Genomic DNA, 130,908 nt, shown 5'->3' with positions numbered 1-130,908 from the left:
AGTTCAGTTGTCTGGCCGTTGATGCGGATTGCTTCTTGGAACTGTTTGACATGTTTCTCAGCATCTTCTGACTTCAGACCATGAAATAGTGGATAGGAGACGTGTCTTTCGATAGGTATATTAGCGACGGCGGTAGTGACTGCCATTTGCTGTTGGTAGTGATGTCGGTATTGTCGAGGTTGTTTTGTCGGGTTCTCACCATGGAGTCCGAAGGTGATTTGTAGCAAGGGTTGTTGGGGTCGACAGCAAAGTCAGTGTAGGAGGAAGCTGGGGAATTGTTGCTGTTGTTTAGTTTACTCTCCTCTGTTTTGTCTTTTGTGTTGGGACTGTTTTCGGGTCTGTCGTCAGCATCGGGCTGCTTGCCGGTGTTGATCTCTGGAAGATGCTGCTTGAACTTGTTGTGGATGTACTTGTTAGAGTTATGTTGTATTGGTTGTGGTTGTTCTTCTAAATTGTCAAACAAGTTGTTGTCTTATTGGCACATTGAAGTCGAAAGCGTGTTCGAAAGGTCTTGCTGATAGCGGGCTTCAATAGATGTTAGACGCAAATGTGGGATATATTGGTGTTGTGAAGATCGGTCGGTATAGCGAAAATGGTGTCGATCTGGTGAAGTCTGTGAAGCTGGGCAGGAAACTTGGTCGTTCATCGTCACCATAGATGGGGTTGGTGAATGTACCTTTGAAGTGGTTGTATGTTGCTTGAAAAATGTTTTGTTGCTCGGGCGTAGTTTGTGTCAACTGCTCAAATGTTCAGTCGGGCTCGGGCACTTCGGTGGGTGCCGTCAAGGGTGTTGGTTCAGGTCGAGCACTTCAGTGGGTGCCATTGAGGGTGCTGCCGGTGGTGTGTCCGATGGTGTTGTGTAGTCGTCGTATTCTTTGTGGATGTCCGAGACTGGTTCGTCGGAGTTAGCTTGCGGTAACAATTCGTGTCGGATGTAATTCTCTCTCTTGGAGGTTCTAATAACTTGATTCAACTTATCTTGGTCTTTCTTTCTCTTTGTTTCTAAATTCTTCAAATCTCTATCTAAATGTTGGATAAGCCATTGTTGGTCTTCTTCCGACTTGCTGGATGTTCTTCTTGGTTTTGGATACATGCATTCTTCTACTTGTTGTCAGTTTCAGATTTGCGTCTACAGTCGATCATGCAGTTCTGGCAGAACTTCAAGAAGACTATTGGCAGGTTGATTGTCGATAAAGTCGTCAGGAATCCGGTGATGACAGATCTAGTTGACTTGTTTCTTGAGCTTGTTCTTTGTCAACGGTGGTCCATGTTGGGTTGGGTTGTGTCGGGTGGTGGTTAGTCAAGTTGTGTTGGGTTGAGTTGGCTGGCACAGTATGCAGACTGGTCTTCCACTTGCTAGTGCCAAGATGGAGTTCGATGAAGAGTTTGGGATACTCGGGTTTGTAAGGAATGATTTTTTCGATAATATCGTCGAGTTGTTCAAGTCCGGTTTGGGTGATGGCGTGATTGGTGAGAGTTGTTGTGGCAAACGTGTTAACTTCAAACCGAGTTTGGACTATTGTTTCGGTGCTGAGCTGCTAACTCTGTCAGAGGTTGTCAAAAAATTGGTGGTGTGTTGTGAAGTCCCTCAACAAGTTCTTCGATACCAGGTAACAGTGTGATGGGTTTGTTGTTGGTGTAGGTTTTGAGGATGTGCTTCGGTATTTGGAGTGGGCGTGGGAACTGGAATCGTGTCAGAGCACTAGGATTGCCTGGTCGATGATTGCGTGGAAGAGGGGTTCATTTTGGCAGTGGTGTTAGTTCGTGTCGAGTGTATTGGTTGAGTTCTAGAGCTTGGAGTGTGTGGTCTTGTGCTTGGAGATGGAGTTCGCCAATGAAGTGGCTGAGGGCATCCGCTGATGAAGGTGCTGGTCAATTGGAGTTTCTTGTCAAAGAGGGTTGTTGGTGTTCTTCGTCAGTGATTGGACTCGAAGATGTTGAGAGAGAGCTTTCAAATTCTTCAAAGATTTCCTCTGGGAAGCATCTGCCTCTACTGCATTGGGTGGCAACTGCTTGGACGCCATTGATCCATGTTGGTGGTGGCATTGGGTTGTGAAATGTGTGCAAATTTTGGCGAGTTGGGTAGATTTCTGAATCATTCTTGCTATTTACACAAAGAATGGAGAAAGAATGGAAGAATTTGTGAACCTGAAGGGGAGTTCAGAGGCCGTGGTCGCCAAATGAAGAGGTGTGGATACTCCTCTTCGCTAGAAATCTTTTTTTAGTAAGAAAAAAAAAAGGGAAAAGGGATTTGGATTCCCCCCTTTGAAAGGCTGGTAGTTCTAACTGCCAGCATATGTTATATGCTATGCATGATCTAATCTATGGCTCTGATGCAGTCTTGGGTTCAAGGTCGGAATCTTCTGAGCCTAGGTTTTTGGTTGATACAAGTTACACAAGTGTTTGAGGAAGTTATATATTGCTTCAATAATCATCATTTATCACATAAAAGAAATAATATTAAAATACCAAATTATTTTAAAGATCTATCAAACAACTAAAATAAAATTTGAATATAAGCAAGGTTTATAGCTATTGTGGCAATGCCCATTGACTTATAAGCTCTTTAGTACTACTTTTAGTATTATTCAAACCCATGTATCTAAGACCTTTAATTGATTGGAAAAAAGGGTACATTTTTATTTGTGAGCTCTTTTCTTTTATATTTAAATCCCAATATCTCTTAAATCATTTGTTTTTGTTTGCTTACAATCTACTACACTTTCCTACAAGTGCACACCCTCATAAAATGAAGCTAAAAACTACAACTCTCCCAAAAGCTTTACTCTCTTTACCCTATCCCTAATAAGAGGAAATTGAATTATTAGATATCAATTTCAATATATAATGTGTCGTCTATCCAACTAATAGAGTTAGACTTGATAATGTAATTTCCTTTTAATACTACTCAAACCCTATTTAAAACCTTTAACCATTTAGAAAAAAGTGCATTTTTCACTATCCCTCTATATTTGAACTCCAAATGACTATCACTCAAACCAATCTTTTTAATTTCTTATAATGCTCTTTGAATATTTTGTGGTTAATTGACAAATCTTAACCACTAATAGATCTTATTAATTAATGCTACAATCCAATGGGCAAATTTAAGATTAAAGGGACCACTGTGGTTTATGTAGAATGTTCTTTACCATCATCAATCTTCTTTCTTGGCTTAGATAATCCATTGAGAAATAGCTACTTGTTGTGAATTGATCCAATACACTAGTAGACAAGCGAGCATCTCATAGAGCTAGCCACTTATGAGTTATATATAGTATCTAAAGCAGCTGAAGAATGAGTGCCAAAGGTCAACCCTGGCCTTCCTATGAAATTTATTGCAATAAATGTGGTATCTGATCTCATAACTAAATTTTTTCACTTAAAAATTCAATTGCAATTATCTTTAATAGGAATAACTTTATACATAAAACAAGGTTTATTCACAATAAATTAAACACCACAAAGCACCACCATCTCCTACTGCAGTAAACTTGGTAGAAAGGTTAAGGTTAGCTTTGAGCACTTGCTCTTTTACTACTTTAGTTGTTATAAAGGGATCTCCTTATGAGGGGCTGCCCCCTCTATAACACCTTAAAGTGAATAATATCATCTACCTATGTTACCACTTCCCCACAAGGGATCACTTTCTTTCTAAAGGGCTGCCCCCTCAAGTGAGAATAGAATTATTAACTTCCATAGATCAGATATTACAAAGCTTACATAACAATATAACTTCCACAAAATAAAACCCCCATGAAATATAACATTCACCTGGATTATATACTACTTCAGTGGCCTCTTTTCACACTTAAGCACGTGGGATAGGGTAAGCTCTGACCAAGGACTTCCATCTCCTCATTTTTGGAGTGCCCACTTCTAGTACACTACATGGTGGACCCCTTCCAGCACTTGGGCCTAAGGACTGACCATTTGCTTGCCAACTTGAGCAACCCTATAAGTTGGTGCTGTTAGCAACGACCCTTGCCACCTGTAGTGCAATCAGTCTTGTTCTCAAGATTGATGATCTTATTTCTTAATGGATTCTCTAATTCTTTTTTGACCTCTTATAAAAGATTCTAGAGGTGATGCTAAAACCTTCAACAGGAGCAACACAGGTGATAGGAAATGTCACACACTAAACAATTAGCAAGCAAGGCATGGAGCATTATAGTTGCCAAGGCAGCAACTAGTAGAGAAATCTGTCATTAAGAATAAAAATTAATGTAATAGATCTCAGAAAAATTTGGTATGCTTTAGTTGGGAGCACAACAAAAGTAGAGCCACAGCCAATATTAACACCTATGCTTCTCAATTGGGCATAACAAGACTATAACTATAACATATAAAAGAATTTTTGAGTTCACAATAAATGTCAAGCAAGTTGACACTAGCTATCCATGTTGAGTATAAACTAACAACAATAAGTCATGCTAGCTTTTTAACAGGGATGAGAAATTAGAAAACCATCCCTTTTTACGCCCTGCCCCCAATCTTTTGTGTTTGTGCTGCCCAGCTCCCAGAAATGTTGATTGCACACTTGAATGATCTATACAGAAATGAGTGATTCCAATTTAGGTTTTGCAAGCCTAGATACTAAAATCCCATCAATTGGATTTCCTTTGTCTTTCAAACTTTTTTGTGGCTAGATCCAGCATTCATAAGCACCAGAGTGCATTGTAGGACGAAATTGATTTTATAATGTTTAATCTATTGGGATTTTGTAGCTATAGTTGTATCTATTGCCTGATAGTTTTCTACATGTTTTTAGTTACTTCCTCAAACACAACAAATTATTTTAATACTATTCCAACTTAATTTTTAAAGAACTATGAAGTGTTTGCTAACGCTGGGCAATTGCTAATTTATACATTAATGTGAAATAGATTTAGTAAGGGTTAGGGCATTAAAGGCATTTTGCAAAGGGCAAGCAATGGCGCGAACAGAGCAGGAGCGCTGTGGATGCGTCACAGGTTTGTGGTCTCTCTTTCGACCGAAAAAGGCGCACAAGGGCGACAACAAGGTCCAAGCTGAGGCAGTCTCGGGAGAAGCCATGGACGCGGCCGCCTTGAAGTTGAAGGAACTCAGGCGCGAGGTGAAAATCGTCTTAGAAGCAATACGACAGGAGCAAGGGCACAAGGAGCCGATCAAGCCGATAAGGCTGGAACAAGAGGAGGACAAGCACCAGGACGAAGAGGAGAATCAAGAGAAGAAAGCCAAGCAGCTGAAGGAGGAGGATCCGATGAAGCCGACGAAGCCGATCAAGCTGGAACAAGAGGAGGACAACAAGGAGAATCAAGAGAAGAAACTGAAGGAGGAGCAAGAAAAGAAAGTCGAGCAGGTGAACGAGGAGGAGAAAGAAGCCGATCAGATGAAGCCGATGAAGCTGGAACAAGAGGAGGAAAACGAGAAGCAGCTGAAGGAGGAGGAGCAAGAGAAGAGAGCTGAGCAGCTGAACGAGGAGGAGCAAGAGAAGCTGAACGCGGAGGAGAAAGAAGCCGATCAGACGAAGGAACTCAGGCGCGAGGTGAAACAGGAGCAAGGTCAGAAGGAGCAGCCGCAGCTGGAACGAGAGGAGAAGAGTCAGCCGAATCAGCCGATCAAGCCAATCAAGCCGATGAAGCAAGAGCTGGAACAGGAGGAGCAGCAGCGGATGAAGCCGATGAAGCAGCAGTTGGAACAAGAGGAGGAGCAGACGATCAAGCCGATCAAGCAGCCGCTGGAACGAGAAGGGGATCAGATGAAGCAGCAGGAGAATGACAAGCCCAAGCAGGAGGAGCAGCGACCCAAGCCAATTCTACTGCCAGCCGCAGGTCGTCCTCCAGGTATGGTTCATTTTGCTTCTCGCATTCTTCTTCTACTGTGACTCACGATGGACTTCTGGACTTGCAGGTTCCAGGCCAAAGATGGTTCGCTTCTCTTCCTCAGCGGAGGACATTCTTCCCGACGGCACCCGACGGCGGAGTGAAACCCATCTTAGCGATGGCCGAGGGGGATATGTTGAGTTCGCATATCTCGAAGCTTTCCACAAGGCAAACCGGTGGCTAAACCAGAGGGGAAAAACTGAGAAGAAGATCCGCAGCTTGGAAGAGGAAAAGTACGAGGAAACGGAAGAGGAAGACGAGGAAAAGTCTTGGAGTGTTAGCGCGCTCCGGATTCTGATCAGACTCACCGAGCAGCTTTACGAGGAGCTCAACGGCAAATCCAGCGACCGAGAGAGGATCAAGCGAGCGCGGAAGATGATGAGGCTTCAGAAAATGCTGGATAGGATCCCGAGTGAGAGGAAACCGTGGAAGAAGCTTGAGTCCGGCGAGGTGGTCTTCGTGAAGGTGGCAAAAGAACTATATGATCGTGCGGGGAGAGATTTTGTTGCCGAATTCAAGAGGAAACAGGTAAGTTTGATATATCTTCCAGATTCCAGATGGCCGTTTGCTAAAAACTTCCGTGTTTGTTGTAGAGAGTTGGAGTGAACGATGAGTGTTTGTTTTGTCGGAACCATGATGGCGAGAAGATGATCGGCCAGGATGCAGTCTCATCGAGGGATCAAGACGACATTGCTGCAAGGAAACTCACAAAGCGAGAAGACCGGCGAGGATGCAGCTTGCGAACTCTGATCAAAGCGCTCTAGAAGCAGCTGAGGCTGGTGTTCACCTTGCTGCAAAGACTATTAAGGGGGACTACACTCTACAGTGTCTGGAACAAGGAGGTTTCTCTTTTATCAGCTTTCCAGTCGACGGAGATGAGACAGGAGCTAAATGTTCACAGCTTGAAGACTGCAACGAGATGGTGATAGCGAGAATATGATATAGCTGAAGCTGCTCGTGACGGTGGGGGTATTCGGATTCACAGAGAAGACAGACTGCGCTGGACGTTCTCTGTCATCTGGTAGAGCTCTCTAGTTGACGGAGACTTTGAAAACGCGTCAGGGCTGTCCAGGAATGCTCGTACAGCTGCTCGGGTGAAAGTATCAGGAAAGAACTCTGTGTCAGATTGCTCTGCAAGGGACTCAAGAAGGATGCTGATGGCAAGCACGTCGAAGAAACGAGAAATGAAGTTACGAGCTCGAGAAGTCGGCTGTAAGGATTGGTCAACTCGAGGCCAGTTCTCGGACTCTAGCATCGGAGAAGCCAACTCTCGAGAGTCAAATCCAGAAGTTGGAGCTGCGAGCCAAATCTCCAAGCAAGTTGAGAAGCACAGGAGCAGGCGACTAAAGCTAGAGACCAGTTAAGTCAAGAGAAGATCAACCTTCTGGAGAACTCGACTCCAAAGTTTCGGAAGCTGTCTGAGACGCGAAAGCGGCGGGTGACGACCGTGTCTCGGGGCTCCAGGCGGAGAAGTCCATCACACGTTGGCTAACTTCGGCGTCTAAACAGGCCAGAGACCTCAAGAGAAGATCAATGGATCAAGTTGAGCCACACTCTACAGTGTCTGGAGCAAGGAGGGATCTATCTTATCGGCTTTCCAGTGGACGGAGATGATTCAAGAGCGCCTGCTGCGGTAAGGCTGTCCATGATAGTAGCGAGGAACAACAGAAACCAGTGTCAGATGGCTGCAAGATGGCAAGAGGACGATATAGCTGAAGCTGCTCGTGACCGGGGTTTCGGATGGCTGCGGAGACTATAAGACAGACTACGCTAGACGTTCTCTGTCATCTGGTGGAATGAGGGAAGTGTTCGGACAGAGTTCTTGAAGGAGAAGCCCCAGGGGATAATGGCTGACGGAGTCGAATCCGCTGCACGAGGTGGAGCTCTCGGCGAGGAGCACGTCGAGAAGAGGATGGCGGAGTTAGGAAGCGCAAAGGCGAGCCTGGAGAAGCAAGTAACTGGCAGCTGATGGAGAGGACCACGGGTCTTGAGGCGCTCTAGGAGAGAGAGACGTGCCGGATGCAAGGCAAAGCTTTGGGGGGGGAGACTGAACGAGGAGCTCTGAAGGATGAAGAAGACAAGCCGAGGAAAACCGATGAGAGAGCACATGGAGCGCCGCGCTCCAGAGGTTTGACGGACCAGATGGACGCTACATGCGACAAGGAGGAGCATCTGGCTTCGCAGGAAGCTGTGTTTTTGCGTGCTTCCACTCGAGCTTCTCAGCACGATCAAGGCCTGAAGTGGCGGAAGCATTCCCTAACTGTCAGAGGTTCTAAGCACGTTGAAGAAACGAGAATGGAAGTTCGAGAAGTCTCGAGAGTCAAATCCAGAACAGAGGTGCAAGCCAAGTATATTGAAATCTCTGACAGCTCGAGCAGCACAGGGAAGCAGTAGCAAGCCTCCAAAACGCCAGAGACCAGTCTCCACGTCCTCCCTTGACTCCAAAGTTTCGGAGCTGTTCGAGAGGGTGGCCGAGATGAAGCAGCTGAAGCTGTTGAAAGTGGCCGAAGCAGTCGGCCACCCGGGCTCTGGAAGTGGAGCAGAGTCCATCAAACGTCGGCGTGAGAACAGCGAGATGAAGGAGAAGATGAGATGCCGAGACGGATCAAGACAAAGCTCTCTAGTTGATGGAAACGGGACGAGAGCTTCAATGCTGTCCAGCTCATACAGGTGCTTGGATGATAGAAGATGATGATGGCAAGATGATCTCGAACTGGAAGAAGCTGCTTGTGGCGGTGGAGCCATAGGTTCGGATTCAAAAACGGCTGATGTTCGCCTCTGTCATGCGGAGACTACAAGAGCTGGAGCGAACTCTAAGACGAAGCAACAGTCATAAAGACAGAAGATCGGACGAGTTTCATGGAACGTGGAAGCTGGTGCAAAGGTTACTAGGCGATTCAGAGGTTCATTGGCCACCTTTACAATCGAGCAATCTGGACCGAGGGTACGTAGAGTTTGCTCTTCCATTCATTTCATCCGTGAGAAGCAAGCTACAGCGACACACAAATTGTGATGGTAGCTCCTTTAGTATCAGCAACAAATCCTATGGTATTTTTTTTCTTTTTTTCTTTTCTGGTCTGGTGGAATATCTTCTGAGCTCCAACTTGGTCCAGATCGTAGGAGCCCGTCTCTTCGAGACTAAATAAATAAAACATCTCAGAGACTACGCTAAGGAGCTGCTTATTCTGGCCAATTTGTGAGTATAACCTTGAGAGATTATGTTTCTTTTCTATTTGGAAAATAGTCTGACTGCCAACTTGGTCCAGATCATAGGAGGCCGCCAGAAGAATATGTAAATGAGGGTGGAGCAGGACTTGAAGCAGCGAAGCGTCAGAGATCATAAGAATCAAGCAAGTTGGAATGGAAAAGCGTAAGATGGTTTTAAAACTTGGAGACAAAGGGAGCAGGCTGAAACAGCTAAGATCGAGCAGCAAAGATTGAGCAGCTTAAAGACGAAAAATTTCTTAAACCAAGCACGGACAGCAGCTTGAAAAATCGAAGTTTTAAGTTCGCCCAGCAGCAGCTTCAAAAAGCAAAGAGGAAGCAAGAGCAGTGACAAGTTTGATCGAGCAGAGCAGCAGAATAGTTCAGACTCGTGATGGTTTTTTTTCATATCATTTTCTTTGATTTAGCTGTAAAAACGACGATTTAATGTTCAAATTTATAATGTTTCAATCTCCGAAAGTTCCGAGATCCGAGGTAAAAGAACAAAACCTGCATTAAGTTGCAGTTTTTCTACTTTCAAAGACATTGTGTATGTAGTCTCTTGCGCCCGGGGCGTCTTCCGTATGATCCATCAATGTGTCCTCGTTGTAGCTACAGGAGTTGTTAGTGTGTGTATAGTTGCATAATGGATCCGAGCACGGAAAAGGTTGACGAAGTAAAGGGTTTCCGTAATGATCAACAAAGAACATACGTATAGAATCAGCAATTAAGACTCACAAACATGCAGGAGCAGCATTTGGAGCACTTGACCCTATGTATCAACGTTGACTTTGAAATTCTGGACGGGATTTCTAAGTGCTAAAAGCTTGGCAACAATGTATACACTAAAAACTTGAGAATTACATACGATGACTTTGGGCAAGTCTCCACTGTGAGAAATATAAAACTGCACTTCTTCTAAAGTCACCGTTCTTAAATGGACCGTCAAAAACTCTCGAGCTCCCTCGAAAGCCTCAGCAATTTGAGCCACTGTAAAGCCTAGTGGGGTTCTACCTCAGAATTTTTGAACTTCCGTAAGGGAATGTCTAGTAATAAAAAATAAAACTACAGTGCCCTTTATTCCTTGATTCTTTCCTCTGTGCAGTACATGCTTGCAAGCCTGCCAAATCTATGGGCAAGCCCGAGTCGGGGTGCGCTCGTTGCCATCTCTCGCATGAGCAAGCTTCCATGGAAGTCCAAACACACTGGCATTGATGTAGTAGGCGTCTAGATGTAACACACCAAGTCGTCCATCTTGAAGTAGATTCTCTTTACTATCGCTGGAAACTGAAAACCACCACGGGTGGCGGCCGTGATCCGTCTTGTCAGCAATGCTCTTTTGAAGTTCAAAGGTTAAAGAATGAACTAGTAGTCCTGTAGGAATGGCAGCTCACACTAAAAAGAACTGAAACTTCTTGGTTTTTCCAAACACAGGTCATTCCAGGCGAGCATTCGGCTTGCATGCAGAGCAAATCCTCTTTCCACGTTCTGCGCAAAGAATGATCTCGTTTTCATCGAGCATGGAATGGGAAATGGAAGGCAGAAAGGAATGGATCTCCATGAATGCCACAAAACGCTGGCTCGTCCTGCGTCTGGAACAAAGCGCCTCGCGAAATCTTCACTGCATGAGACGATCGCAAACAGCTTCCTTGGAGGAGGAAGAATGTAGGGCTTTTGTGGTCCTTTCCATTTAAATGAGGTGAAATTATGTGTTTTAGGGTTTATGTGGAGAGGTACCGGCAAGATCCATAGCCTGCATTGCCACGAGGTTAGCCATCGATCAATCGGGATAGGGTTTTCTCTTACTTGGATCGGTGATGGTGATCATTGCCGTGTCCTGGAAGTAGCAGTTCCACGAATTCCTCCCCATTTTCTGGAAGTAGCTATTGTAGACGAACGAGGCGTGCGAGAAGGCGATCTGGGGATCGAAGCAGCTCCCGTTGCTCTGGATCGGCGAGCAATCGATCCCTCCCTCGGCGCAGGCAAAGGTTATCCCCTTCTCCAGAGCGGCGGCGTCGGCGCCGGGCTTGGCAATGCACCACTGCCGGACGCTGCTGGCCGAGGATCGATACATCTTCTGGTGGTGGTGGTGTTGCCGCGGGGGATTGATCGATCTCTTCTTCCTCCGCTTGCTCTTACTGGCGGCGCCGCTGGTACCACTGCCATTGCTGCCACTGCGAAGGACGTCGGAGCTATAGACGGGGCTCCCGTTGGGCTGGAAGAGGCCGAAGTTCCTCTCGGACTTGGGGCCGGGCTTTTGGTCCTCGTTGAAGAGCGCGAAGATATAGACCTCGGTGGGAGAGCTCGGCCTCACCGGGGTGGTGCCCGAGGTGGAAGTTACGTGCTTGACGAGGTTCCGGATGTACTCTCGGGCATTCTCCACGCTAGCGCCGGTCTCTGAGTCGTCACCACTGGATGGCCAGCCGGTCTCGGACACGAGAAGAGGTATGCGGTCGAAGCCCAGTGACTGCATGGCGAAGTGGACGGCGTCGAGCTGGGCGTCAAACATGTTGGCGTAGCTCAGGCCCGACATGGGATCCAGCTCGCCTTTGGTGGAGCGGAAGAGCACGAAGTCGAGCGAGACCGACTTTGGGCTGGTCGAGTAGGCGAAGAAGGGGTAGACGTTGATCATGAAGGGATTGCCGGTGTCGTTGAGGAACTGGAGGAGCGGTGGCATGAGGGAGGCTCTGGTGGTGTCCGAGAAGGAGCCGTTTGATGGAGGGAAGGAGGAGCTGAGGACGGACATGGCGTGGGGCGTGGAGACTTTGATCCGTTTGTGGAGCTTGAGCTTCTCGAGGGCCGAGTAGACGTTCTTCATGGCCGGGAGGAGGTTGGCCTTGAGCGCTCCATCGGTCTGCGAGAAGACTTCGTTGCCGACGGCGATGTGGGTGATGTTGGTGGCGGGATAGAAGCTGGCGACGGAGCTTGTGAGCCAGTTGAGAGCCTTGGATTGGTCCGAGGCGAGATCGGAGAGCATGTAGTTTGGAGCGGAGACGACGAGCGAGAAGTCTGTGTTGGAGAAGGCGCTTAGAACCGATGGCTCCGCATCGAAGAGCTTGACCTTGCGGATATCGGTTGCGGATGTGAGGAGCTGGAGGACTTGGTTTGGCGGGGGAAGGTTGTCGGCAATCCGGCCATAGTTGACACCGACTTTGGATTCGAACAGGGAGCTCGAGGGAGACTTTTTGTTGCTGCTGGAAGTTCCTTCGTCATGCGTCTTTTTCCTCGATCGGCATTCGACTTCTCCTGGCAAGTACAAACAATCTCGTAAGTTTTCTTTCCTTTCTGGAGTTCTAAAACTTCATCTTTTACAGGTGAGGCAATACCTGAAGTGGTGAGAAGAAGGACCAGGAAGAACACAAACGAAGCAAGCATTGTTGCTGGCCTTCCTGTGCATGGAGCGTAGGAGAGAAGAGGTGCGTGTTTGCGATTTTATACCAGGAGCTCGCCATTAAATCCCGCAGGAGCGGTGCTCGGAGTGAGAGCTCCAACGAGCAGCTCGTATGCTTGCGAGTTTTTAAGAGCGCTTGTGGAAAAAGCGGGTGCTTGCGAAGGCTTTTTGCGAGATTGCGATGCCAAGATTGATGCCATCGTCGAGCAGGGTGGAGTGAGCAACAAAAGCGTTGCAATCTGGCCGGCCAGGCATTGATCGACCGAGCAGCCACGCTTTTTGGTCTTCCGGAAGTCGGCCTTAATGACTCTGGTGAAACCTCGTGGGAAATGAATAACGTGAGACGAGCTTTCTTGTCAAATAAGAACGTATTACGTAACTTCCCCTTGTAGGAACTGTGTCAACGAGAATTCTCCTCGATATTTGCATAGATGGAGATTGTCACTCTGTTTTTCCATCTTGCGGTTCTAATCTCAGGTGAGCGAGCAATTATGTGGCGAATTCGGTGTTCGTGAATCTACTTTCCGAGCTCAGTGTTTGACTCAAATTTCTATATAAGTTTCTGTCATCATCTTTGTAGAATATCAGATAAAGATCACAAGCTCTCAAGTTCTGTGCAAAACTACTTATGTTCAATTTATCTTTGTTTATAAGTTGCCAAAGATAGAAATTCATTTTTTAACTAATTCTGGTGGTGGAGATTGGTACCAGTAGATTGGTAGCGATGGTGGAGGTGGGGATTTCACATGCTGGTGATGGGGTGGTGGCGGCGGTGGTGGTGCGCATTTGTATTCATATGCTGGTGGTGGTGGAGACTCGTATTTATATAGTGGCGATGGAGGTGAAGACGGTGGTGGTGGTGGAGATTTGTACTCGTATGGAGCTGGCGGTGGTGGAGATTTCTCACATTTTGGTGGTGGTGGTGGTGGAGATTTGTATTCGTATGGAGGTGGACACTTCTCGCGTTTTGGTGGTGGCGGCGGCGGAGACTTGGGTGGCGGTGGTGGTGAAGATTTCTCGCATTTCGGTGGTGGTGGCGGCGGAGGTGGAGTCTTCCCGCATTTTGGTGGTGGTGGTGGTGGTGGTGGAGACTTGTACTGGTAAGGAGGTGGTGGCGATTCAACTGGCGGTGGTGGAGATTTCTGATGGTGAGGAGGTGATGGCGATTCAACTGGCGGAGGTTGTGATTCAACCGGTGGTGTTGGCAATTCCATCGGTGGTGGTGGGGATTTGTAGCAGTAAGGAGGTGCATTAGGAGGGCACAAACGATTTGGAAACCACCAGGGCCTTCTCAGCCATGGCCTCCAACAGAAGAAATCGATCGTGCTCTTGGGAATTCCAAAGCCAAAGTTCTTGGCGTCTCCAAAACTCCCTGTATTTCGATCCAAAACCTCCTGAGATCCATCACATGTGACAGTATAAACCAGGAGGAGCAAAAGCATGCTGCATGACTTGAAGAAAATCATGGCACTCTCGATAGCAAAGCCCAATATCACTGGAAAGAGAGACCTTTCTGTGATGCTACAAAATTTTCCAGGTTATAAAGCCTAACACTGGAACCCACTGCTTTCAAAATAGTCATGCTTTAGAAATTGATGGCTGCTATGTAAAATCTTGTTTTTGATTTTATTATATTGATTTTCACATTATTCTTCACAATCCATTACTACTAAGACATGGAGATTAACACACATTATTGTGGCATCAAAATCTTGTTCTTGTAAATAAGACAACTTATACAAAGTAATCACATGGCTTAGCTTTTTCGTAAAGTTTAGATATGTGCAAAAAAGAAAATCTTGAATGGCAATTATGTACTTTTCACTTTATGTTTTAACTATATACTTTTTTACAAGTGCAGTGATGTGCTTTGTGGAAAGAATCTCACATTCAAGCGTTTAAGCTAAGTTTATTTTACTTTACTTCTTCTTAGAGATAGTACTAATAAATTTAACTGCTTTGCCTTTTATTGTTAACTTTTTTGTGCATATTTGTGGGAATAATCTTGATTCTGTCATTCATGTCTCTAACTCTCCTTTCAAGTTTGAAATTAAATTTCTCAAGGTTTTCAATCTTATTTGAGGTGAGCATGACTTTATTAGTAGTCAGCCATTCTTTAAAGATTATATGAAGTTTAGTCACTATAGTGTCTTCAAACTGCTTCATATGGTTGATATCAATGTTGCAACAATATAGCTAGCACCATCTTAAAAATCATACTTGCTTTTTTTCCTCATAGAAATATAGGGTTAAAATAGAAGTAGACTCATCACCATAGATTTAAGTCTAATACTTGCCCCTCTTCTCTTATTTCTGATGAACTTATTATTGTAACATTAGTGGATTTTCTAGAAAAAGATTTTGTGCTATTGATGGTTATTATATTTGATATTTAGTATCTATAATTTGTGGAGCAAAATTTACCTTCTCTTAATGAGGTTTATGATGTTTACAAAGTTGTGCCATGGATTCAAAGACTTTGTGATAAGTTTGAGAATCTTACATCACTTTTTAAATGACTTGCTTTTTTGGCATTTACATTTTTAATATTACATTAAGGACATATTTTATCAAAATGGATCATAATGATCATTAATGGCTAGTGGTGCCTTTAATATTAATTCCACATTTTCTCTATATTTACCATAACTCTCCTATTTGCACAAGCATATAGGACGTTATCATATGATTGATAAGTTGTGCAAATTTTTCTATTAGTCAAATATAAAATATAATTTTATTTGGTATATGTGTAGTTTTGGTGCCAAACTTGTAATACTCCCCCTCATATTATGGAAAGATGGTTGAAGTTTATTGTAATTTTCCATTTGTTTGAGTTTGTGGCATTTGATTTATGGTCAACTACTGGGGCTTTTTTTATGGTTAACTACTAGCAATGAGTATATCATTATTGCCTTTGACTACTTAAGTTGCTAGGTAAAAATCAATATTTTTACTAGTGTATTTGCAACTATTATTAGATACTTCCTCATTAATTAGATAGTATTCCAACTTTTTTGTTCTAAGTGGATTCTTACAGATAATGATCCTACATTTATAATTGAGGCATTTCATATTTTAATATCTTAGTTAGAGATATACCACACTGTTACAAGTGTTTATCTACACAGATGGATGGTTTAGTGGAATAGTTTGTCAAACCTTCAAAAGAATGATCGTGAAATATGTGAATTTTTAACATTTAGATTATGATGATTATTTATAATTTTTTTGGTATGTATATGTCATAGGGCATCGAGTTTCATTGATGTTTCACCATATAAATTATTACATAATCATGATCTGATATTGCCAATGAAATTGAGTTTTTCTTTGTGATTGCCACAAACTATTAATGCTATGTCTTGGGATTAATATTGTAAGCAATTAAAGAGAACAACATGATAAACAATCCAAAGGGTTTAAATATAAAGAGAAAAGATCTATGAATAAAAGTGCATTTCTTTTTTTAATCAGTAAAGGGTCTTAGAATATTTAGGGTTAAGTGTCCTAGGGTTTGAATAGTACTAGGCTAGGAAGTTCAATTCCATGAGGTTACAAGTATTTGATGAACAATCTTCCACTAATTTAAGTAGAGTTTATTGAAAATTTGGACCGCATACAAATAGGGCAACAATAACATTATAATTCCCATTATTATCCACTAGTGGAGTATAAATTATATGACTTAGTGGAGCAAGTTTATGAGGTCTGGCATAATTTCAATAGGCTAATCTTTAAGAAATTAAGCATGTGTAGTGGCTAAAGTGCTTTGTACAAAAGGATTAAGAACAATTAATACCATCTATAAACTCACTAATGCTTCCTTTTAATGTTCTTATAATTCCTAGCCTTTCAACTAGAAAACTTTGATTGCCTTCTATCTTTTTGAGATGAAGGGATGATGTGAGGTCCAAATGTATGGTTATAATGCTATACATTAATATTACTATAGTGGGATTTTGATAGGTATTCGATTATTTTTAATTTGGACCACTCACTCCTATATATAAGCTAAGGTTTTAGGGCTAATTGAATATACATATTTTTTATTCCATTTCTATATTCCATATCCATACTATACACACACATATATATAGATGTCATATATGTATAATTTTAACTATAAAATATGTTAGAATGAATAAAATATATTCTAAATATATCATCATAATATAATTTTGAGTAAGGTATATTCCTATCCAAGAAAAATTAAAATGTAATAGGTTTTTATAAACTTGTAATATATGATAGCAAGTTTTCAAACCAACCTCCTTTCATTTACATTATTATCTTTAGCTTTGGTTGTGACCGTGGATCAATTTAGTGATTAATTGTTAAAGATAACGTCTTGTCAAAACACCAAGATTAAATTGGACACACTAAAATTTATGAAAAAGGGATTAGATCAATATATATTTTAAATAGTCTTTAATTGATGGAAATCAAACCTATGCCATTTGTTTTAATACCATATATAGTGCAATTTATTTCTCTCCCTTTAAACTAATTAGACTTGATAAAAAAAACTTTTAGTGGTTATTTTATTCCCAAGATTCTAAAGATTTGTGATGATAGTTTATTCAAATGCCATGCCATGATCATATACATTATAAAGGTATTAATGCTACTCCATTAGATCAAACTTTTAGTGCAATGGGCATAATCATATTAGTATTGTACTCAACTTTAATGATTTCAAACTTTCATGAGACATAATTATATGGCTTCTCTTATTTTTGATGTTTTGCTATCATTTACTAAAATGTAGTATGATTGTAATATTGATTGGAGAGCTATAAATGATGCAATTTAGTTCTTGAAGAATATTTAAAGATCAAGTTTATGGGAAAATAATATATACAAGCTTAAATGGATTTTAAATTTTGATAGAGAGTTTAATTACTATGAAGATAGCTTTAGAGACAAGTGGAGATTTTGAAGGGTAACTGTCAATCTTTCAAATTGCCATTTAATATTTTCTCTTTACCTTTTACTCTTTTTTAACATTTTTTTTTAGTTTAAACAATTTTGTAGAGTTTTTTTTTCTCATTTATAGTATTTCCTTCTTTTAGTACTTTAACTTTTCATTCTCATAATCAATGTTTAATATCTTCTTCATACGAATTTAGATGTTAAGTATGTATGTGAAGTTGAACATCTTACTTTTGTTTCATTAATAGAGTCTTTGATCAGTTTTGGTATTAAATATTCTTTTGTTCAAAAGGTTAAGTCACTTTTGGTAGAATTTCAATTAAAATACATATCTCCAATTGTAAATGCCATTAAAATCCTTTATTTTGCCATTATTGTTAAAGACTTTATATATTGCTTTGAAAGTGTGGATATTTTTATTAATTTTCCCTCATCAAATATTGAGTTGTGTGTTAAGGAGGTTAAGTACTGTGAATTTTTTAGTTATATTATGGTGGCTAAAATATTTAATAATAGGATATCCCTTTTTTTCCAAGCTTTAAGCACATTTTTCTCTTTTTCTTTTCCTATTTCTACTTTGATAACTATTAAAAATTTCTTTACTAATACTTTTTTATTCACCTTTTTTTTCTTTCACAATATTTTTTCTTAATTTTTCTCATGATCTTTTTTTTTTGTTGATATTTTAAACTTTTTTTTCTTTGGAGGAGGGGGTAAATGGGATAGATAGGAGTACAACCTAGATAATGAAGTAAGAACAAGTGGATATAATAGTGAAATGAAGGTAAATGGTATAGATTATAGAGTGAGAATAAGTATAGTAAGTTTAAATAAAATATTTTGCTTTGACATAGGGAAGTAGAATGGATGCAATTATGGAGTAAGGCTAAACATCAATAACAGAGTAAAAATAAATATAATAAATATAAATGGTGTTACAAAACTTTTTTTCTTTCAAAGAAAGGATAAGGAGGATATAAAGGACTAACAGAGTGAGTTCAACTTTTTATATATGGTGTTACATAAGGATAAAGATTGTAAATGTTGATTGATAAAAAATCACAAATACAAATTCTCCTCATAGTCATAAGTGGTTTTGGAAGATGGCCAAGGGGATATGAAATGTTTTATTTGTTATAATAATGCTTTATGAACTGTAATAGCTTTTAAATTTCTTTGTTTTAATTCAAAATTATAACTTTAAGGTTAGTTTGAACATTTGGTAACTACATATAAAGTTGCAATTGGTTTATCAGGATTTTGTAATTGATTGATGCTTGTACTATGGATTTAGATTTTTCTCAATTATTGTTATTATGTTAGTGGTTTTATAAAGAAAAGTCTTCTACCCTAAATCTTATAATTTTCCAGTTCTTGTTGTTGTTTATAATTACCCAACAGAAGCTCCAAATATTTCACATGATTTATTGTTATCACTTTTTCATCTTCTAGAGGGAAGGTTTGTAAATACATACATATATTACCCTATCTAGATAATATAATAATTATAGTTCTATAGCATATAAACTGTTTATTTGGAATTGAGTTTGATCCATCCATTCTTATATGTAAAGAAGGGTTTAAACTATTAGTATTTAGTAAATTACATATACATTGAGAAACTTTTAAATATTGATAGTAAATATTTTATAATATTAATTAATTTATTATTCTCCTATAATTACAGTATATTCTCTTTCAATTTCTCCCCAGTTTTGGAGTTGGTAATTCTATCTTTCTAAGTTTAACTTCCTTGTTGCCCTTCCTCTTGCAAACACATGCACAATGCAAACCACAACAACAATTAATGCAGTTAGCCAACCTAGGGCTCCTTGGGGCTAATAGTACTAGTGGTCCATCCAAAAAGCTGGGTACCATCTTCCACATGCTAGGTAACAAGAAAAGAGACGCTCAGCCTTACAAGCACAGCGTTCTTTCAGGCTGGCCGCTGCCATGCATTCCATGTGGTAGTTAAGATTTAAGTGCCATAATTATGCTAGCAAATTAATCCCGTTGGCCGACTGATTAGTTTGCTGGCATCCAGCTAACCAACGTTTCTATGATTGAATGCATTTCGAATGATTCCCCTGCGCTCTAGGATCACATGCTCGTTTGGTGGGGATGATTCACGATCAAAGCGTTTGTATAATTCTACGCATGCGCGCGTACTTGAAATTGAGTGGACATATCCACTGGATTCTTGTTAGTTTCTCCGTGAAATCCCGGCTGGAATGAAAAGAAAAGGAAGAAATCCAGGCTAGAATGCATCCTGACAAAATGGGGGTTAAACAGCGACGAACGCACAGAGCTCTCTCAATCCCTACTCGCAAAAGGGAGAGGGATATTCGTTTTAAGTTCCTGGGCTTTTTGGACGCATACATGCATGTCTGCTACAATTTGCTCCTTCCATCCAGCACACCACCTTTAAGGAGCCCCAAAGTGACCTTCTAACCCCCAAAAGGTGGCGGGGCAATGAAGGGTTGGCATTTTCATCATAATTCCATGTTCTTTCTTTTTCTTTTCCTCCTCGTGGTACAAGGTTTCTAATATTTATTCAAGGTACCTTTCGCCCTTATTCACGTTTGCATGTGCCACTGTACCAAGGAAAACAAAAAGATATGGTGGCCCTCCCTGGCTGTAGCGCATTTCTGGAAACGAATCGATCCAAGGCTTTGATATTAATCATATCCTCAACCAGGCAAAATTTCCAGATTGATACGAGCCCATAAAAATGGCCATCGTTTTCGCTGCCATTTGGCCAACCTTTTTGGCTGTGCTGCATTCCATTGCTTGCATCCCTCCAGCCCATCTTCCAGTTCTTCAAATTGGGCCACCAACCGACCACATGGCCCATGGTAAATGGTGGCCATTCGTACGGACGTGAATTCACCGCAGGTAACGGCGGTTAATACTGTAGAACTAGTTTGTCTCGAATCACCGCGGTTAAGGCGGGAGAAGGAAGGGCTCTGTTTTGAAAAGCTTTAGGGGATTGATGTTAGGCTTGTTTAGCCATGGCGGAGGAGGTTAGCGCTGCGGCGGCGAGCTCCCGGCTGTGGCGGCGATGGCCTCCTCGCCTTCCCGCGATTCTCTTCCTCGAGGGCCGTGCTCAGGGATGCTTCACCGCGCTCCGGATTTGCTGATCGATTGATGCTTCCTGGATTCTTAGCTCTTTCTTGGATTTGTAGGAGAATGCAGTGGCCGCATTTGCGCTAGCTCCCAGCTCCTCTCGGAAATCGCGCTGTGCGGGAATCTTGGTATGTCGCTTTGCTGCTCGCATGCGAAAATTTTCTATTTCTGTTGAATCTGGCCCTTTCTGTGTCTGATAGAAAGGTGAGGGATTTGTCATGGAACGCCGGAGCTGGCTATGGAAGAAGAAGTCGTCGGACAAGGTCGCGGCGGCGCCCGACGCAAGCGATCCATCGAACGACGAAAATGTGAGTTTTTTCGAACGATCAATTCGTTTTGGTTTTTCTTCTTGTCTTGAATTTCTGATTTTTTCTTGATTCTGTGGCAGCATTGTTCAAAGCTTGTGCAGCCCGAGCCCGTGGCGATTTCCATTCCCGAGGGATTGCAGCTCGATGAGGTGGTAAAATTGCTGAGCGAGAGGCTGGCAGCTGCCCAGTGCGAAGTCTCGGAGAAAGATGCCGTTGCAAAGCAACACATGAAAGTGGCCGAGGAAGCTGTCACCGGTAAGATAAATTGGTGGAAGCTTTCGAATTTTCTTTCAAAGCTCACACAATTCGCAGGATGGGAGAAATCAGAGTTGGAGGCCGCGACACTGAAGAAGCAGCTCGAAGATGCCCTGCAAAAGAAGGTGGCATTGGAGGACAGAGTCGCTCATCTGGACAATGCTCTCAAGGAGTGCGTCCGGCAACTCCGCCTCGTCCGGGAAGAGCAGGAAGAGAGGTTGCACGAGACAATTGCCAGGAAAACGAGGGAATGGGAGAGCTTGCGTTCGGGGCTTGAGGGCGAATTGTTGGAGTTGAGGAGCCAATTGTCACAATCAGGATCTCATGCCAACGCCGTCTCGAAATCCCTCCAAGAGCGGACAATGACGATCTTGGAGCTGAACGATTGCAAAGTCGCAGCGGAGATGGATGCCCGTAGCACCCGTGCCAGGCTCGAGAGCGTCGAGAAGGAGTACGCGGCTCTAAAGTATGACCTCCAAGTACTCCAGAGGGAGCTGGAAATTCGCAACGAGGAGAGAGAATACAGCCAGAAGATGATGGAGGCTTCCAACCGGCAACAGATCGAAAACGTGAAGAAGACGAGTAGGCTGGAAGCCGAATGTCAAAGGCTGCGTATGCTGCTGAAAAAGAAACTTCCTGGTCCGGGGGCCCTGGCACAAATGCGTGTAGAGGCGGATCCTGGCGAAAGCAGGAGAAAAGGCATCGCAAAGCCCGGAAAGTATTGCTCGGAGCCAGCGGACGAAAGCAGCTTGGACGATAAAGAGAACGACATGTCCTTGGACAGGTTGCGGGCCATGGAAGAAGAGACGTCGTTGCTGAAAGAAATTCTCGCCAAGAAGAACGAGGAGCTCCAGGATTCGAGGCTACAGTGTGTTAAGACGGCAAGCAAGCTCTCGCAGTTGGAGGACCAAGTTCGTGTTCTCAAGCGGGCAAAGCCAGACGAGGCAGCCGGGGGCACGGATAAGTTATTGGAGTCGACCAACTTTGACCTTATGGAAGACTTTATTGAGATGGAGCGGCTGGCAGCCAACGACAAAGAAAACGTGAAACGGGACTCTGGCAGACTCGAAGCAGCACTCCGAGCGAAGGAAAAAGAGGTTCGTCAGGCAAACGATGTCTGTGCGGAGTTACGGAACAAGCTGGCCGCGGTGGAGAAGAAGCTAAAGGGTTGCCACTGTCGAAGTGCAACGGATGGCTCGCTTGGGAAAATCCAGGAGACGGTGGACCTTATGTTCGGGCTCAAGAGCTGCAAAGACAAGCTCTCGGACACCATCGACGCGGAGTCCAAGGCCAGGCTAAGATCCTCCGTTGGCAGAATAATTCATCTGGTCGAATCGATGGCGCAAGAAACTTCAACGCTTTCCTCGCCGGAACTGTCATCTCATGGCAGTGATGGCGGCGTGAAACGGCTCGTCGCTGTCAGCAAGAACTTACTGCAAGGCGAGGTTCCGGTCTTGGACTTTATTGCCGAGCTTTCGTGCGCACTCGACTTCGTCGTGGGAATGAGCTTCAATGCCGGGGGAAGGCTGGAGTCTCCAAGCTCGTCCGAGCAGAGCCGAAGGTCGGCGACCGACTACGTGCAGGAAATCCATCACCTGCGGTCCGAGCTCGCGGAGCTAGAGAGCAGTCTCAAGTCTTCGACAGACACGGTCAAGAGCCTGAAGATTCATCTTGCAACTGTAGATGAAGAGCGATGCCTTCTGCAAAAGCAGCTGGCGGCCACGCAGGACGAAAGAAAAATACTTCAGAGCGAGGTTGGCGCGGTGACGGCTCTGAAAAACAAGCTGGAGTCGAGGGTGAACATGGCAGATACCGAGATACGTCAGGTCCGCCAGGAGAGCGCTCGCTTGGCAGCGGAGCTGAAAGAGGAGCAGCGGAGGCACCAGGAGGTCGCTCTCAAGCTGCAAATGCTCCAGCAAATCCCAAGGTTAGTCTTTCCACGACTTGTATATCATTCTTCTAACATCATGCTTCCCAACTTTCCAGACACGATGAAAGCATCACAATACAAAAGGTAACGCTTTGGTTTTCTTAGTCTTTGTTTTTTATAATCGCTTGCCACAGGAACAAGAGCTGATCGCTGCCGGAGAGAAGCTAGCGGAATGCCAGAGGACAATTCACGCGCTGGGGAAGCAGCTGGAATCGCTGGGCCTGCCACCGAGCTCCTCGCACACGACTCCGGCCAGGCACTTCTCCCGGGTGTCGGAGCTCCCGAGCGCCACCATGGAGAGCTCGGACTACATCCACAAGCAGGAGACGTACTGGAGCTCCGAGGGGACGCCTGGATTCGCCGCGCGCCACCAGCCGGGGATGATCTCTTACTCGGCACCCCAGGCGCCGGAGGAGATCCCTCTAGAGGTGAGGACTCCCGCGAGATACTACCGCAAGTGCAAGGCCGCCGCCGCCGCGGCCGCCACCAAGAGCTATGGCAACCACGGGGAGCTGTCCAAATCGGCGGATATGTGCTCGCATTCTTCCGAGAAGCACGGCGGCGGCGTCCTGGGATTGGGAAAATTCTTCTCTCGCGCGAAAGCAAACCACTGAGAAGCTCGATAGATCATCGATCAAGCCAGTGATTTCCATGTAATTTATTCTTGCTTTTGTAACGACCGAAATTTTAAATCATTAAGAGTTTTTAAATTAGGCGCCAGATTTCTAGGTCATTTTGGCTGCCCTAAAGATCTCTGGGCGATCGAGGAAGCCATGGCGAAGCGATGGCGGCATTGGGAGCGGCGCCGCTGCTGGCGCTGGTCCTGCGCTGGTGAATGCAGCTGGATGGATCAGGGCGCCGCTGGTAAGCGCATCGCACACTTTACTCGCTTCTTTTCCCTCTTTCTCCGTGTAGAACGCATTTTCTATAGCCTCGATCCACTCCTCGCTTTTGTTGGGCTTCGTGTAGGCAATAAACTAGACATTTGTTTCGGGAGGGCCGTTTGGCTCAGTTCTCCCGAGTTATTGGCATTTTCCTGCTTCTGGCATGGCCACATGAGCTTCAGGTCTAGAATTGAGCTCAGCCTCACGTAAGCATACGCGTACTACTTTCAAAGTTTCTTCAAATCCTCTTTTCGCGTTGGTTCCAGGTGGTTTGGGTAAGAGCGATATAGTTTTTGAGCAGCAGCGATGGAAGCAACAACAACGAGAAGCGAGGCTTCTTGGTTTCATCCCAAGCTTGCGGATCAAAACCTGCCAGAGAGATGGGGCCATTCTGGAGTCTACTGCGATGGGAAGCTCTACATCTACGGGGTAAGGGAGTTCTTCTCTCGCTTACTACTGGAACTAATGTCTAAGTTTACAGGGATGCCGTGGTGGTCTCCAGTTCAGTGATGTCTTGATGCTGGATCTGGAGACGATGTCTTGGGAGAATCTTGTCACAACGGGCGAAGAGCCTGGTCCCCGGGACAGTCACACTGCCGTGCTTTACGATCACCAAAAAATGATAGTTTTTGGGGGTACAAGTGGATCAAAGAAAACTAACGCTGTTCACGTACTTGATCTAAAGTCTTTGGTCTGGGCTCGGCCATCTATGCAAGGCTCTCTTCCTGCTCCAAGAGAAAGTCACACGGCAACTATGATTAGTGAGAATCAGGCCTTGGTTTTTGGTGGAAGTGGTGACAACGGAGATTATTTGAGCGACACTCACATCCTGGATTGCGGGAGTATGAAATGGATTTCGCTGTGCGGGAAGGGCTACTCGCCAATTTGTCGGGACAGCCATAGCTCGGTCGTCATCAAGAATCGGCTTTTTCTATATGGAGGTGACTGTGGAGATCGGTACTTGGGAGATGTGGATGTGCTTGACTTGGAGCTCATGACATGGTCCAAGGTAAGCTTTTTACTTACAAAGTCTAGTCTCATAGCTCAAACTCTTTTTTCCTTTTCAGCTAGAGAATGCCGGGTCAACAACGAAGCCGGGAGTGAGAGCTGGTCACGTTGCAATAGCAGTCGACACAAAGGTGGAAGTCCTTGAAATCTTTCGAAGAATCTCACAACTGAAAGCTCTCAGATGTATGTTTTTGGAGGTGTTGGCGACCGGACGTACTACAGCGATGTGTGGGCCATGGACGTTGAAACGCGTTGCTGGTCTCAACTGAAAATTCGAAGCTTGCAGCCACAGGGTCGATTCTCTCATGTCGCAGCTCGTGCTGATGACGGCGTAATTGTTTATGGGGGGTGAGATGCAAAAGTCTCCAAACTACGTTTTCTCTGACCAGAGTTTGCAGATGTGGCGAAGACGAGAGACCTCTAGACGAGTTCCTCGTCCTGTGTATTGGTGGAGAGGAGCTGCCTAAGCCCGGTATTTGGTCAAAGCTTAATAACGAGCAGAGAATGCAGATAGTTGGACAGAAGACTTCTTCGCGGCCTTCAGTTTCCTCTCGGAAGGACGACTTGGTAGGCTGAATGATTGAATGGAACTTCACTCTTTTCTCAATTTGTCCTTTCAGGCGACTCGCCGTGTGTTGTGCAGCGAGAATCTGCTCATGAAAGGCGTTCTTCAAGGCTATGCAGCGGAAAGAACATTTCAAAGTACTTCACTCCATCGTGAATTCTTCTCGTCCGGTTCTGATTTGTGGTTTTACAGTGCACAAGAAGCGGACGTCACGCGACTTATTAGTATTCCGTGAGAACGACGACTGGTCCGTTGTCGAATCCACAGTTTCAGGAAAGTGGCAAGCTCCAAATCATGGTTGCTCACACAACAGACATAAATCTCTAACTTTAAAGCTGGGGACCAATCATGACGCTCAGTGGTACGGCATTCAGGCAAGCGAAAAGTTTCTGAGCTCGGAGTTTGAATCTCTTTTTATCCTTGTTTTGTTTTATCTTGTGTACGCACAGATTGGAAGCGAAGTGCATGGAGTTGTGGACGCTATGTTCGATTCAGGCTACCTTATGACTACTCATCTAAACGGCCAAGTTCTCCGCGGTGTTCTTTTCAGCCGCGTAAGTCTTTCTCGCTTTCACGTAGCGCTGTTCTGGATAGGACCAGGAAAAATCGTTTTTTCTTTTTTTTATTGCAGGATCGCGCGAATACGACCGAGAAAGAGGATGTCTCGACACGAGTAGAATCTCCGGGAAATTTAGCGTGGCGAAGCGCTGGTGTGGCTGCTCCAAGATCTATCGCTGTGGAAGAAAAGCCCAGCGCGATGTGTGACGACGAGGAAGAAGTGACGCTCAGCTTAGCTACTAATCACGTTTATGCGGACTAATCACCTTTTATGAGAAAGGGTATTTTACTCTTTTCTATTTTTGAGATGTTTAGGGCAAGGCAGTGGATCGATCGCTTCGGCGTGGCGCAAGGGTAATGCAGGGGCTGGAGCCGATCCAGAGGCTGGTTCTCACCGATCTCACATCGGCAGAGCTCGATCCAGCGAGAATGGCCGAATCTCCAGCTGAAGCCGACGGATTGAAAGATTCTGTGCCGTCGAGCAGCTCCCAGGGATCGGGAGGCTCTGGCGCCGGCAGAGGAGGCACGCTGCGGTGGATCTGGAGCGGCCTTGTGGGGATCTTGTTTGGCCGCAGGAACATTGATTTTGAGAAGAGGCTGCGGCATCTGTCCAAGGAGGAGGTCACTGTGCACAGCCGCTTGAAGAGGAGGACGCATACGTGGAGAAGGGTCGCGCGAGCTATAGTTCTTTACTCGGTGCTCATCGAGGTAAGGGAAATTTTTTGTGCCTTGCGGTCTTGCTTTCCTTTTTGTTTCCTTCTTTCCTAGAATCGAGATTTAAGTTTTTTTTTCTGGTTTCTGGAACACAGGTTCTAGCGCTAGGATTTGCATTGGTTTCCACCCGGTCGCTTGACATTCCTTGGAAGCTGAGAGCTATTAGAGTGTTCCCAGTTTTCGCAGTCCCTGCTATAGCGGCTCTGCTATACACAGCATGCTCGCGCTACTTCCATATGAGTAAGAACTTTCAATGCGCTAGTACGTCCTGACGTTTCTCTTTCTTCTTTCATTTCCAGGAGAGCGTAAGGATCAGCGAACTCTAGAGAAACTGCGGGCTGAAAGGCAGGCGAGGATAGACGAGCTGAAACAGAGAACGAATTACTATGCTACTCAAGAGCTTATCCAAGTGAGTTTTCTTTTCGTTTCGTTTTTGTAAGCTTTGCATCGTGCGTTTCCAGAGATATGATCTAGATCCCACGGCCAAGGCGGCTGCCGCAAGCGTTCTGGCGGCCAAGCTCGGAGCCGAATCGGGCTTGAATGTGGCGTTCAAATCGTCAGAAGGCGCTGACAGTTCGAACGCCACTACTTCAGCGAACGGTGGGAAAACCCGCAGCCCCGAAACCAGCTCCGGTTTGAGGCAGCGCAAAGGATCACAGGCTCAAACCAAAGAGCCCCTCGACACTCAAGGATTTCTCAAGGCTCTTGAGGACGAAGTGAAGGGAGAGAGGGAAACGGAGGCTCTGGACCGCGACGCCGCCATGGATCGGGCTAGAGGTCGGATGGGTGGTGGCTTCGCAGCAGCAGCAGCAGCAGGAGGAGGAGGAGGAGGAATAGGCTGGCTGGCCCGCATCGCAGCCATGCTTGTTGGAGAGGATCCTTCCCAGTGCTACGCTCTCATCTGCAAGAACTGCCATATGCACAACGGTGAGAACTTTACATCCTCAAAGGCTGAGAGCTTACAACTTCTTTTCTTCTTTTCCCTTTTGCATTGCAGGACTAGCTCCGAAAGAAGAGTTCCAGTACGTGACGTACATTTGCCCACACTGCCGGGCCTTGAATGGAGGCCGGCAATTGCAAAGCGGCGAGAACGATGAGACACAGCGGCAGCACGAAAACCAGGCGGCGGCGGTAGCGGCGGTGGCAGCAGCAGCGGCGGCGGCGAGCTCGTCCTTCACGTCCAAAGATTCCAAGCAGGAAAGCCGCAGCTCCATGGTTACAGCAGCGCAGGATCACGAGCCAGATATTTCTGATAGCTAGAGCTCTCTAAAGAAGCTTTTGAGCAAAAGTTTGGATGTGGATACCAAAGATTTTTTCAAGTATAATCTCTCATTGAAGATCTTGTCGTATCCCATCTATTCTCAGCATAGCCTCCGAGCTAGGAGTGAAATCAATCAAGTGGATTGATCAATCTTTGGTTGGAATTTGAAAAGATCAAATCTTTAAAGTTTCCCGTTATCTTTTAATTATGTTTTGACTGTTTGAGGTTTAGGGCTCTTGGCAAAGATGGTGGAGGGAGCCGCCGCGGCGAGCGCTGGAGGCGAGCAGTCGCCGCTGGCCAGTCTCCTCTCGCGCTTCCAGCGCCGCCTCGCTCGCGCGGGCTACACCGCGCCGCCCTTCCCCGTCCAAGTGATTCAGGCCGTGGAGCGCAAGATCAGGCAGGGGCTGGAAGTCTTGGCGGCGCCGCCCCGAAATGTGGCCGCGGCGGCGTCGTTCGCGTGCCTGTCGCGCGGCGCAGCGGCATTTGGGGCGGAGGCGCCGGGGCGCCATCTCTTCGACCTCGCGATGGCGCCCGACCAGGTCTCCAAGCGCCTCGACGGCGTCCCCGTCTACACGGTGAGCAACCACGACAACGAATTTGTCCTCATCTCCGACTCCAATGGCCACAAATCTCTGGGCTTGTTTTGCTTCCGCCACGAGGACGCCGAGGCGCTGCTAGCACAGGTATGAGTCCATCCATCGCTCGATTTATCTCTTCCTCTTCTTCTTCCTCTTCTTCTTCTTCTTCTAGGTTGACGTTCTCAAACTTTTGTAGCTTGGCAGATCCGAGATAGAGAGCCTGGCCTGGGCCGTGGAGCGAAGATTGTAGCTGTCTCTCTCGACAAGGTGCGAGCTTTCTTTTCTTACTTTGTATGTACTGAGAGCTTCTTTGCTTTTGCCTTTACTTTCTTTGGCTCTGGATCATCATCAGGTCTACCAGCTCAAGACGGAAGGCATCGCTTTCAGGTTCTTGCCGGATCCTCTCCAAGTCAAGCATGCTCTTGAGGTCAGAAAAATCCCCTCTTTTTTTTCTTACTTCTGTTTCCCAAGTGGTGGACTGGACTTTTCTGTTTGTGCGTGTCGCAGTCGAGAGCAAAGGCTGGCGATCCCGGGAAAGCTTTCGATGGCGTGCCAGTCTTTCAGGTGTGTGGAGAAACAGAGAAGAGGAGGTTTTGAATCTCGCTAAATGTTTCCATGGCAGTCGGATAACCTCGTCCTCCGGAGCAAGAACCGACGCTTCTGTCCGATATTCTTCTCCAAGGTATCAAAAACTCCTTTCGCTGTTGCTGGACCGACAAAAACTGTGTTTTGCTTTACCAGGAGGATCTGGAGAGAGCGCTCTTGGGAGCATTCAAGCAGCAGCAGAAGATCAATCCCGCGCTCAAGGTGAACACCGACATCCAAGTCGGCAGCTTCGAGGACGTTTTGCAGCGCTTGGAGGTAAGCTCTTCTCTTCCAATTGCGAAGTTCTCCCAGTTCTTCCACTTCTTCCAGCTCTTAAAAATCTCGTGTCTGTGACAGTCAAGCGACGATGGCTCCGGCTGGGGCGACGTCGTCTTCATCCCTCCCGGAATGGACGCGCTCAGCCATTTCTCGGAGAAGGTCTCGGCGGTCGGCTAAAAGGTCAAATAGTTTTGGTGGGTTTTTAGAGAAAAGGGGCAGTGACGTGTCTTTGTGGGGCCAGAATATTCCTTCCGCCGCATGGAATATTCCGGCGCTACCTGGTTTAAGTGGTTCAAAGGGACCCGTCTCTCTCCCCCGGGCTTTGTGTGGTACCGTCCGCCATAGCCAAAAGCTTCGCCTAGACACCCACTTGGGTTTTGGAGTGGGGATCCATTTGGGTTGGGACTGGATTGGATTGGCATGGCCACGGCGCGGCTATAGGCTGTGGATCGCGCTCGCTCCTTGCAGCTAGGGTTTTTAGGGTAGCGAAGAATTTTGGGGCTTTTTTTTCTCGTGGCGAGAATTTTCGATTAGATTGATTTCTCTCCGGATCGATCTTGTTCCTGGAGGATTTCTTGGGGACTAGATCTGTGACAATCCTCGAGATCGAAAGGTGCGTTTGGTGTTTTTCCCTGTCGAGCCCTAACCCTAGATAATTTTTTTTTCCTTAACTCCTTTTTTCTTGCAAGTTGTTTTTCTTTGATAATTTTTGTATGAGGCAATTTAGCGAATTTTGATTGTACTCCTGGGGATGTTTGATGGAATCGATTATTTTCTTTCGACAGTCTCGTTCGCGATGATAGGACAACACAAGCGATCGCTCGAGCACTGTGTTTCCTTCCCGCCCGCAAAGTGTTTGAAGCACCAAGACGAGGCTTTGACGCGCAAGAGCGAGGACGAGTTTGTTCTAGAGTCCGGGGGAGCCGAGGACGAGGTAGTGGACATTGATCCATCGGACAACTTCCAGCACCACCACCACCACCACAACCACAAGGTACTCCAATCTTTCTTTCCATCTTCGATTCTCTTGTCTCAAACTTTGTCTTCCAAGTTCTTCCAGGTCCGCTTCGACGACTCGAGCACGGAAGCGTGCCTCAAAGGCTCCTCGGAGCCAACCCGGGACAACAGCTCGTCCCAGGAGATCTCGAGCCTGGAGCTGTGCTTCCCGGTTCAGGAATCCAGCATCAGCTCCCCGGCTCCCTCGCGCTTCTTCCAGGCCGCCTTGGAGGGCCTCCTGCCGAGGATCAAAGGAGTTCCAATCGGCCCCGACTACCAGGCCGAGGTTCCCCACTGGGATCCGGACAAGCCCAAGGAGGTGGACGAGGAGGAGGAAGCCTGGATCGGCGAGAGGGTCTGGCCGCCGGGTTCTCCGGAAGAAATCCAGAGCTCTTGCGACGACAGCGAGCGCGTAGGGAAGGGTAGAAGCCAGGAGTGTGGCTGCGAAGATCGGGGCTCGGTGGAGTGCGCGAGGCGGCACGTAGACGAGAGCCGGGGAAAGGTGGCGAGAGAGGTGGGAGCGCTGGTTTACGTCAAGCTCGGGCTGGAGGAGATGGGGGAGTGTGTGTCGCGGAGGTGGACGGAGCAGGAGGAGAAGATCTTCGGGGAGGTGGTGAGGCTCAACCCGGCGTCGCAGCGCAGGAACTTCTGGACGCCACTGCGCTACGCGTTCCCATCGCGGCGGCGGCGCGAGCTGGTGAGCTACTACTTCAACGTGTTTGTGCTCCGGCGGCGCGCGCTCCAGAACCGGTTTGATCGAGAGAATGTGGACTCGGACGACGACGAGAGCGATCTCCCGCCGCCGCCCGAGGAGGAGGACTGGGAGTCGGAGTACACAGACGAGGAGGAGGTCGTGGAGGCGGTGGCTGGAGGAGTACGGGAGGAGGAGGAAGAAGAGGAGGAGGAGGAGCTGGAGGAGGAGGATGAGGAGGAAGAAGAAGAAGAGAAAGAAGAGCAAGAACAACAAGGCGAAGTTTTGGGGACGACGACCGAGTTTTTGGAAGCGAGTAGCGGTGGTGGTGGTGGTGGCGGCGACGAGTTTGAGAAGTTTAGCTCCAAGGATGGCGGAGGATTCGCCAGGGAGGAGACGGAGAAGGAGATCTTGAGGCTGTCGAGGGCGCTGAGCCAGGGGGAGGAGGGATGGATCGCCGGGGAGATGGAGCTGGCGTCCACGAATGGAGCAATGCAGGAGTTTTTTGGGCGAGAGGGCGATGGGATCGTGAGCTGGGAGAGGAGCTCTTGAAACAAGAAGAATCGAATTGGAGCTCTATAGCTAGGACAAAGAAGAACTGTGTATATAAACCAAAGAAATTCTTTCAATAAACCCAAAGTTTGACACGCTGGCAACTATTGTGAAAACACGTCAGCAAACATGAACACGTCACTACGCGGGGATACACGTCAGCGACAGGCCACTCCCGGCTGGCCGACCACGTCAGCGAGATCGTGGCATCACGATCGCTTATTTGTTCGTGTCAAAGGTGGGCGATGGGCGACCACGGCGCGAATGTGGGTGGGAAGGATGTGAGATTGGAGGCTGGAATTGCGTATAAGTAGCGGCGTCGCCGCCAATCCCACCGCGGCATTCCAGCGCTTGTTTCGCGATCGGCGGTGGCGGGCATTGCGATCAGGGTTCTTGCAAGAAGAGGTTTAGGGTTTACGATCGATCGCGATTCGCGCGGATGATGGCCGAGGAGAGCAGGGCGCGGCGGCCGACGCGGATAATCCTGGTGCGCCACGGCCAGAGCGAGGGGAATGTGGACGAATCCAAGTACTCGTCCGTGGCGGACTACAAGATCCATCTCACCGAGGGCGGATTCCAGCAGGCAATCGCGTGCGGGCAAGAGGTACGCAGGATCATCGAGCGCGACGTGCGCGACGACTGGAAGGTGTATTTCTACGTTTCGCCGTACAAGCGGACGCGCTGCACGCTGCGCGGCATCGGGCGGGCGTTTGAGAAGGAGCGCATCCTGGGCGTGAGGGAGGAGCCACGGATCCGCGAGCAGGACTTCGGGAACTTCCAGTGCATGGAGGTGATGAAAGTGGTGAAGGAGACTCGGGATAGATTTGGGCGATTTTTCTATCGATTTCCAGAGGGGGAATCGGCAGCTGATGTGTTTGATCGAGTCACAAGTACGTTTCCTCGCTTTATTTTTTTTGTGTGTGTTCTTTGTCTTTCTTACGTAGTGTTCTTCGTCTTTGCGGCAGGCTTTCTCGAATCTCTATGGCGAGACATCGACATGAACAGGCTAAACCGCTCAAAGTCATCCGACTTGAACCTCATCATCGTCTCGCACGGGCTGACGATGCGAGTGTTTCTCATGCGGTGGTTCAAGTGGACGACGGAGCAATTCGAGCTGCTCAACAATCCACAGAACTGCGAGATCAGGGTGATGCAGCTCGGGAGTGGAGGGGAGTACAGTTTAGCCGTGCACCACAGCAGGCAGGAGCTTGAGAACTGGGGGCTCACTCCAGAGATGATCGCTGACCAGGAGTGGCGAGCAACAGCCATGAGAGGGAAGTGGAACGACGATTGGCCTTGGTCTGGGAGGGCCTTCTTCGACCACTTTGAGGACGAGCCACTGGGGGGAGCTCACAGTGGTGTTTTCGGGGTCGTAGATTCGGATTACAAGGGAGAGCAGAGTGAGTGGACTGGGGACACGACGTGCGAGAACGGAGACATACACTTGCGGATGCCACCGATATAAGAGGGACTAGGACACTGGCATGAAGCTTTTTCGTCGACTGGTTTTCCTCGTGCGACGACACGTTTTCCTCGTGGTGGTGAGATTGTGGATATAAAGGACGGTTAACTGGAGGAGGCCCGCAAGAGCGGATAGGCAGAGATGGCGAGCCTCCGGTCGCTTGTTGTTTTCGTTTCACTGGTAGTGGCATTTGGTCTTGCGGCAGCGCACGGTGGTCATTTGGATTTCTCGCCGGCCGATCTTGAGTCGGAAGACCGCATCACTGCATTGTTTGATGCGTGGTGCGAAGAGCACGGGAAGAGGTATGGCACTGAAGATGAGAGGCTGCTCAGGCGGGAAGTGTTCAAGGAGAAGCTGTTCCAGATCCAGGCTCACAACAGCCAGCAGCATTCTTACCAGCTCGGTCTCAATCAGTTCTCGGACCAGAGCCAGGAAGAAATGGAAGCTCGGCTCCCTCGTGTTGACGTCAAGGATCTGATGAAGAAGTGGGGCTCCGTCAAGGAGGAGGTCTCCAGCGTGGCTGCACCAGCGTCCATTGACTGGAGGCGAAAGGGAGCTGTTGTTGCTCGCGTGAAGGACATTGGCAGCAGCTGCAAAGGCAAGAAAAAACATCCCTTGCTTCTCTCTTTTCTGACACTTCGGGTTTGAGCATTTTCAGGAGCTAGCTGGACGTATGCAGCAACTGGAGCCGTGGAGGGGAGGCTCGCAATCGACGGCAATAGGCTGCAGGACCTTTCCGCTCAGCAGCTCCTGGATTGTGTTGACGAGGCAAACAAATGCACCACTCTCGATCCCGTTTTCGCTCTGGATTACGTTGCGGAGAATGGCTTGACGACTGAAAAACTTTATCCATACACTGGGACAATTGGACAATGCAAACCACTCGTGAGTTCTTTCTTCTTGTTCTATACATTTGGTTTCTTTACTGAACTCTTGAATCTTTGATTTTGGTAGCCATCTTCTTTGGTTACCATTTCTGGCGTGGAGAGGATCTACTCGTCAAGTGACGATACAGAACTGCTTAATGCTGTTGCAAAGCAGCCTGTCGCGGTGATAGTCGACGGAACAACGCCGCAGTTCATCAATTACCGCAGCGTAAGTGAATTGCAGCTATCCTTTATTTTCCTGACATCTTTCCCTCGCGACAGGGAATCTACACTGGACCTTTCGCGGACGCGGTCACCACTACATCACTCCTCGTTGTTGGATATGATACTCTCAACGGTGTTCCCTACTGGATCGCGAAAAACTCGTGGGGCTATGGCTGGGGCGAAGGCGGATACATCCGTATCAAGAGACAGGGAGGAGAACCATATGGTATTCTCAACATCAATGCGTTCCCATCCTATCCGACTGGAGCAGCTCCAGGGAGCAAGCCACCTCCTTGCGGTGGCAGCCAGAGTTGTCCCTCGGCAATGACTTGCTGCTGCATAGAACCGGCTATCGGATCCAAGTGCTCGCAGTACATGTGTTGTCCGAGCAAGTACTCGGATTGCCAGGGCGGCTGCTGCAAACAGGTAGGAAAGAAGATTTTTTCTTCTCACTTTCTGATTTTGATCCTGTTTTTTTGCAGAAGAAAAGCTTCTCTGTTGATGAAATGGTGTTCACAACTAAGAACCAGACGAGCTCCTATTGAGTTTTCTCGCCACGGTGGTGGTTGTTGCTGGTACTTCATTTTCATCCCGGTTCTGGGCTTTTCTTTTGACAATGTGATGGTCTTTCATGCCTCTAGTTCTTCCAGGATAGTTTTTCTAAAAGATCGCCATCGTTCTTGTCACTGGTAGTCACAGTGATAAGCTTGCAAGCGCTCTAGAACAAGGCAGGCTCCAACCCAGCCTAGAATCTCTTAAGCTTTTGCCAGAGCCAAACTCAACCAAGAAGCTCCACTCTCTCGTCCAGAAATCATCCCATCCCATGGTCTTCTCGATCAGCCAGACCGCGCGACTCGTCAGACGCCGAGGCCAAAGAGATCTTTGATCGAATGCCCTCTCGCAGTCTATCCCAGCAAATGCCCTGACGGGGCAAATGCGAGACTGTTCTATCTGGAGGGATTCCATCCAGGAGCGAGCGCTTTTAGATCGCTGGCATTACGCGCGAGGACCCAGCAAGAGCGCATCACATCGCTCGCGATCGCTGGGAATCTCGCTACCAGTCGCCTGCCCTCTTCCAGCGATGCCAAGAACACGCCTCCTGATCTCGATCTCTCGCCCCCGATTCCACATCGAATTCCCGCTGGTCAGCATGTACTAGCGGTGCGGCGCCTTCGATCTAGCGCGCGGGGCCTTGGATCGGACCGTGGATCGAGTACTTCGCGAGGATGGTTCCATACTCCTTGTTCTTGGGCATGATCAAACAATCCATAGGGATCTTCGATTCTTTTCACAAGCAAGCGTTGGGTTCTTATTCACAGAGTAGTCCGGCCATATAACAAGGACCTCCTTCTCGGAGCTCTCTAAGAACGTCCACACCCAAACTTGATCTAGCAAGCTTTCGGAAGTTTAACAAAAATGAGCTAAGATTTACCAGTTGTGACGAAGTTTTCGCTTCTTCCTGTGTGTGTTCTTTCCTCCAGAGAGCTCTTGCGATCTTTCTTCTCTCTCTCTTATCGGAAAAGCTCGACCCCCACTCACAGCATCTTGTTGCGTTTCATCACGTCCATCTTCATGAGCACGTCGTGCACGTCCGTCACCAGCTTGCTCTTCATCGAGTTGAAGTCCTGGAGCCCCTTCTCCAGCATCTGGTACTCCACAAAGCACCGCTTCCTCTTCTCCACCGCGTTGTTAACGTGGAGCTTGTACCCCTTGGCGACGTACTCCTCCTCCATCTTCTCGCTCTTGGCCAGCACGATCTTCCGCAGCCTCTCCGCCTCGAGCCGGGCCTCGTCGGCTCGCAGCTGGAACATCTTGGCCTCGGCCTGCTTTATGTGGATGGCGCTCTCCATCTCCTCGATCTCGCTCCGCTTCCTCGCCCGGCTGTACTGCATCTCGGCAATCTCGTTCCTCTTGGCCTCGAGCTCCCGGTCGAGAATCTGCAAGTTGCCGTTCCCAGAACCACTCTTGCTCTTCGCCACCATTTCCTCCGCAGCATTCGCGTAGCTGCCGCTTCGAACTGCAACCGCACCCGCAGGAACTTCTCCACCTCCATGCTGCTGCTGCTGCTGCTGCTGCACTTTGGCCGTCTCCAAATCGATCTTCCCCTCTGCAGGACAGCGTTTTCGTTAACGAAAATTAGGAAAAACAAGATTTTTACCTTGGAAGAACCGGACGATCGTCTCGCATAACTCGGAAGTGTCACCGCATCCCTCCACCTTGCCCAGCATTTTCTCGGCAATCCAGCACAGCTGTTTCCCTCTAGAGTCCTGGCTGCGCCGGAATATCCTCTGGATACAGTCGAGCTCCTGCCGCAGAGTCTCGGCGCTCCAATCCTTGGCGTACGTCGTAAACACCTCCCGGACGAAGCCAAACAAGTCCGAGGCATGGCCGCAAGCCACGCACACGAACTGCATCTCCGACTGCTTTCCACCTTGAGCACTCCCGGGCTTGATATACGACAGTCGGATCCCACAGTCGGTGTGGCACCAGTGGAGGCAAAAGTCGCAGCCAACCCAGCGGCAAGTGTTGGCCATGAAGTCGAACTTGGAGCAGGCGATGCACATACACCCGCTGCAAAATCCCTCCTTTTGTGAGCAAAACTGGCAGTCGCAGTCGTCAGTAGGGAGCTGGTTCTGGCACGCGAAGTTGCGGCACCGCTTCTGGAGGAAAACCTCCACGAGAGCCGCAGTAGACATCCGGTTCTCGCAGAGAAGAAAAGCCTGGATGCCCGTCTTCATCGCCACCAGGAGCTCCAGCTGCGTGCGGTGGGCAACGTAGAGGTTCTCGGCCGAGAGGTCGTTCCGCCGCTGGAGGATTCTTTGCAGCCGCAGGAACTCGTCCCGCTTCTCCACGCTGCCGAGCATCTCCGTGAGTGACTTCTTCAAGTCCTCGAGGAAGATATCCGGGAGCTCCTGGAGCTTGTTGGCCACCACCGCTACGGGATCCGCCGCCACCTCGTACAGCCCCACACGGTTCTCTCCTTGGAGGGACCTCTCCTCGGCCGCCTTGTGCTTGCCCCGTCGCGTACCAGCGTGCTTTCGAAAGCCCTCCTTGAGATCTGGGAACAAGGCGTGATACTGCTCCAAGTTGTAAGAGTTCCACTTGACGGGTGGTGGAACTTGGTGCTGGTGCTGGAAACCGGCACTGTTGCTGCTCCTGGTGATGGTGGTGGTGGTGGTGGTGCCATTGTTGTTGTTGGTGGTGGTGGTGGCCACGTTGTTCTTGTGAGCAGCAGCAGCAGCAGCGAGAGCTCCACTGTCCGGGAAAGGATTCCTACTTCTCTGGATGATCCCCTGAGGACCGAAGAGACCACCGTGAGACACCGTCTCGTTCTCGTGCCCAGCAACGTACTGCGTCGCGCTGGAGTTGAGATCATCCAGCGAGTTGTGCGTGAGCGAGCAGCTGGGATTGTGGACGAAGGATCTAGTGTTCACGGTGGTGGTGTTCGAGATGGAGCGAACGCTCATCTTCCCACTCACCAGTGAAGCCGAGGGAGCGTTACACCCGGAAGAACCCAGTGACAGAGATATCTCTCCACCACCACCACCACCGCCGCCGCCTCCTCCCAGCGAAGAAGACGGCTTCCTGGCCTTGATCGTCGTCTCCGGCGGGAAGAGCTTCTTACTTTCGCCAGCGCCCCAGCTCCCACCGAGCGTGAGCAGCAAATCATCCTTCGCTGGAGTAGCCATCGCCTTGTCCTTCGCTTCTAGCTTCTCGGGACTGCCGGAGCTCTTGGAGAGCACCACCACATCTTGGTCAGCTTCTTCTTTCTTCTCTTCCTCGCCCCTTTCCTCCTCCTCGCGATCGATCTCGTTCAAGTCGGGCTTGAGTGAAACCGCGGGACTGCTCTCCTTCCGCGTGGACTTGTCAAATCCCCCCTCTTCTTTTTCCTCCTCGCGACTGTGCCTGTCCTCTTCAATGACTTCCCTCTTCTCCTCCTCCACTACGCCCTTTGCCTCCTCGGTGGTGACCCCACATTCTTCCTTGATCACGCTCTCCTCCATACCCAAGCCCTGATCGCTCGAAAACTAGCCCGCGCGGAGGAGAGCGAAAGGAGCGAGATCGATCCCTACCTCCTGGGGCGGCCTATGATATGAGATGATTGATCGCTGGAGCCGAGGCCGCGGAAATCGCGAGGTCGCTCGCTAGCTCATTGTCTCACATCCCAAAGCTCGTCGTCTGTCGCCGACGAATCATCTATGAGTGATCTTTGCCGGGCGCTCGACGAATCTCGAGAGCAGCCACGCCCCGCCGATCCCTTCGAGGCGAGCCAGCTGCGCGCCACGCGGAGATCGCCGTCGTGCTCGTCACTTCCCCTGCTTTGCCCTAGATTCCTCCTCCCACGCACTCCTGCTGACTCACTACTCAGCTGCCGATGTGGCAGTGCTTACTCAGCACTCACTGCGGTATGACATGGACAGTCTGGAAAGAATGTTCTCGGTCCTCTAAAATATTCTTTACTCTCGCGAAAAACTTACACACTCGCAAAGAACAAATTTTACAACATAGATCTCGTTTCGATCTCGCAAAGAATCTTTGGTTTTATCTTCTATCAGTCGTCAGCAATTAGCCGGTTGGCCGATTTTGGGAGGAATGGCTCGAAAGATGTGAGAACCGTGAGCAGCGCAAACACGTTGAGAAAGAGGAACACCAAGTGATCGCCTGGAAACAGTCAGAATAAAGTAAGAACAAGAAGAAGAAGGAAAGAAAAAAAGGATTTTGGAACATTACCTGGGAAGAACCATGAGTGTTGTCTCTTTTGAGCATAAGAAAAGCTGAAAAGGAATCAAAGTCAGTGTTTCCTCGCGAATCTTTTTTCCTCTCGAAGAACTTACACTATTCCTCCAATCGCTGGGCCCAGTCCTTTGAAAACGGATACAATGCTGAGCGAGAAACCATTCGCGGCTCCTCTCTGGCGTTGCTTCTGTTGGAGAACATGATGAGAGTCAAGCAAAAAAAAAAAAAAAGAGAGGCAGCTCTTTTTTCTTCGGAGAAAAGCTCTAACGTACCACGCAATTGTTGATGAGGATGAACGACCCCGTCAATACTGCGGTCTGGAAGAGATTTACGAGTGTGAAAACTGGAACGCAAAGAGAAAGACAAGGTTACCGTGAGAATGTATTTGAGAATCGCGGCAGCATAGACCGTTACTGAAAGCCAAGGTCCTTGAATCCTGCCAAAGTATGGATATGCTACCAGCAGAGGAATTGTGATGAGCTGCTCAAAACAAAACAAAACAAAAGGAATGTTACGCTTGAGAAGAAACAAAAAAGTGTTGTAGCTTACGGCTCCAAACCGACAAGCCCGGATCGGTCCAACCATTCTACAAACTGTAGGAAAAACTCCAAGTTGAGCTCCAAGCATTGCACAGCCTGCAACACAAGTTCCAACATTTTTGTTTGAAGAATAAAGAGAACATTGGAACCTGCAACCGCTAGAACTGATCCAACTTGAGAACTCGTGAAACCGAGACCCCCGTACGACTTTGGGCTCACGGACCACAACGAAAACAACTGCAAGAACAAAGATAGATTCACAGCTTTTCTTGCTTTTTCTTCTTACCTCGCTGTAGGCCATATCATGTAGCGACCAAAGACAGTATAGCGTCGTAGCAGCCATCAAAGGCCAGTTCCTGAAAATGGACTCCACTTTCTCCTCTTTCGAATTGAGTGGATTCGACTTCTCCAAGTCTTCCACCTTTGGCACGGAGCTTTTCCTGTGCAGAGTTTCCTGAACAATAGAAACCACGAAAATTAGTTTCTATTTCTTTTCTCGTCCATACAGCCAGCCTTACTGGTAGGAGGCAGACAACGAATAGACCAAAAACAGCGATGGAGGAAATGCAAAGGGCCTGTAACAAGTATGGAAACCTTCCAGAGAGAAAGTTGAAAAGATAGAACAACGAAAGTGTCAGTGAGAACACCGCGAGATTTCAGTGCCTTACCGATCAAATAGTGACCCGCTCGTAAAGACGCTTGGGTACTTGAGAGCTGGCTGAGCAGCACACCACCAAAACGATGCGTTACATTCTTGAGCGAACTTTTCTTGTTTGGTCTTACTTGAGCCAGGTAGCCACCCACGGCAGGGCCGATGATGAGTCCCAATCCCCAAGCGGTCCCTACCTGACGACCAACGAGACACCAATCAAATTTTTCTTGTTGCGATGCGAGAATGATTTACCACAGAGAGTCCAAGCGGCTGCTGTTCTTCATTGCAGAGCTCCGATGCGTAGGCCTGGACGACGCCCAGCATCCCATTGAAGCAGCCGAGGATGAAGCGCGTGGTGACGGCCATCCAGAAATTGGTGCTCAGCCCAAACAGCGTGTTCAACACAACCCTGCACACGAACATCAGCCATGAACCAGCGAAGAACTCCTCGAGAACTAAATATGTTTCGACGCAAAGAAGATCGAACGAAATGTGGAATGCATCCACCACTTACACCGAGGCGACGCCCGCGAACATTGTTGGCTTCCGACCGAATCTGTCGGCAATGCTGCCCCACAGGATCCCGGTTGACGCCCTCCCGATCATGAAAGAGGATCCTAAGAGTGGATCTCTTGATCAGCACAACATATCAAAGCTCCAGAGTTTCATCCTCACCAATCCACCCCGCGTAGAATCCAATGTCTGTGTCCACCCTCGCAATGTGGAAGTCTTTCACCTATGAATCGAAACCAAAATTGCCAAGAAAACAAATCAATCGATGCGATCCATGAGATCCCGCCCCGTACCATGAAATAGACGAAGGGATAGACCACCGAGATTGGCAGAGCTGATAAAAAAGGATAGAATCAAACTTCTTATGACGAAAGCACTAGCTAGCGCGTAGTGATCTTGATCTTGGAGCTTACAGGTGCAAAGCAGGACAAAAGCGAGGCCGAGGAGCAGCCGCAGGGGAGCGCTGGCTTTGGGATGTTTGAGGTAGGCAACTCTGCATCCGGGGCAATCCGGATCGTGGTTGCAGCTCCGCATCTCGGCCTCCAGTTTCGCCGGATCCAGTAGCAGCGGCTGGTCCAGCGCATCTTGATCATTCGAGTGGAGCGCGTCGCGACCCACGGCCATGGCAAACAATGCGATCTATCTATCACCCAATTCACTCGACTCGAGATCCAGACCGACCAAACTTCCAATGCAATTAGTGTCGCTCGATCCTCCGAATTGTGATCGACCAGAGTGTGAGATCTCTTGTGCAATGGGAGTGGAACATAGAGGACCTCATATATACTTCTATACGAGTTTTCCAGGAGGACCTTACGTATGGTAGACTAATTCCAAAGTGGCGATGGGTTAGGCTCTACACATGGGCTGCTATGAGACGCAAAGATCCGGCGTGTTGGTCCTTGGAGTATGACATGTTTGGCGCTTTGTATAGATCATGGTACGCGATCTCCCGCTGATGATCCAACCGGTATAGCCGCTGAGCTATTCATCGCTCCAGAGGCTCGCTCCAAGACAATCGGAACATCTGTTGGGTGCTATTTATTGCGATCTTTATATGCTGCCAGCATGTTTTTGAGGCCTGGAGCATCACACATTAAATTCCAGAGAAAATGAAAACTATCCTAGAAAGCTAGAAATCATAAAAAGCTAACCAAGCTTTTTCCTGCAAGCACACAAGAATCCATTTTCCGTGACCACTGAAGCTTTTTCCAATGCTTACACCCTGAATGGAAAAATTCGAATTCCAAAGGACGCAAAACCCTAATCACGATTTATTATTTTCACCCTTCAGGGTTAAAAAATCAATAGAAGGCCTCCTTCTATCAGTCGTCAGCGATTAGCCGGTTGGCCGATTTTGGCAGGAATGGCTCGAAAGATGTGAGAACCGTGAGCAGCGCAAACACGTTGAGAAAGAGGAACACCAAGTGATCGCCTGGAAACAGTCAGAATAAAGTAAGAAGAAGAAAAAAAATGATTTTGGAACATTACCCGGGAAGAACCATGAATGTTGTCTCTTTTGAGCATAAGAAAAGCTGAAAAGGAATCGAAGTCAGTGTTTTCTAGCAAAGTTTTTTCCTCTCCAAGAACTCACACTATTCCTCCAATCGCTGGGCCCAGTCCTTTGAACACGGATACAATGCTGAGCGAGAAACCATTGGCGGCTCCTCTCTGGCGTTGCTTCTGGCCAATTTTTAGGAAACCATGGTGAGTGAGAGCCAATTAAAAAAAAAAGAGAGGCAGCTTTTTCTCTTCACAGAGAAAAACGTACCACGCAATTGTTGATGAGTATGAATGATCCCGTCATTACGGCGGTCTGGAAGAGATTTACGGTGTGAAAACTGGAAAGCAAAGAGAATGACAAGAATACCGTGACAATGCATTTGACAACCGAGGCAGCATAGACCGTTACAGAAAGCCAAGGTCCTTGAATCCTGCCAAAGTATGGATATGCTACCAGAAGGGGAATTGTGATAAGCTGCTCAAAACACACAAAGGAATGAGTGTTACGCTAAGGAAAAACTACATGTTGGAACTTACGGCTCCATACCGACAGGCCCGGATCGGTCCAAGGAGTCTACAAATTGTTGGAAAAACTCCAAGTTGAGATCCAAGTATTGCACAACCTACAACAAAAGTTCCACCAATTTAGTTTGGAGAAAGAAAGAGTAATTTCGAACCTGCAACTGCTAAAACTGATCCAACTTGAGAACTCGTGTAACCGAGACCCCCGTAAGACTTTGGGCTCACGGACCACAGAGCGAACAGCTGCAACAACCAACATAGGCGCGCATAGTTTTCCTTTCATTCTTACCTCGTCGTAGGCCATATCATGGAGCGACCAGAGACAGTATAGCGTCATAGCAGCCATCAAAGGCCAGTTCCTGAAGATAGACTCCACTTTCTCCTCTGTCGAATCGCCTGGATTCGATTTCTCCAAGTCTTTAACCTTTGGCACGGAGCTCTTCCTGTGCAATGTTTCCTGAAACCACAATACTTGGTTTTATTTCTTCTTTCGTTCACACTTACCGGTAAGAGGCAGACAACAAATAAACCAAGAACAGCGATGGAGGAAATGCAAAGGGCTTGCAATAAGTATGGAAACCTTGGAGAGAAAGAAAATTGATAGAATGTGAGAACAAACGAGAATTCATGAAAATACCTTACCGGTCAAACAGTGACCCGCTCGTGAAGACGTCTGGGTACTTGAGAGCTGGCTGAAAACATCACAACCAAAACGATGCGTTACAAGCGGCATTCTTGAGCAAAAGTTTTCGGTTTGATATTACTTGAGCCAAGAAGCCACCCAAAGCGGGGCCGACGATGAGTCCAAATCCCCAAGCGGTCCCTACCTGACGACCAACGAGACATCGATCAAATTCTTCTCGTTGCAAAATGACTGAAGGGATGATTTCTTACCACAGAGAGTCCGAGCGGCTGCTGTTCTTCGTTGCAGAGCTCCGATGCGTAGGCCTGGACGACGCCCAGCATCCCATTGAAGCAGCCGAGCAGGAAGCGCGTGGTGACGGCCATCCAGAAATTGGTGCTCAGCCCAAACAGCGTGTTCCACACAACCCTGCACGCATTTGTTTCCAAAAACTTTAGCCATCAACTAAAGAAATGCAGAAATCTCAAGGAACCAAATTCAAAAATGTAGCGCTACGTACACAGATGCGACACCCGCGAACATTGTCGGCTTCCGACCGTATCTGTCGGCAATGCTGCCCCATAGGATCCCGGTTGACGCCCTCCCGATCATGAAAGAGGATCCTACGAGTCGATCGAATAAACTTATCGAAACTTATCCAGAGCTTCATCCTCACCAATCCATCCCGCGTAGAATCCAATGTCTGCGTCCACCCTCGCAACGTGGAAGTCTTTCACCTGGATCATCATCCAAGTTGCCAAGAAACAAATCAATCGCTGTGATCCATGGGATCCCTCATACCATGAAATAGAGGAAGGGATAGACCACCGAGATTGGAAGACCTGCAAATCAAGGAAGGATGGGATCAACTAGCTAGTAGTGATCTTGATCTTGCAGCGGGGAGGGGAGCTTACAGGTGCAAAGCATGACGAAGCCGAGGCCGAGGAGCAGCCGGAGTGGAGCGCCGGCCTTGGGGTGTTTGAGGTAGGCAACTTTGCATCCGGGGCAATCCGGATCGTGGTTGCAGCTCCGCAGCTCCTCCTCCAGCTTTGCTGGATCGTCCTGCAGCAGCGGCTGCTCCAGCGCATCTTCGTCGCGAGACACGGCCATGGCACACAATTCGGGCGATCTCGAGATCGAGAAAAACGTGAACCCATTTCTCGGGGATTTTACGTATGGTAGACAAAGTCAGATCAACGACAGCCGCGGTGGATTACGACACATGGGCTGCTCCCGCGAGTGCCTCGCGCGCTTTGAACTTGCTAACGTGGAGACAACATTCACCGATCATTAGCTGGAATCTGGAGGGCCACTTTACTCTACTTTCACACCTTCGATCCATTGGAGAAGCGGATTAGCATAGAGGGATATATCAAAAGCTTACATTGCTTACGTAGATCTTCCTCGTGGCTGCTAGAAGCTTTTAGGAAAAGGAAAAGATGATTTTTTGTCGGTACATTTATGAATCATCGTTCCTCACAACGAAATCGTACTCCCGGAAATGATCTCGGACTTTGTCCAGTGCGCGGCGCCGGTGAGAGATCTTATTCTTCTCGTCCTTGGGCATTTCTGCGTAGCTGTGGCCCAGAGAAAAACTAGATGTAAGAAGGCGAATGATGGAGCAAAACACTCACGTAAAATCGCTTCCATCTGGCTGGAACACCGGATCCCAGCCGAAATCTGCTGGCCCTCTCGCTGGAACGATCTTCCCCTGTGAATCGCCCTTCTCTTAGAAACGGGGAAAGAAAGAAAAAACTCTTTTTCCGAGAAAAATCTACCTCAGTGCGTCCAACAAATGTTATAGGCTCAAAGCCAGGCCCGAGAGCTAGTGAGAAGACGCACAACGCATAAGCGGATTTATCTTTGTACGCTGCCAGCATGTTATTGAGGCCTGAAGCATCACACCACATTAGATACTAGAAAAAGAAAACGAATGAGAAGTATCGTATCAAACCTTCGTGGCCAAGCTTTTGAAGAAACCACTTCCTGCAAGCACAAAAGCATCCATTTTCCGAAACCAATGAGGCGTTTTCCAATGCTTACACATAAGGCCCTGAATGGAAAAATTCGAAGAGAATTAGTTCCTGCAAGAGCTTCCAAGAACTCAAAACCTGGAAGGCCATGTAGAGCATTGAAGCACAGGCATGTATCCTCGACGAGCACAGCTCCATCAATCTTCGCAAGAAAAAAAACCAAAACTTTTCTATCTACATTCTTCTTGGATTCGTGGCACCTGTTTGGCAGCAATGCGCGCCTTTTCTTTCGAGATCTCCTCGGGCTCTCCCTGAAGCTCCGGCACTGGAGAAAAGCCAACATTTAGAACGAAACTGCTCAATGCCGCTAGATGCGAAGCTTACAATCAACGCGCAGCGTCGAGAAGGGGATGGAATTGCCGAGGATCATCTTTACCTCCTCCAGCTTCTTGGCATTGCCTGTGACGAATGTGACGGGCTTCTTGAGCACCACCTCCGCCCTCACTAGCGCCATTGCGTCTCTTCTACCCAAAGCCCTAGAGTAACCCTAATGTGATTTAGCGCATAATCTTGAGAATAATGCGGATTATATCAAATTTAGGCAGTAAACTAATGGATGTCATCGTGGATGCCATTTTTAGCCAAACGTGCAAGCGTGCTCGCCATCTTCTTGTTACATTTTCTTTCTCTTTTTTTTTTCAAGAGATTAAAGAAAAAAAGGCTCTTTTCTACTTAAAACCGCTCCAGAAAGTTTTTAGTTTGTTTGTTGTTGATCAATCACTCTCGATCGAATGGAAGATTTTGGATGGCCTCTTGGATTTGGATTGCCCAATTTCGGGAGCAACAAAATCCACTCAACTGGTAGGCAAGTACTTGCAAGTGATTTGGGTTTTAATTCGCTCTCCACAATTCATGACACACAGGCTGGTTGATGAACGACTATTCCAACAGCAGTGCTACCACTTCCTCAGTCAAACACAGGAGATCTGTGAGTGACACTGCCGCTTTTATCGATAACGCCAGCCCTCCTCCAGCAATTGCACAAACAGATGAGAGACATGAGAAAGAGGAGCAGCTTGTCAAGAATCCACAACAGCTCTCAGATGTTCTTCTCGAGGGTTCTATGAACAAAATTGATATCTCCCCCAAGAATTCATCGCCAACAATCTCCGATGGCCAGGATGGTGATTGTGTTGTTGTCGCCAATCAAGTTCTAGACGATGATATATCTCTCGATCCCAGCTTGGATCCGAAAAGAGCCAGAAGGTATGCTTTCCTCTGCCTCTCTCGCACTCTCTCTGTTTCATAGGCTTTGTTTTCTCTCTTTTGTGAAGATCTTATGTTTCATAAACTTTGTGAAAAAATGTAGGATCATTGCAAACAGGCAATCTGCTCAGAGGTCGCGGATAAGAAAGCTACAGTACATAGCAGAATTGGAGAAGAACGTAAGTTCCTTACAGGTAAGATTGCCAATCAATTCATACAACACCTTTTGACCATCTATTTTCGTTTGAAAAAGATGGAAGTGTCAACACTCACACCTCAGGTCTCATTTTTGGACCACCAAAGAGTTCTTTTGAACGTCGACAACGGTGTTATGAAGCAGAGGATAGCTGCATTGGTGCAAAATGTGCGTCTCAAGGACGGTATGTTTACAAGAAAACACTTGTTTTTTTTTTTCGATGATCTCTACGATTGATCTTTTGGCAGCTCACAACGAAGCTCTTCGAAAAGAGGCCGAGAGTTTGAGGCAATTATACCAGCAGCAACAGCAACAATTTGAGATCCAGTACCACCAATTCGATGGATTCATTGGCAGCAATCCGCAAGATCACGGCAGCGGTAGCAGCAGCAACAGTGGAGTTCTCATCACCCACAAGAACACCAGCGCTCTCTTGAGTGGATCCGGAGGAGCAACTGAAAAGCTCGACGATGCTTGTTATAGCCACACTACCATGCCCGACTTTGGAGGCGCGACGACTAGAGCAACCTGTGCGCCTCTCTCACTCTCTCTAAAGTTCTAGCCACCCAAAAGAACGACTATTTCCCCTCGAGGAATCCATGGTCCCTCTTGAATTATTCAGTTGTAACTCACAGAACGATAGATTCATGTTTCCGATAAAAAAGAATGAAAAAAAAATCTCTTTTCTTCACCTCCAGAAGAAATCGAGAGCGTCGTTGGTTGTTTCTAGTTTAGACCCACGGCTTTGCCGCAGCGAAGAACGTTGCTGGGAATTGCCGTCTCCGTGCTCCTAGCCTCCTCCGGGTTGTAAACTCGCATGTAGAGATCCTGGCCCAAGTATTGCCGCGCGGGGTTTTGCGAGCGAATCTCCCACATTCCGACGTTGTCCAGGGACATGAAGATTGCAGTCCAGGACATTGGATAGACCTGCAAAGTTTTCCTGCTTTGAGCACGAAGAAACGAACCTCTGAAGGATCCAAGCACACGTACCTGGGTCGTGGATCGAGCAACAGCATCGTAGAGATTGTAAGTTAGCCTGCTGGTATCGTTCCAAGCTCCGGGTCCGAATCTGGATGAAACATACCAAGTAAAAACTCATTTTTTCTTCATTCTTTTCGTCATCTAAGTACGTACCCGACCACGAAAAACTGGTAGCCGTCAATATGCCACGACTGGATCACCTCCTCATTGTTCTGAAAGATGATCTCGATGAAGCTGTGGTAGTCCACGTTGAGAACCGAGGTTCCGAGGAACGGGGTGCTGAAGTAGGGGGAATCCGGGATGGAGTTGAGAGAGAAAACGCCTGGGATCTTGTAGTAATCGGCGAGCTTGAGAGGCGTGTCCGGATTAAAGTAGGAGATGTCGTTCACCGCAAACCGCTGCTTGCCGTTGATCATGGGAGCAGTGTTGAAGAGCTTGATAGTTCTTGACACGTTGATCACTCCATAGTGGAAGGAGCCTTGAGGATTTGGCCTGGCAGCTCCTGCTGTCAAGTTCCATCTGGAAAAGAGCCACAAGAACTTAGAACGATCCTCGAGAACAGAAGAAAAAGAGCTCTTTTATTTTTCTACCTGATGGACCAAGCTTGATTGAACGAGAAACCAACATCGCCTGGATCGGGCCCCGGGGGGAGTGTTCCACCGAGAGTTGACGGAGAATTGCTGTAGTGGAGGGTTGCCAGTCCGGTTAAAACTGGAACTCCAAAGCGACTGCTCGCGACAATGTGGAAGTCTCCCGGTGCTTGATCGGTGGTGATGATTACCGAGTAAGACTGGCCGACGTGAACGTCCAGCGAGTCGTAGAAGTTCTGGACGGTGTAGGAGCCCTCGGTCTCCACCAGGAGCATCCGGTGGCCTTCGATTCTAAAGTTGAGTGTTGTGGAAATTCCAACGTTTGATATCCTCAATCGGTAAGTGTTTGCTGCAAGAAAAAAATCGATTTTTCTTCTCACATCGCTATCACCAACTTAGTTCTACATACCTGGCTCTACGACAAAGTATGATCCATAGGGACCCCTGCCATTGATAAGCACACCGTCCGGAGCACCGATCATGAATCCAGCATCTAAAGTTCCTCGCAAAGCCTGCGAGAAAAACGAAGAACAGCTCAAGTTAAAGAAGAGAGAAGGAAGAAACAACGAGAGACTTACAGTGTGGTTTTGCTTGTACCAATCTCCAATGAGCATTGTGATGTCTCCGGCTGGTGGAGCAAATGGAACCGCAATGACTGCCCTGTTGTAAATCCGGATTCCACCATAGCCTCCAGCAGCTCGTTGCATGAGCAGCGAAGGATAGTAGAAGCCACTCCCAATCTGGTCTTTCACTTGGAACTTGTAAGTCCAGTTTGCTCCCGGTGGGATTGGACAATTTGTTCCAAGCACACCGTCTTGCCATGAACTTCTCCTCATCCACACCGCATTCCTGGAAGAAAAAACTTGAATGAAACCATGTCCAAACATTTCTTTGAGAAAATCTCTTACCAGGTGAAAAGAAGAGGCTCGTCCAGGCTGTTGAAAACATTGATCTCGAGGTTGTTGTTGGTGGTCACGGCGATCTCAGGCCCTGGAAGCTGGTTGTTGATAGCAATCACCTACAAAACCAAAAGAATCAAAAAGAAAGGAAAAAAAAACCATGAGAAACTTGGCCACATAGCTAAAGCTTGAGCTCTTACTCTTTGAGGAGCTCCCAGAGGCGCCAGATCCACAAACGAGACATTCCACTCAAAGTAGAGGTATGGGTCTTCGCCCCTGGCGCAGCTCGCGAGGACAAGCAGCACGAGAACCGCCAATGCAGGTCGGAGCTCCATGCTCCTGGGCTGCCAAATCGGTGTCCAAGCCAGCACGAGATGGAAAGCGAAGTAAAACTCCCTCTCTTCCTGCTGTGTTTCAAGCAGAAAAAGGAGCAAGGAGCGGGCTTAGCGAGAGGCCATCGCTGGAGCTGAGAAACCAATGCTATAGACGAATAAACTTCCGGATCATGGAAGAAGAAAACTTTGGCTGCTCCGCTACAAATCTAGCAAGCCCATCTGGATCACCAGCGAGAAAGGATCGAGACAACCCACACCCGGCCGAGAGACGCAAGGAACAAAACACTCTTTCGTAGACAAGGCGTGAGAAGTGGGTTTATAAATGGAAGAGAAGAGCTAAAGAGAAGATTCGAAGTAGTGAAAGGAAAAAACGAAGAAGATCAAAGTGTGAGTGTTCTTGCCTGGTAATGGAGGAAACGCGGATGACTCTGGTTTCAAGGTGGTGATTTTTGTCCACTTTTTCATTCTTTTTCTCTTGTTTTTTCGATTTTTTTTTTCTCTGTTGCTGCTGGCTCGCTGGCAGCCAGCCGTGTCCGATTTATAACTACGGCTGACCGCCCCCTGGAACACGGTTTGAATGTATGCGTATACGTAGATAGTGGTGACTGTCCGTCTTTCTCCTTGGATGCTCCCTCGTTTTCTCTTTCCTCGTTGTGATTGATGCCACCAAGTTTTGCCTTTAAAGTCGCAACTGTTCCTCGAGAAGAATTCATTGTTTTTGCTCTTGTTTGCCTGTGATTTGTTTATCTTCCGGATCGCACTAAGTTCTTACTTCTCAGCTACTTGATCCCGGATGATTGGAGGTTGACTTAGCAAAGAAAAGGATGAATCTCTGCTTGCTTGCGTCGGCGAGTTTTTAGTGATTTCTCCCTGGAGAGGCGAATTTTCCAGGAGCGTCGACGTCTGTTTCTGCCAGTGAGAGATCGGTTCTAAAAACACCTCGTGCGCGCATGTGAAAAGGCCGGATTTTGAGCCATGCACAGAACACAAGTTCCAAGTTCTTCCTCATATCCCACTCTTTGTAGTCGATCAGGAAAGAAAAACGAAAGAAAGAGAGAGTCAGAACCAGAAGAACACCAACCACGAACCTTACAAACAAAAGTGCGTGAATTTAAGGCTGGCTTTGATGCGCTGCCACATGAGAGATCCAAGTTGTCGAGGAAAACGAACGAGATCCAGCTTGCTCTCCAGCATACGAACGACCTTCCACTGGAAACGGCGCAGGCTTTTTTTTTTCCCCTCTTTTTATTCGATCCTAGTAGTGGTGACTGTTGCTGCAATCAAACACCGACGTGAGAAACATGTGAGCGCCCACAAAATCGCGTTTTTTCCTATCCGAAAGAATGACCAACCTCTAAATTTTGTCATTGTTGCTGCTCGAACGCTTCGTGATCTGTGAAAGTTATCAGTGTCTGTGAGACATGATCTTTTGTAGTTTCTATCTGGAGAACCTGTATCACTTTCGCTGAGATGTGATTGTCTGTTGTTTGTTTGTCTGAGTGTGGATTTTGCTGCTTCTTCCTCTGGACGTGAACGATCGCTGGCGCCCAGCTCATTTTCATCTCTTGCCGTTGGACAAGCTCCCAGGAGCCACCAGAAAACCGCTTTGTAACGGAAATCACAATCGAGCCATTTCGCAGTGTCTGAGTAGCTCTTTGCTGGTGGGGAAAGTTAGGAGAGAATAATTCTCCTTTCCTTCTCCTCCTAAAGCAAAACATAAACATACCTCAAGCTGCTCGAATAATGGATCATCAAAACATGTTGCGTTCGCAAAAACAATGTCGGCGTCTGACCAGTCTTCCTGAAAATGGAAATGCCATTAATCCGCTTGAGAAAAAAACAGTAAACATGAAACAGCACCTGGAGAAAGTCTCCTCGAACAAAACTGATGTCTTGATCGCGTCTGGAAGGATGCAAATAAGGGAGAACCTGCAAAACAATCTCAAGTTAAGTGTAAGTGTCCATACAACTTTTTTTTTTTCTTCTTCTTGAACCTCCAATTTGTACAGCAGAAGTAGCTCCTGATTCATCTCGTGCATGCCTGACAAAACGAAACAACACATAAGAACTTTTGCATACAGCGAAAAAACAGACATACTTGGGATAATCTCGATTCCACAAGATTTCACGCAGTCCGGCCGCAACATTGGAGCTAGAAACACAGGACGGCCAGCACCACATCCCAAGTCGTAGAACGCGAAGCCTTTCCCCGAGGAGTCCCCCATAGCCAGAGGCACACACAGCTCCAGCATCCTTGCAAAAGCTATAAAGCTTACCTGAGAGCGTCGAAGCAAAAAAGAAACAACACACCACTGTGGCGGAAGAACACAAAAAAGGAAGAAAAAACTGACTTCTCCATAGATGAGACACTTGGAAGTTTTAAGACTGTGCTGCTGTATCTCCATTGCTTTCCTACTCTCTACCTGGAAGATGATGATCCATCGCGTAGAACGAAACTAAGAGGAGCGAGTGCGTACCCGCCAAACCGGCGCTGGATGATCCCGGTACAAGCTTTCAATCAGCTCAAACGCATCTTTCCTGCTCAGCTGCTCTTTGGCAACGCTGCTGCCACAAGAAATCCTGCTGCTGCTGGCCGCTTTGGCGGGATCATCAGCGACGCAAGTTTGGACATTTGCAGCCCAGCAAAGACGCGAGTGGATCGAAAGCCGGCGGCAGCAAGCGCGAATCTCCCCCTCGCCCATTGCCCTAGCCACCAAGTTGCCAAGAATTAAAAGCTGGTATCGTTCAAGAGTGTCAAACTATGAGAATAAATTGAAAAAGGAAGATTACAAGCTTCATTCAACAAGTTTTTCAGCTGGACTGCGTTTCAGATGGACTTATCTCTGACCTGGAAAAGTTTTGCAAGAGTTAAGTTGCACGCATGAATACAGTTGTTCCAAGGTATTCAAAATTGACTTGATCTCATTGGCAAAGTGTGAGGCGTGACAATACATACAAATATATGATAAAGGACCTTTATTCAAGAGCTTGATACGTTGTGTAGAAGCAACATTCCTGGGACGCAACAGGTTTTCAGGCAGTAAAAAATGCATTGACCTGCATGGATGGAGCAAGTGTCCGTCCCGACCATCTGTTCTCTTGGTCACTTTCCATTCCCATGACCACAACCTGCAAATTTTATCAATAGTGTATTTCCCAGATAACATACTCACTTACATGGCGCTGCAAGATGAACGCGAGTCATCTTAATACCATCAGACTTGCTGTTCTTGGAAAGTTGTTCTTGAATCAAAAACACTTGCCAGTCAAGAGATGTGTCAACTAAAAAGAAGAGGTGGCCATACCTTTTCTGTTCCTTTCACAACAAAATACCAGGCATGGAGAGTGCATCTGTGGAGACCCTGTGGTGCATCTTCTTTGAATGAGCAGCACATCAAGATTTCCCTCAGGAATGGACTTTAAACTGTGTGGTTCCCATCTATAAATCTGGAGATCCTATGGTCCCAGAAGATTACCAGACCATTATAGTGAACTCTATCTTCTCCAAGTTATTTATAACTATTCTAGAGTGAAACCAACTCCAAATGAACTGAACAAAACACCCTAAATAATGCATGTACCAAATGTTGAATTCTCTCTCTCTTTGACTTGATGTAAATAACACTTCATTTCAAGAACTAAACACCCTAAATAATTCATGTACCAGATGTCAAATTCTCTCTCTCTCTCTCTCTCTCTCTCTCTCTCTCTCTCTCTCTCTCTCTCGGTAATGATTAATATTCTTTTACTTAAGCAAACTTTCAAGGTGATATCTAGAATATATTTAAATATCTTAGAATATTCTACCATCCAACAGTTGTTATTCATTTAGATTAATTTCTTATTTATAATTTATAAATATGTTTATACTTTATAAACTTTCCTAAAAAATTTCTAGTATATTCTAGTTTATTCTACCATATTATCATTGGTATTCAATAAAATTAATCTTGTGTTTATAAATTAAAAACATATTTAAAATTATAAACTTCCATTTGATCAAATGAATTAATAAATATGAATAACACTAATATTAAGCAAATCACATGTAATGCACAATAAAATTTTCTTTATTTAGAGAGTTTCTCAAAAAATCTTATAAAAAGCCTTTAAATCTATTTAGATAAAATAAATGCTCTATCACAGCTCATAAGTTATTTTTTAAATTTTGTTTGCTTATTTTGTTAAAGGAAGGCCAATTATGATTACTGAATATCAACCTTGGTTTGAGCATTTGATTTTTGTATTATTTCGATTTAATGTTGAGCTGCTGTTAAACACTTTAGAGGCTATCCCAAGACCTTAGTCAGAATGGATACACCTAGAACACCATGTCACAAAATCACTATTTGTATAATAAATTATGCAATTGAGTTGGTTGTTATATTATGTAGGTGTATATTTAAATCCAACACATGAGGTAATCATATGTAATGATGATGTACTGATTACTCTATAGTAGATTTAGAAAAGGCTATATTAAGTCATATATGACCAATGGGAAACTTAAATTAGTTTTAATGACTTAACAAGTTGGCAGAGCTAAAACTTTTTAAAGGTTTTATATGCTTAGAAACATAATGATGCATTTGAGAGCATGTTACACAACCTTATGCGTAAGAATTGATATCACAATTGTATGATCTATCTCAATCAAGATATTTAATCCATGAAATAAGGCATGAAACTCTAAAAATACCTCTACAATAGCTCTCCACATCAATGATAGAATAACTAATATACCTAATAAGATATAGAATCATTAGCAGTTTTTTTCATTAAGTCAATAATAAAACCCATATTAAAAGCATTTATGTGAAAGATAAGTCTACAACAAAAGTAAGAATAGTGTAAAACCAATGTAAAAGTCAAAAGCTTTTTAAGCTTTTCAAATGCTTTCTAAAATTTTTACAACCAAAAACATTGCACATTTTGCAAAATCAAACTTCACAAATAGAAGAAATTTGGAAAAACATTGGCACAAATTTCTAAAAAAACAGCCTTTCTCAAGACATTATACAACTTTGCAATATTAAAAGGAACAATAACTTTATCAATAACCTACATCATGTAAAGATCTAATTGCACTTTATCTCATGAAATTAAAAACCCCAAGTCCTTCTATAAAAGTTTTATCCAAATTTACACTTTCAAAGTTTGAGTTTGAGAAAATGCTTCTCAAGGATCTAAAGCACTTTTTTGACGTGTTTAACACCCACAAACTCGCATACATGTTAGACTCTTTGGTCCAATATGCATGTTACCAAATAAGTTTATACAAACTCCTCAAAACCTTTTAACATTTTATCTATCATCTATTTGTGAGACACAAATCCCTAAGCCCCAAAGTGCCACGTGGTAGTGGCTAAAGCAAAAGCCAAACGAGCGTAACACATTTGGACTAAAAGGCTCCAACTTGAAAGGTTAAGAGCAGAAATAGAACTCCCAACGGAGTGCTCAAAGAACGAGCATGAAGCAAGCAATAAACAAGGCTCCAAAAAGGGACCCGAGTTGGAGTCCGAGATGAAGTCCGAGGTGGACCCGAGATGGAGTCCGAGATGGAGTCTGAGATGGACCCGAGTTGGAGTCTGAGATGGAGTCTGAGGTGGACCCGAGATGGAGTTTGAGATGGAGTCCGAGGTGGACCCGAGATGGAGTCTGAGATGGAGTCCGAGATGGACCCGAGTTGGAATCCAAGATGGAGTCCGAGGTGGACCTGAGATGGAGTCCGAGATGAACCCGAGTTGGAGTATGAGGTGGAGTCCGAGATGGAGTTCGAGATGGAGTCCGAGAAGGACCCGAGATGGAGTCCGAGATGGACCGAGACGGAGTCCAAGATGGAGTCTGAGATGGACTCGAGATGGAATCTGAGATGGAGTCTGAGAAGAACCCGAGATGGAGTCCGAGGTCGAGACCGAGACCAGGACGAAGACCGAGACCGGGACTGAGATCGAGACCGAGACCGAGACCGAGACCGGGACCGAGACTGGGACCGAGGCCGAGACCGAGCCCGAGCCCGAGCCTGAGTCCGAGTCCAAGTCCAAGTCCGAGTCCGAGTCTGAGTCCGAGTCCGAGTCTGAGTCCGAGTTCGAGTTCGAGTCCGAGTTCGAGTTCGAGTCCGAGTCTGAGTCCGAGTTCGAGTCCGAGTCCGAGTCTAAGAGGGTGAAAGCCCAAAGCGTTCGTCTCCCAGACCTTGGGGGGTTTGGTGAGCTCCAAAAGTATAGTAAGGGGGAGGACTACAGTGGAGCCAGTTTGCCCAAGAAAGGCCAATTTAGCCCAGGAAGGCCAGACCCAGTGTTGGGTGATGAACTGACCACTGGGAAGTCTAAGACTAAAGTGAATATGGACCAACAAGCAGGGTATCTTGGTGAAGTGTTCGAGAGTCAGCTCTAGTTCTCCTAGGAGATCGACTGGCCGATGCTCCCAGTCCAAGTGTGGGTGGCACTACCTACTTGGATACTTAGTGTGGCTCAACGGAACCTCGCTCTAAGCCCATGGCTAGAGCACCTAAAGGTGGAAGGTGGGAAGAGTACCCATGAGGCTCGCGTAGGGCCATGGTGTTCCGAAATGTTGTCCCGAAATCCCAAATGGGGAAAAGAGGAAGAACAATCCTCTAGTGTAGTGACTACGGATATAATCATATGGTGAGGAAGTCCTAGAGAACAATGGGACTTAGTGGCTAGGCCTGCAGGCCTTGATCTAGTGGTAGTGTGTAAGCAACCAAAGAGAACGACTCGAGAGACGATCCATAAAGGTTCAAATATAGAGGGAAAGGGCCCATGAATAAGAGTGCACCCCCTTTTCCAATCGGTTAAGGGTCTTGGGATATTTGGGGTTAAGCGTCCTTGGGTTTGAATAGTACTGGGCTGGGTGACCTCCCGGGAAGTCCAAACTTAGGAGATTACATTTGGTATCAGAGGGGTCTCGGGTCCGACTCTGTTGGTTGGCTAGGGGAATCGCACCACATGTTGATTGACATCTGGCTAGTCCAGTTTGCTCCCACTGGGCTCGACCCGAGGGGTAGGGTGTCAAGAGAGCGAGGCTCTCGGGAGAGCTGTGGCTCTCAGCTTCCGTTCACGAGGGCGTGAACTTGCAGGGAAGCGTGGTGAATTGTAAGCAACCAAAGGGAACGACTCGAGAGACGATCCATAAGGGTTCAAATATAGAGGGAAAGGGCCCATGAATAAGAGTGCACCCCCTTTTCCAATCGGTTAAGGGTCTTGGGATATTTGGGGTTAATCGTCCTTGGGTTTGAATAGTACTGGGCTGGGTGACCTCCCGGGAAGTCCAAACTTAGGAGCTTACACAGTGTTGGTGAACATGGCCATGGACGGAAAAGGGACTTGGTAGGAACTGACAAAGGAATGTTGGGGAAGGCTATTCCCCATGTCTATGGGCATCCTAAGGATGCTAAGGAGTGGATCTAGGATGACCACTCGTGGACAGACGGCCTAGTCTTGGAGAGACGGGATTGTGATGCAAGTGGTATTGGACCACCAGTGCGGCAAAGGTGAATGGGCATGGCCTTAGCGTAATGGGATGATATATCAGTGGTACCTTTGGGTGTCGGTCTTGGGACTGGACACGTGGAGCACCTTGACCAAGTGCAAGGGTTGAGTGGCATGGATGCCATTCTCGGGACTAGCAAGTCCCAAGTCCTGAATTGGACTTAAGGAGGTTGTGAATAAGACCCCTCTAAGTGGTCAGAGGTGTGGTTAAGTGACTAAATTAGAATCGAAAATTTAGTCGTTAACACTATTGAGGTGTTTCCATCATTTTAAATAATATCACTATAAACTCATAAAAACTATTGGAGTTGGAAAAGCTATTTTAGCTCCATCAGTTAGATTTATGGGTATTGTTACTCTGAACTATACCATGCCTACACTGGCCCAAGGTTAAAATCATCACACCTCTCATTGCATTCATAAATGGGATTACAATTTGATTTGATTACATAAAGACCATTGTATTAAAGACCATTGCACCTCTCTCTACAATCTACTTTATACTTGCCTTGCAATTAAGATTATTGGTTTCAATTATGATTACGATCACCATTGCATATGTGATTATTTGATCTTCACTGAGTTTTGGGATTTTCTTCACTGCCACTAACCATGTTCTAGTTAAGCTTTTTGGGATTTTCTACATTCTGGTTTAGTGTTTTTTTCTTGAGTACCAATATGTAAGGAAATTTATAGTAATTGAGGAGTTAGACAGTAAAAATATAACTATTATGGAAAATATACAGTAGTCATAAAAAAATTAAGGCTCATTTTGCTAGAGTTTTAGGGTATAATATTGAAGTAATTTAGTGCTTAAAATATTCCCTTTTATATTTAAGAATAAGTTTAATGAATGTTTATGGAGAAAATCACAACTACTCCTTTAATTTACATTCTATGGCAAATCTATAAAGCTAATGTTTTAATGAAACATTTGTTTTTAGATTTAAGACATATATATAGTGCTAATCAATCCCAGTATGTGATTGTTTTTGTATACCATGAAGGATCATCTACTTGTCAAAAGTGAAGACAAGACAAGATAACAATATTAGGGAAATATTTAATAAACCAAGATATAACAATTTGAATAATGTAGTGGTGAAGTTCATAATCTAACATAAAGAGTAGATAATTTCTAAACTTTATATATTATAGTAGGTTGCTAACACCAAAGTATAAAAGAAAATTAGGTTTTGACCTTATGAGTAATTTAGATTAATCAATTTGTATGTTGGTGTTAAAAATGTATTGAAGTTGTGACTAATAATGCTTTGAATTATGTATCAAGAGGGGGAAAAAGAGAGGAAATATTCCCCTTTTATCTTACAACATTAATATCTATACCATATTTAGATTTCCTTATTAGAAGGTAAGTGACTATAAGAAAATTGTGAGATTCATAGCTAAAAAATTAATATTGCTTGCTTATATAAGAGAGTTTTTCCCAAGAGAACTCATGAAGCTTGCAAAAATTTAATTTTTTGCATTGCCCTTATGGTCAATTAATTTTAGCATAATGTTGTTTTAATGTGTCTTTAACAATTTATAATGAATATAAAAATTGAATTGTGTATCATACAAAGGATGCTAAGGAAATTCATACAACAATTCTCAATTATCAGATTTGGAAAAAAATGCTTCTATTTTATTAATCATGATAACTTTTATTTTGAAAGTGCTACTTTATATTAGTCATAAGGGTAATAATAATAATCTATAAAAACTATATATCATATAATTAAAATATTAAATTTACAACTCAAGATGATATAGGTAACGTTGATTTATTTAAATCTTGGTTAAAGACTAATGTAGATGAAAAGTTAGTTTTATACACAACACTACACATATTTTAAATTCTTTATACTTTGAATAAGACTTGAATGCTAAAGTAAGAAGTTTTTGGATGGATTATTTATAATTTTTATAACATGAAGATATTTAATTGGAAAAAAAATTGGATGAGTAATTTAATATATTTCAATAAGGAATTAGAAGAGTTATCAATCCAAACTTGCTAAAACTCAAGTAAAAAGAAAATTCCTACTATCTTTGTGGAATTTATACAAGTATCAGATAACTGAGTTAAGAAAATTAACACTTTATGTGTTAAATCAAGAAGGGTGTTTTCTTATATAAACAAAATTAGAGTAGTTGAAATATATAAATGACTCAGCCACTTATTTTTTGCAGACTTAAAGAAGTTAATTTATGTGCATAACAACACAAAAGTGGTGGATCATGTTAAAAGTAAAGAAGTGAAGTTCTTGGAGATCAATCTCAATAAGATCAAGCTTAAGCCATAAAAATTGAGGATTATAGAGATATAAATTAGATTTAAATATTTTGATATGAAAAATTTAGAGATATAAGTTACGCAAGATCTTCCAAATGAAGATATAAGAATTATTGAGAAAAATGTTAAAGGTGTCAGAAATGATTAATTTATTTCTAGTAGTAGTTTAGTTTTACTACTAATAGTTTATTTTTTCTATCCTAAAATGTCATTTTTTTATTTTATAATTAAAAACATTATGAAATAATTGGCTCACTTATCACTTATGTGGTCAGTGGTTGACTAGTCAACTCCATTTATAATAGTAAGTGCCAACTATAATCAATCACTATACCTCTTTTGTGCCCTTGTGAGTTGTGCCATAATCACCCTCATCCCTCATATAAGGCCATTATAAACTCCAATACTTTCTCAAAAACATCTCCACTTGCACAAATGATACAAATCAACCACCATAACATAGTTTAAAGGGTAATAGTTGATTGTAGCACTTAGTCCTATCTGGTTTGAGAATAAACTGTGACTTAACTGCCCATAGACTATATGACTTGCAAATGACTCAAGATAGACTTCTCATTCATATATTCAACTACTATTTATTGTAAGGAAATCACAAGCAAGGTTCTATTCTAAAAAGACATACATCTCAAGCTATACCATGTCTACATAATGGACTTGGTCTGATTAATGGGACCAAATAAATTTGGAATTGAGCCAAAAGCTTCTCACTCTCACACTCTATCAACTCCATACCATAAGTTGTGAAAGAGAGTGGATATGGTATAAGAGGAATAAATGATAGTATAACTCTTGATATTCACAACTAAAATAATAAAACACCTCTTCATAACATGAATATTACACAATATGGTCAACCTCAAAACACTACTAAGACTCTCTAAATTGCATCAATGTCCACAAACAAAGGACTAATACATACATGATAGAATACACCTAACTTGAGTGGCTCAGAAATGTTGGGATTTACATGTGTCAGCAAGTTTCTGATGCAAATATTAAACCAACTAGCTGATTTCACTTGCAATCAATACATCTTCAACACCTCATTTAACATAGCAACCCCATCAACATATCCCCCAAAAAGACCATTAAATGTTAGTTGAACAGTGGTTTGGATGGAGCTATGAAATTCATATACTATTCTTGAGTTCTGTCTTATCATCCCATGATATGTAACAAACATTAAGAGATGTGGGATCTATGAGTGAGCATATCGTGAGAATGGTGTTGGACAAATAAATTGATGAAGCACTTTGAGCCACAATCCAATTCTACAACAAGTGCTACATGCCTGTGTGATCTTGAGCAAGCCTCTTGGTCATCTCAGACTCAAATCTACAAGAAAAACAATCACTCTTCCATGTCAATAGATCAACAAAAACTCATACTTACAAGAGAACCTATGGTAGAAGAGAGGTATCTTTGAGGCTTATACAATAATCAACCCATTTATATTCCTTTATTTTGATTAAAAAGAAAGAAGAAATAACACATTATGGTACCAGAGGATGGAGGGAAAGTCAAAATCACTGCAACAAAGGAATCAGCAATATTCCCAAGGTGACCTCTATTGCAAACCATAACCTTTGTAATACCCCCCGACTGACAGCCAGCCTCGATCGAGTGATAATGCCACACCTTGTCTTCCAAGTCATATACTACCCATACAGTCGTACTCATTCCTTTGCCAAATGCATATGCATCGGCCACCCATGGCCCAAGCGTGTTATTCCTTGACAATAACTAAGATGTGAATCCAGGCTTTGCCATTCGTCGTGTTCCCACCATAAAACCTCAAATGTTAACATCTACTTTCGAGTTCAAAACTATGGCAAAGGTTTTTCCCTTGTAGACATGGAAGCCCACCCAGTTCCGGTAATACTGCCACGGCGTCAGAGAGAAAGGATCACTCATGGGAGATGCATTGGTGTGCTTGAATCTGGAAACGGCATCATCAGTTATGGAATCAAGATGTTCCCATGAACCTGTGACAGAAGAGAAGAGCCACTTTTGATTCTTCAAGATGAATGCTTGCTCTGCGTCCATCTGCACCTCAAACTCATCTTGTGGCCACCCCTTTCCCAGGAGCTAATAGGAGGCCACAATCAGGCGTTTTCACAAGCTCCAGCGGGATTCTCAGGCGCTGTCCATCACAGGGGCTCCATGCCAAGACGTCGGTCAACAAGCACCCACGTCTTGCTGCTTGACAACTCCCGTTCTATGCTTTGCACCAGTCTCATTCTATCCACCTCATGGCCCTCTGGAAACAGCTCCACGCAATAGTTAGGTGATTCATAATTGAAATAGTTAGATGCATTGGCGGCGGCGACTAAACCGCCCTTCTCCACTCCCATCGCCCCTGATTCGATCCCGGCCTGGAATGCGCCAATTTGGATCGAGATTACGCGTGAGCAGCTACAGTGGCAGCAGCTGCGCCGCAAGATCCGACCGCGAGAGCGACGCGACCGCGACACGGCGAGGTGCTCGTTCCTAGGGTTTAACAAAGACATCTAGAAAAGGGCAGAAAATTAGGGTTACAAGAGGGGATGTTGAGAATATTCATTAATTTATTTTACCACAATAAAATCAATATAATTTAAAAACGAAACGAATAAGAGTTAAAATTCCTATTATTCGAACTTTTCATTTTCATGGCTTCCGGACCTCCCCAGACTTGGTCACGAACCTGGCTACGCTCCTCATGGTCACAAACTCCTCCGCAGCGGTGGGATGAATCCCCACCGTGGAGTCGAACTGCGCCTTGGTGGCGCCGCCCTTGAGCGCCACACTAATCCCCTGCATGATCTCGGGGGCGTCCGGCCCACACATCGCAACCCCCAGCACTCGATCATCGCCAGTGTCCACCAGCAGCTTCATCACCGACTTCTCCTGCCTCCCGGATATGGTGTTCTTCATGGGCGTGAAGCTGGAGCTATACACCGCCACCTCCCCCTTGGCGGCCGCCACCGCCTCCTCCTCGGACAGCCCCACCACCGCCAGCGGCGGCTGGCAAAACACCGCCCGCGCAACGTTCTCGTGGTCGGGCTTGGTCGCCTGCCCGCCAAACGCCGTCTTTGCGAAGCACGTCCCCTCCATGAGCGCCACCGGCGTGAGATTGATCCTGTTGGTCACGTCCCCGATCGCCCAGACGCTGGGAACGCTGCTTCGCGAGTACTCGTCCACCTTGATCGCTCCCGACTTGTCCAGCTCCACGCCCAGCTCCTCCAGATTCAAGCCGCTCGTCTTGGGCTTCCTCCCCACCGCGAAGAGCACCGCGTCGGTCATGATCTCGCCACCGTTGTCAATCGAGACCTTGAGCTCGCCGCCAACTTTCTCGATCTTGGTCACGTTGGTATCCGGGCGGAGATGGACGCCCCGGTTCTCCAAGTTCCTGGCCACCACGGCGCGCATCTCGTCGTCGAATCCACGCAGCGGCGTCTTCTTCCTGTAGAGGAGCTCCACTTTGCTCCCCATCCCGGAGTAGATCCCCGCGAACTCCACCGCGATGTAGCCGCCGCCGACGATCACGCAGCGCCGCGGGAGCTCGTCCAGATTGAGCCCCTCGTCCGAGGTGATGGCCAGCTCCTTCCCCGGGACGTTCAAGCGGACCGCGCGGCTCCCAGTCGCGACGAGGATGTGCTTGGCGCGGTACCTCTTGCTGGAGCCATCGCTGTGAGAGACCTCCACAGTGTGATCGTCCACCAAGCTCGCTCTTCCCTCGAGGATCGTCACGCCGGACCCGGTGAGCAGCCTCTTGTAGATCCCGTTGAGCCTCTCGATCTCTCTGTCCTTGTTGGCGATCAATCGCTTCCACTCGAAGGTGATGCCGTCGGGGACGTTCCAGCCAAAGTTCTTGGAGTCCTGGAACTCGGCGCTAAACATGGAGGCGTAGACGAGGATCTTCTTGGGGACGCAGCCGCGGATGACGCACGTCCCTCCCACGCCGCCGGCGCTCTCCGAGCTTACGTGCGCGAATGGGAGCTCAACCACGGCTACCTTGGCGCCGAAATTCGCCGCGGTGCGGGACGCGCGGACTCCGCCGCTACCAGCGCCGATGGTGAAGAGATCGAAATCAAACGCCTCCTCCGGCGCCGCGGCGGCGCCATTCTCTGCCATGGCGATCGATCTTCCTGCAAGGCAACGGATTTTGCTTCCGGAGATTGGCGCAATCGATCACTCACCTGGTCAGATTTCGAGAATAGGAAGAATGTAGGGCAGCCCTACACCCAAAAAGAAGGAAACCTAAACTAAATGTAAGAGGGATATTCGCCGAATCGCCATGCGTCAAATATTCGTGGCTGGACATTTTCGATTGGGGACAAATTATTGGAAATCACTTGGATGTTTCTCCAGTAGAAACATGGCCGCTTCGTAGCGCTCCAAATGTACGATACTTTTTCCCCCGCGACGTCATTTTCACGTGTGTGATATTTTTTTAAAAACTTCCCGGGCGAAGAGAGTTTGACTCGATCGAAGATCGTGGCACGAGCTCTTCCTAGAGTTCGTGCGCGCAAGATCGAGAAATGCTGCGATCGATTTCTATTAGGGTTCTACACGAAATCGATCGTTGATGATGAGGAGTGTGATCGCGTGTCTTCTTCTCTGCGCCACTCTTCTCGTGTCTGTGGATCATGGGAGAGCGGCATCGCCCAAAAGCTTGAAGAAGCGGGCCACGAACGCCGCGAAGGAGATCTACAACGCCGGCGGGTGGAAGCAGGCATTCGCGACGTTCTATGGCGATGAAACAGCGAGGGAGACAATGGGTAAAGAAGAAACTTTCGAGATCATATTTAAATTTGCGCAGGTGGAGCTTGCGGCTATGGCAATTTGTACCAATCCGGCTATGGATTGATGACGGCGGCGCTGAGCAGTACGCTCTTCAACAGCGGCTATGGCTGCGGGCAGTGCTACGAGATCACTTGCACGCTATCGAAGCACTGCTACTTCGGAAAATCCGTGGTGGTGACCGCCACAAATCTTTGCCCGCCCAATTGGAGCAAGCCCTCGAACAATGGCGGCTGGTGCAATCCGCCGCGCGTCCATTTCGACATGTCCAAGCCGGCATTCATGAAAATCGCGTTTTGGCGGGCGGGAATCATCCCAGTCTCCTATCGAAGGTGAGAGAAGAAAAACGCGCGAGATTTTAGGGTTCTTCAGCTAAAAGTTTGAAAACTTTCCTGTCAGGGTGCCATGCGTGCGATCCGGCGGCATGAATTTCAAGCTGGGCGGCAATCGCTGGTGGCTCATGGTGTTCATCACAAATGTGGGCGGCTCCGGTGATATCAAGGCGGTGTCGGTGAAGGGATCGAGGACGGGATGGATCGCCATGACGCGGAATTGGGGCGTAGGGTTCCAAGTTTTCAAGCAGCTCCAGGGCCAAAGTCTCTCGTTCATGGTCACTTGCTACAGTACCGGAAAGACTACTGTGCACAACAATGTGGCGCCCGCGAATTGGCAGCTCGGCAGCACCTATTCCGCCAAGCAATTGTGAGAAGTTTTGAAAGAAGGGGCAATTTTTCAAGAACCCTAAGTTTTCATTTTTCGCGATTTTAGGGTTTTTGGAAAGACAATGTGGATTTGCCCCTGGGAGCCATCCTCCCTCTACGGTCACATTTGAGGTTCTAGGTTTGTGGGGAGTGGGAAATGGAGACGCAGCAGCTCCTGGATGCTCTGACGGATCATATGGCCGTCTATCACTGCCGGAAGAGGCAGCTAGAGCGGCAGCAATCTTCGTCTTCCGGTAAGAGTGATAGGCACAGGGTCGTGGAATGGCTCGCTCGATTGAGCGTTAAAGAGCGGCAGATTGCTTGCACGATCGTGGACGAAGCGTGGGTGGCCTTACTCCTCCAAATGCAGAAGGCTTTGGAGTCGGAGGGCCCCGGATTCTTCTTCGTGCTCCCGGATTTTCCTTCGGCCGCGAAAGATCGGCAGCAAAATGCGAACTTGTCCAAAAGTTCTCCTCCACTTCCGGGGCTGTGCTTCCGGAAAGCCAGGGGTCTTCTTAAGAGACAGAGCTCTAACGGGGAGCTTCTCGCTACGAGCTTGCGACTCTACAGCTCCCGCGTCGGGGAAGCTTGCAAGGATTTAGCTGAGACTAGAAGGCTATCGTCGCTGGATAGCGTGACGGTGAGCTACGAGCTTCTCGAGAATGTGGAGCGGCTGGTGGGAGTTATGGACGAGATCTCTTACGGGGAGTTTCTAGCGACGCAGTGTTTGTCGGGTGGTTCTCCGTGGGAAGAAACTCCATGGCTCAAACGCGTGGGATACTACAGCTTGTCAGCCTTCGTCGCGAACAAGCTGGAGATCTCGCTATGGTCGGCCTGGATCACTGCTCTTGGGACCAAGCAGCCATCCAAGTCGCTTTCCCGGTCCCTTGCGCGTTGTGCGTTTGAGACGACCACCACTTCTTCGAAAGTTTGTACCAGGAGACAAGGATTTGAGCAGTGGTGGAGCACTCTTCACGCGAACGACAGGCGAAAAGCTTGCGATTTTGCGCTTGCCAAGCTCTCCACCGACGAGGTAGGAATTTTCGTGTGGTTCTTATCATAACTTTGTAAGACGCCCAGGCGCTCATGGTCCAAGAGCAAAGAAGTTTGCGACTTCCGGATGGTGGTACTGTATGCGACAAACAATTCGGAAGGCTCTGCTCAGGCATCCAGTTTTTAAACGACTTGAGATGGACTCTGAGCGAGCGAGTTGTTTACTCATCTCTTCACGAAGCTCACAGTCACTCGGAGTCGGCTCTTCAAGTTTTGAGAAACACACTGATGAAGGTGATGAAGGATTATATGGAGTACGATCTTCTTGACCATGGGAACAAAGGCGTTCCTAGGGAAAACTCAGTAGCCAAGAAGATTCAGGTCAAAGCTCGAAAGAGTAAAAGCAAGAAGCAGAAGAAAAACGTGACTGCTACTCACAGAAGCGATCCCGTTGAAGACGAGAGCGCACAGCCGGACAATATGGTACAGCACGATGGCTTTTCTGAAAGAAAATTTGATCGTGAAACTTCTACTGGCAGGATCGGATCGGAGAAAGTGCAAAAGACATGGCCGCACTCCATGTCAGTGAACAGTGCCAAGATACTGGCTGGGTTCCGGGAAAAAGGAAGAAGAGAAACAAGAAAGTCAAGCATGACGCTGCAGAAACATCAGGAAAACAGACGTGTATTCCTTCTGGAGCGAAGAACACGGAAAAAGCTCAAGGTGTGGAAAACTTCTTGAGCAAAGCTAGCAGTGAAGAGGAAAGCTCTACTACTGCTGCTACAGAAGGGGTGACGACAGTGGACATGGCAAAACAGGAGGTTGAGCCGACGACGGAGCGTTCAAGCCAACACCAGAGTGTGCCTTTCCACCTGAAGAACAACCAGGCATATCATCCGCCACCGCCCGTCATGTCTTCCTCGCACGAGTGGCCTGGAGCACCACAAAGTCGCTTCTCAGATTCGTGCGGTCGACCACTAGCCACTGAGTGGCTACATTTGGACGTGAACAGAGACTGGCACCGCTCCAAGCCACCTTTGATTGCTTATACTCCTCGGCAAAACGGACAAGTGGACTCCAGAGTGCAAAGAAGCCTTCTCTCGAAAGCGGCAAACGTTAGCTGGGACTGGCCACCGATGGTTCAACCGGGCTTTGGGATCGCATCGCCGTTCGGGTTTACAACACAGGTCAAAGACGAGCCTCCGGGCTTTGTTTCGGTTCCACTGGCTACGATTGTGACGACGGGAGATGGTGGCGACGGTGACCAAACAGCTGCGGATGATACTGACCGCGAGGATTTACATGGAGGTGGAGACTCCGACGATTATCTGTGCCGGACGTCCGAAAGCGAGGGTGATCCTAGACAACTCTACGACACGGACTATAACCAGTTTTTCGGCGGAGGAGTAATGTATTGGACTTCGGCAGATTATACTGGCATGGGATACTCTCGGCCTGGATCTCTCAGCTCCGAAGACAGTAGCTGGGCTCGCCGTGAGGCTGACTTAACCATCGTCGTGGACGACATTGTTGGACTCCCGCCGATAGCTGCCTCTTACTCGGGTTTAAGTTCCGGTCCGTCAACCGTGGCATGTACCTCGTCATCTTCCGGGTCGCTGGACCATTTTGCCGAAGCTCAGAGTAGTGCTGAGTTTCCGGAGCACATCCCGCCACCAGCTCTTCCGCCTATTGCTGTGCGGGAGCCAAAGAATTCCAAGCTGGACAGCTCGAAGTGTCACGAGGCGAGAAGTCCTCACGAACCTCGCGGGCGCAGGGATTTTGTCCGGTGCAAGCGTTCTCCGTCGCCGGTTCTTCGCTGTGTTCCGCCGGCTCCACCGCCACCTCCGCCGTCTCCTATTGCTGGTGTGAGAAAACGGCGAGGATTTCCTACTGTTCGCTCGGGAAGCTCTAGTCCACGGCATTGGGGAGTTTTCAACTGGCCTGACAACCAGCTCAAGTCCTTAACTCCCGAGGGAATTCTGCCAGCGAACGGATGGAGGAGGTGCTTTCCTACGGCAGCAATGCATCCGTTACTCCGGGAGAGACTTGTTGCGATTCCCCCTCGGGCCTTGGAGCAAGAACATGTAAGTCGGCAACAATTTCCATTTACTATCTGACTATATTTGTCTTGCAGCCAGACGTCGCGTTTCCCATGCAAACGACTTTGCTGCACAAGCAATATCCAGCAATGCCCACTGTCTTGGCCAGGCTTCACAAAGAGATCGAGGCTTTTTCCTTACAGGTAGCGTTATCTATGCAAATGCCGATAGTTATATTTATGGAGTGCTATCCAACAGGTTGCGGCTGAGAATGCCAAGCGGAAGCCCTTCATTACTATTGCGGTGAAGAAAGTCACGCATGCGCTACAGGTTCTCTGGCCCCGGTCACGGACCAAGGTTTTTGGTTCAAATGCCACTGGCCTCGCTCTTCCCAACAGCGATGTTGATCTAGTTGTGTGCCTGCCTCCCGTGAGAAATCTCGTGAGTAGCACCACCTAAAGTTTTTATATACTGCTAACTCGTTGTTATGGACTTCAGGAACCCATCAAGGAAGCCGGGATACTAGAAGGACGTAACGGAATAAAAGAGACATGCTTGCAAGTGAGTGTCTGTGTATTTTGCTAGATGTGAACTCCAAACTGACACGACTTCACAGCATGCAGCTCGATATCTTGCTGACCAGGATTGGGTGAAGAGTGATTCCCTCAAGACGATCGAGAACACAACAGTAAGCTTTATCTAGGACTATCCAACGTGATTGTTTTTCTCTTTCAGATACCGATAATCATGCTGGTGGCAAAGTGCTTTCCCGATAGTGTTCTTCCTATTCAATATGCAAGTGACGGGGAGGCCACTGGACAACATTGGGGAACAAAGGAAGACCGTCATCTTGTTCGTCTTGACATCAGTTTTGAGTCAGCGTCGCACTCTGGGCTGCTTACGGCTGAGCTTGTAAGTTTTTTCTTTTGCATTTGCAATTTATTCTAAATCTTGGGAGTTCCAGGTTAAAGAGCTTGTCAGCCAGTTTCCTGCAATCAGTCCGCTGGCATTGGTATTGAAGCAGTTCTTGATGGACCGAGGCTTAGACCACCCGTATACAGGCGGCTTGAGTTCGTATTGTCTGGTATAATCAAGCTAGTGAGTGGGCTGGTCTCTAATATCTTATATGCAGGTGTTACTCATCACAAGATTTCTTCAACACCAAAACCATCTCGGACGACCTTCACAAACTCAGGTTTTCACAATCATGCACGACTGAAACATCTGAAATCTTTCTTGTCTCTTTTTCTTTGGCAGAGCTTAGGAAGCTTGCTTATGGATTTTCTGCATTTCTATGGGTAAGTGTTTTTTTGCAAGGCGTCCTTGCAAGTAGTGACCGTAGATTGACAGGTGTGTTTTTGATCCGCGAAGAATGTGCATCTCCATTCGAGGGGGTGGCATGTACGTGAATAGGGACCGACTTCATGGGTATGAAATGTTTTCTTTATGTGTTTTTCGATTGGCAAGTTGTGTTTCAATGACAGAATTGATCCACTTCACATCGAAGATCCGCTGCATTCTATGAATAACGTCGGTCGGAATTGTTTCCGCATTTTGCAGTGCACGAAGGTCCGGTATTTCCCTTTGTAAAATCTATCCGATCTTTTGAGTGTTTTGGGTCCCACAGGCGTTTGCAGATGCTTATGTAACAATGGAGAAGGAGCTCGTCTCTAGCACAAGCAATTCATCGCTGCTGTCGAGGATTTTGCTGAGCATCGTGTGAACCATACGTCGTGTACATTAGTCACTGGCGCTTGTGAACTACACGGTACATGTTTTCTCGAAAGGTAATTCAATCTTTTACGTGGTTTTCTTTCTGACTGTGTATGGACTAGAATTCCAACCAGGCTTATGTATTTGTGAGTACTTTTGGAACGTCAGGATTCTTTGCAAGACGCAAGAACATCAAGAAGCTCAGTGTAAGTTGCTGACCACAAGAACTATTGTAACTTTGTTATGAGACTTTTTCCCTGCCGTGCAGTACTGCGAGAGATCTACATAACGCGTAAGTAGGCTGAGCTTCGATGGGAGTTTTCTTTTTTCACATGGTTTGCAAATCATCTCATGGACTGCCATAGCCGTGTCTCGAGCCAGTGCCGAAAGCCGCTCAAGGCAGCCATCATTTGGTTTGGATGCGATGGACAAAGGCTTGGGGTGTTGATGAGTTCTTCGCAAACCTGGTGACTTACTCTTGCGAGAGAGGACTCGTCAGGTATTGTCCTGTGGTTATAAGTAGTTTATTCTTTACCAGCGTGCTTTCAGGGAACTCGTGACGATGTATGATATGCCTAGACACAGGTAACATTGAGAGAAAGAAAGAGTAAAGAAGTAAAAACACAGAAAACGTTTTCGGGAGAAAGAACTTACATTTCACGAGATCGATGTTGTGAAGTTCGAAGATAGTTCCTTTCTTTTTGTGACATAATATTCTGGATTGCAAAGCACAAAGGACTTCTTTGCATAGATCTCTTGGCTTTTACAGAAGATACGAAGACGTTCTTCTCTTAGCGCGCTAAACTGCGCTGGAAAACTTCAAATTCGTTCCTTCATCGAGCGGCTTTAACCTTCTTGTGATGCAATTGTTGGTTTTTAAGACCCGCGAAAAAACTTGAGCGGTAAAAGAATCTATATCACGCATGGAAGTCGATGTCGATCACTCCAGCATCCGGATTTGCGAGCTTTTCAAATGCTTCCTTGGATAGATCAAAGGCTCCAGGGCAGCCGGGACACAAATCCACCACCACCACTCGGATGCTTTTGTGGCCTTTGCAAGAGCTCCCTACGCAACGTATAGTGAAGTGCTTCCCACACGCCCTTTTGGCCTGGAAGATGCTGGGAGCTGCCGCCACGAAGAGGAAATCCGAGGGAAGAGGAGCAAATCCACGGCACGAAGAAGCTTTCACATTACAAACATCAAATATTGTGCGATTAGAGTTGAGTTCTCTATCAAGGCTAAAACTCACGATAATAGGCGTGATAGAATGTGGCCGTGCTATGGATTTGTAAGCTGGGAACTGCGAGATGCAATGCCAGAAGTACGGGAATCCATACCTTTGATTGCCTTGCCATTGTAAGAAAAGAAAAAAACGAAAATATAAGATTTCTACGTTAAACTATGGTAGATATGTTGAGCGCTGTTTTTATAGCCAGATTGCAAAGCGATCACGCCAATTACAAAGACAAAAGGCGTAGCTGTGGACATTTCCTGGACGTATGAGGGCTAAATCACGTTGTCCTCATTCAATCAAAGAAAATCAATGATTTTTTTTTCAATCTTAATAGCTGTACTACTGGAGCTTATAGTATATAGAGTACAGTCGGTTAAGCTCTATACAACAAATGAAGGCTGTTTTGGTGTTGCTTGTAGTGTTTGCCTTCGCCACTCTCTATCTTTGGTTGGAAGGGAGCTTTTGTCTTGGATAATGGTATTTCAGTAGAGCTAGCGTCCAATTCTCTAATGCATCCTCCTGAGATGGATGATCATGAGGATGTATGAAGGTGGAGGTCCTCTGGTCCACACAGAAGGAGCAACAACAATAACAACAACAACACAAACATCAATATCAATATTTGCAGGAAGCGGATGGATCATGAAGATTCAAAGCAGAAGTAGAATGAAGAGAAGAACAAAAGTTGGGATTGAATCTCTCCATCATTCTTAGGTCAATAAAGTAATAAATTCTCGAAAGAAATTCTTGTCTCAATCTTCATTTGCCTAAAATGACTGAATAAGTGTTAATGGCTTTTAGCTAGGTTTATATTAGCTTTTATCATCCTTTAGTTTTCTAAGCTTAAATTATATTACATATTTTATTCCTGGAAAACCACATTCCAAGAACTCCAACACCTTCACAATGGCATTGTCCACAAACAAACTAGATTTACAGTGTGGAGTGAACCTCAGTCACTTAAAAATTATCTTCACAACAATCAAAAGCTACCGAGCTAAGCTTGTCACCTCCATAAAATTGGAGTTTTGTTAAATGCCATTGCTGTTGTTGTGGCTGAACCAATACTGAAATACTAGCGCAATAAAAATAACAAGAAAAAAGTAGCATGAAAACATATGCGATTGTGGCTAGCGCACCAAACCTATGGCAACACAAATCAATCCATGGCTGCTCAGATTTATAAATTATGAGCATGTTTATATTGGGACGACCACATAAAATGGAAAGCGAGTGATTTAGGGTTTAAGGAAGAATGCTGGCGAGAATCGCTTGCAGCGGGCCAAGCATCCCATTGTCGATGGCGCCGGCCACACCAGCGGCGGGATGCGGTTTCATCCGGAAGCACTTGCTGGATTTGGCGCCTTACAAGCCGATCGAGCCGTTCGAGGTATGATTCTTCCTCTTGTGTCCCGAATTCTCCTCTCCTGTGAATGTAGGTGCTGTCTGCCAAGCTTGGAAGGTCTCCAAAAGAGATCGTGAAGCTGGATGCCAACGAGTACCTCTACGGGCCTCCACCAGAAGTATGTAGGTTTGAGAGCTTTGGAATTTTTTCCCTCTTCTTCTTTTTCTAGTCCTTGTTTGTTTGACACAGGTGATGGAATCCTTGGGAGGAATGGACTTTCCAAACATTTATCCAGATCCAGAGAGCAGGCGGCTTCGAGCAGCTCTTTCAGAAGACTCGGGACTGTCTATGGATTACATTCTTGCTGGCTGCGGTGCCGACGAGCTCATCGATTTGATCATGTGGTAAGTGACCAACTCCTAGCGTGTTTTTTCTTTTTTCTTCTTTTGCTCTTCACGAGATGGTTCTTCATCTCTTTAGTTGTACATTGGAAGGTGGTGACAAGATTGTGGATTGTCCTCCCACTTTGACAATGTATGCGTTTGATGCCGCTGTAAGCGTCATCAAAGGTCTTGTTTGTGATTCAATTTTCTTTGGTCTGTTCTTTACTAATTCCTGGTATCGTGCTGAAGGAGCACTCTCCAAAGATGATCTTTTGACATCGCCAAACAATCCAGATGGGAGGTAACTTCAAGGTAAGTAAGAAAATCTTGTATGTCAAGCATATGTTTTTGCTCCTGTTTTTTCAGTTTAATAACCGATGAGGATCTCATGGCCGTTCTTGCTCTACCACTTCTCGTCGTTCTGGATGAAGCATATATTGAATTTGCAGACCAACCTTCCCGGATGAAAGGTTCAGGACTACGACAACCTCATCATTCTTCGGACTTTGACTGGGCACACCGCATTCAATGGAAAGGCACCATATGCAACGCGCAATCCAGCCAACCACAAACATGTTGTCGGAAGAATTTATTTCCGACCGGCACCCTTGCTAACTGGAGACACCGAAGGGCTGGAAGAGGTGGCCATGTTTAATGCCAAGATGGCAACGGCTTCATCTCCTTCAGGGGATCACTTTTTCGTGGCATCCAGCAATGGAACTCACGCGGAGAAGCTGAGGAAGAGCGGCTGTCCAGTGCTACATCTCCAGTATAGTTCCGAGGGGATTTGAGCCACTGCGGCCGGGGCTGCTGTCAGGGCAGCAGCAGCGCAGCAGGCTCGAGGGAGGTGGTGAGTGCGAGTCTGCTGGCTGCGAAGCTCAAGCAGAGGAGCGGTGTGGGCGGCGGCAATGGCGAGAGTGGCAGCAACGTCTCGAGCATCATGCAAGAGATTCTAGCGAGGGAGATTAGCTCTTCAAGCTCTGGAACAAGCGCAGCATTCTTACAATATATTTCATAATTCTTCCAACTTCGGGTTTGCTCGCGGCTAATCCTGGCCATCTGGATACAGTGGGAGTTGGAGAATTCCTTGAATCGCAGCTGAATGCCAGCAGAAAGAAGGTTCTGCCACCTTCAGCTCTTCTCGCTAGTGCTCACCATATGGGGAAACAAGGTCGCGGTGGATCCACTCTTTCGAGCTACCGATCCAGACCAGCAGCAAGGATCCTTGATCTTTCGCACGTTTGTGCAAGTTCACGAGGTCCTATACAGAAAAAGAAGCCACTCCACAAAATCCAAAAAACCAGACAACTCAAGATCCCTTGTTCAAAAGAAGATACCAAGTAAGAAGAAACAGAGGTCCGCCCCCAGCGCGTTGAGCAGCAGCACCTCCAATTCTGTTAACACCAATGTTGGAGCTCGCTCTTTTTTTTCAAGCTTTTACTTAGCATCGGCTAAAGCGGCCGAGAGAATTCCCAACCCTAGCCAATACAGCGAGACGTTATACATATCGCTAGCAACGGCAACGCCAGCGACTTTGTGAGTACCTCACTGCCACCATAAACCTTTGCGATGAGCTATTTGCCATCCTTGATACACGTCCCACCAAACAGTAGATAGGATGGTCTGATGCCCTTCGTGGGTCCTCATGACTTGAAATAACTGTTATTATCATATGCTTGACTTTGCCAAACGGGGCAATGGTTTTGCTGGTTATTGCATAAAGTTCCTTTCATTTCCTGTTCGAATCTTGGCGAAACCAGAAGTGATATCAAAATGGAATTCCTAGGGCCAGAAAGATAATAATTTTTTTTGGAAAATCACATAGAAATTAGGCGGCGCAGAATGTGCAGAAGGAAACACGAAACAAAACAATCTCGGGGCTACGATTTTCTAATTGCGGTTGCGTAGCCTGATCCTTTCATCCTTTCTCCGGGCTCGGGTCAGGGAAAACCAAGGGATATAGTTTCAAGGTTAGTCACTTATTTTGACCACTAAGCATTGGCTATGTGTCTCTAAAAGCGAAATGGTGATGTAGCTGCCTTTGGAAATCTCTTCTGTGAACGTCATACTGATGCCACCTTCGTCCATGTCCATACGATAAAAGTGGAGCCAGCCAGCCCAGAAGACTTGCGGCATCAAGCGTCTCCCTGAGGGCATTTCGAAACTCACAAGCAGCCAGAATATTTTATATCAGGAAAGGGAGCTACTACAGCTAACAGATGATCAACCTGTATCAAGGTGGTGTTCTTTGGGATGAGCTGCACCAAGTGCACCATTCCACAGAAAGAAGCATGCATTGCCAGCTGAAGTATTTAATGAAGTACCAAAGTCACAAATATCAACAAAGCTAGCTCTCTCAACAAGAAATGGTTAGTTTAATGTTTATGGTTCTTGGTGGCATTTCTACATGATCCAGGATTGAATTATTAGAATAAAACGAAATACATTCTGTTGACGACACTATTCCAAGGTTCTATTTTTGTCCTTTTGGCACGCAATAGCGAAACTTTGCAAGGGGTCCAGAGTGACCAATGAACAAGGATGATAATACAAAGGCAAGAGAAATTTATTTAGAAAAATCATATCAACAAAAACACTTTCTAAGGTGTGTTCCAAGGTGGAAATTTCTTCTATTCTATCATTGAACGTCTACCCTGATTTTTGAAAGGGAACGGACACTCAACCTTTCAAACGGTTTGCGTGGATCCAACGCTGAAGTGTCCACCGGAGCACATTCCACAAGATCAAGCCACGACTTCCAGGCCCCAAACAGGCACGGGTGCCCATCTCGGTCCTCGCTTCCGCCTCACGGCCTGCCTCTGCCTCCCATGTTGGATTGCATTGCCTGCTGCACGCGCAAAGGATCCACCACCGTCACCTTACCATCAGCCATAAAGCTTACCTTGATGTCAAGGCTCAAGAAACACTGCGTGGTAGCCACCCCGCTGAAAGGCGGAGATTCCCTTGCAAGATCAGCAATCGCAGAATCGGACTGCCTGCACTTGACCCGGTTGTGCACCCTCACGACTCCCTTGTCATCCGTGATGAAATGCTCGTCTCCCCAGCTGCAAGCCTCGGCCACAACCTCACTGTGTCTTTAAGCAGCCCCTCAAAGTCCTGCTGCGTCAGGAGCTCCTTAGCTCTTCTTGTGGATCCTGTGGAATGCATTGAAGCAGACCTTGGAGTTTGCGAGCTGCCTGACCCCGTCAATCACCTTCTCCAGGCCGACGAGCTTCAGCAACGACGTCCCCAGAAGCTCGGAGTATGATGATCCGCGCTATAAGCTCACCGTTGCAGCCTTTGGACATCCATCCGTTCTTCATGTAGGATATACAGCTCCCTGCTGCGTCCTTCATCATCCCACTTGCGCATGATACGTGCCGTCGCCAGTGAAACTATTGGCTTCATAGGCCAATCTGCATACAGGCATCCCCCGCTCTGATCCACCTTGAAAAGCGTCATAAGGCAAGCGTAGAAACCACGGAACAACGTGGACCAAAGCTGAGAGCACACCGGGATCCCAGCACTGCAAGTGCCATCGTCTCCGACAGCTCAGCCTGACCACTTACGTGCTTGCCATAAGCACCGGCTCCTCCAAGCAGCTTGTCACGGCAAATACAGGTTGTGGTTGAGCAACTCCGGCACCAGTATCCTGGCCTCGTCAAACGCAAAGAGCACCCGGACGCTTATGCTTCCGGATTGCATCAGCCTAAAGCTCACCAGCTCGTCCAGCGGAGCCACTCTCTCAACAGCACGGCTCTCCCAGTCTTTCCAGCACTCGCCTCTCGTCCGGCCCTTGGCATCGAGCAAGCCTTCACGTCCGCCGCAACAGCTCAATCCTTTCACGGATTCCCAGAATGCTTGCCTGCCTGACCGGGATCGTCCCCTATGTCAGTGTCCTGATCATAGCATCCTCACAAAGCTCCGCGGTGTGATGCTCGAGTCGGCCCCCACGACGCTGAGAAGCTCTGCCAGGCAATAGATCACTCACACATCCCTCCTTGACTTGCCCCACCCGCTGGACTGGAACATCGTCTCCACGCGCGCAAATGTACCATCGCCCTCCGCGCGATTAAGCAGATCGTGCCCACCAGCCCAAGAGCCCTAAATCCACTAGGGTTTCAAAAGGGCGGGAAAGTGATTCTCAAATATTCTACCTTTGAAATTATCGTCAGGCGCTGCCACGTAAGAAATGCCACATCTACATTTGATAGTCCACGTCAGCGTGAGCTTTAGGGTTTATAGTCCCCATTTTCTCAGCTAGCGAATGTCTTGGGGGCTGGCCTGGAAGCGCCCGGTCGATTCATTCCACCTCACGCTTGGCTATGGCGAGCAATCCACTAATCTCCGCAGCAGGCAGGACAAGGCTGAGGAATCTGAGAGGGAGAGCCAGAAGGCGCAGGAGGATCAGGAGGAGGAAGGGAAGAAGCGCAAGCAGCTCGCGCATCTTGTTCTTCCCGATGCGGCAGATCTAGCATCGGAATGTAGATTTCGCTTCCAATTCGACTGGTCGGCCGCCGACGACGACGATCAGACCGCTCTCAAGCTCCAATCCCAGCTCATGGTGGCGTTACCGACGCCCCGGGACGAGGTATGCGTAAGGCTTTTCTTGGATTCGGAGGATCCGGACGCCGTGAGGGTGAGAGTGAGCATGGGAGTGAGGGAGAAGCGTGAGCATCTCAAGGTCTTATCGCTGTCGCGAAGCATCGGGTCGGGAGGCCCTCCGGTGGAAAATCTTGGAGTTCTATCCAAGCTTTTGGGGCCAGCCAATTTCGCCGATAGCGCACTTGCGAATTCGCAGCAGTGGCACGCGCTCCAGACTTTGAATCTTGCCAATTGCTCGCTCACGGTATGGTCTTTATCTTTGAAGTCTCTATTCATACAAACGACAATGCAGGTGCTTCCTTTGGAATTGACCAAGCTGCCGATGCTACGAAAGCTCCTGCTTGACAATAACAAAATCAGCGGTCTTCCAGCGGCAATCGGGCAGCTCTCGCATTTGCAAGTTCTACGTGTGGATCATAACATGCTTGTTTCGTTGCCTGGTGAGTAGTTTCTTCTTTTCTTTTCTTTTGAAGGTACTATATATCATATCATTGTCCTTTCACAGCTGAGCTCAAGCAATGCGCGGCATTAGAAGAATTGTCTCTGGAGCATAACAAGTTGCTGCGCCTTCTTCTTGACTTCAGGTCTTGGTAGATGCATCTCGTCTTGCAAGGAGGCTGAACTGGTCGCTTTTTGATTATCAGAGCAATGACCAAGTTGAGGCTGCTACAACTTTTTGGCAATCCCTTGGAATTCTTGCCTGAGATCCTACCGTGCGAAGCCTTGCGCATTCTTTCGCTTGCAAATGTTCACATAAAAGCAGACGAAGATCTATCCAACATAGCCATAGACATTGAGGTATGCTTCTGTTCGTGTGTATTGTTTTGTTTACCTTCTTCTTGCAGACCGAGAATGCGTCGTATTTTGTTCAATCAAAGCACAAACTCAGCGCCTTTTTTGCTCTAGTATTTCGGTTCTCGTCCTGTCAACATCCTGTTTTGGCATCAGCGCTTGCGAAGATTGCTCAAGACCCTGGCAACCGTGCAGAAATGGGAAAGGACGAAAGTGCTGTTCGCCAACTCTTAAGCATGATACTAAGTGACAATCGCCACGTGGTACGTACGAGCTCAACTTTTGCTTCTGTTTCCACTAGCCTTGAAATTCTCAGGTTGAGCAAGCGTGCGTGGCACTCTCGTCTTTGGCAACAGAAAACCCCATAGCACTACGACTAATAAAGGCCGATACTGTCGAGTCCATTGAAACTGTTTTGAAGTTCACGGCTCCCGAGCTTCTTACTTCGGTTCTGAAAGTTATTGTCAACCTTGCTTTCTCGTCCGATGTCATTGCGTCAAAGATGCTTACTAAGGACATTTTGAGGCGTCTAAAACAGCTATGTGCTCATGAGAACATAGAGGTTGGTCTTTCCGTTTTGAGATTACAACTAAGCTCGGTGTACAGGTACAACGTCAAGCATTGTTAGCTGTAGGAAATCTTGCATTCTGTCGAGAGAACAGACAGTTACTGGTAACTTCAGAAAGCTTACGAGATTTGCTTTTCCGTCTATCTGGTGCCACAGATTCACGTATATCCAAGTCCGCTGCACGGGCCTTAGCTATACTAGGTAACGAGTGCTCTCTCAAGCCGCCTTTTCAAGTTGTATATTTCTATTTCAGGTGAGAATGAGTATCTCAGACGAGCAACAAAAGCCCGTCCTGTTTCGAAGCAAGGCTTGAGAATATTGGCCATGGACGGGGGTGGAATGAGGGGTCTTGCAACCGTGCAGATGCTTAGGAAAATTGAGCAAGGAAGTGGAAAACGGATCCATGAGATGTTTGATCTTATATGTGGCACATCGACGGGTGGAATGCTTGCCATCGCTCTTGCAATCAAACAGTTTAGCCTTGACAAATGCGAAGAGATATACAAGACGCTGGGTGTGTACTTCAAATTCTTTGTAAGCTGCTTTTCTGATCCTCGTACATTTCAGGAAAAGTAGTGTTTGCCGAGCCGATTCCAAAGGACAATGAAGCAGCCACTTGGAGAGAAAAACTAGATCAACTCTATAAAAGCTCTTCACAGAATTTTCGTGTTGTGGTGCATGGCTCTAAGGTGAGGCGCTTAATCTCTTTTACTTTTCTTTTATTGATGGCAGTCTTTTTCTCTGCAGCATCATGCAGACCAGTTTGAACGCCTCCTAAGGGAGCTTTGCGCGGATGAAGAGGGCGACCTTTTGATAGAATCTGCAGTTAAAGGGGTTCCAAAGGTATTTGTGGTATCGTCGCTAGTCAGCGTCATACCAGCCCAACCATTCGTGTTCAGAAATTACCAGGTACGCAACACTTTGTGTGAGTTTAACACGGTTCGCTGAACTTTTAGAATAGTACCCAGCGGGAACTATCGAGACAGCTCCATGGACTAAGGAAGGACCAGCTGTATCAGTTTCAGGAACACCTGCAACAGCCGCTCCTTTAACAACTCAAGTAGGTCCGAAAAGATGTGCATTTTTGGGATCGTCTAAGCACCGTATATGGGAGGCTATAAGGGCATCATCTGCTGCTCCTTACTACCTGGATGATTTCTCTATAGGTACATATAAAAAATGCAGCAGTAGCCATATGTTTTTCTTTCTTTCTTTCTTTCTTTTTTTGGGCAGATACAAATCGATGGCAGGACGGAGCTATCGTTGCAAATAACCCAGCTTTGATTGCAATTCGAGAGGCACAGCTTCTTTGGCCAGACACTTCTATTGCATGTTTAGTGTCCGTTGGATGCGGAAACGTTCCAACAAAGGTTCTGTGGTCTTTTTCCTTTTCGTTTCAATGCACTGAACTGCTAGGATTTCAGGCTCGTGGAAAAGGAGGCTGGCGATATCTAGATACCGGCCAGGTTTTGATCGAGAGTGCCTGCTCTGTCGAGCGGGTAGAAGAAGCCTTGGACACGCTTCTGCCTTTGCTTCCCGATCTTCAGTATTATCGTTTTAATCCTAGTTAGTATTTATGAAAAGGCTCTTCTCGTACTCATGCTTGCTTTTCCAGTTGACGAGCGATGCATTATGGAACTGGACGAAACTGATCCGGCTGTTTGGCTGAAACTTGAGGCAGCTACCCAAGAGTATATCGATGCGAATATTGCTTCATTTCATGCAGTCTGTGACCGCCTACTGAAGTTGTCACTAGAAGAAGGAGCCCGACCAGCAGCCAAGGGATGGCCTTCGAAGAGTACGTAATCATTTTCAATGATGCTGAGTGATTCAATTTCTTGAATGCAATGCAGAAAATGACAGTCGTCCAGGACTGGGATGGAGACGCCGACTTCTTCTCGTGGAAGCATCCCGTAGTCCCGAGATGGCGAAGCCTTTCAAGCATACTCGAACTTTGGAAGGCTATTGTGCTCGCAACAGCATCAAGATTGAGGTCGTTAGTAGCTCCGGTGGAACCTTACGCTCGGCAGCTTCTTCGTTCACGCCCTTGACGTCGCCATTATTTTCAAGCACACCGTTTCCATTCAGTCCTGACATCGCCTCACAGATATTGGGCCGCTCGGAGGTTCCACCTCTCAGCCTTGATGGTTCAAAACAACTGCACACGCCTCCAGGTTCGCCTCCTTTGGGACCTCGGCAGCTTTATGGTCCAGTGGCGACGTTGCACGAAAAGATCCGAAGTTCTCCCCAGATTGGAGTAGTGCATTTGGCATTACACAGCGACCAGATGGGTCTAGTCCTGAGGTAAATCTTTCTGGTCACAAAAACTTGCCTGCTGATCAACTCTGTTTTCCCTTGCAGCTGGAGGACTGACATTTTTGCAGTAGCTGAGCCTGGTGACATGGGCGTGGAATTTCTCCAAAAGGTGACAACAAGCATACGCCAGTCCTTCGTAAAGAGCCATGGGAGCAAGAACGTCCAGCTTCCAACGTACACTAAGCTGGAAGACTTGGTGTCAAGACACCCTCGTTTCGTACTAGATGGAGCGCTACATTGTTTTATGGGTCGGATGCAGGTATTGTAAGCTATTTCCTTAGAGGATCTCTGACACGGGTGAATGGTAGATGCTAAGCGATGGCCAGGAAGTTGGATCGTACCTCTTTCGTAGAGTACTTCCCGAGGCTCATCTCACAGCAGACGACGTCCGGTGGATGGTTTGTTTGTTTAGTTTTCTACTCGTCCATCTCTTACGCTTGATGAAAAACTGTGTAGGTAGGGGCATGGAGAGACAGAGTGGTGGTGTGCACTGGAAAGTATGCCCCGATCCCAAGCCTGGTGAAAGCGATACTGGACGCAGGAGCCAAGGCCGTGATCGCTCCCATTGCCGAGCCGCCGGAAATGAAAGCCGCCGAATGTGGAGGAGAGAAGGCCGACTTTGAGATTGGCGAGGAGGAGGAGGAGGAGGAGGACGGGGTGGAGTTCGTCCACCACAACGAGGGCGATTGGGAGGACAGTGACATTGACGAGGGGAGCGAGAGCAAAATGGAGAGGCGAGAAGTGGAGGAGCGGGGATTGTCGGCCTTCATCTCGTGCCTCTACGACGAGCTCTTCAAGAACGGCGTTGGAGCGGAGAGCGCGTTGCAAAGCGCCGTGGATTCGCATCCCAAGCAGGCCTATCGCTGCATTCTGCCGGCAAAGGATTGAAAAGAGAGAGAAGAGGAAAGTCATCGGTCTAAGATTTTTTGACTTGTAAGTATATTCTTTTAGTAAGCCCTAATACGAGTCAACGGTCACAAAAATATTCTGCCACGCTGGACAACGCAATCTGATCTGTGTTGCCAGTTGTCACCTAGCTGCGTGTCATTTTTGGACTTTTTTCCTTCCAAGAAACCCTAGTTAGGGTTTTAAGGGATGCCATTAAGGGTGCGCATTTAGATCGAGTCCTTAGCCATGGGAATATGCTAGACATTTTAATCGCAAGCACCAACATTTTGTGTAGATTCGGTCGGTCTCTTTCTCTCTTTTCTCTCTTTTCTCTCTCGCCTCCTCTGTCGTGTTCTTCGATCCCTCCCCAGGGGGAGTTTTTCCATCCGGCATTGATCGAGAGTTCTTTATAGTGGATCTTTCTTGAGGATCACACGGAAATCTCATGGGAGATGCGACAGGCGCGGTTGCCGATCTAGGTTCCCAGGCGCTGCCGGACAGCTCGGAGCCGCGGCTCGGATCAATCCAGGATGATCCAGATCCTGCTCCAAAGAACCACGCCGAGGTAAAGCTTCCTCTAGGGTGTAAAGATCCCTGACGATCGGCGCTGGGATCGAAATAAATGTGCCAGGGTAACGGCAATGGATACAAGAAATCACTCTTCCCTGCCGCCGGCGGAGCTGGAGCTGGAGCTGGAGCTGGGGCAGCGAAAGAGAAGAGAAATTCTCTCCTCAAAGGCTGCTCGCCTCCGGCATCGACTCCTCGCTTGAAGGCTTCTCGATCCAACTTCACTGTGCCGCAGCCCTTTTCTCTCACCACCGAGAAGAGAGCCACCGCCGCCGGATCAAAGCCCACTGGCAATGGTGTTCCCACCCCTTCAAAGATTTCCCAGGTAGCCTTGTTCATTGAGTCTTCTTTCTCACGATCATTTGGCTCAGCTGGTTCCGCAGAAGAGCACGCCCAAGAAAGGAGACTTTGCTGCTCATCTAGCGAAAACCTTCGCTGCTTCTCCGAGGTAGAGTTCTCTTTCTTTCTTCAGTTTTGTTTTGGATGTCTAAAGGATTGGAGCTTTTTTATTCTGCAGTCCTGATAGTCTAGGACTCACTCCAAAGTCCAAGGCCGAGTTTGTGTTTAGATCTGATGAGCGTGCTCAGAAAAGAATGGAGGTATGGTTTTTTGTGGTTTTAAAAGCCTGGTGCTTGGATCGTGACTGTTCGTTATTATTGAGTGATTGGTTCGTGGCTCGCTGTTCCAGTTTTATGCGAACTTAACGGAGAAAACGAGAGCAAGAGAAGCGGAACGGAACCGAATCCAAGCCAGCACCCAGGTATATAAGCTAAGCTACGAACGAGAGTGCCGTTTCTTTCCTTTGCGTTTGCTGATGGTGAAAGCTTGGCTCTACAGCAACAAGTGGCAGCGGAAATAAAGAAGCTGCGCAAGGATCAAACCTTCAAAGCTACACCAATGCCGAAGTTCTATCAGGAGCCACCGCCTGTGAGAATAGACGTGAAAAAGGTCTGCTTCTTTCCTGGCTAGACGGGCATGACTTGCATGTTTCTTTGTATATAGACACCTCCGACGCGGCCAAAGTCTCCCAAGCTGGGAAGGAGGGGATCGGGTTCGTCAAGCACTGAAGCTCCACCGAAGATCATTGCCCGGCGCTCGAGCGACGAATACGACGTGAGTAAAGTTCCAGATCAATTTGTTTCTCCCGAGCTCACGGCCCCGGAGAACTACCCAAACGATGCTGCCGAGGTAGGATCGGAGCGCAGCTCTCGAAAGTCCGACGGCACTCGCGTTCCAAAAGCCGCTCTCTCGGAAGACGAGGGTCATCTTGTTGACGCCACTCTCATCGCCAAAGCCGCTCTCTCTGAAGACGAGGATCATCGCGACTCCACTCTCATCCCCAAGGCCGCTCTCTCGGAAGACGGGGATCATCACGACGCTACTCTCATTCCCAAGGCCGCTCTCTCGGCAGACGAGGATCACCACCACCACCAGGATCATCATGTAGCTCAAGACCAGGAAGTTCACGAGGTGGGCGATCACCACCACCACTTGCTGGAGACGTCGAGGTCGAGCAACGAATCGCCAGTGTCGGCTGTGGAAGACGAACTGGACGCTGCTTTCCAGCTCCCAGTGTCCAGCTCGCTGCTCGACGATGGTGACGACGATCCCCAGGAGCTGGGAAGTGAGGATGATGATCCCGACGAGGAGTTTCCAAGCCCGGCGAGCGATCACGGTGATCGCGAGGACAATGTAAGGGTGTTTATCAGCGAGGAATTCCGGCAGGCTGCTACTCGCGAGGATGACGATGATGATCGTCCAAACGAGGAGGAAGAGGAAGAAGAAGAAGAAGAAGACGATGAAGATGGAAGTGGAGCTAAAGTTTATGTCAATATGGATGGAATGAGAGCCGAGAAAGAAAACGAAGGACGCCACTAATGAAAGGAGGAAAAATCCATGCTTTGTTCTCTCATTCTTTGGAGAACGCCAGCATAGAAGAAGAAGAAAAAGCTTTGCTCTCTCTCTCTCTCTCTCTCTCTCCCGTTTGTTTCTTAAATGGACGAAGAAATCGTGGCCCTCCATTTTTTCTAATAAGCCCCATTCCTTAGCCTAGGGTTTGATGCTTTGCGGCTAGGGTGTGCCCGTCTGGTCGTGGCTCGCTCCGCCGGTGCTCTCGCAGGATGTCGCTCCGGCCGCAAGCTCGCACTGAGGTGAGAAAGAAAGGATACAAGAATGCCGTCGATCCGGATGAGGCGCGCCGGAAGCGCGAGGACAACATGGTGGAGATCCGCAAGAACAAGCGCGACGAGAATCTCATGAAGAAGCGGCGAGAGGGCATGCAGCCGCAGCACTTTATGACGCCCGGATCGATCGTGGAGAGAAAGGTATGCGCGTCTCTGGAATGGGGCGAGGGTGATTTGATTCACTGGTGGTGTGATTTCCTTCAGCTGGAGAGCTTACCCGTGATGGTGAGCGGTGTCTGGTCTGACGATCCCAACTTGCAAGTCGAGGCGACGACCCAGTTCCGGAAGCTACTGTCAATTGGTAGCTGCCCTTTTAACTTTTGATGGAAGTCTATTTTTCTTGGTACTGACATGGGTGTTTGTGAAGAGCGAAGCCCTCCGATCGAAGAGGTCATCAAGGCAGGCGTGGTTCCTCGATTTGTAGAGTTTTTGAAGCGCCACGATTTCCACCAGCTTCAGGTATGCCCATTTTTTTTCCTTGCGGTGTTTGGGTCGTTAATAGGAGTTTTAATGAGCAGTTCGAAGCTGCCTGGGCTCTTACAAATATTGCGTCCGGCACTTCCGATCACACGACGGTGGTTATAAACCATGGAGCTGTGCCTATCTTCGTGCAGCTTCTTTCATCTCCCAGTGAGGATGTCCGCGAGCAGGTGATTTTTTCTCTTGTATTTCCAAAGCTTGGAATCTGACATTTCCTGGTACCGCAGGCAGTATGGGCTCTTGGCAATGTTGCTGGCGACTCTCCGAAGTGCCGAGATCTCGTCTTGAATAGCAATGCCATGATGCCGTTGCTAGCACAGCTGAACGAGAATGCGAAGCTGTCTATGCTGCGCAACGCAACGTGGACGTTATCAAACTTTTGTCGTGGCAAGCCGCAGCCGAACTTTGAGCAGGTATGTGGGTCATTTGTAGGCATGTCGATACAAATTTGATCGTTGGTCGGTGTTGTTTCTTGCAGTCGAGACCTGCTTTATCTGCTCTAGAAAAGCTGATTCATTCGACTGACGAAGAAGTCCTTACTGATGCATGCTGGGCTTTGTCATACATATCCGATGGTACAAACGATAAGATTCAAGCTGTCATTGAGGCCGGTGTGTGTCCACGTCTTGTGAGTCTACTCATGTAAGTCGTGTCTTTAGCTCTGACTTTTAACTGGCCTGACGTTCCTGGTTCCAGGTATCCTTCACCGAATGTTCTTATTCCTGCTCTTCGTACGGTGGGAAACATTGTGACTGGTGACGATGTCCAAACGCAGGTAAACTTGAAACGGAACATCCTAGATGTTTCTTACGCTTGCCTTTAAATTTATTTCAGTTCATCATAAACAATGGAGCGCTGCCATATTTGTTACATCTTCTCACCAATGTTTACAAGAAGAGCATAAAAAAGGAGGCTTGCTGGACAATCTCGAACATCACCGCCGGCAACAAGGATCAAATTCAGGCTGTCATTGAGGCCAACATCATTCCGCCTCTCGTGGAACTTCTTGCCAACGCCGAGTTTGACATAAAGAAAGAGGCAGCGTGGGCCATTTCCAATGCAACCTCTGGCGGTACACATGAACAAATCAAGTAGGTTGTCATTGCGCTGAGACGCTGTATCTGACTCTGGAGACGCAGGTATCTCGTGAACCAGGGATGCATCAAGCCTCTATGCGACCTCCTCAACTGTTCCGATGCCAAGATCATTGTGGTGGCCTTGGAGGGCCTAGAAAACATCCTCAAGGTCGGCGAGACGGAGAAGGACCTCGGAAACACTGGCTCCATCAACATCTATGCTAAGTTCATCGACGAGGCGGAGGGCCTGGAGAAAATCGAGAAGCTGCAAACCCACGACAACAACGAGATATATGACAAGGTGATCAAGATACTCAACAGCTACTGGGTGGAGGAGGACGAGGAGAACGTCGCTCCAGGTGTAGCTCCGGCGCCCGGACCATTTGCATTCGGGAATCAGCCTACTGTGCCAAGCGGTGGCTTTAATTTCGGTTGAGGTATGTCTTTTCCTTTCCCTGGATCTCTCGAGTGACTGACTTGGTGTTTCTGTGGTAGAAGAACATCTCGTGTCTCGATCGAGTCGGGAGAAGAGATTTGCTTGGTCCGCGATGTGAGCAGCATCCGCGATCTGTGGCAGACGAAGCTGTGCTGGTGTAAAGTCGAGTTGAGTTTGAGCTAGTCGATGGTCGACAAGCTTTTTGCAGACCCGCCGGGGGAAGGAGAGGGTCTTGTAGAACAGCAGCAAGCTCTTGCTGTCAAAGCAACGTCTCGTATTTGAGACGGTGCTCTTGTCTTTGTTTAGCCGGACGTGCTAAGTGCGGTGGTCGTCGTTGTGGGGGTGGCGTCTCCTCCTTTGTCCGAGGATCGTCATCGCTGCGACTATTACGAGTGGATTTTGGGTTATAAAAGAGTCTATTACAAATTCGATGTATGCAAAGATTTACATGAATGAGTTGAATGTCCTTGATGATTAAAGCTTTTTGCAACTCCTTGGAGAATTTAAAGACTTAAGGTTTGGATCGCCAGCTTTGACTGCGCTTTTGAGAAGATGCCGCTGTGGTGATGTATGCCCAGGTGATGATCCAAGCTTGGCGTATAAAAGAAGCCAAAAGATTGTTTGGAAAGATGCTTGGGCTGAGTGTGATCTCGTGGAACTCTATGATTCTTGGCTTGCTTCCGAAAAACATGTATATATGAAACAAACGTGACAAACTGATCTCGACTTCACACCAGCACAGCTTCGTCTGCCACAGATCACGGACCTCGGCTCTTTGAGGCATCCTTTCAAACAGGACTGCATTTGCCCCGTTTGCAGGAGAGAGGAGAAAAGAGATTTGCTTGGTCCGCGATGTGAGTAGCATAATGACATGCCCGAGCAGGATGTAGTGGTGACAACCGCAATCATGGAAGCATATGCCCGCTCCGGGCATCTTTACCGTGTGAATGTTTTCGTGGTGTCCTGGAGTGTGTTGGTTCTTGCGTTGAGCTAGATCGAGCGCAGCAAATGGTTGAGTTGATGGAGGGACAAAGTTCTCAGGAACACTGTCCAAAAACATCTCCCTAAAGAAGCCCAACGCTTTGCAAATGTTTCCATTCCGAGCATAAGATTTAGTTTATAACACTTTCGGCAACCTGCGGTTCGGAGCGTAACAGATTTGCCACAAGTTTTGCTCTTCTCTAGATTCCATTTCCAGAAACGCTGAGATATCCTATAAAAATATTCCATGTGAGAACCCGTACTTTTTCGAAATACCAGCGAGTTCCAAGAGACGATGCTGTGGCCTTGCAGGTCCACGAGTCTAAACAAGCTGCTCTCCCCGGAAGTACGGTGTTCCAGGCGTCCAAGCGAGGTCACATTCTTGCAGAAGGCTTGAGTTTGTTTTGTTCGCTGGAGCTTCTTAATCCCAGGTCTATGCACCGCTCTAGCAGAGCTTGGTGCAAGGGAACGCTCGGTGGGGCTTGGACTTAAATATCTCTGGAGAGATTCTTTGTGTTTGTTTTAGATTGATCATTCAATCTTGCAACACAATCCCACGCTGCGCTCGCGAATCTCGATTCCAAGCTGCTGCAAGAGAGAGATCTGCTGAAAGCATTTGGCGTGCAAGATCCTAAAGACTTGGATTGGAACCGATCTCAGATATACACTACGGCGAATGGTCCATTGTTGTAAATTAATCGACGATTTTAGTTGAAGCTTCACAAAGGAAGATTGAAGTTTCATGGCTTGAATTCTTTGAAACACTTCCCAGGGCGAATTCCTCCATCGTTTTTGCACAGCATTGGAGAATTTACGATATTTGAATTCGTCGTGTTTAGATCATGAGCAGGGTTTCTGGTGAGCCGTGTCTGGTGTGACGATCCCACCTGAAGTTACTGTCTGGTAGCTGCCTTGTTCTTTTTTATGGAAGTCTTGGTAATGGCATGGGTGTTTGTGAAGAGCGAAGCCCTCCGATCGAAGAGGTCATCAAGGCAGGCGTGGTTCCTCGATTTGTAGAGTTTTTGAAGCGCCACGATTTCCACCATGTCCATTTTTTTCCTTACGGTGTTTGAGTTTTAATGAGCAGTTCGAAGCTGCCTTGGCTCTTACAAATATTGCGTCCGTGGTTATAAACCATGGAGCTGTGCCTATCTTCGTGCAGCTTCTTTCATCTCCCAGCTTCTTTCTTCTTTCGTCCGCTAGCAGGTGATATTTTCTCTTGTATTTTCAAAGCTTGGAATCTGACATTGCCTGGTACCGCAGGCAGTATGGGCTCTTGGCAATGTCGCTGGCGACTCTCCGAAGTGCCGAGATCTCGTCTTGAATAGCAATGCCATGATGCCGTTGCTAGCACAGCTGAACGAGAATGCGAAGCTGTCTATGCTGCGCAACGCAACATGGACGCTATCAACCTTCTTTCGTGACAAGCCGCAGCCGAACTTTGAGCAGGAGGCATGTCGATACAAATTTTGATCGTTGGTCGGTGTTGTTTCATGCAGTCGAGACCTGCTTTATCTGCTCCAGAAAAGCTGATTCATTCGACTGATGAGGAGTTCTTACTGATGCATGCTGGGCTTTGTCATCCATATCCAATGGCACAAACGATGAGATTCAAGCTGTTATTGAGGCCGGCGTGTACGTCTTGTGAGTTTACTTATGTAAGTCGTGTCTTTAGCTCTGACTTTTAACTGGCCTGACGTTCCTGGTTCCAGGTATCCTTCACCGAATTTTCTCACACTGTAGAGGCTTGATGCATTTACAAAACCGTTCTTGAGTTCTAGGGTTCTGCGAATGCAAGGTGAGATCTGCCACGCTGCCGAAATATTGCGAATGCAGAGTAAGATCTTGGAAATATCAGGCAGATCTGAGGTCCGCCGTGGAAGATCTGTGGCTGGATTGTGCGTCTTCTCCGGCAATCTCTCACGCTAGTTAGTAGACTTGTTAGTCACGAGGACAATACTTACATAATTTCTTTCTATTTCAATTACAAAAGAAATTGAATTTGTTTGTATTCTGGGAATTGACTCGTCCAGGAGGCAAGCGAGTATCCAAGGACAGAAAAAAAAGGGAGATAAAAATCAGTGCGCAACGACATCATGTTGGCTAGAGTCCAAAAGAGGGATCGATGGCCTTCCTGGAAAGCGTCAGTGGTGGACTAGGAGAATTGTCGGCATCACCAATTGTCTCTGTGAGCCCGCTCTATACTTACGACGAAATCACTCTTGTTTTTTGCAAGAAGCAGCCACCATGGAGCTCGTTGCAAAACTGGCTGCGTTTGAGTGCTTCAGCAAACGTGGATGCAGGAACTTGGTCGCTCAACTCTACTACCATGACAAAACTTATGGCGTGATAATACCATGCCAGGTCTGTTCCTGTGAGCAGTGAGATCATTGCACTTTGGTATTGACAGATCAAATTCTGGCACGCTTCTCTCCTTTGGGCAATCTTTGTGAGCAGCTCAATCTGGAAGGAGTGAAAGAGAACCAGGTTCTCTTGCAACAACAACAGCAACAGCTATTTGAAGTCACGAGGACCTCAGACCATCCTAGCTACTGCTGGTGCGAAGTTGGGGACATGCAGGGTCAAGGATGGCAAGCAGCTCATCCCAAAGGTTTGTGGTGGCAGTGAAGATACTCGCAAAGTTGCAGGTGTTGCCATTGTTGCTCAAAATCGAGGAGTGGCTCTGTGTCCCGTAGCTGTTTGTATGTTAGGACAGTTTCAATGTCTTTAGCACATAGTTAACAAGGGTAGTTTGGATCCCTCCCAATTACCAACTTTTGAGTGTAGGTGATGTTGCCATATTCGATAGCGCTCCAGGGGTGTCATCCCATAGCTAGCAATACCAATGAGCCATTGTGGGTTGATGGTCAATAAATAGTGTTGGAATTTTGTGTCATGCCCCTTCTCTAGCCAATGATCTGGGATATCTATGGTATTTTCATGAAGGAGTGTGTCAAGATCCATGCCTAGATTTCTTGTCCAGAAGCACAAATTGTGCCATCAGCCTTTGCTGGTGTCCTCAACAAGGGTGATAAGACATTTATCTTGAGTAGTGTATATGATGTTGAGGATGTATTGCATTATGTTTTTCCATACAAGCCAGATTCCATAACTACAATCCAATCCACTTTGTTGCAACCAAATTCAGCATTCAGGCACCAATGGTTAAATTGTTCCATTTTCTGCTATGTTATTCATGGTAGTCTAGATCACTATCCTCACATATTGTGTATGTGCATCCATAAAGTAAATTTGAGATCACTTTGGAGTGAGTAATATGATCTTGTGGCTGCTTGAATGCATTATTGTCCTAGCCTTCCATAAATTCTTTTGGTGGACCATATACCCAAGGTAATTGTAGTTTTCTATCTTGACTTGGTAATAGAGATCATTATTGGTGGACGGCTAAATACTATAACTTGTTTTTTTGTGGGGTTGACAGATAAACCAATGGTGCAACAGTTGGCATTGGAGACTTTGATGAGTTGTGGAAAACAAGAGCAAGTCATCCACATGTAGGAGGAGGTACAGGCCATGATAATGTCAGATTGTCCCAACACTCCAAGAGTTGGTATAGGCCATTCAACAGCTCTATATAACAATTCTTGTAGAATGCCTAGGAGATCAACTAGTGAAATGCACAATAAGTGTCAAGCAAAGGTGTCCTTTATCCCCACTTTATTTGGATTGTACATTGAGGCATTAGTAGGCACCACAACTGATCACCCCTTTTGCCAATTGGATTAGGGTGTAAAGGATAGGATTTTCTAGTTGAAATAGTTGTTATATTGAATTCTTTTTAGAAGTCCATAGAGTATTAAAATAGTTGCTGCTTCTAGTGTGTCATATGTTCACACATATAATAAGATGATCTACATAACCATATTTAGGTCAAAAGCCAGCCTAGCCAATAGCTTGTTTGGAATTAATCTGGCTCCAAAAGACACGATAATGCTCTAGAATGGTTTCAACTATAATCTTTAATGTGAGATTGTATTCAATCAAACAAGATCATCCCAATAAATGAAACTAGACATATCCACTCCATATGTTATGCAGCACCATGTAACAGTGTCTAACCCAACACTAAAATGTCTATAGTCATTTTGTATAGGACAATAGATCAACTATACACATGTTATATCCATGTGTTTGGTGCAAGAATTAATCTTGCAATACTTACTCAAGGTGATGCAGCCTTGATTGTTGCAAAAATCTTTGTAGGGCTTGAAATAAGAGCACCCAAGTCTATAAGGAGGTGCTAGAGCAAAATGGCCTCATAGCAAACTACACTTTCTACCATATATTCCTCCTTACAACTAAAACATGGCCATCATTGTTTGTTTTTAAGGCTAAAATATAACCTGATTATAATTGGAAAGAGTCTACTTAATCTGAGTCACTAAAGCCTTCTAGTGTGGAGTTTGAGTATCTCAAACTAAAGGATGAAGTACCACATAAGTACCAAAAAATTTATTTTATAGCCATCTAATGTTGTTTATTGATTTGGCTTACCAAGCTTGTGAGATTGGGTTTTATATAGACTATGAGATACATGAGATTGTTGATAAAACTGAAATATAAGATAGTGGCCATCTCTTCTTTTTCTTGCTCTATCAAGGGAGAATTGTCACAAGTGAGTTTCAGACTTGTGAGCATAAGTATTGGTGTAGGTGTACTACACTTTATAGAAAACCATTGGCGAATATCTTTAGTATACTTGCTTTAGTGGAGAACAATAGAGTTATCCTATTGGTTGGGATCTTGAGGCAATAGCATTACTCACATAAATCCTTCATCTCAAAATGAGATGAAAAGATCTTTTTAATCTTAGCTAAAAAACTTATATTGTTGCATATGAGTAAAGAATCATTTACATAAAAAAAATATAAATTATATTTTTCTTAATTGTAATGCATGTAATCATAGGATGAGATTTGGATATACTATCACTGTAAAACTTTAAGGGATAAATAAGTATATAAAACTTTTAATTACCTCTTTTCTAATTGGTTTAAGGGGAGAAAGATAAAGTATGATATATATATTATTGAAGCAAAAGACTTATTTTAGTTTGTAAATTGATTAAATAAGTCTTTAAATATAGTTCTCTTATCTATGAACTTTATATCCTTCTAATAATCCATTTTAACTACTTATGAATAGCCCTTGGCCATAAGAGCCTTGGCTTGTAACAAGAGATTGAACCATCTAGATTTAGCTTGACAGTGGAAATTTATATGGATTTCACTAACTTTTTATCATAAATATGATTATGGGTATTGAAAGTTATCTATTGATAAGTCCTTTTGGATATTCCTCTGTTACTATCACAACAACAAAAGATTAATATTGTTAATTCCCTTTGATAATCCTTTTTATTCAAGTGTTAATAAACTAGACTTAATATCTCACATTAAGCCATCAGTATATTGAAATAATATTAGATTTCATTTGGCTTTGTTTGCATGCTAGTTTTGGTGTTAAGATGCTAAATGCTCTAAGAATGTTTTAATGTTGCTCCATACTCCCAATCCATTGCAACTTGGGTTCTACTCCGTTGCCCTAAGCACATGTGTCTAAGGATTAGATTCCGCTCTATGGCCATTTTATAGTAAATCATTATAAGATAAAAAGTGAAAATCATAGGTGTTGAGTTTTAGTGAATACTATCTAATGAGATTGGGCAACTAATATTATTGCATACGCAGAGATGAAAATGATGATTTGAATGAATTTACACATACACACACACACACACACACACACACAGATATATATATATAGACTTTTTGGGAGGTTACCTAGCCCAATACTACCCAGTTTAATATTACTCAAACCTAAGGGTATTTAACCCTAAGTATATCAAAACTTTTAATCAATTAGAAAATAAGATACACTTTTATTCATGGCCTATCTCGAGTTTTTTTGTTTTATTACTTATAATCCATTATGTTTCTCTATAAGTTCATACCCCTATGAATAGAAGTTAAAAATTATAACTCTCTTGAGAGCCCCAACCGGCCCAAATTAGACTACCAATGTAAATCTCAATATATGGTGTGATTTCTTATAAACAACTAATGTTCCTAAGGACAATTTTAGGTAAGTTAGTACTTAGAAATAAAAATGTAAATAATTCATAGAATGTGTGAAGTCAAAGTGGCATAACAATAATATAGTTTTGAAGCTTGCTATGGGGCAAGGCTATCAAAGTTGGGGAAATAGTTCCCAAGTGTTTAAAAAGATAGCTTTAAATAAAAGTTGATGTTTAAAAAATTTCATACTTATGAATAAAACTATATTATGCTGGTTGCTAAGCAAAATTGACAAGTTAGAGGAACAAAGACTCTAATTGAAGATGTTGACTTCAAAAGGGATGACTTATGGGGCCAAGTATGAAGGAGTCTATGCATGATCATAGGTTAATTAACTAGCTTGTCAAGTGAGAGGACTTGGAAGCTCAGAAGAACTAGGTTCCTTAACTGTGATCTGTAATGTATATTGAGTATAAGTTAATACATTAGCATAAGGAGTCACACTAGGCATCCTAGAAGATGCCGTCCGTAAATGCATGTACAAAAGTTAAGTTTGAGTCTAATCCTCTAGTGCTTGGGTTTATGTCCCAACTCACAAGTGGGGGATGCCTTAAAATTGTGATACACGGTTAAAATGTTTAGTGTGAAAACCTGATTTATTTAATTTAAATGCTTTAGTGCAAATGGCACCAAGGATGAGTTGAATGGGATAGGAACACTTATTTTTGGTTACTATGAACCCTTGGTTGAAAGGGCTAACTTAGGTGCACCGCTAAGTGTGGGGATGCCCTCAAGATTATGGTCAACAACTTAAAAGTTTGATAAACCTAATATTTATTGGTATACATGTCCACGTGAGATCACTAAGTGATCCCATGGCCAAATAAAGATGAGCTCTTTGTTAGGTTAAGGAATAAGTTTTTTAATTCAAAATGTTAATTTGAACTATTGATAATGGTGTGACTTGGTCAAGATGACCAAATAGAAAAAACATATATGGAGGTATTGATCCTATATTGCTTGGTGTAATAATTAAAGGATGGAAACAAAAAACTAATAGCCGAGAATGGGCTATAGAAATTATTAAAAGGAATCCAAATGACAAATTAGGTGAAGAACACTTATATAGTGCATGCTAATATATTGTGGAAAAAGAAATATATTTCTAAAGATGGGATTCCCAAATGCTCTAATTTGACAAAAGTAAAAGCTCCAAGAGATAAAGCAACAAGATAGTGAAATAATAAAGCCATAAACAACTCTAATGCAAATTATAAATAAGTGGAACTTAGTGCCTAGGGTGGCACAAAATAAAAGAGAGAATGATAGTGCCTTTAAGTAAAAAACTTCATAAAATGGGGAAATGAAGTTTGTGCAGTATATACAATGTAAAATGTTAGAAACACCTAAGAAATTAACTCAAGAAGTTAATATTAAAGTTCCAAAACATGATAGTTATGTTAATAGAGATCAAGAATGCTCTAGAATGAGTAGTAAGATTGACATAGAGACCCTTAACTAATTAGAAAATAGATTATTTATTGGCTTTTTCCCTCTATATTTGAACCTTTATAGATCACTTTTTGAGTTATTTTCTTTAGTTATTTACAATTTGATTGCTATGGCTTCGTATGCATCTTTTAAGTATAGATTTTAATATATACCATTTTATACTATATTATATAAGCTTTTGATTGGGCTCATAGATGAATTTGAGATATATCATTTATATGAGTTTATGCTTGGGCTTGTGAGTAAAGCATATTAGCAACTTAAAATTATACTCTGAGTTGGCAGGATTAATGTTAACTTATCAATGGTTCATATTACTGTGGGTAAAAGTAAACCTCTTATAGATTTGCTATGAGTGGCAAATAGACTAGTTTATAATTGTTTAGCATAACACTAGTAGTCATTGTCATGCTTTTTCATAAATTTTTCTTAGGTTAAACTAAAGGTAGTGTGAACACAAATTTAAGGTTTCAAATTTGAAACAAAAAAAGAATCATTAAGGATGAAAGATCAATTATGTAAATCATTTTCTCTTTACTGAGAGATAATTTGCAACAAGGTGTAATATTATTGTTTTTTTACATCATGCAATCAAGAGTCTTTTTTAATGCATATTAGTTATGATGGTTTTACAAGTGGTGAATTGTGAAATAAATAATGGTGAAACACTAAAATTTATTATTGTAATACTTAATTCTTTTCCAGAGAACTTTGTTATTACTCCTTAAGTAGTTTAGTGTTAGATTAGTTTTGAGTTTTGTCAAAAAAAGAATAGCATAAACTTGTTTATGTTGTGAATGAAGTTATTATAAATCTTTATAAGTGAAATATGACATTTATGTTGCATTTTATTGCTTAGATTTGACACTTAATACTATAGTAATGCAAGGCTTGAAGCATATGCCTAAGTAGGGGATATTTCCTCAACAGTCTTAACACAACATCTAGAATTTGCTGGCTATTTCAAAAAGTATGGGTGTCAAGAATGGTCATGGCAAAAATGTAATCTCAGTGTTTTTGGAAATGAAATCTAGAGGAATTCTTCTAGACTCCGTCACTTAGAAAAAACTTTGCAAAGCTGGGTCTCTTCTTGTGGCAAATCTGATTATGAGAAACTGTTGGAAGCATGACATCAACATGATGGTAGCTATTGAATGTATGGAACATGCTCTGAATTGTGGGCTGCCGATGTGTGTTTTTCTCAAGGTTTGTTTGTACCACTGTGCCTTGGAATGCCGTGATTCAGCATATGCTCGAATGGAAATATTTGCAAAGTGTTGGGCTTCTTTATGGACATGTTTTTGGACAGTGTTTCTCCACACATTCTTAGTTCTCATTCATTCATTCATATTCATTCATAAGTTGTTTATATTTATACAGTGTTTTGCCAAGTGAGGTTTTATTCTTAGTTCTATGCAGCCATGGAGGCTTGGTTCAGAAGGCTTGAGTTTGTTTTGTTCAGGCTCATGTGTAGCAGAGCTTGGTGCAAGGGCTGGATGGGGAACGGTTGTTGCAAGTGAAGAAAATATTGGGGCTTGGACTTTGGCATTGGCAGCATTTATTAGTGAGTGTAGACAGTGCTAAATATGCTCTTAATTTCAGATGCTTTGTGTAGATAATTATGTAAATTCTAGTTATATTAAAATCGATTCATACCTAGAAGGGAAAACAAAAATGACTTCTATATTGAAGAGTTGCTTGATCAATAGATTGGGAAGCCTCAAAGTGAAAGCTCTGGATGGCAATGCGAATGAGGAGCCAAGAAAAGTGGAAATTGTTCCCGAGGGATGGCAAATCTTGAAGCCCATTCCCGAGATCAACAACCTTGGCTCTGCTTCGTCATCCAAAGGGATTGGCATTGGAACTCCAGTAGTAGTCACTGAGGCTCCTCAAATCCTCAAGACTGCCGAGCCAATGCCAATGCTGCGCAAAAACGATGGAGTAATTCGCCCTGGGGATGTTGGCAGGTAAATCTCTACCACAAATTCTTTTTCGTACTCAGGGAAAACTGTGCAGGATAATTGATAGGAGACCAAAGAATGTCTGGGCTGTGAGGTTCGCTATCGGAGCTTATCTAATCGATGGGAAGTGTTTCAAAGAATTCAAGCCATGAAATTTCAATCTTCCTTTGTGGAGCTACAACTAAAATCGTTGATTAATTTACAACGGACCAATCATGGTAATATATCTGTGATCGTCTTTGTCAGGTTTCCACACAGATTAAACGGGATCTCTTGTCATGCCTCGGGATCCATTGATTCGCAGGTAAGCTATGAGCTGGCCGTGTTTTTTTTAGCATTTCTTTGACGGGTTGGATCATCCACCTGCCAAATGCTTCCAGCAGATCACCTCTTCCAGAAGCAGCTTCAATCTCAACCAAACACAAAGAATCTAAACCCCGGAGATGCCCGATGCGACCTGGGGCTCGTTGATCTTTTGGGCTCTCATACCTTTCAGAGAAAAGGTATAAAAAGGTATGAAAAGGTATTAAACCAGTCGATTTGTGGAGTTTTTCAAGCTTCAGGTAAGTCTATTTTTTACAAAAGGTGTTTGGGGTCGTTAATTCGAGTAATGGGCTCTTACGAATATTGCGTCTGGCACTTCCGATCACACAACGGTCGTTATAAACCATGGGGCTGTGCCTATCTTAGTGCATCTTCTTTCATCTGCATGTGAGGATGTCCGGGATCAAGTAATTGTTTCTTTTCGCAGTTTTAAAGCTTGGAACCTTGGAACCTGACATTGTCTCGTACTACAAGCAGAATGGGCTCTTGGTAATGTCGCTGGCGACTCTCCAAAGTGCCGAGATCTCGTCCTGAATAACAATGCCATGATGCCTTTGCTAGCACAGCTGAACGAAAATGCGGAGCTGTCTATGCTGCGCAACGCAACCTGGACGCTACCAAACTTTTGTCGTGGCAAGCGGCAACCAAACTTTGAGCAGGTATGCATGTGGATCCTTTGTAGGCATGTCAATACAGATTTTGATTGTTGGTTGGTGTTGTTTCTTGCAGTCAAGTCCTGCTTTATTCATTCAACTAATAAGGTAGTTGAAGTGGTGTGGATACTCCTCTTCATTGGAAATCTATTGTTAGTACTAAAACAAAAGAGAAAAGGGCCCAATCTCCAAGGGCTTCACTCTCCAAGAAGGATGAGTGAAAGAATGTTGTGAATTGATAAGAAAATGATGAATGGAGATGGAGATCCACAATTCAGATTCCCCTCTTTAAAAGGGTAGTAGTTTTAATTGCCAACATATGCTATATGCTGTGCATGATTTAATCTGCATGATCTAATATAGCCTTGGGTTCAAGGTTGGAGTCCCTTGAGCCTGGGTTTTTGGTTGATACATTCTACTCCCTTGACAAAATTAGACACCATCCTCAGCATGAACATAGTTAGTCTCCATTGCTTGTTATTGCTGTTGCTCAAGTTGATAGAAGCGATGCTTCAATTGCGAGAGTGTAAACTTGTGATTGGGGACACTGTCTAGTGGATCTGTCCCATCTTCCTGGAGCTCAGCTACCTATTGATCTTGTTTGACTTGTCTTAATGGAAGATCAATGATGGAGATTGGTGATGAAGTTAACTCAAGTTTAACTATTGAGATCTGCTAAGGTGGCGTTGGTCCACCAGTAGCTTAGGACTTAGAGATTTTTGCTATTGTTTGTTGCTAAAGTTGGTGGATGAGTTCGTGTTGAGTCAAATTGAGTTGTGTCAAACTGAGTTGAGTTAAATTTTGTCTGCCAAGGTGATTGTCGATGGTGTTTGTCAGTTTGGGTCGGAAATTTGCTAAGGTGCTAATGCTGAACATGTCAATGTGATATGGTTGAAGTTTGTTGAGGTTGAAGTCTTCGGTGAGTGTGCTGACTTTGGCAGTGCCATTGGGGTAGAGTGTAATGATTTTGAAAGGTCCTTGCCAGTTGGTGTGGAGTTTTCGGCCAAGTTTGCCGATGGGTCCTTGGTACCTGAGAACATGATTGTCAATGCTATATCTTGGAATGTTGTGCTAGGATGCTTGTCGGTTGTGTCGAGCTTTTCTCTGTTTTTGGATGGCGTGAAGTGTCCAGAGGGCGTTGAGTCAAAGTTCATCGAGACGTTTGAGTTGCTGAAGCCTTTCTCGAATTGCGTGTCATGTGTCGAGATTATACTTGACGGTGACTTGCATGCTTGGGATGATGAACTCAATTGGCGTGATGGCTTCTGTTCCGAAGGCAAGTTTGAATGGCATCATGTCGGTGGTGAATTTATATGCAGTTTGATAGGCCCAAAGTACATCAAGAAGTTTGTCGTCTTAGTCTTTGCTGGAATCGTTGATGACTTTTTTGAGGATGGTCTTCAGTGTTTTGTTCATTGCTTCTGCTTGACTGTTGACTTGAGGATAGTATGGTGTCGACGTTTTGTGTCAAATTTTGAACTCGGTGGTGAGATGTTTGATCGTTTCATTGATGAAGTGGGTGCCTCTGTCGGTGACGAGTTCGAGTGGTGTGCCGAAACGAGTGATGATATTTTCATAGATGAAGGTTGCTGTTGCTTTCGCTGTGGCGTGTCGGAGAGGTATTGCTTCAGCCCACTTGGTAGTGTAATCGGTGGCGGCGACGATGTATTGCTTTTGTTGACAAGTGCTGACTTGGGGTCCAATGAAGTCAAGTCCCCATTTTTGAAATAGTGCCATCGGGAATGTTGGGTTGAGTTGTTGAGTCTGAGTTTTCGGTGGTAATCAGTGTTGTTGACATGTGTCGCAGCGTTTGCAGAATTCTTCAGTGTCGTGCTAAAGTGTTGGCCACCAGAGGCCGGCTTGAAGAATCTTCCAAGTTGTGGTGTTGGCAGCAAAGTGTCCACCAGAATGTCCATCGTGAGCTTCCTTGATGATTTGAGTTGTGCTTGGCGGCTTGATGCATCAATGCCGAGTTTGTAGAGAGTGCCTCCGATGACTGAGTATTGGTGGGTTTTAGCAACAAAAGTCTTCTTTTGGTCGGACGTGGTGTCCTGATCTGGAACTTTTGCTGAGTTCAGGTAACTGAAGATGTTCGAGCCAGGTTGCCAGTATTGAAACTTGGAATAGGTTTGAGTCAGGTAAGTCATCAGTGAGTCTTTCAGGTTTGTCGCTAGTGGTGATCCGACTGAGGTAATCTGCTTGCTCATGATTTTTGCCGGGTTTGTGGATGATCTCAAAGTTGTATTCTTGTAGTAAAAGGAACCATCTTGATATTCGACCAGATAGTATCAGCTTGTTGATGAGGTAAAGGAGTGCCTTGTGGTCGACAAAAAGGACGACTTTGGTTGACAGTATGTAGTGTCGGAACTTCTGAAGTGAGTAGATCATGCCGAGAGCTTCTTTCTCTATGGTGGTGTAATTTCGTTCAGTTGGGTTGAGTAGTTGGCTGGCATAGTAGATCGGTTGATCTCATTTGTCATGTTGAGTTTGGCTCAGAAATGAGCCAGTGGCGATGTCAGAAGTGTCGACATGAATGTGGAACTCTTGTGTCCAGTCAGGTTTGGCAAGGATCGGTGCTATTGTTAGTTTGAGTCGGAGATTTTCGAATGCTTGTTGCTGTTCGGATGTCCATGTTCATTGGGCATCGTGCTTCAGTCCATCGATGAGTGGTATGGCGATGTGAGCATGCTTGTGGATGAAGCATCGGTGACATCTGACTTTGCCAAGGAAACATCAAAGTTCTTTTTGATTCTTCGGCGGTTCGAGTTTGGAGATGACGTCGACTTTGTCTTTGTCGATGAGAATGCCGTCTTTGCAGACAATGTGGCCGAGAAGTACTCCAGATTTGACGAAGAAAGTGCATTTGTTGGGGTTGAGTGCTATGTTGTTCTCCTCGCACTTGTTGAGGCATTTCTCAAGGCATTCAAGATGTCGATCATGAAGTCGGTGAGGTAGTCTCAGAAAGTGTTAGTGACGAGCCTTTGGAAGGTAAATGGGGCGTTGCAGAGTCCGAAAGGCATTTGTCAGTATGCATAGGATCCCCAGAGACTGATGAATGCTGTCTTGTGCTGATCTTCTTCAGCAATGTGAATTTGGTTGTAGCTGGAGAAACCATCGAGGAAGGAGTACATCTCGTGTCCGGTGACTGCGTCAAGAACTTCATCGGTAAATGGTATCAGGAAGACATCTTTTTTAGTGGCGTCGTTGAGCTGTTTATAGTTGATGCAGATTTGAAGTTTGCCATTTTTCTTTGGCACAACCACTAGTGGGGAAAGCCAGATTGGATTCTGAATTGGGTAGATGTACTTGACTTGGAGAATCTTGTCAAGTTCTTTCTTTACTTGTTCCATCAGATTCAGATTCATCCGGTAGGCTGCTTGTCTTCTCGGTTTTGAGTCTGGAAGAAGAGTGATGGTGTGAAGGCTGAGTTTTGGCGAAACTCCCTTAAGGTCTTGGTAACTCCAAGCGAACAAGTGGTTTTTTCTTTCGGAGAAGTTTGATGCCTTTGTCTCGAAAACTTGCCAAGATGTCGGTGGCGAGTACAATGTAGTGTTCGTTGCCGTTGTTGGCCAGGCTGACTTTTTCAAGTTTTTGGTTCGCTAGAATTGACGGAATGTAGGCAACTTTGTTGTGGTTGTCGACTGTGAATGCTGGTAGCACTTTGAGTTTTGTATCTCGAGTGACTGGATTTTTCAGTGCTGATGTAATTAGTGGTCATTTTCATTGGAAGTCGGTGACGATTCAGAATAGGTCAATCTCGGCCAAAGGTTCGAGATTGGGGTAGGCTTTGAGAATTTGTTGTTCTTCATAGTCGTCAAGGCCATCTTCAAGATTATATTCTTCCAAGTCAATAGGTCGGTTGTGGCTGGACAGTGATTTGGTCGCTTTTGTCGACATGGTTGTCGGGCCATCCGGTGCTCGAAGGATAAGATTGTTGTTGGGCCAGTCTTGATAAACTTGGGTGGTTCAGAGCCAAGGTTGACTGAGGAGAATCAAGTATCTGTCAGTCTGCTCTAGTAGTTTGAAGATGACATAGTTGACTGATATTTCGATACCTTGAATGGTGGTGTTCACTTTTCGGATGATGCCTTTGGGTTGCACAGATTGGTGGTCGGCCATTAAAAGGTGCCGGGTGGATTGGGCCAATGTTGGGCTGTTGAACAAGACTTTCTTCAATAATATTGATGCTGGAGCTGCCGTCAATTATGGCTCTGCGAACAAGGTGTTTGTTGAGTCTTAGGTCGATTGTCGGAACATCATTGTCGCAATTGCCTGGTTGAATCTTGGTTTGAAATGTGTCAACAGCTGTCCATGTCGGGTTGAGTTTGGGTGAGTCTGTCAGAGTGTTGGTCAGTGCAGATGTCAGATCAGTGAGCTGTTTTGTGAGGTAGGGTGCAATCTTCAGCAATTGGCCGATGGTGATCTGAATATTTTGGCTGAGGGTAGTCTCTGCTACTTCTTGGATTTCCTTGAAGTTTGCTAGATTGTGTTCTGGTGTCGATGTCGATGTCGGACGATTTGTCTGTTGGTTTTCTGGTATTGAGTCTTGGCATTGTTGTAAAGCTGGTGATGGTTGAGCTTCCTTATCGGAGTCTAAAATCACTAACTCGGGTGGTTGTAGAGCAAGTTGACGTTGTATCTTGGTGGCTAACTTCTGCTTTTTTTTCCATTCCTAGAGTTTTATCGGGCTCTCCGAGCCCTTCTCTTAATGATCTCCAGAATTGCTGTCCGATTGTTTTTCTGCTTGAATTTGTACTCGGGTTTGTATTGCCATGACTTGAGGATCGGAGTCATCATTGTCGGCATAAGGTAGTTTGTCGGTCTTGACCATCCTTGTTGTTGGTGGTTGCTGCTGGTTCTGATCTTGTTGTTGAGGAGGTAGTGGACCAAGTCTTGACGGACCTCTTTGGTTTTGAAGTTGAGGTTGCCATGGCCGGTTGTTGTAGTTGCCTTGGTAGCCCTGGTCTTGATAACCTTGGCCTTGGTATCTTTGGTTCTGGTATCTTGGGTATTGTTGGTATCCTTGGTTGTAGTTGTCTCGGTTTACTAGGTAGTTCCGGTTCGGCAGGTATTGTCGATCATTGTAGTTGTTACTGTAGCCATTGTTGTAATTGTTGTAGTTGTTGCAGCAAGGTTGATCATTCCATTGTCGACTCTGTTGTTGGAAGTTGTTTCTCGGCAGTCTCTAGTTTGTCGGAGGTGGTGCCGGGTAGTTGTCGAAGTATTGATTTGGATATGGTTGTCGAAACTGCTGTCAGGGATAGTTTGAGACTTGTCGAACTTCTGGAGAATTTTGAAATCTCCAAGTCTTGGCATCATGACTTTCTTTGGCACAGATCTGGCATTTGGAGATTTGGAGCTTGCAGTCACTTGCTGGATGTTCTTTGTTCTTGCACTTAGTACACCAAATTCCAGATTGAAATTCTTTGATGTCGGCCTTGACTTTTCCCTTGAGCTTGTTGATTGTTTTCTTGAGTTTCCGAAGTTTTGACTTGGTGCTCTCTCCGAGTTCATTGTCGGAGTTGTCGTTGGAACTGCTATCAGAATCTGAGTTATCTGTGTTGTCAACTTGTGCTGTCATTTGTCGAGCTTGAATGTCTTGAAGGGCTCTTGCTAGTTCAAGGTAAGTGGTGACATTGATGTGTGTTGCCACTTCTCAGAGGGATCGTTGTAGGCCTTGCATGGACCACTGGTAAAGTAAAGTTTCGGTGGCACTATTTCTGCATTTGTTGAGTGAAGGTTTCATTGACTTTGAGTGAGGGAAGACTTGAATCGGTCAATGAGCTTGAGTGTGAGGTCGTTGAAACTTGTATTTTGAGGAAGCGTTTGAGCCCATTCGTTGGCTCTCTTTCGAAGGGTACATTGAAAGTAGTATGGGAGTTCGGTCGTCTGGCTGTTGATGCAGATTGCTTCTCGGAACTATTCCACATGTTTCTCAGCATCTTCTGACTTCAGACCATGAAATAGTGGATAGGAGACATGTCTTCTAATAGGTATGTTAGCGATGGTGGTAGTGACTGCCATTTGCTGTTGGTATTGTCGAGGTTGTTTTGTCGGGTTCTCACTGTGGAGTCCGAAGGTGATTTGTAGCAAGGGGTTGTCGGGGTCGACAGCAAAGTCAGTGTAGGAGGAAGCTGGGGAATTGTTGTTGTTGTTTAGTGGACTCTCCTCTGTTTTGTCTTCTATGTTGGGACTGTTTTCGGGTGTCTCGTTGGCATCGGGCTGCTTGCCAGTGTTGATCTCCGGAAGATGCTGCTCAAACTTGTTGTGGACGTACTTGTTGGAGTTATGTTGTATTGGTTGTGGTTGTTCTTCTAAATTGTCAAAGAGTTCTTCAAATGTATAGTTGTGTGGTGATTGTGGTTGCAGTGGAAGATTGTTGTCGTCGATGATTGGTTTGTCGATCTCGTTGTTGTTGGATGATTGTAGCTGTTCGGCAGCTCGGTCTGAGTTGTTGACTTACTCGTCAAGTGCTTGACTATTGGACGATTCAGGTTGTTCTTCTTTACCGCTGTTGACTGGGTATATCGGAGTGCGACTGTAGTGGGTGAAGTCAAGTTCTTGTCTTGTCGGTGCATTGAAGTTGAAAGCATGTTCAAAAGGTCTTGCTGATAGCGAGCTTTGGTAGATGTTGAACGCAAATGTGGGATATATTGGTGTTGTGAAGATCGGTCGGTATGGCGAAAATGGTGCCGGTCTGGTGAAGTCTGTGAAGCTGGGTAGGAAACTTGGTCGTTTGTCGTTGAATGTACCTTTGAAGTGGTTGTATGCTGCTTGAAAAATGTTTTGTTGCTCGGGCATAGTCTGTGTCGACTGCTCGAATGTTTGGTCAGGCTCAAGCACTTCGGTGGGTGCCGTCAAGGGTGCTGCCGGTGGTGTGTCCAGTGGTGTTGTGTAGTTGTTGTATTCTTCACAAATGTCCGAGACTGGTTCATTGGAGTTAGCTTGCAGTAACAATTTGTGTCGGATGTAATTCTCTCTCTTGGAGGGTTTGATAACTTAATTCAACTTCTTTTGGTCTTGCTTTCTCTTTATTTCTAAATTCTTCAAATCTCTATCTAAACATTGGATAAGCCGTTGTCGGTCTTCTTCCGACTTGCTGGATGTTCTTCTTGGTTTTGGATACATGCATTCGTCTACTTGTTGTCATTATCGGATTCGCATCCGCAGTTAGTCATGCAGTTCTGGCAGAACTTTGAGAAGACTATTGGCGGGCTGATTGTTGATAAAATTGTCAGGAATCTGGTAATGACAGATTTGGTCGACTTGTTTCTTGAGCTTGTTTTTTGTCGACAGTGGTGCGTGTTGGGTTGGGTTGTGTTGGGTGGTGGTTAGTTGAGTTGTGTTGGGTCGAGTTGGCTGGCGCAGTATGCAGACTGGTCTTCCACTTGCTGGTGCTGAGATGGAGTTCGATGAAGAGTTTCAGATACTCGGGTTTGTCAGGAATGATTTCTTCAATAATGTCGTCGAGTTGTTCGAGTCCGGATTGGGCGATGGCATGATTGGTGAGAGTTGTTGTGGTGAACGTGTTGACTTCAAACCAAGTTCGGACTGTCATTTCGGTACTGAGCTGCTGACTCTGTTAGAGGGGTTGTCGAAAAATCAGTGGTGCGTTGTGAAGTTGTCCCTTGACAAGTTCTCCAATACCAGGTAGTAGTGTGATGGGTTTGTCGTTGGTGTAGGTTCTGAGGATGTGCTTCGATATTTGGAGTGGGCACAGGAACTGGAATTGTGTCGGAGTGCTAGGATTGTTGGGTCGACGACTGCCCGGAAGAGGGGTTTGTTTTGGCAGTGATGTTGGTTTGTGTCAAATGCACTAGTTGAGTTCTTGAGCTTGGAGTGTGTGGTCTTTTGCTCAGAATGGAGTTTGCCAATGAAGTGGCCGAGGGCGTCCGCTGATGAAGGTGCTGGTGATTGGAGTTTCTTGTCAAAGAGAGTTGTTGGTGTTCTTTGTCGGTGATTGGACTTGGAGATCTTGAGAGAGAGCTTTCAGATTCTTCAAAGATCTCCTCTGGGAAGTGTCTACCTCTACTGCGTTGGGTGGCGACTGCTTGGATGCTGTTGATCCATGTTGGTGGTGGCATTGGGTTGTGGAATCTAGGTGAATTTTGGCAAGTTGGGTAGATTTCTAGATCATTCTTGCTATCTATGCATAGAGAATGGAGAAAGAATGGAAGAATTTGTGAACTTGAAGGGGAATTCAGAGGTTATGGTCGCCAAATGAAATGGTGTGGATACTCCTCTTCATATTGTCAATAAGAAAACAAAAGAGAAAAGGGCCCAATCTCCAAGGGTTGAGAAGAAGGATGAGTGAAAGAATGCTGTGAATTGATAAAAAATGATGAATAGAGATAGGGATCCACAATTTAGATTTCCCCCTTTGAAAGGCTAGTAATTTTAACTACTAGCATATACTATAAGACTAGTGTATCAACCAAAAACCCACGCTCAGGGAATTTCAATTTTGAACCCAAGGTTGCATCGGAGCCATAGATTAGATCATGCACAACATAATGCAATTGTACAAACGATGAGATTAAAGCTGTCATTGAGGCTGGTGTGTGTCCATGTCTTGTGAGTCTACTCATGTAAGTCATGTCTTTGGCTGTGACATTTAACTAGCCTGACATTCTTGGTTCCAGGTATCCTTCACTGAATGTTCTCATTCCTGCTCTTCGTACGGTGGGAAACATTGTGACTGGTGACGATGTCCAAACGCAGGTAAACTTGAAACGGAACATCCTAGATGTTTCTTACGCTTGCCTTTAAATTTATTTCAGTTCATCATAACAATGGTGCGTTGTTACATCTTCTCACCAATGTTTACAACAAGAAGGATGCTTGCTGGACAATCTCGAGCATCACCGCCGGCAACAAGGACCAAATTCAGGCCGTCATTGAAGCCAACATCATTCTGCCTCTTGTGGAACTTCTTGCCAACGCCGAGTTTGACATAAAGAAAGAGGCAGCGTGGGCCATTTCCAATGCAACCTCTGGCGGTACACATGAACAAATCAAGTAGGCTGTCATTGCGCTGAGACGCAGTATCTGACTCTGGAGACGCAGGTATCTCGTGAACCAGGGATGCATCAAGCCTCTATGCGACCTCCTCAACTGTTCCGATGCCAAGATCATTGTGGTGGCCTTGGAGGGCCTAGAAAACATCCTCACGGTCTGCGAGACGGAGAAGGACCCGGGAAACACTGGCTCCATCAACATCTACGCCAAGTTCATGGACGAGGCGGAGGGCCTGGAGAAGATCGAAACCCACGATAACAACGAGATATACGACAAGGTGATCAAGATCCTCAACAGCTACTGGGTGGAGGAAGACGAAGAGAACGTTGCTCCTGGCGTAGCTCCAGCGCCCATTTGCATTCGGGAATCAGCCTACTGTGCCGAGTGGTGGCTTCAATTCCGGTTGAGGTATGCTATTTCTTTTCTGGATCTCTCGAAGTGACCGACTTGGTGCAGAAGACCATCTTAAATCTCGATCGAGTCGAGGGGGGAGCAGCATCCGCGATCTGTGGCAGACGAAGCTGTGCTAGTGTAAAGTCGAGTTGAGTTTGAGCTAGTCGATGGTCGGCAAGCTTTTTGCAGACCCGCCGGGGGCAGGATAAGGTCTTGTAGAACAGCAGCAAGCTCTTGCTGTCTCGTATTTGTGTTGTCTTTCTTTAGCCGGACGTGCTAAATGCGGTGGCGTCCTTGCCATTACAAGGAAAGAGTCTGTTACAAATTCGATGTATGCAAATATTGAATGAATGAAATGAATAATGTCTCCAAGCTTATAGCTTCTTGCAACTGTTTGGAGGATGCGAAGGCTTTGCATGGACAAGTTGTGAGGCAAGGTTTGGATCGCCAACTTTTCATTGGCACTGCACTTGTAAGAATGTACGGGAGATTGGGCTGCGTGGAAGAGGCTAGGCGGAGTTTTGAAAAGATGCCGGCGAGAGATGCTGTGGCCTGGACTGTGATGCTCTGGGTATATGCCCAGGCAGGGCATCTTGAGGAATGTAGGAGGACGTTTTATAAGATGCCCAGGCAGGACGTGGTGGCCACGAATGTGATGATCCGAGCTTATGCCCAACACGGGTGTATGAAAGAAGCAAAAAGACTGTTTGGAAATATGCTTGAACCGAGTGTGATGTCGTGGAACTCTATGATTTCTGGCTACTGCTTGAGTGGGTCTCTGGTAGAAGCCCGAGAGATGTTTGATCGAATGCCTGCGAAGGACGTGGTGACATGGACGATACTGTGCCGTAGCTACGCGCAGCATGGATACATTTGTGAGGCAATGAAGCTATTCGAACACATTCCAGAGAAAAATGTTGTTTCATGGAACTCTTTAATTTCTGCTTTTGCCGAAACGGGGAAATTGCAGTACTGCGTCGTCTTGTTCGAGAGGATGCCCCAGAGAGACATTGTGTCGTGGAGCATCTTGTTTTGGGCATTTTATCAATATTTTGAAAATGTTGAAAATGCAGAAAAAGTTTTTAATGACATGCCCGAGCACAATGTAGTGGTGACAACCGCGATCATGGAAGCATATGCCCGGTGCGGGCATCTTTACCGTGTGGAAGAAATGTTTTCATATATGCCGTTTCGAAGCGAGGTGTCTTGGAATGTGTTGGTTCTCGCGCTCGTCCAGAGTGGCGAGCTAGATCGAGCACAACAAACGCTTGAGTTGATGGACGGACAAAGTTCTCACGTCTGGAACACCGTACTTGCGGGGAGAGCTCGAGAGAACCAGATTGAGAAGACCTTTTACTTGTTTAGACTCATGGACCTGCAAGGGTTGAGAGCCGATCACGTAACATTTGCGAGCGTTTTGGGTGTTTGTGAGACTATCTCGTCTCTGGAGTTGATCCGCACGGAGGTCACCAGCATTGGAATTGAAACAAATGTGGTTGTTGCGACGGCCTTGATTGATGCTTATGGTAGGGTCGGAATGGTTGATACTGCGAGGAATTGCTTTGATAACATTGCTCCAAAGGACTTGTTCGTGTGGACTGCGATGCTTGGGGCATATACTAAGGTAGGGGATATTTCCTCAGCAGTCTCCATGTTTGAGAATATGCCCCAGCACAGCATCATCTCTTGGAACTCGCTTCTTTCCACGTATTTGAACGCTGGGTATTTCGAAAAAGCACAGGTGTTGCTCGACACAGCTCCCGAGCGCCATGTTTCAACATGGAACGTTTTGATTGGATCATGTGTCAAGAATGGTCGTGCCGAAGATGCAATCTCAGCGTTTCTGGAAATGGAGTCTAGAGGAATTCTTCCAGACTCTGTCACTTGGATACAACTTTGCGGAGCTGGGTCTCTTCTTCACCAAAGCAAACTTGTGGCAAATCTGATTACAAGAAATTGTTGGAAGCACGACGTGATGGTCAATACTGCAGTTATCGACATGCATGGGAAATGCTCCGAATTAGAGGCTGCCGAATTTGTGTTTAGCACAATGCCTGTTTGTACCCCTGTGTCTTGGAATGCTGTGATTGCGGCCTATGCTCGGAATGGAAACATTTGCAAAGCGTTGGGCTTCTTTAGGGAGATGTTTTTAGACAGTGTTCCTCCAAACGAGGTCACATTCTTAGTTCTCATGAATTCATGCAGCCATAGAGGATTGGTCCCTGAGGGCATGAAATTGTTTTATTCCCAGGAGCTTCTTAATTCCAGGTCTATGCATCACTCGTGTGTAGCAGACCTTAGTGCAAGGGCTGGACGGGTAATGCTTGATGCAAGTGAAGAAAATATTGGGGCTTGGACTTCGGCATTGGCAGCATTTATTCGCCAAGGGGACTACATGAATGGGGTGGATGTGATCAAACGTATTGTAACACTAGGTAATGCTAAATATGCTCTGTTAATCTCAAATTTTTATGCTTTGTGTAGATAAATCATTCATGCTAAGGGCAGGTTTGATATATAATGTATAAACATTTATTGACTTTATACAAAAGAACATAAGTTTTATTTATGATTTTTTGCTTAGGGGTTTAAAGAATATACCTAAAGTATCGGTTTTATCTTAAAATATCTAAAGCATGTTCTAAGGATATTCCTTAATTCTCCAGTAAGTTTATGTTAATATGTGTGACACATGGATTTTATGTCCTGCATTTCTCTTCTCTTCTAGGTGTGGCAGCATCTCCCACCAAGCAACTAGCCAAGGGGAATGACAACCACTCACCATGCTAGGCTTAAGAGGCTTGTACAAATGTGCCAAATAGTCAAACTCAACCCATTTGCCCACCTGTCCATAGAATATCCTAAATCTTGGACCACCTCCAAGAAATGTAGAAGTAGCTACAGCAAAGGATGCTAAGCAAATCTAAGGCTACTCAACTCACTCATTAGCTAGAAATACCAATTCGTTGAGTTAAGAGCCCTAATTCCTTATTACACTGCACAAAAGGAATCTTGTGTGAGAGAGGATGATACAATGAGTTCAAAGGGGAGGGGACAGCTTGGGGCCACCATATTTCCACTGGCCAGCCGCAAACCACCATAAAATTGGTAGAATGGGGGCTCTAAAGTGTTGGGTAAGTTATAATTGTCCCCAATTACCCCACTATCACATACCCTTGTAAGAAAAAGGCCAAGAACACTCTTATCAGATCTGCTTAGGGCCATTGCATTGCTGTCATTTGGCTATAAGGCACACTCTCTTGCTCCAGAATTCTCCCTCAAACCCTCTCAAAAGAACACTTTGAATAGTTGACCCTCAAGAACACTATTTTAGGGTTACTATTTTACCATTAGTAGGTTGTGGAATGCTCACACATAAGCTCAAGGCCACCATATTGCCACTAGTAGGTTATGAGATCCCTCTAGAAAACACTTTCCATTTTAAATTTTACAAGATCACTGTTAAATATTTTTCAACACTTTAGAAAAGGGGTGAGGCTTAGCATAACCCTTCTTGTCGCCATCCTCTTTATATCATCAGCCATATTTTCTAAAACTAGATTGCAAATCCTCATCTGTACTTTGTCTTGTAATAAAGATCTTAAGCACCCAAATCATAGAGGAATATCCTAGTAGATCTCCTTTCCTTGCCCTACATAGATTAAAACACACTTTCAATTGTTTTCAAGGTTTAGACAGTATAGGCTTAAGACTCTCATTAGCACCATTCTTGTCAAGGTACCAACTATAGGTAAGTTTTTCTTAAGATTAGATGTGTTTTTACCTTTAGGTGGAGAATGGTGATGATGTTTTGACACAAATGTATAATGATTTATGCAATGAAAACTTGCATCACGGTGGTAAGGGGACTATTTGTCCTTCTCGATGAAGATATAACCCTTGATTTTCTTTTTATGCTTTATTTTGTTAAAGTGGGACTTTTCATTATCCCACTTATGGTGTGTGGCCACATGCCATTTTTATAACAACAATAAAAAATTGAAGTTTTAACTTTATAATTTATAAATTAAAAACTTTTCATATGATTTTGTGTTATAATATTGTGAAATATAAAAAAATAAATTAAAAAACTGATAGAAATATTAATAAATATTAATTAAGTACTAGGAAATGGCATGTGGACACATGCTAATTAATGTCCCACTTTACTGAATAAGTCCCACTTTAACGAAATAAAGCATTTTTATAGAATTAGGCAAGGCTAGATTGTAGTGCCTGTGGTTTTCACCCTTTATCTTATGGCAATTTACCATAGGATAACCACAAAGCAAAACCTTAACCCTTTATATGCCATGTGTCATATACCACACATCATATGCCACATGTCTAAGGACAGTGGAGCAAAATCCAAGTTTCAAGGCCTTGAGTCACTAAATGAGGGAATAGGAGTGAAGGAATTAAAGCATAAAGTAACTCTTGAGTATTTAGATTAAGGAGTGAAAGAATAGGAGCACAGAGCTACATAGGAGTAATTCTAGAGTGTTAAACATCCCAAAGCTAGTACCAATATACAAAACAGAGACAAACAATGTTTGACACTATTTTGTAAGTGATTAAATTTTTCATTCTACTTTACTTACATAACCACACTTCTGACCATTTGAAAGAGTCTCACTCACAACCTTCATAAGTCCTATTTCGGATTTGGGGCTTGTTAGCCCCAACAATAGTATCTTTGCCACTCAACCTTTGCACTTGATCCAAGTGCTCCACATGTCTAATCCTATGACCAACGCCCAAAGGTACCACTAATATATCAGCCCATTATGCTAAGGCCATGCTCATTCACTTTTGTCACACTAGTGATCCAACATCACTTACATCACAGTCCCGTCCCTTAAAAATAGGGCCATCCATCCATGAGTGATGGATGTCTGCAAATATGGGGAATAACCTTCCCTAATATCCCTTTTTCGGTCCCCACCAAATCCCTTTTGGTCCCATGTTCACCAAAATTGCCACTATATTAAGGCCCACATGCCCAACCATTAAGTCCCACTATCCTTTGGGACTTGCTCATTATGTGATTGCATCTTTGGTCACTACACTAGAAGATTGTTCCTCTTCCTTTCTACAGTCCACGACTTTAGGACAATATTTCAAAACACCATGGCCCTACGTGAACCTTATAGGTACCTTTCCCACCTACCTTTGGGTGCTCTAGCCATGGGTCTAGAGCAAGGTTCTATTGAGCCACACTAGGTATCCAAGTAGGTAGTGCCACCCATGCTTGGACTGGGAACATTGACTATTCAATTTCCGAGGGGAGCTAGAGCCGACTCTTGAATATTTCACCAAGCTATCCCACTTGTTTGTCTGTATTCACTCTAGCTTTGGATTCCTCAATAGATATATCCTCACCCAGCACCTAGGCATAGCCTTCATGGATTATACTGGCCTTTCCTGGCCAAATTGGCTCCACTAGGGTCCAACCCACACTCTCCCTACTATACTTTTGGAACCCCTTGCAACCCCCCCAACCCCCCACAGCCCCCCTCGAGAGACAATCGCTTTGGGCTATCACCTAACAACCTATATTAGTATTTGGACTCGGACTCAGACTTAGACTCGATCTCGGTTTTGGTTCCATCTTGGACTCCATCTCGGATGCCATCTCAAACTCTATCTTGGATCCATCTCAGACTCCATCTTGGACTTCATCTTAGGTCCATCTCAGACTCCATCTTGAGTCCATCTCAAACTCCATCTCGGGTCCATCTTAGACTCCATATTGAGTCTATCTTGGACTCCATCTCAGGTCCATCTTGGACTCCATCTTAGATTCATCTCTAACTTTTCCACATATCATATGTTGGTTCTTTTTATGTCCCTTTTTTAGAGACTCACTTATTATTCATTTCGTGCTTGTTCCTTGAGCATGTCATTGGGATGTAAGCCACAAATTTTTCCTTTCCAATTTGCTAGCTTAGCTTGTCTATCCGACCAACTCTGCCTTGGCTTGTGCTAAGTTCCCTCGCCAAGCTTCTCGCCTATGGTACCAGCTCCTACTTGGTCCTACTTGGTTTCAACTACTCACTGCACGAGCAACGGAGTGTTAGCCATCCATCTACGGATTCCCAAATCTCTCCCAATCCCCCTCCCCGGGTTAGACTGGACTTAAGGTTTGGCTACACTCCCCGCAGGCACAAGCAGCCAAGCACACCAAGCCTCCAGATTCCTAACACCCCTTGGTACCACAAGACTTGATCATGGGACCCTCTAAATCCCAAGCCTTGGGTGCAGCACTTGCTTCGGGACGTCGGGGCGAAACATTGTGGCCTAACGGCCCGGTATGGGTACCTTTACCCCCCCACTTCCATCCCAAAGGGAAGGCCCAAGCCCCTAGGAAGGGCGAGGACCAATAAGCCACAAGGTACTCACGTGGGGCACCACTCCACATGAGCCGGGAGCACTGCAGTCGGTTTCCCTTTCGGGAGTGGGAGCTGCTCTTGAGCACTTCCCTGGGTGGCCCCTCCGGCACCACTCAAGCCCATGCTCACTCCCACCCAAGACCCCTCGGCCCCAGTCTCAACCTCAAGTTAGTTTGGAAGCCCCATTGGAGAGTTCCTTCAAGACTAGTTCCTAGACCTCACTATCCCTACTATACTTTTGGAACCCCCTGCAGCCCCCCCCCCCCCGGGAGACACACGCTTTGGGCTTTCACCCCTTGAGCTGTATTAGTATGTGGACTTAGTCTCAGAATCGATCTCGGACTCGATCTCGGACCTGACTTCGGACTCGGTCTCGGACTCGATTTCGGACTCGATCTCGGACTCGACTTCAGACTCGACCTCGGACTCGGTCTCGGACCCGATTTGGATCTCGGACTCTGTCTCAAACTCGGTCTCGAACTCGGTCTCGAACTCAGTCTCCGATTCGGTCTCGGACTCGATCCCGGACTTTATCTCAAACTCGGTCTCAGAGTCGGTCTTGGACTCGATCTTCGACTCGGTCCCATCCGATGAACTCTTTGTTATTTCGGTCATGCTTTCGGGGATCCTTTAGCCTACGACATCTCAGGGAGTCGGTTCCTTACAACTCCACCACCCATAGAAGAAGTTCGATGTCCACATCGAACGTCTCTTTTTTATCCTATAATTTGTTGACCATATCTCCGGGGGCATCCCCCCACTTAGCAGTGTGCCTAAGTTAGCCTCCCCGGCCAAGAGCCCATGACAACGGAGTATAGGTGTCCCTATACTCCTCACCTCACCACGCCCTAGTATGGGGTCGGGACTTGAACCCAGCCTTGCTTTACTAGGGGGTTGGGACTCGAACCCAACCTCCGTAGAATACGTCTACGGATTTGACATCCCCGCGGGGAGTCGGGCGTAGTGCCCTATGCCTGGTCGACCTAGCTAACCCATGGTAATTGGCTTACATTTGGCGCGACTTCGGGTCCCAACATATGCCACTTGCTCAACTTTGCAAATTGATATTTTTAATTGAACTTTGCATAAGTACATAGAGTTCTGCCTTGCAGAAATTCCTCCACTAGATCTCGAGCGTTCGCTAGGTTTTCCTCCGGTTCCCATGTTGCTTCGCAGTGTGGAAATCCTTTCCACTTCACATGGAACTCTCTCACCTCGCGTCCTTGTCGCTTGCTCTTGCGTGCATTGAGGATGGCCTCGACTTCATATTCCTCTTCCCCTTGGATAACCTCAGGTAAAGGTCTCACTTGGTCCTTGCGAAGCGGATCCTCAAAGTATGGCTTGAGTAAGTTCACGTGGAACATTGGGTGCATCTTTCCCATCTCTCGAGGAAGTCGGAGACGGTAAGCCACTTTACCGATTCGTGCCTCAATCTTGTAAGGCCCCGCGAACCTACTTAAGGAACTCAAGATCAATTCGTTTACAGGAATACATGCATCTTTACCTTTGGGTCAAATTTCGGCTGATCCCACTTGGTAGCCTGAGGTTCTTGGTGTTCAGCCACACCTTCTCCCCAGTTTGGAACTCTACATCCCGGCGCTTTTGGTTTGCGTATTTGGTTTGCCTTTGTTGAGCCCGTTCCAAGGAATCCCTCACTAGATTCCAAATGCTGAGTCTTTCCGCCGTGAATGCCTCCACTGCGGGTAACTCTCTATGATACTCGGCCACGCCGAGTTCCATAGGACCTTCAATAGCTCGCCTATTGATGACTTCCCATGGACTCACCCCGATACTCGAATGTGGTGAGTTGTTATAACACATTTCCACAAGTCCCAAATGACTTACCCAATCGGTCTAGTCTCCCGAGACATAGCATCGCAATAATCCTCCAGCTGCCTATTCACCCTTTCCGTTTGTCCGTCTGTCAAGAAGTGTTAGTGCCAACAACTTGACCTAATACCCCATACCTGTCTGTGGGTGATAGGCTATGCTGAATTTTAACTTGGTGCGATACTGTTCCAGGAGAGTCCTCTAGAACCTACTGGTGAAGATCTTATCTCAATCTGAGATGATCTCTTCCGGTCTGCCCTGCACTTGAACCACTTGTTCGAAGAACAGCTTTGCCACACCTTCCGCATTCACCTCTGTTGTGGTGGGTATGAAATGTGCCATTTTCGAAAATCGGTCCACCACCATTAATATCGCATCAAACCCCTCGCTTGGGGGGAGTCCCGTGATGAAGTCCATCGTAAGACATTTCCACGGACGATCTGGAATTGGGATGCTTTGCAACAAGCCCCCACTAGCCTTAGTCACGGCTTTTACCTGCTGACATGTTGGACATGTCTTTACATAGTCTTGGACGTCCTTAGCCATATCTAGCCAATGGTACTTCCTTTTGAGTAAGCCTATCGTCTTGGGCACTCTGCCGTGTCCCGCAAGAGGTCCATCATGACACTCTTCTAGGGCTACCTTCCTTAGTTCCCCTTCTGGAACATACACCCTCGTTTGCTTGTAATAAATGAGTTCGTTGCATTCCGCATAGCCCGTTTTCTCTTCCGTTGGCAGCTCACCTCTCTGGTGAGCTTCCCGTGCCTCTAGATTCCTCAGCAACACTTCTTGTGCTAGACCATTGTTCTCATATGCTGTCCGCACATCGTCCCAGAAGGTTGCTGTTGCGCTGGATATTGCCAACCTTAAGCTCGCTTTTCGACTTAGCGCATCCGCCACGATGTTGCTCTTCCCAGGCTTGTACAGAATCTTGCAATCAAACTCGGCCAAGGCATTGGCCCACCGACCTTCTTTCCCTCTCAGGTCGGGCTGTGACAAGAAGTGTTTCGTTGCCACATTGTCCGTGTAAACCTTGAAGTGTCTCCCAAGGTAGTGTCGCCACTCCTTGAGCGCCTTGACCACCGCAAACAATTCCTTCTCATGGGCAGGCCACTTCCGTTGAGCCTTGTCCAGCTTCTTCGAGAAGAACACTACCGGATGGTTGTCTTGCTTCAAAACTGCGCCCAACGCAAAATCCGAAGCATCCGTTTCTACCTCAAAGTCCTTACCAAAGTCTGGTAATGCCAATACGGGAGCCTTCCTCAACTTCCCTTTGAGGTGGACAAATGCCGCCTCGCATTCCGCTGTCCATACCATTTTCCCTTTTCCTATTTGGTCCGTTAAAGGCAGGGCTACTCTTGAATAGTGTCTGATAAACTTTCGATAGTAGTTGCATAGCCCCAGGAATGCCCTCAACTCATGTACATTGGATGGTCGCTCCCATTCCTGGATCGCTTGGACCTTCTCCGGGTCCACCTTGAGCCCGTCCTGGCCCACCACATGCCCGAGAAACTTTACCTCTTGTTGAGCAAAGTCACATTTGCTCTCTTTAGCATACAGTTTGTGTTCCCTTAGTTTCTCAAACACCTTCGCCAAGTGTTCGGCATGCTCCTCTAGCGTCTCGCTATAGATCAAGATGTCGTCGATATAGACAACCACAAAGTGATCCAGATAGGGTACAAAGATGTGGTTCATCAGTGCCGAAAACGTTGCCGGCGCATTGCATAGCCCGAAGGGCATCACCAGAAACTCAAAGCTCCCATACCTCGTTCGACAGGTTGTCTTCTTGACATCTTCCTTGGCTACCCTGATCTGGTAGTATCCTGACCTTAGGTCAATCCTCGAGAAGTATTTTGTCTTCCCCAACCTATCGAACAGGTCCTCAATCCTGGGCAAAGGGTATTTGTTCTTCTTTGTATACTTGTTGAGCAACCGGTAGTCTATGCACATGCGCATAGATCCATCTTTCTTTTTCACAAATAACACCGGCGCCCCATACGGCGACTTGCTCAACCTAACATACCCTTTGTCCACCAACTCCTCTAGTTGGCGCTTGAGCTCCTCGAGTTCTTTTTCGTTCAAACGATAGGGGGGGTGAACCACCGCCTCAGCACCCTCGACCAGCTCGATCTTATGTTCTATTGGTCGTGCGGGGGGGCAACCCCGCCGGTAACTCCTCCGGCATGGTATCCTGGAATTGGTCCAACACCCGTTGGATCACTAAAGGTATTTCTTCCGTTCCTGTCTTTTTGTCACTCTTCACCGAGAGTAAGCACAAAAATGCTACTTTAGTTCCTTTAGTGAGTTGTCCTCTCGTGGACACCAGGTTTAAGCAAGATTCTTTGGCCTTGCTTTGCCCTACCTTGAGATCCTGGGCCTCCACCCTGGATCTTCTTCCTTGGGCATTCGCTAGTACCACAAGGTTTCTACCTTGTCCATGTAGGGCTACCACGAACTGATTGAACCAGTCCATTCCGAAGATCACGTCAAATCCCGCCATGTCTAACACGGTGAAATCCATGTCCACTTTCCATGTCCCTACTTCGACTCTCGCTTGTCGAAGTACCTCATCGGTGCTTTGGCTACCTTGAACAAACTCTATAGTCCTTGGTTCGCCTAGCCGCTGCACCGTTAGTCCGGCTTGCCGGACTATGTTTGCAGCCACAAAATTATCCGAAGCACCCATGTCAATAAAGATCTTAACAAAGCTACCTCCGAGCTTCCCCCGAAGGGCTAGTAGATGTCGCGAACGACTCTCTACCAAAGTTGCTCGTGTAATGAGTAACTTTGAGTTAGGGACTGGATCACATACCTCAGTTTGGACTTCACCCGACTTGATGGCCATATTGGCTTTGGCCTTCTTCGGGTAGGGACATTCCCTTAAAAAGTGTCCCACTTCACCGCAGTTGTAGCATACGTTGTTTCCCACGCTGCTATACGACTTGACCTTCTTATCCGTGGGTTTGTCTCTTTTTGTTTGAGTCCCCCACGTACTCGCTCGCTGGCCACCGGATTTGCCTTTCCGGAACCCCGAGGACTCATTCTTAGAGAAACTCTTCTTGAATTTCCCTCTGCTAAACGTTCCCCTTGGTTTGGCCCCTTTGTTAAACGTGGATCCCGACCCCGTTGTGTTCCCCTTTCGCAGGTTATCGTTGAAATGCACTTTGATGGTCGAATCCAATGCTTCCTTGTAGTTGGTCGGGTTCCACCGCATCACTTCACCGCAAGCCCAGGTTTGCAAACCTGATATGAAGGCATGGAACGCATCCATATCCCCCATGTCCGTGACAAGTATCCTCTTTGCCATAAACCCATTCACATACTCCTGAATGGTTCCGGTCTGCTTCAGCCTACTCAGCTTGTCCCTTAGATGCAGAGTAGCATTTGGAGGAACGTAAGTTGCGCGGATCCTCGCCTTCATCATTTCCCAAGTGGCCACTAGTCCTTCGTTGGCCTCTATCGTTCTCCACCAAGACTTGGCATTATTTGCCAAGTATAGTTTTGCACATGGGACCTTCTCCGAGCTCAGTAATCGCAACGCTCGGAAGTAGTCCTCCATATCATAAAACCAATCCTCCACCACCTTATAGTCGTTCACTCCCTTGAAGACCGGTGGGGGCTTTGGTTTGTACTTGGGAACTGCCTAAGGGACTGATTCCACTTCGGTCTGTTCGACCTTGTCTGGTTTTGCCTCAGTCCCTGCCGAAGGGTCCGCACATTCTGTGCTGCCAGCATCAGCAGTCTTTCGCTTTTTCTTCCGCTTCTCGTCACGCTTTAGCTTGCGTACGAGAGTCTCTAGCAGGGCATTGGTTTGTGCCAATTGTCCTTCTAGAACATCCAATCGAGCCTTGGATGACCGAACCTCACCACCAGACTCCTGTTTGGAAGTTGCCTCACTGGAGTCCTCCTCATGCAAGGATTCCTCATCCATCGCCTCCTGTTCGACCGGAGGCTCTAGCTTTGGCGGATGTTCCATCTCTGCTTGGGTTCGCTTACGCCCCGCCCTTGCCATCTCCCAGCAATCCGCCTCTATCCTTCGCTAGAACTAAGGAAAAGGCTCCGATACCAAATTGTAAGCCACAAATTTTTCCTTTCCAATTTGCCAGCTTACCTCGTCTATCCGACCAACTCTGCCTTGGCTTGTGATAAGTTCCCTTGCCAAGCTTCTCGCCTATGGTACCAGCTCCTACTTGGTCCTACTTGGTTTCAGCTACTCACTACACGAGCAACGGAATGTTAGCCATCCATCTACAGATTCCCAAATCTCTCCCAATCCCCCTCCCCGGATTAGACTGGACTTAAGGTTCGGCTACACTCCCTGCAGGCACAAGCAGCCAAGCACACCAAGCCTCTAGATTCCTAACACCCCTTGGTACCACAAGACTTGATCATGGGACCCTCTAAATCCCAAGCCTTGGGTGCAGGACTTGCTTCGGGACATCGGGGCGAAACACCGTGGCCTAACGGCCCAGTATGAGTACCTCTACCCCCCCACTTCCATCCCGAAGGGAAGGCCCAAGCCCCTAGGAAGGGTGAGGACCAATGAGCCACAAAGTACTCACGTGGGGCACCACTCCACATGAGCCGGGAGCACCGCAGTCGGTTTCCCTTTCGGGAGTGGGAGCTGCTCTTGAGCACTTCCCTGGGTGGCCCCTCCAGCACCACTCAAGCCCATGCTCACTCCCACCCAAGACCCCTCTGCCCCAGTCTCAACCTCAAGTCAGTTGGAAGCCCCATTGGAGAGTTCCTTCAAGACTGGTTCCTGGACCTCACTATCCCTACTATACTTTTGGAACCCCTTGTAGCCCCCCCCCCGGGAGACACACGCTTTGGGCTTTCACCCCTTGAGCTGTATTAGTATGTGGACTTAGTCTCAGAATTGATCTCGGACTCGATCTCGGACCCGACTTCGGACTCGGTCTCGGACTCGATTTCGAACTCGATCTCGAACTCGGTCTCGAACTCGGTCTCGAACTCGGTCTCCGATTCGGTCTCGGACTCGATCCCGGACTCTATCTCGAACTCGGTCTCAGAGTCGATCTTGGACTCGATCTTCGACTCGGTCCCATCCGATGAACTCTTTGTCATTTCGGTCATGCTTTCGGGGATCCTTTAGCCTACGACATCTCGGAGAGTCGGTTCCTTACACGGGAGTTCCACTCCCGCTTTTGAGTTTTCGAGTTAGAGCTTTTAGTCCATATGTGTTACACATTTAACTTCCGCCTCAACCATTACCACATAGCACCCTTTCAACTCTTCTTTGGGGTTTAGGGATTTTATGTCTCACAACTCCACCACCTATAGATGAAGTTCGATGTCCTCATCGAATGATACACCATTTTATAAAGTAACACTAACATGTATTACCCTTTCCATCCTTGGCATCTAGTCAATATTCATCAATAGTTTGACACCGAAGGCTCACCATGCCTTGTCCATCCTCTAAGAAGCATAATCTCTCCAACTTAGAGACTTATTAGACCACTTATAGTGGTCCTTCCCCTTTTGTTCATTTAGTTCATACTAAATATGCTAAAGACACCATCTCTATTTCAATTTGACTATTCATTCCAAAGTAGCTTCAGCCTTTACTAGCATAACCATCGCACTTTGGAACTTTTAATTTTTGACTTTTCAAAGTCAATTTCCTAGGTGTCTCCGACACCTTGCATTTCATATGTTGTGCCAACTCCACTTCCTCATCCCAGGAAATTCTCTATTTAAGGGCATCATCAACTTCTCTTCTATTTTGTGCCATCTTAAGCACTAAGTTTTAGTTATTGTAATTTGTGCTAAGGCTATCCATAACCCTATCATTTGGCTATCTTACTGCTCCCTCCCTTGGAACTTCCACTTTCCCAAATTAGAGCATTTTGGAATCCATTTATATTGCCTTTCCCACAATTCATTAGCATTTAATATATTAGTGTTCCTTACCCAACTTTGTTATTTAGACTCTTTCCAATGATTCTCATAGTCCTTTTTTGGCCATTAGTTTTTTGTTCCTATCCTTTGATTGTTGCACCAAACAATATAAGATCACTACCTCCATTCCTTGAGGTATCCTTTTGGTTCTATAGCAAAGGCTTTACTTTGCCAAATCTAGAAGGTGTTCACCCCTAGTAAGTCTCATCAATATTTTCTGTTATAGGCTCTATCTATGTCTTAACCTTGCAACCCACTCATGAGTCCTTCTTTAGAGACTATTTTCTTGAACTCACAATACCATTATATTGTTGCAGTTTCTTTCCCTTATGTGTCCTTCCCACTTGGTCACCTTGACTAAGCCACACTGTTATTAATAGTCCAAATCAACACTTTGAATTAAGAACTTTATTTCTTAACCTCACAAGGACTTCGTCCTTGCTTAAATCTAAGATCACTTACTGATCTAACCTTGACACCTTAACAGGTTTGCTAATAGATGCTAGGTTTTCCAAACTTTTAATTTGTTGACCATAACCCTGGGGGCATCCCCCACATTTGGCGGTGCACCCAAGCTAGCCCCTCCAGCGAAGGGTCCATAACAATTGAGATTAGGTGTTTCCATCTCATTCACTATATCTTTAGTGCCCTCTTGCACTAAAGTGTTTAAGTTAGATATACCGTGCATTATGACTCTAAGGTATCCCCCACTTGACAATGTGCCCAAGCTAGTCTCCTTACTGAGAATCTATGACCACCGAAAAATGAGTGTCTTTATATTCCAAACCATCACCACGCCCTAGTGAGTTGGGACTTGAACCCAAGCACTAGAGGGTCGGGACTGGAACCTAACCTCTGTATATGCATTTACAGACAGCATCACTCAAGATGTTTAGCGTGACTCCCTACGCCAGTGCACTAATTTATACTTAAAGCACGCTATAGATTACAGCTTAGGAATCTAGTTCCTCCGAACTACCAAATCCTCTCACTTGACAAGTCTGTGATCATGCATGGACTCCTCCATGCTCAGCCTTATGGGCCACCTTTTTTTAAGTTAGTACCTTCAACTAGAGTATTTGTTCCCTCGATTTGCCAATCTCGCTTAACAAGTCATCTAACTAACATAATATGGTTTTATGCATAAGCGTGAAAGTCCTTGACTATTAACTTTTGTTCAAAGCCATCCTTTTGAACACTTGGGAACTACTTTCCCAACTTGATAGTTTTGCCTTATGGCAAGTTTCAAGACCACACTTCTATTGTGCCACTTTGATTTTGCATGTTCTATGAACCATTTACACTTAGTTTTCTAAGTACTAAGTTACTTAGAATTGTCTTTGGAAACCTTAAAGGAACTCTATCTCTTAGCTTACTAAGGTCTCTCCTTTGATAAACTTTTTAATTATCATACGGTCTAACATGGATAATTCCATATTTTATACTCTCCATGGATCACGGTTGCTAATAACAATATATTTGAGCACTCACTTGATTCTCCACTGCCAAATTTGCATAACCACCTTTGATTATGCTCTTCAATTCTTATGATTCAGTTCTATCCTTTTATTACTTGCTTTTGGCCTTACACATTTCTTTCGGTTATTCTTCTTTAGACTAAGAGGATAACTTTGCACTTTTTACCATGCTTTAGCAAGTATTCTTAAGGATGAACCTACCAAATAGCCTAGGGAGTGGTTCCTTAATCTAGGTATGCTCACCTTGTAGTCCCACACACCAGGATTAACGTTGTTATTTATGGGCCTTTATATACCCATCACTAACTTTGCCTAAATCCCTTTTTGGCTTTGTCCAATTCAGATGGAAAGACTTCTCTCGTCTTCACAACCTTGGACATTAGATAACACTTTCACCCCAAGCCTCCCTTACTACCAAGAGTTAGTCTGTGGGACAAGCTTGAAACTTATTAAATATAGAATATGCCTAGATTGCGAATTTGGACACGGGACGAACACCATGGTGTTCAGGTCAATCTCTACATTCTGTAGATATGCCAAATGAGCAAATCTGGACACTTTCCATAAATAGCATTTGGGACCAAAATGAGACTAACACAAAGGGCATGATAGCGAGGGTGTTTGGCAGACACAGTAAGCTATCATGTAGCGATATTGAGGGACTAGTCTCAATTTGTCACTAGCAAGTGCAAGACAAAACAAGACGGGAACTCCTTACTGGGCTAAGTATGTTTAGCTAATAATACGTAAAAATTCCATCCTTATGCTCATCCGGTCTAAGTACACTCGAAATGCCCAGTTAACTCCACTAGCATAAGAGAGACTGATAAAAGGTCCAGCAATATCGACCTCCTGCCATCATAGCAGTAAGGAAAGAGTGTCCATAAGGACTAGCCGACAAGTAACTTTCAATACCCGAAGTCATATTTACAACAGTTCCAAATATATAGTAGGGATAGTGGGTAGGTCGGGCATAACTGACCAACCTGAGGCATAGTCTAGCTCCCGCTTGCGTGCCTGTCCTTGTTCTGCGTCCGGCTTGGGTCTAAGCCCAAATTCCATTTATGTTAGCTGGTGGAGTACCCATATCCTCATGTTAGGCCACCGGTATGCTGAAATAGTGCCAAACTCCGTTTGGCTCCATTTTGCGTGCTGGTCCTGGCATTGGGATGCTGGTTGCTCCAGGACTGTTCCAAGTCGCTTCGGGCTCCTGTCCCTTCACTCCTTGGGCTTTATGCTCGGGAGTTGCTCTGTGGTCCGGTTCCTTCGCTCTTTGGCTCCATGCTGGGGAGTTTGGCACCGTTCTTTCATTTAGTGGCCCAAGGCCTTGAACCACGGGTTCCACACCACTGTCTTTTGGACATGTGGCATGTGACACGTGGCACAAAGAGGGTTAGGTTCCGCTTCGTGGTGTTATCCTATGGTAAATCACCATAGGATAAAGGGTAAAAACCATGTGCGCTACATTTGGTATCAAAGGATGAGTCTCAGCGAGTACTATCCAATGAGATTGGGCAACTAGTCTCGTTGTATACACAGAGATGAAAATGATGATCTGAGTGGGTACACATTTGGGTGCAAAGACTTTGCAGTTGTTCCTTAGGTATGGTTTTTGTTACCTTTTTGTACCGTGATAATGTGAGCTTGCTCTTGGGCTCATAAGATGAATTGAGGTGTTCCGTTTGCATGAGTTTTTGCTTGGGCTCGTGAGTGAGGCACATTAGCAACTCGAGGTTACACTTTGAGTTGGCAGGATTAATGTTAGCCTATTGGTGGTTCCATGAGTTGTTCCATATACCAAGGGTGAAAGTAAACCTTCCCTGGGTTTGTTATGAGTGGCAAATAGGCTGGTCCATAACTGTTTAGCACGGCACTAGTGGATCCTTCTTAGGCATGATTATGGGTGAATCAGTCAAGACTGTGGGGATTGGTCTATTGATTTAAGTAATCATTGCCATGCTCTCTCATAAACTTTTCTTGGATTGAACTGAAGGCAGTGCGAACGCAAGCTTGAGATTTAGTCAAGATGAGGTCGGAAAGAGAGTCATCAAGGACGAAGGATCAAACACGTAAATCATTTTCTCTTCTTGGAGAGATGATTTGCAACAAGGTGTTAACTCATTGCTCGTGTTCACATCATGCAAATAAGAGTCCCTATCTTGATGCATATTGGAGATGATGGTCTTACAATGGTGAGTTGTGGGATGGATAGCGGTGAAGTGCTATACCATTTTATCTAGGCTTGCTATTGGAAGATTTAGGTTACAATGCTTAATTCTTTTCTGGGGAACCTTGTTATTGCTCTTTGAGTAGCTTGGTGTTGGATTAGTTTTGAGTTTGGTCGGAAAGAGAGTGGCATGAGCTTGTCCATGTTGTGAACAAAAGTTAGTGGTGTTTAGTGTTGTAAATCTCTATCAGTGAAGTATGGCATTTATGTTGCATTTTATTGAATTGAGTTGACACTTGATACTTACGTAAACCTTGGTGGTAATGACATGGGCGTTGCTCGTAGTGTTTCTCGATTGATGATCAAGTCATTGTGATACTTATATCATATCCATATAATAATGAGCAATGTGTTTACAAAATTGCTTGGTTAAACGATGATCAACCCCAAAGTGGTTGATGGTGAAGCTAATCTACTTGCACGAAGTAACATTGTAGTGGCTTTGACTGGATTCTCGATGGTGGTCCATTATGCTAAGCTTAAGTAGGTACTTTGTTTCTTAGGGTGTTGGAAAAGGTAGTTGAGGCATTAACATCACTAGCACTAGTGTTGGTGGAAGTGGCATTGTTATTTCGAGTGGTGAGGAATTTTCCTTAAAGCTTGATTTTCCATGTTATTTTTCTTGTTAGTGTTTTGGCTTCATATTAGATCTTGAAGGTGGTTGAAGAAAAGTGTTAGTGCAAAGGTGAATATCCGAAGATGTGGTCTTCGTGATCAAGCCTTAGATGTTCATTTTGCATTTTTTGTGGATGTTGGTGTTGGATATCGGAAAAATGGGCAAAGATGTTCGATGCTTAAGCATATTATGGGTCATGAGAATTTGTTTTGAGGTGAACCTATGTGAAGTTGTTAGTAGGAGGAAGTTGGTTGAGTCTTGAAAGTTTGCAATCCTGGACTAAGAGTCATTCTTTCTCTAGGATGGAAAATTTTCCACAAATTTTCTTCGACTTCTCCAATGATTGATCTGTTGATCACTTTGCCCGAAAACCATTTCATCTTCGAAAGCCAATACAAACTAGTGAAGGGGTTGGAGTTGATTTTGGTTGACTTAGACCTTAGTAAATAGTTTGTATGATGCAGCCGAAAGGGATGCTGACTTTTGAAGCTAAGGCAATTGAGTTGGATAGAGTCTAGAGTTGGTGTAGAAAAGTGGCTGTTGCACATTTCTAAGAAAGGTGACCCTTGTGCCTTTCTTCTATAGCGTTGTGTTTGGTGGCAGGTTGCACTTTGCATTTCATTAAGACTCTATAAGAGTAGTGAGCTCTCACTGATCTTGACTTGGTCTTAGTGGCCTTGTGCCTTGGTTGAGGATGGTGATGTCCAACTTAGTTGTTTAAGGTTAAGATGTTAGTACCCATACTATAACTTTGTCTATGAGGAGGTTGTGTACCGATATGAGTCCATCTCATGGTCTTCACTTTAGTTTCAACTGAGTGTTGATCGCATAGCTAGCCTCTTTAAGGCATGCTCAGAGCTATAAATGCATTAGTGAGTTTATTGCGGTTGAATTGGATTCGAGTGGTCATTTAGTTTGTGCTTGTCCATGAACTTTTATCTCATACCTGAGGTATTTCGTTACTGTTGAACAAGTATATAACTTGATGACGTAAGTTTAGTGTTTGGGTCTTGTGTAGGCAAGTTGAAGAGCGATTGTTGGTTGTTTTGCAACTAGTGATTGCTTGTAGACTTTGTTGAGGACTGTTTGACACTTGCTTCGCTCGGTGATGATTAGCAGTGATGGGCTTGCTTTACCGAATGGTGTTGCGGAGGATCGTGTCGTTAAACTTATATGGGTTTTCCATGTTGGCATATCGATTCTATCTTTGGCAATATCATTTGATGACGTTTAGTCTATGGTGTTGGATTCCATTGAATCTTGGACATGGTGAATCACTCCTTGATGAAGTGTTATCTGTAACTGAGTTTTGTTGGAGGATTAGTCTCAGATACTGACTAAAGTATCTTTGACTTTGGTTAGTTTGGTTGTTAGAGAGTTTTGAGTGGTGATTCACTCGTGCTTTCTTCTAGCTTTGTTATGGTGTTGGTGGCATTAAAGTGATGTCTTGTTGTTGACATTGTTGATGTTGAGATTCCAATGAAATGAGATATCCTTCCAAAGATTGATATCGAGTTTCATAGTCTCGATGAAGATAGTGTTGATAATTTAGCTTCTTTGTGTTGTTGGCATTCATACATTTGCTAGTTAGCAACTGTATTGACGTTCAAATGAACTGAGTGGCAAGTTGAGTTAATTGTGTTTTTGACGAGATTGTCTAGTAGGGGTTGAGCTTTGGCTTTTCCTTGAAGAGTAATTTAGTTCCGGACTATACTAACTTTATGAGAGGAGGAGTTAGTGATTGATATTGAAGTGATTGAATCCTTATTGAATTTTAGTTGGGATATATCGATCATTGATGATTCTTCTTGTGCTTGTTATGAAGTGAGTTACGTTTTCTATAGATGGATTTATGGAGGATTGTTTAGTGATTACTTGTTGAGCATAGCTTCGTTATGCTTAACTTTTGGATTGATGCAGACATGCTCTTCATTAGCTTTGGCATTATGAAGTTTAGCTTATAAATGTGTTGAGAAAGATATTGTGGGTTGCACCATGATTTTTTTTTTAATATTGAAGTTAGTTAATGCAAGACTTGTGATCATTGTTAGGCACGACTTAGATATAAGCTTCTTCAAACTTTTGATTCTTTGAGTTTCATGCTCATTATTCCATTTGTTAGAAGTTGTTGGGGAAGGCATTTTGGCTTGTTAGCTTCGATGTTGAAGTTGGCTTTTGCATCTAGCAATCATTGGTGATAATTGATTATCATATAGGATAGTTGATTATTCTTGTCAAAAGGTTTTTCTTGATTATTGTTGGTATAGAATGATTTGCCATTCTTCGGGATGGTGATTTTTTATTCAACAATGCTTATGCATCTCTTTATTGATGGGATGATTGATGATCTTTCATGATGGTTAGTTGTTCTCTTTAATGGCTTATGGCTTTTCGCACTACCACATGTTCTTTGTGGTTTGCTTTGGATTGGTCTTTTGGGTTTGAGATATCGATAGGACGTTGCTGACACTTGTTTAAGCAACTCTGGTTCCTTGGTATTGTTGACCAGGATCTATTTAGATTGACTTTTGTGATGGTTGGCATAACTAAGTGTTTGTTGGTCTTACCACAGTCATTCTGTTTTGTTGATTGTTACTCGAGTTAGTCTTGATAGATTAAGATGATATTTCTTTCGGGTGATACATTTGCGAGCATTGTGCTTGTCAGTTAAGGATACTTTGTGTTTTTTGAGTTATCTTTCGTAAGTTGTTTAGTATACTGTTTACAATCTTTAGTAGTTAAGTTTTCTCATTGAGTTTATTGAGTTTACTTGATGATATACTTGCTATTGAATTTTGTTGAATGGTGAATCCTTTGTTTTCCAAAGATAGTGATCTTGGTGGTTCTTATACTGTAATACTAGTTTATTGGATGATAACTTACCTGGAATACTTTTGTGTTCTAATCTAAGCTTTATTCACTGATAATTACATCTCTAAGATATCATTGTCTATAACTTTGATATAGTCTATATATTAATCTTTGAGTTTGGGCTAGTATAGGCAAACTGGCTTCGGCACTTCGTGTGCATGTTGAAACCTCTAGTCATGGGGTAGCTACTGTCGACTGGTCACATAACCTGCCTCTCTGTGGATGTTCCTTATTCCATTCAAAGGGCGTGGCCATGTAAACAACTCTAACTGCTTGTTGATAGTAGTCTATTTAAACCTTACTGACGGGTTTGGTTTCTTTGCTTAGGAGGGTTAGGGCTTTTGGCTTCTCTCTATGTCCTTGCGGGCAGGGGCATATCACACTTTTGTAAGCTGGGTGACTCCCAGAGCAGCAAGGGTGGTTGACTCCATTGGTCATTTCCTTGTCGGCAACGGCCGGAAGGTGTCTGAGTTGGTAGCGCATCCGTGTTAGACAAAGAGGTTACCCCTTAACTCATTTAAGTCGGTGCATTTCTCACATAATTTGAGTACCGTGAACTTTTTTCTGGAGTTGTTTCTTTGGTAGTATTCTAGACTGGAGTATACATCGACGAGGACGTCGATCTTCCCTAAGGGGGGGAGAGTGTCGCGAATGTGACTTCGGGTATCGAAAGTTATCTGTCGATCAGTCCTTTCGGATATTCTTTCCTTACTGCTATGATGGCAGGAGGTTGGTATTGTTGGACCCGTTATCAGTCTCCGCCTAAGCTAGTTGAGAAATTGGTCCTCGCGTGTGCACTTGACTAGATGAGCATAAGGAAGGAATTCCTAAGTGTCTATTTAGTCAAGCATACTTGACTTGGTTAGAGAAACTCATTCGTTGACTTGCACTTGCTAGTGTTGGGAACCCCCGCAATATTGAGCTTGGTCCCTCAATATTCGCTAAATGATAGCTTACCGTGTCTGCCAAACACCCTCGCTATCATGCCCTTTGTGTTAGTCTCATTTCGGTCTCAAATGCTATTTATGGAAAGTGTTTAGATTTTCTCATTTGGCATATCTACGGAATGTAGAGATTGGTCTGAACACAATGGTGTTCGTCTCATGTCCAAATTCACATTCTAGTGCCATTCCATATTTAGTAAGTTTCGAGTTTTTTCCAAAGACTAACTCCTAGTATTAAGGGAGGCTTGGGGTGAAAGCCCAAAGCGTGTGTTCCTCAAAGGGGCGGGGGGGGGTGAGACACAAAATCCCTAGGCCCCAAAGTGGAGCCAGAAGGGTGCCACGTGGTAGTGGCCGAAGCGAAAGCCAAACGAGCGTAACACGTTTGGACTAAAAGCTCCTACTTGATAGGTCGAGAGCGGAAGTGGAACTCCCAACAAAGTGCTCGAGGAATGAGCATGAAGCGAACAATAAGTGAGGCTCTAAAAAGGGACCCAAAAAGGATTAACACATGACACATGGAAGTGTCCGAGATGGACTCGAGATGGAGTCCGAGATGGAGTCTGAGGTGGACCCGAGATGGAGTCCGAAATGGAGTCCGAGGTGGACCCAAGATGGAGTCTAAGATGGAGTCTGAGAAGGACCTGAGATGGAGTCCAAGATGGACCCGAGATGGAATCCGAGATGGAGTCCAAGATGGACCCGAGATGGAGTCCAAGATGGAGTCCGAGATGGACCCGAGATGGAGTCCAAGATGGAGTCTGAGATGGAGTCTGAGACGGAGTCTGAGATGGACCGAGACGGAGTCCGAGGTCGAGACCGAGACCAGGACCAAGACCGAGACCGGGACCGAGACCGAGACTGAGACCGAGACCGAGACCAGGACCGAGACCGAGACCGAGGCCAAGGCCAAGACCGAGACCGAGCCCGAGTCCGAGTCCGAGTCCAAGTCCGAGTCCGAGTCTGAGTCTGAGTTTGAGTCTGAGAGGGTGAAAGCCCAAAGCATTTGTCTCCCAAACCCTAGGGGGTTTGGTAAGCTCCAAAAGAATAGTAAGGGGGAGGACTGTAGTGAAGCCAGTTTGGCCAGGAAAGGCCAGTTTGGCCCAGGAAGACTGTACCCAGTGTTGGGTGATGAGCTGCCTTTAAGCCAGAAATTTTTCCTTTCCAATTTGCCAGCTTACCTCGCCTATCCGACCAACTCTGCCTTGGCTCGTGCTAAGTTCCCTCGCCAAGGTTCTCGCCTATGGTAC

The 130,908-nt window shown here is 45.7% G+C and overlaps 22 protein-coding genes, 1 long non-coding RNA gene and 2 pseudogenes across 34 annotated transcripts; 18 read left to right on the top strand and 7 right to left on the bottom strand.

Annotated features, from left to right (window-relative positions):
- Positions 1-4,933: 4,933 nt before the first annotated feature.
- On the top strand, positions 4,934-7,833 carry LOC112346378. The gene is made up of 7 exons (XM_024675248.1): positions 4,934-5,095; positions 5,417-5,582; positions 5,893-6,392; positions 6,565-6,786; positions 6,890-7,203; positions 7,374-7,597; positions 7,682-7,833. Exons 1-7 carry the CDS (start codon positions 4,934-4,936, stop codon positions 7,831-7,833), a joined length of 1,740 nt encoding a protein of 579 aa, XP_024531016.1.
- Positions 7,834-10,123: 2,290 nt separating this feature from the next.
- LOC9632218 (glucan endo-1,3-beta-D-glucosidase) lies at positions 10,124-12,872 on the bottom strand. The gene is made up of 3 exons (XM_002960377.2): positions 12,395-12,872; positions 10,875-12,314; positions 10,124-10,821 (listed from the first exon to the last, which is right to left on the bottom strand). The coding sequence occupies exons 1-3, from the start codon at positions 12,441-12,443 to the stop codon at positions 10,790-10,792; spliced, it is 1,521 nt and encodes a 506-aa protein (XP_002960423.2). The 5' UTR covers positions 12,444-12,872; the 3' UTR covers positions 10,124-10,789.
- Positions 12,873-20,384: 7,512 nt separating this feature from the next.
- Positions 20,385-23,708, top strand: LOC9632216 (filament-like plant protein 4). Its single transcript, XM_002961019.2, has 6 exons — positions 20,385-20,648; positions 20,721-20,828; positions 20,909-21,083; positions 21,141-23,010; positions 23,070-23,097; positions 23,148-23,708. The coding sequence occupies exons 2-6, from the start codon at positions 20,739-20,741 to the stop codon at positions 23,625-23,627; spliced, it is 2,643 nt and encodes an 880-aa protein (XP_002961065.2). The 5' UTR covers positions 20,385-20,648; positions 20,721-20,738; the 3' UTR covers positions 23,628-23,708.
- A 43-nt stretch (positions 23,709-23,751) lies between these two features.
- Positions 23,752-26,323, top strand: LOC112345009 (rab9 effector protein with kelch motifs-like). 3 transcript variants are annotated; one of them, XM_024670812.1, is made up of 11 exons: positions 23,787-23,877; positions 23,983-24,103; positions 24,164-24,326; positions 24,379-24,906; positions 24,965-25,036; positions 25,087-25,253; positions 25,304-25,472; positions 25,526-25,607; positions 25,663-25,844; positions 25,920-26,024; positions 26,102-26,323. In XM_024670812.1, the coding sequence occupies exons 3-11, from the start codon at positions 24,204-24,206 to the stop codon at positions 26,288-26,290; spliced, it is 1,617 nt and encodes a 538-aa protein (XP_024526580.1). In that variant the 5' UTR covers positions 23,787-23,877; positions 23,983-24,103; positions 24,164-24,203; the 3' UTR covers positions 26,291-26,323. The 3 variants fall into 3 exon arrangements, with proteins under 3 accessions (XP_024526566.1, XP_024526573.1, XP_024526580.1); XM_024670798.1 differs by lacking the exon at positions 23,983-24,103 and having other exon boundaries at positions 23,752-23,877; positions 24,199-24,326; XM_024670805.1 differs by lacking the exon at positions 23,983-24,103 and having other exon boundaries at positions 23,761-23,877.
- A 13-nt stretch (positions 26,324-26,336) lies between these two features.
- Positions 26,337-28,091, top strand: LOC9632215 (uncharacterized protein At2g24330). The gene is made up of 5 exons (XM_024670819.1): positions 26,337-26,736; positions 26,838-26,982; positions 27,042-27,151; positions 27,204-27,669; positions 27,740-28,091. Exons 1-5 carry the CDS (start codon positions 26,386-26,388, stop codon positions 28,000-28,002), a joined length of 1,335 nt encoding a protein of 444 aa, XP_024526587.1. The 5' UTR covers positions 26,337-26,385; the 3' UTR covers positions 28,003-28,091.
- Positions 28,092-28,234: 143 nt separating this feature from the next.
- LOC9632214 (protein TIC 22, chloroplastic) lies at positions 28,235-29,759 on the top strand. The gene is made up of 7 exons (XM_002961017.2): positions 28,235-28,686; positions 28,786-28,848; positions 28,934-29,008; positions 29,089-29,145; positions 29,204-29,263; positions 29,323-29,442; positions 29,524-29,759. Exons 1-7 carry the CDS (start codon positions 28,249-28,251, stop codon positions 29,620-29,622), a joined length of 912 nt encoding a protein of 303 aa, XP_002961063.2. The 5' UTR covers positions 28,235-28,248; the 3' UTR covers positions 29,623-29,759.
- Positions 29,760-29,943: 184 nt separating this feature from the next.
- Positions 29,944-31,779, top strand: LOC112346178. 2 transcript variants are annotated; one of them, XM_024674483.1, is made up of 3 exons: positions 29,944-30,058; positions 30,231-30,439; positions 30,506-31,779. In XM_024674483.1, exons 2-3 carry the CDS (start codon positions 30,242-30,244, stop codon positions 31,682-31,684), a joined length of 1,377 nt encoding a protein of 458 aa, XP_024530251.1. In that variant the 5' UTR covers positions 29,944-30,058; positions 30,231-30,241; the 3' UTR covers positions 31,685-31,779. The 2 variants fall into 2 exon arrangements, with proteins under 2 accessions (XP_024530251.1, XP_024530244.1); XM_024674476.1 differs by having other exon boundaries at positions 30,497-31,779.
- Positions 31,780-31,940: 161 nt separating this feature from the next.
- On the top strand, positions 31,941-33,213 carry LOC9641958 (phosphoglycerate mutase-like protein AT74). Its single transcript, XM_002961015.2, has 2 exons — positions 31,941-32,574; positions 32,650-33,213. The coding sequence occupies exons 1-2, from the start codon at positions 32,124-32,126 to the stop codon at positions 33,147-33,149; spliced, it is 951 nt and encodes a 316-aa protein (XP_002961061.2). The 5' UTR covers positions 31,941-32,123; the 3' UTR covers positions 33,150-33,213.
- On the top strand, positions 33,188-34,873 carry LOC9641957 (ervatamin-B). The gene is made up of 5 exons (XM_002961014.2): positions 33,188-33,744; positions 33,805-34,031; positions 34,101-34,241; positions 34,295-34,663; positions 34,720-34,873. The coding sequence occupies exons 1-5, from the start codon at positions 33,288-33,290 to the stop codon at positions 34,780-34,782; spliced, it is 1,257 nt and encodes a 418-aa protein (XP_002961060.1). The 5' UTR covers positions 33,188-33,287; the 3' UTR covers positions 34,783-34,873.
- Positions 34,874-35,522: 649 nt separating this feature from the next.
- LOC9641956 (OBERON-like protein) lies at positions 35,523-38,566 on the bottom strand. Its single transcript, XM_002960375.2, has 2 exons — positions 36,396-38,566; positions 35,523-36,344 (listed from the first exon to the last, which is right to left on the bottom strand). The coding sequence occupies exons 1-2, from the start codon at positions 38,239-38,241 to the stop codon at positions 35,773-35,775; spliced, it is 2,418 nt and encodes an 805-aa protein (XP_002960421.2). The 5' UTR covers positions 38,242-38,566; the 3' UTR covers positions 35,523-35,772.
- A 94-nt stretch (positions 38,567-38,660) lies between these two features.
- On the bottom strand, positions 38,661-41,553 carry LOC9632062 (protein ZINC INDUCED FACILITATOR-LIKE 1). The gene is made up of 16 exons (XM_024677120.1): positions 41,092-41,553; positions 40,972-41,012; positions 40,841-40,901; positions 40,680-40,782; positions 40,418-40,574; positions 40,297-40,359; positions 40,182-40,231; positions 40,032-40,107; positions 39,800-39,967; positions 39,663-39,750; positions 39,524-39,609; positions 39,347-39,454; positions 39,247-39,291; positions 39,073-39,161; positions 38,969-39,012; positions 38,661-38,899 (listed from the first exon to the last, which is right to left on the bottom strand). Exons 1-16 carry the CDS (start codon positions 41,300-41,302, stop codon positions 38,790-38,792), a joined length of 1,500 nt encoding a protein of 499 aa, XP_024532888.1. The 5' UTR covers positions 41,303-41,553; the 3' UTR covers positions 38,661-38,789.
- Positions 41,554-41,930: 377 nt separating this feature from the next.
- Positions 41,931-44,499, bottom strand: LOC112346341 (protein ZINC INDUCED FACILITATOR-LIKE 1-like). The gene is made up of 16 exons (XM_024675082.1): positions 44,240-44,499; positions 44,127-44,167; positions 44,002-44,062; positions 43,846-43,948; positions 43,598-43,754; positions 43,468-43,530; positions 43,346-43,395; positions 43,208-43,283; positions 42,993-43,160; positions 42,859-42,946; positions 42,719-42,804; positions 42,549-42,656; positions 42,450-42,494; positions 42,273-42,361; positions 42,170-42,213; positions 41,931-42,113 (listed from the first exon to the last, which is right to left on the bottom strand). Exons 1-16 carry the CDS (start codon positions 44,433-44,435, stop codon positions 42,004-42,006), a joined length of 1,485 nt encoding a protein of 494 aa, XP_024530850.1. The 5' UTR covers positions 44,436-44,499; the 3' UTR covers positions 41,931-42,003.
- A 163-nt stretch (positions 44,500-44,662) lies between these two features.
- LOC9641955 (inosine triphosphate pyrophosphatase) lies at positions 44,663-45,827 on the bottom strand. The gene is made up of 8 exons (XM_024675091.1): positions 45,683-45,827; positions 45,559-45,623; positions 45,437-45,500; positions 45,369-45,378; positions 45,280-45,311; positions 45,104-45,216; positions 44,960-45,036; positions 44,663-44,902 (listed from the first exon to the last, which is right to left on the bottom strand). Exons 1-8 carry the CDS (start codon positions 45,810-45,812, stop codon positions 44,785-44,787), a joined length of 609 nt encoding a protein of 202 aa, XP_024530859.1. The 5' UTR covers positions 45,813-45,827; the 3' UTR covers positions 44,663-44,784.
- A 251-nt stretch (positions 45,828-46,078) lies between these two features.
- LOC9641954 (basic leucine zipper 19) lies at positions 46,079-47,337 on the top strand. Its single transcript, XM_024674296.1, has 5 exons — positions 46,079-46,159; positions 46,222-46,564; positions 46,668-46,758; positions 46,818-46,944; positions 47,009-47,337. Exons 1-5 carry the CDS (start codon positions 46,090-46,092, stop codon positions 47,320-47,322), a joined length of 945 nt encoding a protein of 314 aa, XP_024530064.1. The 5' UTR covers positions 46,079-46,089; the 3' UTR covers positions 47,323-47,337.
- Positions 47,338-47,348: 11 nt separating this feature from the next.
- On the bottom strand, positions 47,349-50,002 carry LOC9641953 (monocopper oxidase-like protein SKU5). The gene is made up of 8 exons (XM_002960372.2): positions 49,431-50,002; positions 49,240-49,349; positions 48,910-49,180; positions 48,741-48,843; positions 48,332-48,680; positions 47,895-48,260; positions 47,751-47,829; positions 47,349-47,687 (listed from the first exon to the last, which is right to left on the bottom strand). Exons 1-8 carry the CDS (start codon positions 49,563-49,565, stop codon positions 47,487-47,489), a joined length of 1,614 nt encoding a protein of 537 aa, XP_002960418.1. The 5' UTR covers positions 49,566-50,002; the 3' UTR covers positions 47,349-47,486.
- An 11,938-nt stretch (positions 50,003-61,940) lies between these two features.
- On the bottom strand, positions 61,941-63,625 carry LOC9641952 (glutathione reductase, cytosolic). Its single transcript, XM_002960370.2, has 2 exons — positions 63,575-63,625; positions 61,941-63,523 (listed from the first exon to the last, which is right to left on the bottom strand). Exon 2 carries the CDS (start codon positions 63,507-63,509, stop codon positions 62,043-62,045), a length of 1,467 nt encoding a protein of 488 aa, XP_002960416.1. The 5' UTR covers positions 63,510-63,523; positions 63,575-63,625; the 3' UTR covers positions 61,941-62,042.
- Positions 63,626-63,909: 284 nt separating this feature from the next.
- Positions 63,910-64,997, top strand: LOC9632060 (expansin-A7). Its single transcript, XM_002961012.2, has 3 exons — positions 63,910-64,156; positions 64,198-64,510; positions 64,578-64,997. Exons 1-3 carry the CDS (start codon positions 63,964-63,966, stop codon positions 64,882-64,884), a joined length of 813 nt encoding a protein of 270 aa, XP_002961058.2. The 5' UTR covers positions 63,910-63,963; the 3' UTR covers positions 64,885-64,997.
- Positions 64,998-65,020: 23 nt separating this feature from the next.
- Positions 65,021-70,374, top strand: LOC112344551. Of its 3 annotated transcripts, none has more exons than XM_024669438.1 (17): positions 65,021-65,912; positions 65,960-66,355; positions 66,412-67,956; positions 68,007-68,114; positions 68,170-68,352; positions 68,410-68,472; positions 68,528-68,599; positions 68,647-68,823; positions 68,876-68,995; positions 69,044-69,106; positions 69,169-69,209; positions 69,262-69,339; positions 69,396-69,480; positions 69,539-69,698; positions 69,759-69,830; positions 69,893-70,123; positions 70,174-70,374. In XM_024669438.1, the coding sequence occupies exons 1-14, from the start codon at positions 65,037-65,039 to the stop codon at positions 69,632-69,634; spliced, it is 3,903 nt and encodes a 1,300-aa protein (XP_024525206.1). In that variant the 5' UTR covers positions 65,021-65,036; the 3' UTR covers positions 69,635-69,698; positions 69,759-69,830; positions 69,893-70,123; positions 70,174-70,374. The 3 variants fall into 3 exon arrangements, with proteins under 3 accessions (XP_024525206.1, XP_024525198.1, XP_024525212.1); XM_024669430.1 differs by having other exon boundaries at positions 69,747-69,830; XM_024669444.1 differs by lacking the exons at positions 69,539-69,698; positions 69,759-69,830; positions 69,893-70,123; positions 70,174-70,374 and having other exon boundaries at positions 68,876-68,981; positions 69,396-69,474.
- Positions 70,375-72,098: 1,724 nt separating this feature from the next.
- Positions 72,099-74,373, top strand: LOC9632059 (annotated as a pseudogene).
- A 2,466-nt stretch (positions 74,374-76,839) lies between these two features.
- On the top strand, positions 76,840-81,845 carry LOC9632057 (phospholipase A I). The gene is made up of 18 exons (XM_024674188.1): positions 76,840-77,436; positions 77,485-77,632; positions 77,698-77,776; positions 77,837-77,990; positions 78,038-78,247; positions 78,301-78,546; positions 78,591-78,753; positions 78,806-79,066; positions 79,120-79,241; positions 79,300-79,461; positions 79,514-79,718; positions 79,786-79,922; positions 79,977-80,118; positions 80,168-80,350; positions 80,406-80,856; positions 80,914-81,127; positions 81,177-81,266; positions 81,325-81,845. Exons 1-18 carry the CDS (start codon positions 76,855-76,857, stop codon positions 81,754-81,756), a joined length of 3,981 nt encoding a protein of 1,326 aa, XP_024529956.1. The 5' UTR covers positions 76,840-76,854; the 3' UTR covers positions 81,757-81,845.
- An 87-nt stretch (positions 81,846-81,932) lies between these two features.
- On the top strand, positions 81,933-84,281 carry LOC9632056 (protein WVD2-like 4). 2 transcript variants are annotated; one of them, XM_002961009.2, is made up of 7 exons: positions 81,933-82,321; positions 82,388-82,648; positions 82,707-82,771; positions 82,841-82,922; positions 83,012-83,083; positions 83,161-83,271; positions 83,326-84,281. In XM_002961009.2, exons 1-7 carry the CDS (start codon positions 82,202-82,204, stop codon positions 84,199-84,201), a joined length of 1,587 nt encoding a protein of 528 aa, XP_002961055.1. In that variant the 5' UTR covers positions 81,933-82,201; the 3' UTR covers positions 84,202-84,281. The 2 variants fall into 2 exon arrangements, with proteins under 2 accessions (XP_002961055.1, XP_024523441.1); XM_024667673.1 differs by having other exon boundaries at positions 82,695-82,771.
- A 72-nt stretch (positions 84,282-84,353) lies between these two features.
- Positions 84,354-86,945, top strand: LOC9632055 (importin subunit alpha-1). Of its 3 annotated transcripts, XM_002961008.2 has the most exons (10): positions 84,444-84,647; positions 84,711-84,807; positions 84,874-84,965; positions 85,025-85,156; positions 85,214-85,399; positions 85,465-85,628; positions 85,683-85,761; positions 85,821-86,077; positions 86,126-86,499; positions 86,561-86,945. In XM_002961008.2, exons 1-9 carry the CDS (start codon positions 84,444-84,446, stop codon positions 86,496-86,498), a joined length of 1,584 nt encoding a protein of 527 aa, XP_002961054.1. In that variant the 3' UTR covers position 86,499; positions 86,561-86,945. The 3 variants fall into 3 exon arrangements, with proteins under 3 accessions (XP_024523250.1, XP_002961054.1, XP_024523307.1); XM_024667482.1 differs by having other exon boundaries at positions 84,354-84,807; XM_024667539.1 differs by having other exon boundaries at positions 84,444-84,807; positions 86,558-86,945.
- On the top strand, positions 86,685-107,392 carry LOC112346330 (annotated as a pseudogene).
- On the top strand, positions 96,697-98,244 carry LOC9641950. Of its 4 annotated transcripts, none has more exons than XR_002991418.1 (5): positions 96,697-96,996; positions 97,046-97,294; positions 97,371-97,721; positions 97,792-97,973; positions 98,044-98,244. It is a non-coding gene; the product is annotated as an uncharacterized LOC9641950 (long non-coding RNA). The 4 variants fall into 4 exon arrangements; XR_002991432.1 differs by having other exon boundaries at positions 97,371-97,803; positions 97,881-97,973; XR_002991400.1 differs by having other exon boundaries at positions 97,371-97,973.
- A 341-nt stretch (positions 107,393-107,733) lies between the features above and the next one.
- On the top strand, positions 107,734-109,866 carry LOC9656225 (pentatricopeptide repeat-containing protein At1g09410, mitochondrial). The gene has a single exon (XM_024675013.1). It carries the CDS (start codon positions 107,734-107,736, stop codon positions 109,864-109,866), a length of 2,133 nt encoding a protein of 710 aa, XP_024530781.1.
- Positions 109,867-130,908: the final 21,042 nt, after the last annotated feature.

Source organism: Selaginella moellendorffii, unplaced genomic scaffold (assembly GCF_000143415.4).
Source record: "Selaginella moellendorffii unplaced genomic scaffold, v1.0 SELMOscaffold_0, whole genome shotgun sequence".
Classification (NCBI taxonomy): Eukaryota; Viridiplantae; Streptophyta; class Lycopodiopsida; order Selaginellales; family Selaginellaceae; genus Selaginella; species Selaginella moellendorffii.
This window is presented reverse-complemented; position numbering and strand designations above follow the sequence as displayed.

Bases quoted from the DNA above. Each gene is read 5' to 3' on its own strand.
- LOC9632215 (XM_024670819.1), top strand. From the start codon at position 26,386: ATGCAGGGGCTGGAGCCGATCCAGAGGCTGGTTCTCACCGATCTCACA. The intron at 26,737-26,837 runs GTAAGGGAAATT...TCTGGAACACAG, and splicing joins TTTACTCGGTGCTCATCGAG to GTTCTAGCGCTAGGATTTGC. The intron at 27,670-27,739 runs GTGAGAACTTTA...TTTGCATTGCAG, and splicing joins GAACTGCCATATGCACAACG to GACTAGCTCCGAAAGAAGAG.
- LOC112346378 (XM_024675248.1), top strand. From the start codon at position 4,934: ATGGCGCGAACAGAGCAGGAGCGCTGTGGATGCGTCACAGGTTTGTGG. The intron at 5,583-5,892 runs GTCAGCCGAATC...CTGGACTTGCAG, and splicing joins GCTGGAACGAGAGGAGAAGA to GTTCCAGGCCAAAGATGGTT. The intron at 7,204-7,373 runs GCGACTAAAGCT...GCGTCTAAACAG, and splicing joins GTTGAGAAGCACAGGAGCAG to GCCAGAGACCTCAAGAGAAG.
- LOC9641954 (XM_024674296.1), top strand. From the start codon at position 46,090: ATGGAAGATTTTGGATGGCCTCTTGGATTTGGATTGCCCAATTTCGGG. The intron at 46,160-46,221 runs GTAGGCAAGTAC...CATGACACACAG, and splicing joins CAACAAAATCCACTCAACTG to GCTGGTTGATGAACGACTAT. The intron at 46,759-46,817 runs GTAAGATTGCCA...CGTTTGAAAAAG, and splicing joins AGAACGTAAGTTCCTTACAG to ATGGAAGTGTCAACACTCAC.
- LOC9632218 (XM_002960377.2), bottom strand. From the start codon at position 12,443: ATGCTTGCTTCGTTTGTGTTCTTCCTGGTCCTTCTTCTCACCACTTCA. The intron at 12,315-12,394 runs GTATTGCCTCAC...TGTACTTGCCAG, and splicing joins CCTTCTTCTCACCACTTCAG to GAGAAGTCGAATGCCGATCG. The intron at 10,822-10,874 runs GTAAGAGAAAAC...GTGGCAATGCAG, and splicing joins GATCACCATCACCGATCCAA to GCTATGGATCTTGCCGGTAC.
- LOC9641958 (XM_002961015.2), top strand. From the start codon at position 32,124: ATGATGGCCGAGGAGAGCAGGGCGCGGCGGCCGACGCGGATAATCCTG. The intron at 32,575-32,649 runs GTACGTTTCCTC...TCTTTGCGGCAG, and splicing joins TGTGTTTGATCGAGTCACAA to GCTTTCTCGAATCTCTATGG.
- LOC9632055 (XM_024667482.1), top strand. From the start codon at position 84,444: ATGTCGCTCCGGCCGCAAGCTCGCACTGAGGTGAGAAAGAAAGGATAC. The intron at 84,966-85,024 runs GTATGCCCATTT...TTTAATGAGCAG, and splicing joins ACGATTTCCACCAGCTTCAG to TTCGAAGCTGCCTGGGCTCT. The intron at 85,400-85,464 runs GTATGTGGGTCA...TGTTTCTTGCAG, and splicing joins CGCAGCCGAACTTTGAGCAG to TCGAGACCTGCTTTATCTGC.
- LOC9632057 (XM_024674188.1), top strand. From the start codon at position 76,855: ATGTCTTGGGGGCTGGCCTGGAAGCGCCCGGTCGATTCATTCCACCTC. The intron at 77,437-77,484 runs GTATGGTCTTTA...ACGACAATGCAG, and splicing joins TTGCCAATTGCTCGCTCACG to GTGCTTCCTTTGGAATTGAC. The intron at 77,633-77,697 runs GTGAGTAGTTTC...GTCCTTTCACAG, and splicing joins CATGCTTGTTTCGTTGCCTG to CTGAGCTCAAGCAATGCGCG.
- LOC112344551 (XM_024669438.1), top strand. From the start codon at position 65,037: ATGGAGACGCAGCAGCTCCTGGATGCTCTGACGGATCATATGGCCGTC. The intron at 69,107-69,168 runs GTTTTCACAATC...TTTCTTTGGCAG, and splicing joins GACGACCTTCACAAACTCAG to AGCTTAGGAAGCTTGCTTAT. The intron at 69,340-69,395 runs GTATGAAATGTT...TTTCAATGACAG, and splicing joins AATAGGGACCGACTTCATGG to AATTGATCCACTTCACATCG.
- LOC9641953 (XM_002960372.2), bottom strand. From the start codon at position 49,565: ATGGAGCTCCGACCTGCATTGGCGGTTCTCGTGCTGCTTGTCCTCGCG. The intron at 49,181-49,239 runs GTAAGAGATTTT...TTTTTCTTCCAG, and splicing joins GAGCCTCTTCTTTTCACCTG to GAATGCGGTGTGGATGAGGA. The intron at 47,688-47,750 runs GTACGTGTGCTT...AAAACTTTGCAG, and splicing joins TTGCTCGATCCACGACCCAG to GTCTATCCAATGTCCTGGAC.
- LOC112346341 (XM_024675082.1), bottom strand. From the start codon at position 44,435: ATGGCCGTGTCTCGCGACGAAGATGCGCTGGAGCAGCCGCTGCTGCAG. The intron at 43,396-43,467 runs GTAATATCAAAC...TGATGTTTTCAG, and splicing joins TGGGTGGCTTCTTGGCTCAA to CCAGCTCTCAAGTACCCAGA. The intron at 42,214-42,272 runs GTGAGTTCTTGG...ATTCCTTTTCAG, and splicing joins CCAGCGATTGGAGGAATAGT to CTTTTCTTATGCTCAAAAGA.
- LOC9632062 (XM_024677120.1), bottom strand. From the start codon at position 41,302: ATGGCCGTGGGTCGCGACGCGCTCCACTCGAATGATCAAGATGCGCTG. The intron at 39,162-39,246 runs GTACGTTAGAGC...GTTCTCCAACAG, and splicing joins TCCTCATCAACAATTGCGTG to AAGCAACGCCAGAGAGGAGC. The intron at 38,900-38,968 runs GTAATGTTCCAA...GACTGTTTCCAG, and splicing joins ACACTCATGGTTCTTCCCAG to GCGATCACTTGGTGTTCCTC.
- LOC9656225 (XM_024675013.1), top strand. From the start codon at position 107,734: ATGAATAATGTCTCCAAGCTTATAGCTTCTTGCAACTGTTTGGAGGAT.
- LOC112345009 (XM_024670798.1), top strand. From the start codon at position 23,787: ATGGCGAAGCGATGGCGGCATTGGGAGCGGCGCCGCTGCTGGCGCTGG. The intron at 24,327-24,378 runs GTAAGGGAGTTC...CTAAGTTTACAG, and splicing joins GGAAGCTCTACATCTACGGG to GGATGCCGTGGTGGTCTCCA. The intron at 25,254-25,303 runs GTGAGATGCAAA...CAGAGTTTGCAG, and splicing joins GGCGTAATTGTTTATGGGGG to ATGTGGCGAAGACGAGAGAC.
- LOC9632216 (XM_002961019.2), top strand. From the start codon at position 20,739: ATGGAACGCCGGAGCTGGCTATGGAAGAAGAAGTCGTCGGACAAGGTC. The intron at 23,011-23,069 runs GTTAGTCTTTCC...CCAACTTTCCAG, and splicing joins ATGCTCCAGCAAATCCCAAG to ACACGATGAAAGCATCACAA. The intron at 23,098-23,147 runs GTAACGCTTTGG...CGCTTGCCACAG, and splicing joins AAAGCATCACAATACAAAAG to GAACAAGAGCTGATCGCTGC.
- LOC9641955 (XM_024675091.1), bottom strand. From the start codon at position 45,812: ATGGCGCTAGTGAGGGCGGAGGTGGTGCTCAAGAAGCCCGTCACATTC. The intron at 45,501-45,558 runs GTGCCACGAATC...TTTCTTGCGAAG, and splicing joins CGCGCATTGCTGCCAAACAG to ATTGATGGAGCTGTGCTCGT. The intron at 44,903-44,959 runs GTGAGTGTTTTG...TCTGGGCCACAG, and splicing joins CCAGATGGAAGCGATTTTAC to CTACGCAGAAATGCCCAAGG.
- LOC9632060 (XM_002961012.2), top strand. From the start codon at position 63,964: ATGATGAGGAGTGTGATCGCGTGTCTTCTTCTCTGCGCCACTCTTCTC. The intron at 64,157-64,197 runs GTAAAGAAGAAA...AAATTTGCGCAG, and splicing joins AACAGCGAGGGAGACAATGG to GTGGAGCTTGCGGCTATGGC. The intron at 64,511-64,577 runs GTGAGAGAAGAA...CTTTCCTGTCAG, and splicing joins ATCCCAGTCTCCTATCGAAG to GGTGCCATGCGTGCGATCCG.
- LOC9641952 (XM_002960370.2), bottom strand. From the start codon at position 63,509: ATGGCAGAGAATGGCGCCGCCGCGGCGCCGGAGGAGGCGTTTGATTTC.
- LOC112346178 (XM_024674476.1), top strand. From the start codon at position 30,242: ATGATAGGACAACACAAGCGATCGCTCGAGCACTGTGTTTCCTTCCCG. The intron at 30,440-30,496 runs GTACTCCAATCT...TTGTCTTCCAAG, and splicing joins ACCACCACCACAACCACAAG to TTCTTCCAGGTCCGCTTCGA.
- LOC9641957 (XM_002961014.2), top strand. From the start codon at position 33,288: ATGGCGAGCCTCCGGTCGCTTGTTGTTTTCGTTTCACTGGTAGTGGCA. The intron at 33,745-33,804 runs GCAAGAAAAAAC...GAGCATTTTCAG, and splicing joins CATTGGCAGCAGCTGCAAAG to GAGCTAGCTGGACGTATGCA. The intron at 34,664-34,719 runs GTAGGAAAGAAG...GTTTTTTTGCAG, and splicing joins AGGGCGGCTGCTGCAAACAG to AAGAAAAGCTTCTCTGTTGA.
- LOC9632214 (XM_002961017.2), top strand. From the start codon at position 28,249: ATGGTGGAGGGAGCCGCCGCGGCGAGCGCTGGAGGCGAGCAGTCGCCG. The intron at 28,687-28,785 runs GTATGAGTCCAT...GTAGCTTGGCAG, and splicing joins CCGAGGCGCTGCTAGCACAG to ATCCGAGATAGAGAGCCTGG. The intron at 28,849-28,933 runs GTGCGAGCTTTC...GATCATCATCAG, and splicing joins TAGCTGTCTCTCTCGACAAG to GTCTACCAGCTCAAGACGGA.
- LOC9641956 (XM_002960375.2), bottom strand. From the start codon at position 38,241: ATGGAGGAGAGCGTGATCAAGGAAGAATGTGGGGTCACCACCGAGGAG. The intron at 36,345-36,395 runs GTAAAAATCTTG...GCTGTCCTGCAG, and splicing joins GATCGTCCGGTTCTTCCAAG to AGGGGAAGATCGATTTGGAG.
- LOC9632056 (XM_024667673.1), top strand. From the start codon at position 82,202: ATGGGAGATGCGACAGGCGCGGTTGCCGATCTAGGTTCCCAGGCGCTG. The intron at 82,772-82,840 runs GTAGAGTTCTCT...TTTATTCTGCAG, and splicing joins ACCTTCGCTGCTTCTCCGAG to TCCTGATAGTCTAGGACTCA. The intron at 82,923-83,011 runs GTATGGTTTTTT...TCGCTGTTCCAG, and splicing joins GTGCTCAGAAAAGAATGGAG to TTTTATGCGAACTTAACGGA.